Raw genomic sequence first — 123172 nt, 5'->3', positions numbered from 1 at the left:
CAACTATTTATTTATTTCTAATTGTATAATAGAAGAAATATAATTCATATATTAAATGTTAATTAAAACAAAATCGAAAGAATGGGTTTCTAAATAATTAACTGTGCCCTGGTTATATTAAAGTATTTCAATCGATTTAAGAATATTTATTGTACCCTAAATAATTTTAAAATTAAGTTTTGTTTTCCTCGAAATTCGTTTTCGTGCATTTTGACCGGAGAAACACTTACCAAGTGGCGGGTTCAACGACATTGGCAACTCCAACGGCAGCTGCAGCATCATCATTATTATCATTATTATCTTCGTTGTCGTGGGGAATGCGCTCGCAGAAACATATGCTAATAAATTTCTCATAAAAAGCTCTTCACAATGCGAACGCATCACGCTCGACAAAAAGTAAATAAGTCGTGTACGACTCGGAAAAGTCGACCACAATGATACCTTGTGTACGGAAAAACGTTTAAAAATTCAAGTAATCTTACTATCCCAATTTTAAACTCTGTAGTTATCTTTATGCTTTTTGTTTGGGTACAATTATTATACTAAAGTTTGTAAGCAAAGGTTTTTTTTTTGAAATGTTAATATACTAATAAGTTAGAAGACACAAACGCAAATACACCCCACGTTCAGAGTTCATATAAGTCAGATAATCCCCGGATCATCTTCTCGTGTATTCCATCATCTCGCTTTTCCATTCAGCACAATCCGCATTGAGTTATATTTCATGTCACAATCGCCTCTCAAGTTATCCATCAAGCTCACCTTCAAACGCATTCCTCCTTTTATTCCTCTGATGTGGATTTTCCACTCGTCGAAGGGGCGGGAAAAATAATAAGCGTGCATATTTTACAGCTGATTTTCCATCGTTTCGCTCGGCTGTTGACACAATGTGCAACCGGAAATAATTGCACTGTAATGGCTTAATTGGTATTTATGATTGCAGCTCCCAGTGCGGGAATGATGTATTTCTGCACGTGAGATATCGAGATAATTGTGATTTCATTTATTGTCCGTGCACTTGAGGCGCCATAAGAGATTTAATTTAAAATGCTTTCTGCGTATACGTAATGGATTCAGGTCCCCTTTGTTTGCAAAAACCGAGCGAAATGAACACAGGGAAGTACGAGTAAATATTGATAGTAATTTAATTAATAACATGTTTTAAGGTAATGACTTCGATAAGTTATTCATTAATTAAAAACAAAATCCAACTAAATGACTGCATTTCTACAGGAATCTATTCAACCCAAAGTGTTCTCATTATATTTGCATTGTGGCTTAGCTTTTTCAAGCAGAGGTCGTTATTTTCCACAAAACTTACTTGCAAGGCCACCTGCGACTATAATTTGTCCAATGGCTTTCATTCGGCTTTGTTATATACATATTTTCTTAGAACTGGCAGCATTTGCAAGTGCAATTTGTCGTCATTATAGCCGCGCAGCTCGAAGTTCGGAGCTTTTGTGACTTTATTGGCAGCAAATGGGCGAGCGTCGTTAGTTGGGCTCGTTAGCAAGATGCAGCGAGGTGCAGCTTATAAATACGGAGATGCAACACCCGGACAAAAGAGGGGAATACGGGTTTTGCATTCCATAATGGCCGAGAGGCAGCGAGCCGTATTGATTTACGCCCTGTCACGTAGTCACGGTTGCAAGTCCTGGCCTCCAGGACACGGAACTTCGCGATGATGGAGCTGAGCTCCTCCTCGACGCTCGACGGACACTTAATATCCTCTTTATCCCGGGCACTCCTTTAATTTCAGCTGCGAAAATAGTAATCTGTCTTTAAGCGAGCTTTCCCCGCGGGCCATTAGCATAATCGATGGCACTTTGTTTTTCCAGTCGCCGTTGATTTTTCCGTTCCCATTCGCGCTCTGCTCGTTCTGCTCGGCATATGGCCGAAAGTAAATGAATTAATTAACCATGTCACGAGCGTGAAATTTCAACAAAAGCAGCAGCTACCAAAGTGGGAACAATTGCAGTGCGGAAATTTAATTAAGTTGCAGCCATTGTGGAAGGAACTTTTTTGCCCCGGGTCTTCCACGAGGTCTTGAGGGGCTCCGCCGACGGAGGAAGAACGTACATATAGATAGAGTTAATATTGCAATTAAGTTTTTCGTGCAAAAAGTTCTCCTGCTTAATTGTATAACAGTTGTTAATTAGATTTATCGGGGCTGTCTGCCCAGAATGAAGCTACGCGGCTGCTTTAATGAAGTTTCCTTCGTTAATAGAGAAAAACATTAAAAGGAGGAAAACGGAGGAGGAAAAGGAAAACTAATGAAGCATAAATAATTGTCTTCAAACTATTATGAATTACCATAACGCAGTTGTTAATGAAAAGCACTAAAATAATTGTTTTTCTCCGACCCACTTAACCAGTTTAAAGAACCCAAGAGTAGCTGCCAAAAATTAAACACAAAACATGTTTTAAGCTCGATTTGGGTAATTTGCTGCAGCACTTTTTAAATATTCCACGGGATGCGCAAAAAGTTGAGTGCAAATTTTCGCTAACACTGAATTCCGCTGGCACATCACAACTTGGTCAGCATTTTATGCGCTCAAACTTAACGTCGCTGCCTGTTGCTGTGAAAATGTTTTTTTCATGTTCCACACTGCTGCCACGCCCACCAAGGCGAATCTCCCCTGACATGACAACGTGCTCGCCAAATGAATTGTACATAATTCAACAAGCAGCAACTTTAATTGCTCGTGCAATAGAATAAAATTCAACTTTGGATCTCCGCCCTGACAAAACATACTTTTCCGCTTGTTGTCCTGAAAAATGTTATGCAAATTACACATATTTCAAATTTGGAGATGGAAATGTATTTATTTGAAATTAATTTTGGGTTAAGGCCAGAGTGTTTCCTGTCATAGAAATTTGCTTGTTTGCAAATGTCTGCGGATTTCCTGAATAGAGAGTCACAAAAGTAATGGGTCTTGTTTTTGTTCTATTAAGCTAAAAACCATTTATGGGTATTATAAACCCTTTATTTCAAAACAACACTAAATAAATCATTTTGTCATTTTGAAATGCAACTGCACACCTTTGTGCTATCCAAAAATAAACTTTGTCTGCAAACGAACTGCGGTATTTAGGAATCACACACTTATTTGCATACGGAAAACATTTCATGTTCGATTTCATGTGCGTAATTTGAATTTTCGGTGGCCAGAGCCAATATGACCATTTGAAATCTGACCATTGCATTGATGGTTGGCCAAAGCCATGGCCCAAACCGATTCGTCACGAACGCAATTAACTATTATTCTGCATGAACTTAACCGCAGATATTGAGACTTCTATTTCATTTGTGACCAAAGAACATAAATGCCATCGAATTCGAATGGAAGTTGTGCAACTTTATCTCTGCAGTAAATTTAAAGCATCTTCTGTTTGCAGAGCAAACAAACTCAGAGTTCAACTACTGAAAAGCAGTGCGTGACCTTTTTCCTTTGCTTGTTTTATAGATTTTCCATACTCTACTTTTCTATGTACAATTTTGGGTATATTGCCATTTAATGCAATTTGATTTTATAATCAACAGGGTATTTATAGTTTACTAAAAGAAGGAATAATGTAATTCTTATTAATTATTATAAACAATGTATCCCCCACTTCTTCAACTACATAATATTTTTTAACCTGTAAACCTAAAGAAGAAAGGTATTTCCGTTGCATAAATACCATTTCGAACTCGCGATTTATTCGTTTGATAGATTTTATTCTTCTGAAGGCTCTTTTCCAGGGATTGACACTTGAGAGGCAGCTAACACAAACACGTAGACGGCAAACGATCCTGTCCTGGTATATTACGGCCCGGCAAGGACATCAATTTCATCCGCGTGTCTGTGGGTGCGTGCCCACAGCAAACAAATAAAATGTCGGAGCAAGGAGTCGCAGGGTTCAAGGACATCCGTGCAATTGTTCGGGCCTCTCCGGGCTTCCCACGTGCATAATTTGCGGTCAACACATACAAAAACACTGGGAGTGGGCGGACGGGGTTGGGGAGGATAACGCGGAGGATTCCTGCAAGTGAAGGGAGCCTGGAAGGAGCCTGCGGCCCAAAGGACGACCACATACCAGCTGTCAGGGTCATTATTCAGGACCTTTCCCAAGTCTCTTTAGCAGGAGGATGGAAGAAAGTAAGGGATAAGGAGACTTACACAATGGCAGCGTCACGTAGAAACTAAAAAGTAGCCTGCGAGGTGTTCGTCCTTTGGGTTGGAGTGCCTCCCCATCTCGAAAAGAGATTGTCCCACTTTCACAGATATTTTTGCATTTCCATAAATAAGCTGACCCAATTTAAAGACAGCCTTGCCAAGGCAAATCGAAACCAGCGTGGCATAACTCAGACAATACTTTACCTTTGAATGAAATAACACATTTCGATTTACCTCAACAAAGTGTAGTTATTATTATTATTTAACACAAGCAATATTTTGCTTTTCTGAACAGGATTCCTTGGAATAAATTTATGACGGAATGCCATTGAAATAGCAAGCTCGAATACCAAGACCAATTACATTTGTGTAGTGGGATTCTATATGGCTGCCCTTCTGCAATGTAATGAAATGCCCAGCAATTTTATTAATATTGTTTATTTTCGTTATTGCTTCGGCCACTTCACGTCCGTCTGTGACACAAATCGCCTCCTGTCTGGACATAAATAAGGCAATAAATCAGGGGAACACAATACATCACCTGCGACCCGATCCGCACCCAACTCAACCCGGCGAATTCCTGTAAGCGTTTCGGCAAAGGAGCAGAAAGGTCCTCATAAATTATGCCGGCTTTTCCAGCCGTAGCAATATGACATATTTTCCGACTTGGACTTTGACACTGGCCGGGCTTTCATTTCGGGTCGAAGTTTTTAGCTGCGCATTTTTCCCTTGTTAACCAAACAAATTAATTAAAGTTCAATTTGGCTCGTCAAAAGGCGTATTAAATATTATTTAAGCATTCCCTTTTTGTGTGGAGCTTTGTGCCCCAATTTTATTAGTTGACGGGACATCAAAGGAAGCCAATCAAGATAGTGAAAAAGTTGCTCAAAGGAATGTGCTTGAATGGCAAAAGGGGATTTCTGGTGAAATGGTATTAGTTAAAAATTGTATAAAATAGTTTGTGGCTTGCAGGTAAAAAGGTTTAAGTTATTTAAATGCAGCAAGGGCGAGTCCTAAATCTTGGCATGCTTTATTAGCCCATAAAACTATTTTAAGTTCAGAGGAGTGGCACAATTTCCTCCTCGAAACGTATGTGTAAGGGTCCCTGCAAAATCATTTATAAATAGCCTTGTATGGTCCTTCCACGCTGCACTTCTTCAAAGCTTTCAGCTACTTAAGCCGAAAAGCAATTTTTATATACATTTTTAGTGCGCCTTTCCAGCGAAATAAGGATAAATAGCCACTTGGGCGGGCGTGAGTATCCTTCGGCCCCCTCACGAGCATCCTTTAGCCGCTTTTTGTGCGGAGGAGGTGCCCCGAATCCGAAATGATTTGCTCCGCTTAAATTTCTGCTTGGGATGCACGTAGAAAACAATAAATTCTCGCCACACACACCCACACATGGAGTATGGAAAACTCCCATTCTCCATACGTGATAACTGTAAAAGTAATGCACTATGAATGCGGCCAAACTAGGGCCAAGATGAAAAGCCTGGAAATTCGTGGCCTGCAGATCAGGGATTTCCCTGCCAGCCGCTATCTTCAGAGCAAACAAAACTTAGCGGAACAAAATGCAAACATTTTGGTTCGCTTTTCGCCTTTCGCTTTTCTTCTCCATTTTGTTTGCGCTTAAAGGAAAAGCGTGAGTGGGGGCGGGAAATTCTGGGTGGTGTTTGCACTGCCCGCTGGCATTTGCTTGCGGTCTGCTTCACACATTTACCTCTCGCGTGCCTTTTCCTCCCAGAGTTGTTGTGGTTTTATTCAAATTCGCTGCATTTTTATGATGGCAAACAAGTGAAGCGGAATGGAATTGCATACCAGCGAGTGATAAGAAAGTGTTGCATTAATTAAGGCCATAAATATTTAAGATCTTGGGCAATTTATTTGCTTTAAGATAGTTCTGTATGCAATTTGAATGACCAGTTTTCCATTTTTCAAATAAGAAAATGCTCCTTCCCTACGATTTCTTGCTCCCTTTAAAACATTTTAAATCAACTCAAAACTTGAAATGAAATCCTCCCTTTCAATTGACCCAGCTGCAAATTAAGTTTTCGTTCTGAAATTTCATCCAGTTGAACCAAAACAAACCGAAAAGGTAAATTTACTTATCACACTTAAAACGCATTGCCTTCGAATGGGAAAGCGAGCTGCTGGCTGGTGAAAAGGAAAAGCGGAGCGGGAAACCCTGGCAATTCACTTATTCCAGGGCAGAGGCCACGCATTGCATTTACCCATGCCCCCGATCCCGATCCCAAACCCCGATCCCAATCCTGACCAGCTCATCCAGCATACTCGTGCTCGTGCATTTGGCCGTCCTGCAGTATCCGATTGCAAGCAATTTCTATTGCCCCTCCCCCTTCTCCTTTCCCACCCACTCCGCCCTTCTCCAGTGACCCAATTTCTCACGTTTGGCTTTCATGTTTTCTGCAGCCCCAACCCATTACCACGGAAGGGGGTGTGCGTGTACACTGGAAAACATTAAGTATATTATATACCACATAAAGATCTAACAAACTGACAAGTTGGTAAAAGAAAATTAATATTTAATATTAACTGTTATGTAAAACAGCAGACAAGGATTACATTGAATTAAATATAATTACTTAGAACATAACAATTTAAACCAATTTTGTCTTATGAGTTAGTAACTGAAACCCATTCAAATGAGTCCTACTATAAGGTGCGTATGTCTCTCAGTGTGCCACTAGAAAGCAGCTGCCTGCCTAACCCCCCTCCCCGCTGCCACATCCCCCAATGGCTGTGGCCTGTGTTACATTTAACGACTTTCGAGTTCAAATTGTACAAAATTTACGACGCCGGCTATCTTCACACTCACTCCCAAAAAATTGCTTTTCCCTGACCATTTTCCGCCGATGTCGTTGTTGTTGGTGTTGCTTCTCCGCTGGCTTTTCCGTTGGTGTTTCGTTGTTGCCTTTGCTGCCGTTAATTGAGGCGCAAACTGAACGCCAAAGGGGGCGGGGCAGCCCCCCCGAAGGGGGCGATCGGATTTCGGGGGCAATCGCCATGAACAGTCATTGCGCTGCAGGCATTTAATTCAATTGCCAGCAGCGGCGGCATAATTAATTTCGGCTTTTGATAAATCACATCAGCCACCGAAGCAATAATCAGCATTATAATAATCGTAATTGCAGCTCTAATTATTTGAAGAGCAATTCTCTGGCTTGGATGCTCACGTGCACTTCACATAGTTGGCTTCGAGTGCTTTTTGAAAATAGCATATTGGAAATTAGTAAATGAATACCAATACTCAATAATAAATAGAAAAATACGTGCTCCATGTTTGCTTACTAGTAAAAACCGTTCTGTTTACAGAAAAAATTTAATTTAAAAATATTGATGACATTTCTTATTGACCTTTGTTAATGAAAAGCCACAGATTGTTATTTTAATACAAATACTCTTACAAACGGATTTAGAAGATTACTTTTCCACAAAAACGGTTTCGATTGAAGTGCTTTTCACACTTTGATTATAATCCTCGCTCCTAGCTTTTCAGCTCAGCAACTTTGGTAATAACAGGCCCAGTGACCTCAAAAGAGATTCAATGTCACGCAAAGCGAATGCTCCAATGCATTTGCTCGCCCGATGATAATTTGGCTTTATTTTCGGTTTGCAATTGTAATTGCTGCACGTTGCTGCAACTGATTTGCCGGACAAAAGGCTTATGAAAAGCCGTCTTCAACTTAAACTTCAACTCCAACTTGAGTTCCAACAAAAGAGGGCCATAAAGTTGCCGGTTTGGTTCATTTGACGGCCTCAGCCCTCAAGTTCATTATGGCCATCTGTCCATCCAGCCAATGCACACTGGTCCTAATGGCATTATAATGCAATATATATATTAAAGTAATCAGACAAACAAATAGAGTAATGAGATAACTAATCGTTTTTAACCATCACTCAGGTTTAATCGAATACGAAATATTAATATACGTTTAGTATCGGATAAAATGCTTTAAGCCAATGTGCATTGCCTAAATGGGCCCCAGCTGAGTTCGGACTTGGATATTTCTTTTTTGGGTCCTCTCCTCGGCAGTTTTTCCTCAGCTTTATCTCTGGCTTTTGGTCTCGGTGTTGCTGCTGGCATAGTTAGAAGGCGTTTTGCGTTTGCTTCGTTTGCACAATCTGGTGTCGGTCGTCAAGGTCGTCAAAGATGCAGTGGCCAAAATGGCAGAAGCGAAAAAAAGAGCCACATCTCTTTACGTAAATCAAAAGCGTCACCAACCGAGCGAGCGACCAAGCAGCCAGGCAGCCAAGTTGGCCAAGAGTCACTTGGAGCAAATACAACGAGTCGGGCCAATTGCATAAGGCGCGCGTGCAAACACGATTTGGCGTTGGGGCCACCTTTTTGTCCCACTCCCCGGCAAACATCTTCTTCATCTGCTCCGAGCCAACTTAAATGCAGTCTGTTTATGCGTAGTCAAAATTGAGGAAAGGGATTTGTAAACAGAACGAAAAAGAAACAGAAAAATATGTACAAAACAAAAAGGGAAGAACTAAGTCGGTTGTATTAAAAAGTATTTTAATTCAGCTCCCCAAAAACAGTCAAGAGCTTTTTTTTTCTCTAATAACAATCAGATGTAAAATAAATATGTGTAAATATATTTCTAATAGTTTACTACGCATAAACATTTCCCATGCCATTTTAATATTCATATCGCAGGTCACAAACATTCGTGCGAGCATAAATCATCAACGACTTTGCTTGCCGTTTGCAGATGTATTTCAACGTTTTTTGTGAATTGAAAACTAAATGCAATACCTCAAACAAAAGCAGCCATAGCACAATGGCTGGCTGAGCTGAAAAACAATAACATGAGTCAGCAATTGCGACCAGTAAAGGGGTTATCAACAAAAAGAATATTATGTTTGTCAGCCAGCTCTGTGTTCTATATTTCCATACCTCTCTATTTTTAAAAGTAATTTTTAAGCAACAAGTGCCTTTTCTAATAAATGTTTGAATAAAAATACATTTTTAAAGGAGGCACGTAAAAAAATCTAGATCTTTGCCAAACATTTGCCATTCTATTCTTCTGTTATAACACAAGTCTGCAGTTTTTGCTCGCAATATTCTGTTGAAACGCAGACAAAGAGAAAAAGCCTTTTTTCTTTTCTACCAAATCCAATAAGCACTTTAATCAAAGCCAAACAAAAAAGTCTCTTGGCTTTATTTCATCTTTTTCAGCGAAACACAGAAACCTCCACAGGGCTTAGAAAAACAAAAACAGCACAATAATAAAGGGAAAAATGGCAATAAAAAAATTGTCAACTTCTGGCCAGCTGAACTCGGTCTATTCCCCGGAGGGCTTACAACGCCACGGAATTTAATTTGAGTGCACTGGGTACCACCTCTCCTGTTTTTTGTACCTGCGGCTAAGCGAATATCAGAATAAATACAAATGGATTATGGCTGGAGTCCGAGCCAAAGGCATTGAACCCAGGAAAAACTACATTGACAATGGAATTTTCAGGGGAATTTCCATCGAGATAACAAAGTCAAGTCACCAAAAACTGGCTTTGTAAGTAAAAATAGTGAAAATATAAAGCGCCACATCGCCAAACTAATTCAAAATGTCAGTTTTATTTAACTTATGAAATTATTTTACACACATTAGGCCTTCTGTCGGTAAACTTGGAAATGAAAAAGTTTAAATGCAGCTTCTTCAAGGATGCGATAACAAACATATAGAGGTATGCCAGTTTGAAATCGGAGTACAATTTATTTCAGTATCAAGCCCACTCAGCAACAAACTAATACCATACCGGATTAATAAAATTCAATTGTCATTAACAGTTTAGTGGGCGATATCGGGCGAACAATTAAATTGCAGTTTGCGCCATCGGTAATCGTCAATTAAAATTCACTCAGGCGGCGAGAAATGGGTGATGCCATTGGGGTTCAAAAGCCAGAAATTGCATGATTTATGGCCTTGTCCAGACCGCGATGATTGTGATGATAATAAGGCTGCCATTATGATTTTAATGACTTACAAATGAAAGTGTTTCTTCAGGGTCTCCGGCTCGGGTCTTTGAAAATGGTTTCACCCGCGATTGTATCTCTCTATTATTTCCCTCCCTCGACATCTTTATCTGCTCGGCTTGCGATTTCCTGAATTATTAGGCTAATTTATAGTGTCGGAGTTCGGAGTTGCTTCCCTGTTGCCATTTTGGCCAAAAGAAGAAACCCCAACAGAAATAACAAATAATAATGGAGTGTGAGGGAGACTCGCTATTTTATTTGCATTGCATAATTTTCACCTGCACCTAATTGAATATTTAAGCGTTTCGCATTGCCAAATTTATCGCACAAACAATTTATTTTGTGCCAGCTCATTAATACTTACTAAAAACGAATGTTAGCTCATTAGTTTGCGGCAGCGCAGAAGCCAAAATTATTGTTAAATATTTAAATTGATTACAACAATGGATTGTATGAACTAATGCAATATTTAACAGCACAAAACAGTGTAAACTTATTATTGGCTTTGAATATTTAAAACACAAATGGGTTCGTTTACCTCCTGCAGTTTTTCGTTTGTATACTTACACCTTTAGTTTAACTTGAACCCAAAATAACCCGAAATTTGCATATCAGAGCCATGAATCCGCCTAATTATGACGCGGCACTAACCTGCTGGCTATCTTAATTTCGATCATTATTGGGCTCGAGTTTCTTAAACCCGGCTTTTCCTTCCTCGCCTTTTGTTATGGTTTTCCTAACTCTGTCTGCCCTTTTTGTATCATTTTCCTTCTTTCTCCAGGCCTCGCTAATTTCATATTAAAATCAATAAACTCTAGGAAAAACGATTCACCCAAGAGCGAGACAAAAAAGTGTTTCCAAAATCATCTAAAATGCAGCAAACTGGTTGGCCCCGCCTCCTCTTTCCGACACTTTGGAGCCAAGTTCAACCTGTGAGCCATTTTAATATTCGACTCCCAAGAAATGCTCGTTCTGTGTGCACTCCGCTCCTCATTCAGTATTCATTAAATATTCCCATCGACTGCATACTACATCTAATACCCTCAAAGAAGGCAGTTTGACTTCCAAAAGCCTGCTTTCTCAGACTTAAAATATAGAAACCGCATTGCAATTACTAAATGTATGAATTGTCTAAGTCTTAAGGATTATTAAACTATGTTGATTATCCAAGACTGATGAAGACACATTCTTGTATGTATTATTTTAACAAAATGTTTTATTTTCTATGTAAGGGTATTTGATTCCATCACGATTTCTGATTATTTTGGTTTTACAATTCTCTTCTTTTTCTTTCTTTTTGTGCTCTGGTGTGTGGTGTTTGGTCATTTAGCTTGCCCATTTTATTGTCTTTTCCAGAGGTGGGTACAATCAGCTTTCGAGTTTTTTTCTGTTCTTCCAACCACCGGACCCTCAACCCACCAGAAATTTCTTTGATCCCGCCAGGGGCTCCGCACACACCTTGGTTAGTTAAAACAAAATGCATATTGAATTTGAATTTGATTAGGAATGTCGCTTGACACACATTTTGGCATTGTTAATTTATGCACATGGCGAGCGGTCGTCAGCTGATTGGCTCCCAGGTGGGTGGGTTTGGCCGGCGAAGGGGGTGCACCTTAAATGGAGTAATTACCACTGAAAGGTGGCCAAAGGGTCCCACCCCCACCGCCGCCCCCTCACTTGCTATTCGCACAAGAAATGGGTGAGTGGCTAAAAGTGGGCAGTGGCCAAGAGTGAGTGGCGTTCGAAATGCGGGTGTCGGTTTTGTCAGTTTGCCTGCACTGTCAAAACAGATATGCCTAATAAAATTAATAAATGATATATTTTATTTGATCATAAAACCATTGAATCTGACTTATTAGATCTTATTAGAATGCGGAATGGATCGAGAGGTATTTGGAAATATGATCCTCTCTATCTATTCCACATTTCTTCGAGTGTAGCGCTGGGCGAACGTGCTTGGCATGAGCCAAAACCGTCTGGCATGTGGCCGAAGCATCACAAGTGCCAAAGTAAGTACTGCCCAGTTGGAACTCCCCGCCGTTTCCCCCCCTCAAAAATAGTCCCCCCACCAGGGAACCCTTCTCGTAACGCTCGAGTTAAGTCGGTCGGTAGATTATAATGCGAAACTCTTTTGCCCAGCCGGGCATATCAACAGTTGGCCCCCCAACTCATCAGAGCCAACCGATCCGAGCCGAGCCGACTTCTGCCGCGTTATAACACCCGCCAAAGCCCCAATGAGTCCATTGTCTAGCGCGGTATAATAGGGAATAGTAACCCTATTATATTTCCGATGACAACCCGATCCCCGCGATAATCGCTGTATTATCAAATTGCTTTCGCCCGCCGCGAATTACTCAATTCGAATCAATTTGGGAGCCAGTCGACTGCCAACTGTGTAATTATTTGTGAATTTAGATTGCTTTTGCTCATAGTTAATAGATTTCCACTGTCACCCAATTATTTGTGCTATTTTTTCAAGCGTTCTGCTTAAATTAAGCTTGATTTCCGTTATCGAACTGCTTGGTTGACTGCCATTCTTAATTAAACAGTGGGAAGCAACAGCTGAGAAGTTATTTAACTGCGATATCCTTGTCACTCTGCTCCGATTATCCCTTAAATGCTGTAATTCCTGCATGCAGTTATCCTTAATGGATTGTGCATGTCTACGCCTTCTGTCTTCCAACTCTTATACTCGCCGATGCGTGACCGTTACGCCCGTATAAGAGTTCCCCGAGCCGAGTTCGAACGACTTGTTCGATTGCAGCTGGCAACAAGTTTTGACCCAGAGCAAAGATTACCTACCACTCGCTTTTAATTTGCTTTGTGGTCATGGAAAAACCACAAAAAGCCGCATTAAATTGCATTTTTATGTTTTAACAGATCACAAACTCAAACAATTTTTATAGTTAATTAAAAATTCTAAATAAATATCTTTGAGTCGTAAAATGTTAAGCCCACATTTTTTGTTTCCTTCGAACACACATTTTAAGTTCTTGTATTCTTTATTATATATGTGTATTTATTTTATTTTATATTTTCACCAAAACTTAAATCCAACTGCTTCCTGCATTGGCCTATTTTGTGGGGCTGCTCTCCTCATAAATAAAAGCACTTGTTCCGCCGAACGCTTCCGCCATTACGGCCAACACACTCCACTCTGAAGCATTTGGCCAACAATTAGTGAGCGATTGTGAATTGCTCAACAGTGGCCAACATCTTGAGGTGCCAAGAAGTTTTTGGATTTGCAAAAGTTAGCCAAGCTGAAGCAACCAGCAACTACACAGCAGCAAACAAAATAGTAAATGTGTCTTAAAATATTTGTAACTAATCTGGTTTAATTACAATCAGTTTGAATTTTTATGGTTTTAAAAGACTTTAATGTTTTTCTTGGGATTTTTACTATTGTTCGCAAAGATTTACGAATATTTTTGGCTTGTGTAGAAACAACTGCCACTCGAGATGCGATGCATGAGCACTCCGTTAATGAGCAGATGAGAGTTGGCCAAGAAGCGGCTTCGAGATCGCAGATTATTAAAAATCAGCTAGCGAAAAGTGCAGAAAAAGCGAAGGAAAACCGAAAAGCACGAAAAGTGATACATTTTGCAGCTGCATTTTCGCTCAAAATGCAGCTTACACTCACACATCCCGAAAAGCCAGCGTTCGTTGCAATAATTAAAACTTGGTTAAAGTGTAATGGCCAGAAGGGCGGAAAGGGGGTGGGGGAGGGTGAGGGTGGCACAATGCATCATCGTGTTGATGTTGCGATGCGAAACGACCGCACCTAATTGGTTTTGCATGAGTTAGTTGCTGCTGTTTATAAAGCGGTGGGCGGTAAAGGGGGCGGGGCTCGAGTTGCCAACACATTTGTGGCATAAGTGGCAAAACCGAAAAAACATGGTATCGAATAGTGTAAAGTAATGCCACTTTGACCGGTGTCAATTTGTTGAAAACGGGATCAGAGTTAAATTACCTAACACGTATTTAGGTTTCAACCTGTTAGCTGAACTTTATTGAAAATTGTTTAAAAAGGCTTTAAACCTTTACCCCCCTCCTGCACCTTCACTCCAATTAAATCGAATGGATTCGGAACGAGGGCAAAGGTAAACAGAGAATTTAATGTCGACTGTTTGACAAATGCAAATCGAGCGTTTTCGCTTGTTTTTAAAACAAACATGCCATATCATGTTTGAGCACCTTTGGGACCCCGCCCCTCTCCCCATCTGCTCCTCCCCCTCCTCCTTCTAGTGTTATGACATAATTAAAGCCCGACACATGTTTGGCTTGCTTTTCCGCGCTGTGGTCACCTGTCCACCTGTCCAGATGTCCGCCTGTCCACCTGCTCACCTGTCCAGTTGGCCACCCCTCGCTGACACGTCGAAACACCTCGTGGGGTGCCCACGATGATGATGGCTCAGTGTGCACATTAAACTGCAATTTAATGTGCGCAACAATTTACCAGACGCATCGGAAATCACTCTGTAAAATATAGAGGACGAACCGAAACAAATGAAACGATTTTCATCTGCCATTTATCTTTTAAATGGGAGCCAAAGTGTTGGGGCTTTCCTTCCTGACGCTCTTCAAATATCGGATCTATATGACAGAAGAGCCATACTCTGCTGTTACTCTTTAAACATTAAGAAAAAGTATTTTATTTTATTTACATTTACAATTTTTTTAGTTGTAAAAAGTGGAGAATATTTGAATAATTTATGCAACAAAAACTGTGTTCAAAATGATTTATACTTTTGATTACAACTTTTAATGAATTCTGTGTATGTTTTTTCCAAAAGCGGCTAAAATTTAAATTGGTTTTTATCAAGAGCACATCGAGCTCTTTTGCTAAACTCTACTTTCTTTCTAGTTCTATTGCATTCATATTTATTTTTCATTTACACACTTGCTTGCACATCCTGCACTGTACTCACACATAGCTGCATTTTAATATTCCCCCCTGTCGAGGAGGATCCAGGACGAAAGTGCGGATGGCGGAGGAGCTGGCAAGGCAACGGCCATATTTCACAATTTATTGTGCTTGTCAATTGCAAGCAGGCAAAAAAATTGCTACCATGCCATATGCATACTCGTTCCTGAATACGAAAAGCAGCAGTTTAGGGGAGTTCGCAAATTTATTCTACTGGAAATATTGCATTTTGATATCTCGCATGCAACTTGATGTCTGCAAATCATCGCAGCTGCAAGTGCTTCCCCTTTGAGCTGCTTACTTTTAGTCCTGAATTGGTTTAACTGGGTCTCCTGATTCCCCAAATTGCGCAATTAGTAACGCCAAGAGTATTTTAAAATATTCCTACTCTCTGAGGAATTCAGATTTAAATAAAGAGCCATTTGGTCAAGTTATGCGCTGTGGAAGAGGAATTTTTGGTCATGGAAAAGGCTTAAGTAATCGTTCTTTATTAAGGGAAAAAGATATGAATTTAACCACAAGTAAAATGGGAAATATTTAGGGATCTGATTGAAGTGACCTCTCTGCATTATTATATTTCAAAGTAATGTTTGTATATCTGTATGCATATGTACACATGTGACATTCAACTCAGTCCTGACCCCTGAAGAAACCAACGATGAAGGGCAGGTTGAGTTGGCTCCGCAGATGGCTTGTAAGTGGCTTCTTGACTCGGCCATTAACGCAGACTTGACACATTGATGACAACGTTGTTATTGGTTATTGTTTTTGCCACCTCTGGGGTGTCTGTGTCACCTAACACTTGGCCATATCTGTGGATACTTTGCGGATAGACGTGGCACGGCGCAACTTCAGATTTATGATAAGTCACGATTCCAGCTGGCGGGTGGAAAATTGTCTCAGGCTTCGCATAAGACCAAATGGCGAAAAGAGACGGTTTTTATGCAATCGAAATGCATTTTGGCAGACAGTCGGTGCTCATCAGGCGGCCAATTAAGTTGTTTAATTGAATTTCAAGTAGAAAGTGCCGAGCAAACCCAACGAGATGAAGAGAAGACCGCAAAACAATTTGGCAAACGAGCAGAAAAAGGCAACGAATAAGTGCTTTATTTCTCCAATTCGTCCGGCAATCGTAATTTGCTAAGCAAACAGACGTTAACACAGTTTTCCATTGCTTTGAGTGTCTTACCAAATCCTCCTACTGGGAGTACTTTGCCCTCGAAATTGTCAAACAAAATTATAAAATAATAGAATCACTTGATGTATTTCCTGGGATAATTGCTCTCCTGTTCCCCTGAAATGTTCGTAAAAAGTTTTCAACTACGTCCATACTTTTTCCATTGTCGCTGAATATTTTCCAGCTTGTGTTTCGCGGAAAATGTGTCTCCGGCTGGGATGTCTGGCCCGCCTTTTACTCTTTTTCCTTTTCCCTCGGGGAGTTTCCAGGGTTCCTCCCTGCACTTCACATAATTTCAATGAACCGCATTTGCGTTTGGTTCGGTTTATCTTTCTTTCCTCCGAATATCCGACGGCGCCGACATTGCCGTGACAATACCGCACTCACATGCTCGTACACACATTTCACCCGTAGACACAGGAGGAACGAGAGGTCCTACACTGGGAGAAAATATATAAACAATTTCCTATTTTTCTAAAATAAATTATCTTTAATCACCAATATATTATATTGAATTATAAAATGTATTTGCTGATGTTTCCATATAATAATAATATTAATCTTTTCATTTGATTGTTACGGAATCGAATTTCTTATTGCTTAGTGTGTTAAGACTTTGAGAAGGGAACTCATGTAGAACGACCATCATCGATGCTCGCAATTTGTGGCTTTTGCCACGCTTAATGCCAATCCGAGGTAGGCGTGCCACCGCCCAATCTCCAGCCCGTGGCAAGCACCACCCACTGGCCACCCAGTCGAATCCCCCCTCTCCCCGCTCAGCAATCCCTTGCCATCCTTTGCCATCCTTTGCTATCTTGCCGCATTACAATTCACTGACATAATGCAAAAATCGCAGCTAGTCAGGCGCAACTCGTTGATAGGCGTGTTCTGCAATTTCTGTCTGATTGGGGGGAACACGGCTAAAAGGGGCATTGTATTGCGCCAGAGAGGATCTGGATCCAGGGAATTGTGCGGTCTCCATTTCATCTGGGAATGGGGAGCCAGTTAATTAAAGTTGGCGAGCAGACTTCTAGAAGCCATTGTTAACATATCCCAGTTCTTGTTCGGCTGCTCTGAGGTAATTTCTGTTATAATGCTGCACTTTAAATTGCCTTCAATTAATGGCTAGTCGGGTTTAAGAAAAAAAAACAGTTTTTGTGACTGCTTCAACAGGTTTGGAGTAATAATTTGCTTTTGCTGCTCATGTTAAGCTCTTTAAAAATTAAGCTATTACTATTAATTACTTTTGAAGAGCTTACAGCCTGTAAATTTGCTTTTGATGTTTAATAGCCACTAAATATTGCTCAACTTGCAAATTATGCAATTTTCGCCAAGTCAAAACTACCCATTTGAGTACCTGGTAATCTCATTAGCTTATTGCTGTTAAAACCAATAAAGCAATTGAAGGTACCCCCTAGGGTATTCGTATCGCTTTGCGATAATCACCTGGAACAATCCAATTGGACAGCGATAATTATAAATCTTGGATTTACGCGGCTATTTTCTGGTATCAAGGAAGCGCTAATAAATGGCCTCACTCGAAGTCAATCGACAGATTAGATTAGGCCAAACCTGATGAATAGGTATTTGCGAAAACGCTTAGTCGTACGACCGATCTCAAAGGCAAAAGTTCACCCAAAAATGCTGAAAGGAGTGCTGATTATTTTAGCCATTCTGGCCTTAACGGAGGGAAAGGACGAGTTTGATCCTTTCATAGACATTCCCTTTAAGCGAATCAAGACTTCGGTGGGTTTATCAATAATTCGGAAATGCCATTTAGAGTTCAGTTACTGTATTTTTTAAAGAAACGAATTCGTTTCTACTCCTTTCCCAACCTAAAATTCAATTCGATGTTTGCCAATCTGAGAACCCATTCAGAGAGGAGATTCAAGCCAGATTCTCGTTGCAGGCGGAGCGCATCGAGGCGCATGGCTACCCGGCCGAATCGCACTATGCGGAGACCCCCGATGGCTATGTGCTCAACCTGTTCCGCATCCCGTACTCCCCGAAGCTGGGCAGCGCCCAACCGGGGGAATCCCCGGTCCGGCCGGCGGTGCTCATCATGCACGGGCTGTTCAGCTGCTCCGATTGCTTCCTGCTCAATGGTCCGGAATCGGCGCTGCCGTTCAACTACGCGGATGCCGGCTACGATGTCTGGCTGGGCAATGCCCGTGGCAACATCTACTCGCGGAACAACACCAGGCTGAGTGTGAAGCACCCGAACTTCTGGAGGTTCAGCTGGCACGAGATCGGTTCCATCGACCTGCCCACCACGATCGACTACATCCTGGAGGTCACGGGGCAGACCTCCCTCCACTACGTGGGTCACTCGCAGGGATGCACCTCCTTCTTCGTGATGGGCTCCTTCCGGCCGGAGTACAATGCCAAGATCAGGACGGCCCACATGTTGGCCCCTCCGGTTTACATGGGCAACACCACGGAGGGGCTGATCGTGGCCACGGCTCCCTACTTCGGACACCACGGAGTGGGCTCTACGCTCCTGGAGAACCAGGTCCTGCTGCCACAGAACCACTTCATCCAGAGGATACTGGATACCCTCTGCAGCAATCAGCCCATCATGCTGAGCTACTGCAAGACCTTGGCAATGCTTTGGGGAGGTCCTGAAATCGGAAACCTTAATCAGGTGGGTGGATCTATAAAGTAACCAGTTAGTTACTTAAATCATTTAATTCGTTTTCTGTACTAGACCCTCCTTCCGCAAATTGCCGAAACACATCCCGCTGGAGTTTCCACCAACCAGGCGATTCACTACATCCAGTCCTTCGCCTCCAACGATTTCCGTCTGTACGACTGGGGAAGCCGCAAGAACTTGGAGTACTACGGAGTGGAGGATCCTCCGGCGTACGATCTCTCCAAGATCACCTCTGAGCTTTATCTGTACTACGGGTTGTCGGATGGCTCTGCTAACAAGAACGATGTCTCCCGGTTGCCCGATCTCCTGCCCAACTTGGCTCTGCTGCACGAGGTTCCCGATCCCACCTGGGGGCACTTGGACTTTATATTTGCCACCGAGGTGAAAAAGGTGATCAACGACATGGTGCTGGATTACAGTTTAGCCTACGATGAAAGGGAATCTAATAAATAACTATTCGATGCTCTAAGAGTACAGGTTCTTTCATATTGAAGTCATTACCCATCGGAAGTAAGCCAAGTGAGTGACCTTCTGGGATACTTTTGGCCAGAAAGGCGAACATGCCTGAATAATTACCAGCTAACAAGTGTCTGCTGGCCATCTCGTTCTCAATCTTCCCCGTTCTCTTAACTTGGCTTGGTCACGCCTCTGTGATGTACAACTTTTTCCTCCCGGTTTGTTGACAAACATTATCGCTGGCGGGATAACAAACTAGTGGCTAGCAGCTCTCATCTCCGCTTGCATAACCCCCTTACCGCCCCTTACCGCCCCTTACCGCCCCTTACCGCCCTCCTCCCAAATTACAGTAATTAGCACTGGGTTCTCCACGAGTTGGTTCGTCGGCGGTTTAGTTGGGGGCAGTTGCAAATATGCTTATAATGATGATTTATGTGGTTAACTGGGGGTCATTGCATGTGATAAGCGAGCAGGACAATGCAATGAAAAGGGAAACTAACATTGCTTTCCTGGAGGGGTAGTGTAATTAATTGAGAATTTATAACCTATTAATCAGTGAGTTTTCTTTTTACAAATTTGTGAAACCAGTTATTAACCCAATCAATTTCAATTGAAAGTAGGAATTTTGATTTCTTATCGCAGGTTTTATCTGCTCTTGTAGATTAGTTAAATTCAAATCGTAAACGCTAGAGCGCTCCTATCTCAATCCCCCAGGTGCAGTGGCCCCCGGATAATTAATTGACTCTGAGCAATTCCCATTCAGTGTGCACTCGGGAGTGCTTCGCACCTCGGACGGCTTTGCCCCTGCCTTTGGGCCATTAACCATTAAAGCCAGGCTGCTGGCAATTAAACCGCAGCTCTTCATTAATCGCGGTCCGCTGATGTGGAAGAGGATAATGCCGGTGACGAGGCTCAAGTGCGTCAGCAGACGAAAAAATTCACGAAAAGTGCGCATTAATGGGAAATTGCAGATCATCAAAGGCAACAAGGGAATAAAATTAATAAAGTGTAAAAGGATTTTGTCGCGACGGGCGAAGATAAAGTGGCGAGCGGGGTTCCTCGCAGACATCGGGGGTATAAATCTGCCGGTTACCCCCTCCAAAAACCTGACCCTGCAATCCCCTATTTTCGTTTTCAATTTGTTGGAAAAGGCAAACAGAAAGTGTTAAAAGTATTTCTCATGCGGAAAATCCACAGTGAGTGGCCGAGCGCTGGCAAACTTTTCCCACCCAACGCCGCTCCCCACTTTTCCTGTCTTCCTAAGTGGCTGCGACACTTTTGTATGCATAATTTAAACAAAAGTCGCCAAAAAACCGGGGAGGACGAGAGGTGGAAAACAAGCAGCAGCAGCAGAAAGTTGCAATTGCAGAAATTGAAAAATTTTCCGCATAAAAATGTGCGCCAGGCTTGAAAAGAACCAGGGAAACACAAGAGGAAAATCAGAAGAGACCCAGAAATAGCTGGAAATCTCACTCTTAGCCAAGATGTCGACAAAGTGTCGTGCATGTTGTTGGCCAAATGTTTATTTTCGAAAAGTTAAGCAGAATGCAGGTTGCCTCGAAGGGAGGGAAAGTTGCAAGAAGGACAGAACTATTTCGACAGTTATTAGTGGGTGGTGTTTTGCTCTAATAAACTAGTTGTTTTCCAGACTCACATTCAAATTCATAAATTGCTTTTCTAGTGAAGTTTATTCTTTATGCAGTGTTACTTTTTACTTAAACGTTACTTTTACTAATTTATTAACCCAATTCATTTTCCATTTACTTTCCCCGCTCCACAACTCTAGAAAAACAAATCAACAAAAGAAAATCTTGTTTGCGCCAAAAACTTTCTGGTTTTAAAGTAATTAAATCTGCATTTGCCAAATCAAATCAGTTTTGAAATTATGATGTTTATTCATTTGAATATTCAAAAGGCTTGGCAAAGAAAATTTTTCAAAATTAAAAATCATAAGAAAAATTAAACTACAGGTTTAGTTTAATAAGCAAAAACTGCGATTTTTATAAGTAACATAAAAATCAATTGTGAAAATATCTAGTACTGCCTATTTTATTTAACTTACTTTAAACTAAATTTAAACTTTACTTTAATTTACTTTAACTTTTATTTTACTTTTTTGTAAATTACAAACCACCTTGTAACGGTTTTTTTTAAAGTAAACTGTGACTGTCAGTCACGGATTATAGTATTTTTTCATCTTTAATATAAATACCGAAAGCTTAGAGCTTTGCATATTGTTGTGGCTTTTGCACTCTGGTCACTCCATTACGAAAAAGAAGAAAGGAATTCCGATAATTACAATTAAATTAAAATAATTTAAAAAACAGGAACCACAGAGCAAAAATGGAGGTGGAAAGCCCGGAACACACGCGCGACTTCGCCGAGGTGGACATCAACAATGGTGTGCCGTCGGGCTCTGAGGACGAGGAGGAGGAGGTTCCAGCGCCGGGCAGTGTGACACTGGATCGGAATGAAAGCGACCTATTTGTGTCGGCTCTGAGTCCCTCCAGCATCGGGGATATACATGTAAGTCGCAGCAACTACAACCGGAAGCCACCCAGATCGGCAGCACCCTTAAATTGCCTCCAATTGCGGGGCGTCGGTCGTTTTATCAGCGCTCGCTTTGTTTGGCTTTGTGACTACGTCACGAGTGCCGCCCACCAGAAAAGCTTGTTGCATGCTAATAAATATTTATTTGCCTTCTCCACTCCCAATCCCCTCCAGCCGCTGCAGGAGGTGCTCACCGACGACGGAGACTTCTTCATCAGCGTTGTGGTCTCGGACCCGCAGAAAATCGGAGATGGCATGGGCTCCTATTTGGCGTACAAGTGAGTCACCTGCGGGCCTTATCTTATAAAATTGAGTGCATAGTAAAGCCTTGCTATAAAAACCTTATCTGCTCCCCCCAGGGTAACGACCAAGACGAACATTCCCAAATTCAAGCGCAGCGAGTTCAGCACAATGCGTCGCTTCAGCGATTTTCTGGGCATCCATGATCTTTTGGTGGGCAAGTACATGCGGCTGGGCCGCATCATTCCGCCGGCGCCCTCCAAGAACATTATCGGCAGCACCAAGGTAAAGATCAGTCCGCAACAGAGCGAACCGGGTACGCCGGTTAATCAGGAGTGGGTGGAGATCCGCAGGGCGGCTCTCGAGCGGTTCGTACACCGCACCGCCCAGCATCCGGTGCTGCGCGTCGACCTGGATTTTATGAACTTCCTGGAGAGCGACCAGGAGCTGCCGCGCTCGGTCAATACATCGGCTCTTAGCGGAGCCGGCGTGATTCGGTTGTTCAACAAGGTGGGCGAGACGGTCAACAAGATCACCTACAAGATGGACGAGAACGACCCGTGGTTCGACGACAAGATCACCGAGGTGGAGAGCCTAGACGCGAATCTGCAAAAGCTGCATAACGCCATGAAGTCGCTGGTCACCTCGCGGCGAGAACTGTCGCTGCTGACGGGCCTGGTGGCCAAGTCGGCGGCCATGCTGAGCACCTGCGAGGAGCACACCGGACTCTCGAGGGCGCTGTCCAACCTGGCGGACGTGGAAGAAAAGATCGAGCTGCTGCGCTCCGAGCAGGCTAACTCAGACTTCTTTATCCTGGCGGAGTTCATCAAGGACTACCTGGGCTTGTTCGGTGCTATTAAGTGCATTTTCCACGAGCGCGTGAAGGCCTTTCAGAACTGGCAGTACGCACAGATGCAGTTGTCCAAGCGGCGCGAGAACCGCGGTCGCTTTGAGCTGGCCAACAGGGCGGACAAGCTGGACCAGGCGCAGCAGGAAGTGGACGAGGTAAGAACTAAAAATGAGTATTTCCCACTGTAATTAACCTCTCGCTTGCTTTCCCAGTGGCAGGGAAAGGTGCAACGCTGTCAGCAACAATTCGACGACATTTCTGCGGAAATCAAGCGGGAAATGGAGCGCTTCGAATTGACCAGAGTTAAAGACTTTAAAGTAAACATTATCAAGTACATAGAAGACCAAATGGCGCATCAGCAACAGGTGGATACAAATATATACACACTTTAAATAGGTTAACAATCTTCTCTTTGTTTTCCAGATCGTCAGCTACTGGGAGGCCTTTGCTCCGTTTGCCCGCGAAATCGTTTAACTTAATTTCCGATTCTCGATGCATTTCCAGAAACTTTTGAATAACCAACAGCTAAGCGCGCTATGAACTCATTCAGCGGGACCAAATTCGTTCTTGATCTACCGATTTGGAGCTACAATTTCGCCTTCAGCACTTATATTCGCCGCCGCAGCTCGTATTTTTATGAAACTGCTTTCGATTCCTCTCAAGCATAGAAAAGTTGAACTTTGTCGTTGCTTTCACAAAGCCAATATCTCTTTATTCGTACACAGTAATTATTATCAAGGCTTTTGATACATTCGCAGAAAGCTGATTCTCATTCTAAGCAAGTATTTGGTATTATCTTAAACTCGGCAATGTGGATCTAAAAGTTAGATGAAAGAGAAGCAGACTCATTGGCCATTTCAAAATTGAAGTTTATACCGTTATAATTGGGAAATAGTTTTCCCATTGGTATATTTATGTATTTATATATATATATATTCCTATTAAACATTTTGTATCATGACAAAGAGAGCATTTCAACAAATAAATTTGTAAATATGTATAGATGTAAATAGTGGTTGTGTTGTCTTGTGCACATTAATGATTTTAAATTTATTCATTTTATTACAGTTGGAATTTACCTAAATCGAATCTCCCGCCAAATTTCTCTTTTCATTTGTGGTATTTTTAGTTTTGGTATTTTACTCTTTTCCTATTGAGAAAAGAACGCTATTAAATATAGAAGCTACGGCCACACTTCCCTAATCAAAAAGAAGAAGAATAAGTGTTTAGTCATTTTCGATCCCATTTGTTTCTCGAAGTTTTCCAAAAACAGCCATATAAGAGGCCTTCTGTAACTTTAGTAATCAGTTTCAAACAATACAGCAACTAGAAAAGCAAAGCCATGGAGTTTCCGCACTTGGGTCAGCACTGCAGCGAGCCAACTTGCAACAGACTAGGTGAGACGCAAAACAGGGCCAACCAGGAAGCAAAAACTAATTGAATTAATTTCGATCCACGAGCAGATTTTCTGCCCGTGAAGTGCGACTCTTGCGACAAGGTCTTCTGCGCCTCGCACTACAATTACGAGCGCCACAACTGCCCTAGTGCCCACAGGAAAAACGTCCAGGTGCCCATCTGTCCACTGTGCCGTGAGCCCGTACCCACGCCTCCAGGAGTTGAGCCCGACGTCACCGTGGGCCAGCACATCGACCAGCAGTGCAAGTCGGAGAGCAAGAAGATATACACGAATCGCTGTCACGCCAAGAACTGCAAGCGCAAGGAGCTCATCCCGGTGACCTGCTCCCAGTGCCACCTGAACTTTTGCCTGCGTCATCGCCACACCAGTGACCACGACTGCAAGCCAGCGCCAGTGAATCCATCTACATCATCTGTCAGTGGAGGATGGCAGTCCATTTTCAAGACCTCCTCGGACACTAGGTCTATGGCTGCCCAGGCTGCCGAGCGGCGGAGGCAGGCCAAACCCACTAACAGCAGCACCAGCAATTCTAACTCCAATCCCAGACCAAGACCTGTGCAAGCCACTCAAGTACAAAATATTCAGGGAAACATGGTGAGTTGGCAAAACAAGGGGTCGTTGAATTGTCAACACACGTATAAAGGTTCTTGAACTTTTGAGATTTTAATACACATTTCTTTGAATTAAAAGATGGGCATTTCAAATTTATAAGCTTACAAATTTCGTACTTCGACTAAATAGAATCTGTATTAAAAATCTCCAGAGTTTTCTAGACTGTTATCGAACTTATTTCCATGAATTTATTACTTCTAGAGTGAAGACGAGGCCCTCGCGCGAGCCCTTGCCTTATCAATCATGGAGCAGGATGACGCGGCGGAACGCAACCGCCAAGCTCCAACCCAGAACAACCCCCAGCAGGTGGCCGTGGGCGGGGCCGGCAACCAGCAGGGAAACGCCAAAGACAAGTGCCTGCTGTCCTAGTTTACAGAAAGCCCAGAACTCTCAACATATCCATCACTTGACCAGCAGCAAGGAATCTGCCCAACTATTTAGATGTTAATCAAACTCCGTTATCGTAATATTTGTTGGTAATTTACTTCGACTTCGTCACATTCTACGTGGTTTAGCAAAAATAAATCAATGTTAACTCTACATTTTTGGAAAGCATAGATGGAGTTGTTTAACACGGATATTTGAAAGGGAAATCAGCTAGTTGGCCCTATTGCAAACCGATCTTACTCAACTCTAAACAGATAAATATGATACAAGGCTTAGCTACATAAATAGATACAAGTAATTATAAAAGATAGATTGCAATTATTCGGAAATGGCCTGCGTAGGTGTATCCAAGATCTTTTCCGTCGACGGTCCTTCCGCGGGAACCACTTCTATCTGGGCAGCAGCTTCAGCCTTCGGCTGCTCCACCAGTTCGGATTTGTTGGACAACGTGCTCAGCTTTCTGCCAACAGGGTGCCCTTCCACCGAAGAAGAGGTGCTGATTTTCCGAGCTGCTGCTGCAAAACTGGCGACGCCTTCGGCGGCCAATATACTGGCGCTAGAAAGCAGAATGGACACTTGCTCCGCCGACGGACAACTCGTGATGATCATATCATCTGTGGAGTAACCATTGGTGGTGAGAAGTTGTTCCAGTTTCACGAACGACTGGATGATGTTGTTCTAAAGAGGAATCAAATTATAGTTAATTATTTATGATCGCATTAAATTGAAGCTTACCCGAATCGGTCGAAATATAATGAATTCCGTATCACGATTGCTCAGGTAGAGCTGCATAGATCGCTGAAGGACCGCCAACTTTGCTTTTATCAGCCGCTGTGTCTCCTGGATGATACTGCTTATCTGCTGCGGGCTGGCCCACGGGCTCTGCCTCAAAGCGTAACTGGCTTTAGCGGACTCCGGCAATTGCTGAGTTGCTGGGGTGGATTGCGACAACAGGCTCTGCGCCTTTTCCAGGAATGTGACGAGCGGACCCACCAGCATGTGCACCGCATCTTTGATGTATTTCTCGCACACCGATTTCAGCTGACGGTCCACTTCCTTTCGGGAATCCAACAAATGCTCCTTGATTTGCGGCGTGCCCTCCAGCAGAAATTCCAGGAGGGCATTGTTGCTGCCCATGGAGAAGAGCTGCTTGCGCTTCTGCAGCAAACCGAACGCAGCTGTCTTGACCTTGCTAAAGTCCAGCGAGGTCTCCTTCACCGTAAAATCCACACGGAACGGGGCAATCTGTTCCCGCAAAATGAGTAGATGCTTGATTTCAAACAGCTCGCCGTCAATGGGGGTTTTGCTTGCTGAAATCTTGCCCGCCGCATGAGAGACACTCTGGATGCAGAGCTTGAGAGCCTCCTGAGAGAGTCCCTGGAAAATGGGGCGATCCACGCAGCGGTAAAGCCTTGAAAGACACACCAGTGTTCGGCGCACTGTGGGATACCACATGCCGTGCAGATCAGCAGGGGAATCTAAAAATAAATTTATTAGCGGTTATCTTAATAATATCAGCTAAACTCACTCATCTGCTTCACCCTGTAGGCAGTGTCCACGCTCTCCGTCTCCACAGCACTTGAAACACTAGAAATCATGGAGTTGCGAGAATCCGATCGACGCAAAGCGGGAGGTTCTTGGAGCGACAAGGCAATGCTCTAAAATAAGTAACTAATTAAAACTATTTTTGGGATCACTTTTTGCCACTCACCTCCATCATTTCCAACTTCTCCGGGTACGCCAAGTCTCCTGATGATGGATTGAAGTTCTGAATGTCCGACTGGAGATATAAATGCGCTCGGAAAACCAAACGCTCCTGCACATCCTGCAGCAGTTGATGAGCGATGGTGGCAAAGGCCTCTAGGGCAGCAGCTGATCAACAGAAGAATAATAAGTGGGAATTTAAATACAACGGCGATTTCGTTTTCTTACGGTTCTGCTGGACGTGCTCCTCCAGCATTTCTATGCGTAGAATTGAGCAAATCTCCGCCAGCGTTTCCAAGTGGTTGATGTGAATGATAAAGGGCCGCATGGTGTCGTAGAGAATCGTGCACAAGCCCTCTAGGTAAACCCTGAAAAGATGTGTAAGAGATTGAGTGCAATCCTAGAGCTATTTAGGTATTTGGATATTCTTACGTCAGATGTGGAGCTCCTGTGCTAAAAAACTGGTAGAAAAGACGCTGTTCGTCCTGACAAACGTGCACCAGAAAGGCACAGGCACTGCGGGTCAGCGAACAGTGATCACCCTTGTGGGCAATTTTGACGTTTTGTATGGACAGATTCACCGCCGGCGACATTACGCTGGCCCGCTGGGCTAAGTAGTGCTGCTGCAGGTCCGCCATTAACTGGGCGTAGTCCTGGCTGTGCTCCGCACGCGACTCGATTAGCTGGGCCACCCGCTTCACTTTTGCCGCAGCCGTCTGATACTTTCCGTAATACAAGGCGAAGGCAGCATCCGGCGCCTTGAGGGCCGAGGAGGCATCTGGCAAATTGTTTTTTGGATGAAGGGTGGCCTCGGTGGCTTGATTGATCACTGCGGTCACATAGTTGCGCACAAGACCCGAGGCTTTAGCCAGGCACTGCCTGTACTTAACGTTGTAGGCGGCTGCGTCTTTGAATTTGGGCTGTCAAAGAAGGTTCTAAAGATAGGAATGATTAAAGATAAAAACCTCAACTCACGTTCTCCTCGATGTAGTTCAGGCATTCGTCGATCTTGTTGAGACACTCTCGGAACGATTCGCTGGCCACCGAAAGCGTGGGGCTCTGCAGGCGCTGGTTGAGCAGCTCCACCTGGCTGAAATAGTGCAGCCTGCGCTGGATCTCGTGGCTCAGGTCCTGCAGCTTCTCCTGCTCCTCGATTAGCTGCTCGCTGGCCGTGTTCAGAGCGCTCGTCTTCTGTGACACAAAGTCGTACTCGTCGCACAGGGCACCCAGTCGCTCCATAGCGCCCGCGATCTGGTCCAGCATGTGGGAGCACTCGGCCTTACGCTGCTCCAGCTGATGCAGGTATTTGTGGTAATCGGCGTCGCCACGTTGCTCGATCTCGGCGCTGACGTCTGCGAACCAGAGCAGAAAGTCGTTGGTGTTCTGCAGTCCCCCAGATGGCAGTTCGATGTCGTCGCTGTTTTGTGGAGGAGTTTCTGCCACCACCTCCAATTGGTTGGACTGGGTGGGCGTGGTCGGAGCCGTTGCCTGTAAGGGAACGAATGAGTTTTTGGAGTTTACTAACTGTCCTGGGGAGCCCTCTTACCGATGGTCCACTGTCGCGCCACAAACTGGTAAGAACGTCCAGGTGCTCTTCCTGCTGAATACTTAGCGCCGCCAGCGGGTCCGTTTTGGACTCCCACTGCATAAGGCGGTTGCGAATCTTCCGCAAATTCTCATTCTCGCTCTGTGCGGTGGCGACGTCATCCATTTTTCTGCGGCAATTTGGAAACAATCGATCAGCTGTTCAGCGATGGCAGGTTTCTTCAGTGATGCTAAGCTGCAGCAGTTCAGTGATGGCTAGGGCTCCGAACATAGCTATATATTAATGGCAGTTTTTACTCATTGTGACTTTATTTTGCAAGCAACACTTATTGTCAAATAAAATGTAAATTTTGTTATAATTTTTAAAAGGATTTTCAGCTTAAAATAAAAAAAATAGGTTAAAAACTTTTGATGAAAATTGTTAATAGAGCCTATACCACTGAGCTATGGAATGCACACAACTTTTGAATACACAATTGACCGCCAACATGTGGGCAGTGTTCTTATATTCTTACAGCTTTACAAATCGGTAATCTATATATTTTTTTTAAATCTTAAACCTACCGAGCCCGAGCAATTTAGTGTTGTCAAGAGCTACGGTTTTAGTGGAACATTAATGTGGTTTAAAATTATTGTGACTTTATTTTGCAAGCCACACTTCTGTCGAATCAAATTAAAAGTTAATTATTATTTTCTACATTTAAAGGTTTAGGTAAATAAAAAAGGACAAAAATTAATAAAAATGAACACTTTTAAATAGCCATAATTGACGTATGTACATTCAATAAAAATGCTGAAAACACTGGCAAAAAACTTGCGTTTACTAACACTTTTGCATTAAAACTAGGTTCTCTGTTTTTATTAAAGTTTTGACCAATCTTTTTGGATAAAAAAGCCTACGATGGCGCCACAGCCGGTGGTAACAGGGCTTTCCCCGAAGGAGGGACCTCCTGGCACCCGCGTCATCATCCGCGGCGAGTTCCTGGGCACTCGGGTGCAAGATCTAATCGGTAGGCGTAGTCTCTCTCAATTTATCAGCTTTTCCTATGACTATCCCCCCAATCAAAGGCCTAAAAATCTGCGGCTCCGATTGCCTACTGTCCGCGGAATGGAAGTCGCCCAACAAAATTATAGCTCGAACAGGTCCGGCGAAGGGAAAGGGCGACATCATAGTGACCACTTTGAGCGGCGGAGTGGGCACGTCGACTGTGCAATTCCGTGCCTACCACGAAACCATTGGTCCACTGAAAGAGTCAGCCGTGTGGATCGAGGAATCGCCTTCGCAGAATTTTGCCTGGGGTCGTCGCACTCTGGCCCAATCCGGCCTGACGCAGGAAGACCCCCTCGGCCTGTCCATCGAGGGAAACGAGCAGAAGATCCCCGAGGACTTGCGTGACCTGTTTCCCGAGGCCTGCGGCGATCTGTCGCAGGAGCACTTCTCACCTGCCTGGTTCCTCTTGGAGAACCACCTGGCCACCTCCTTCGAGGACCTCAAGGCTGGCCTGTCCTACTTGAAGCGCAAGGTGGAGAGCCAGAAGGAGGGGCAGCTATCCTTCCTTAAATCAAATGCGGGCTCTGTGATCGACCAGCTCGACACACTGATGAACATTCGGGACAAGCTGCAGGAGGATGTCAAGCTGCACGGCAACGAGACCCTGAATATCCTGGAGTCCTCGATAGAGAGTAAGTTTGGTCATTTTTGAAATAACTTTGATTGTAAAGTCCACTCTTGCTTGCAGACTCAATCACTGAATCGCAGAAGATTTTTACCGATGTGCTGGTGCGCAAGGAGAAGGCCGATTCCACGCGGTCCGTTCTCTTCGCCCTGTCGCGACACAAATTCCTCTTCTGCCTGCCCAACTCGGTGGATCGTCGCGCCAAAGCGAGCGAATACGACATCGTGGTGAACGACTACTCGCGCGCCAAGAATCTCTTTGGCAAGACTGAGATCCCCATATTCCGCAAGGTGCTCGAGGAGGTGGACCAGAGAATTCTGTCCATTCGAAAGCAGTTGCACGAGAAAGTGGTCAAGATGCCACAGAGTGTGGAGCAACAGAAGAAGTTGATCATGGCGCTGATCAGTTTGGAGCTGCAGCAGAGCGGCACCCCGATCGGCGATAAGCTGCGCCTCGTCGATCCCGCGTGGGATGCCATCGAAGCCAGGGCCAAGTACCTGGAGGCCACCTTCCGCCAGACCTTCGACCAGCACGCCAACAAGGACTCAGGTGCGCAGGAGAAGTCCAAGAGCAGGGACCCCAGCCAGGCTCCCAACCGGGTGAACTTTTGCGAGGAGCTATGCGATATCGCCGCCTCCCAGCTGCCGGATTTGTGGCGTCTGGGCCAGCTGTACTTCACCGGAGAGCTGCGCGGCCCGCACGATCCCAAACCAGGCGACTTTAAGCGGATGATACTGAACGCCATCGAGAAGTTCTGCGTTTACCTGAGGCTGGCTGTCCTGATTGCCACCGATCAGCGCGCCCTGCGTCAGTCCAGCGGCTTGTCCTGGCCCATTGGCTCTGCTTCGGCCACGCACCAGTTCCTGCCGTGGATCCCGCAGTGCCTGCGCTACACGAGGATCGCCTACGCCACGCTCATAAGCTTGGATCTGCCCTCGGAGGCGCTTGACATTATCCAAAAATTGATAGACGAGGTGCGCCTCTTCTGCTTCTCGATCATCTTCAAGCGGGCGACGGACCGCTGCAAGAAGCTGGGCAGCCAGGAGACCTGGGAGCTGGGCGTGGAGGAGTACCCAGGCGCCACGCTGCTCCCCGCCGCCCTGGAGGCCCTGCTGATCGAAACGCTGGACGAGGTGCAGTCCGTGTGCATGCAGCGCGAGACGCGGGAGGGCAATCTGCTTGAACCGCAGTCAGATGGCCAGCGGGAGGTGACGCAGCGGCTCCAGGAGTTTCTGTCCGCCTTTAGCGCGGTGATCGAGGAGCTGGCCTTTCACTCGCACGACGAGGAAACGCCCACCCACAATGTGTCGCAGTTGCTCGGGTTTCCAAACTCCCAGCAGCCTGATTCGGTGGCCGGTAGCGGCGGAGGAGCGGCCGTTACCTGGGAGCAGCGAATGCTCTGCTGCCTGGCCAATTACGCGTACTGCAACAAGAGCTTCTTCCCGCGCCTGGGCGAGATCTTCGTGCGCTACGGCTACCCACTGCCCACGCTGGCCATCGAAACGGCGCGGTACACGGTAAACCAGCTGTTCACCAACCTGCTGGAGGAATACGTGGAACACAAGGGCGACCCGCTGGTGGGCACCATCGAGCCGTCCATGTACTTGGGTCGCTTCCAGTGGGACCACGAGATGGAGATCGGCCAGTTGCGTCCGTATGCGCACGAATGCTGCGACAACCTGGTGGGTGTCTACTCCGAGATTTATAGCATCTCGCCGGCCCTGCTTCGTCCGATCCTGGAATCTATTGTGCAGACGATTTCCGAGGAGCTGGCCCGGCTGATGAGCTGCGTCCAGCGGTTCAGCTTCACGGGAGCCATACAGGCGCACGTCGACATCCGGCTGCTGAGGGACTCCCTGGAGGGATACGTCAACGAGACTGCTAAGTACGTTCCCTAGGTGAAGCTCTTGCAAGAAGCGCCTTCATTAATCTTTCTCAAATCCTTAGGAACTACTTCATGGAGGCTTTGGAGGCCATCAATCCTCCTTTGAGCAGCGAGCAGAAGCGCAAGGCGGACGAGATTCTGGAGCGGGTGAAGCGGAACATGCGGCTGCAGCTGCTCTGCTTCAGTGTGAAGGATCCCTAGGCACATTCCACTGCGCCACGCAGTCAATGTAGATAGCTTACAATAAACTAGCTTGTGATTCCCCGTGTTCCAGGGATAAACCTTTATTCGATTGCAAAAACTCTTACTTTCTAACGGCTCACAGGCCCAGCATCTTCGGATCGAACTTGAAGTCGTTCTGGGCCATCTGCTTGATGACCTGCTCCACGTCGATGGCGTTGAACTTCTCCTGGACGCGCTGCTTGATGGGGTTCTCGATGGCGTCCATGATCTGGTAGCGCAGCAGGTTGGGGATCACGTTCACCGCGAACTCCATGACGTAGTCCAGGGTTCCGGCTCCGTCGCAGCGCACCTGGATGTTGCCCATGTCGAACTGCAGGTCGGTGACCTGCGCCCGCTTGCGCGTGTCCAGCGACTGGCTCAGGCCCACGGTGGCGCGAATGTGCTGCACGGTGAACTGGACGTGGCCCACGCGGGTCATCATGCCCAGGCCCACCTCCCACTGGCCGGCGCCCGTCACCTGCTGCGTGCCGATCTGCACGACCACCGACACCGTGTTGTTGGCCATCCCGGCGGTTATGTTGCCCACGCGGTAGAAGCTGGAGATTCCGTTGATCCAGGTGTGCGTCAGCTGCACACTGAACACGCCCATGGTGCGGTTCACGTCGGGCAGGTGGTACGGATCGTAGCCCTTCTCGCGCACCAGCTTCCGAGCCATGGCGATGGCGCTGTCCAGAGGCGTTATCGAGTTGGGCAGACGCCGGTCGCCCAGCGTGTCCTGGATCATCGTGTCGATCTGGGCGCGCAGCTTCTTGTCCGCCTCCTGCAGCATGAACGGCTTCATGGCGTCGAACACCAGGTTGGGCGCGCCGTTCACCACGCTCTGGAAGATGCTGCCCACCATGCCGAGGTTCTGGAAGTCCATGGTCATGTCCGAAAAGGTGATGTCGATCTTGATGCGGTCCGTGGCCAGGTGGCCATCACGCTCGACGGCCAAGTAGGCCGTGGCATCCGCGTACACGTTCTTCAGAATCACTGTGAAGGGTCCATTAGCTTTGGAAAAGAACGAGCTTAGCGTGTACTGGCCCTTTACCAGCATCTGGTCCAGCTGGAGGCCACCATTGAACTGCAAGTAGTGTGTAGTTAGCACCAAAAGATCATGCTTTCAATCGGAAAGAACATACCTTCATCTCCTTCAGGTCCAGGTTCATTTTGTCGATGCGGAACTTGGACAGTCCGTAGGCATTAACCTTCTTCATGTCCAGGTTGGCCATGCCCATGCTCTTCTTTACGTCGGGCACCTCCAGGGGATCGGGAACAGGCACGCCGGGCAGCCCCTTCGGATCCTCCTGCTTGAAGTGCTCCAGCAGGGCCTCCACCTGGGCGACCATGGCCGCCTGGCTCTTCTTGATCTCAAGTGCGTCATCCGACTCGCTCGCTTCCTGTTCCACAACTGCTCAAAGGTCACAAGTGGCATCGATTATGTGGAGCTGGGCTAAGGGATCGGACTCACCTTCGCCAGCTTCCTGCGAGCGGGCAATGTGGCAACTACTGGCCAGCAGTCCCACGAGCACAAACGCTATCAGTGGCTTCATCTTGTGAGATTAACTTTTAACTCTGCTTATCAGTTTCGGAGAAAAAGGGAAGCGCTCCAGCCTCCGTTCGCGACTCGGGACAAACACGCACTAATCAGAAGATAATGATGAGCCAAGCCAAGCCAGCAGGCGGCGATGCGACGATCAGTAGCGCTTATCTAAGGGCGACTCTCCTCGCGGAGCGGCTGATTAAACTCGGAATTGAGAATGAGTGACTTAAGTGAGCGGAAACATTCGCCTCACTCCCAAGAACGTTTGTGTTCCAGAAATCTCAAGCCCCCATTCATAAAGAGGAGAAATGTTCTGAACGAATCGGTTTTATTTTCAGCAATGCTCATATTTATTTGCCTTTGTTGAATATTTTAGAGTAATGTTTTCGCATATATATTTTGGCTATATATGGCTATGTTTGTATTATTGTTTCTTAAGATTAGGTTCACGTGCTCAAAAAAATTCATGCTCAAAAAAATGTCTTAGTCTATGAAAAAAAAGGGCTTAATTTAGAAAAAAAAAGTTTTTTTTTTGGCTCACAGCAACCGCATTTCGAGCAAAGCATTAAAGTTATTTAATAATTCGATGTTCGTTTAACGAAAACTCCTTAATTGTGACTATTGCTTTGCCCTTAAATACACATTTCCTGCGGTAGCTGCAGAATTGCTTACATATCTGTAGCGAATATTACCTGCTTAATAATTAATAAAAAAAATGAGTTTTGGAAACGTTTGCTGGATGATTACAAACAGACTGGGGAATCCTCATGTTGGAAAATGATCCCATAAGATATTTAGGAGTTGAGTGGCTGTTTCATGAGTAGAGGATCTAAGAAATATGTTACGAACACGAATCCAATAAAGTAAGGGGCTCAGGGGTGATAATGCCCAGGCCTATGACTAGTTATGATTAACACATAACATTCGTCTGGGCATTTAAAAATACAGGTAAAAAAAAAAAAAAAAAAATCAGGGATAACACAACATCTATGGAAGAGACGCCTTACAAGTCATCCGAGCCGGACATGATCTCCTCGAACAACGAGTGGGCGTTGTCAGTGGCGGACAGTCTGTCGCCAGCGGCAGAGTTGCTCCTCGATCCGCCACTGACAAGTTCGTCCACCGTGTCGAGGGCCGAGTAGTTCGGCCTGCCCCTTCGAGTTCTGCTGCTTCTGAACTTCTTGGGCGACGGCTCGAGGACCTCTCTCTCCGGAGGCGGTGGAGGAGGTGGCGATAGCATGGGAGCTGGTGCTGGGAGTGGAGGATCCGGAATAGCAGGCTGTGGCATCACGTAGGCGTACTGTGGAATGGAGCTGTTGCCATCGTTGTTCTGCAGCTGGACGCGAATGAAGCCAACAGTGGTTGGATCGACGGGCTTGTTGCCCTGGAAGATGTTAAATCCTGCAAGCGGAAGGGGTTATGGAAGATTGTGCGACTGGATGTTTATATAAACTTACCCTGGTACTCGCCTTTTTCATTCTGGACCAACACCAAGGGATGCTGAGAGTGCTGCAGATTACTCAGAGGAACCAAGCTGATGCCGTCGTTCGATGGCTCTGGATGAGGGGGCTGAGCACAATCCCGGCTCTTCTCCTCCTCCTTAGCACTTTCTGCTGGTTCCTCGGATTTCTCCATCGGCCCTGGTTCTGGCTCTGTCAGCACTTCGTCCTCATCCTCGTCGCTCTCCACAAAGTCCTCTTTATGGGGATTCTTGCAGCCCACGCAGTTGCAATCGGCACAACTGTTGCCAGAGGTGTAGCAATGGCAGCGCGAGTTGCGGCAGGTGGTGAGAGGGTTGGCGGAACCGGAGATGCCGCACCGGCACTTGCCCTTCGTTGGCTTGGCGTTGTCCTTCTTCGCCTTGCTGCGCACCTTTCGAAAGGCGCCCTTGCCAGACTGCAGTTTGGCATTGACCTCAGCCGGAGCGGGTTCGATTTTGGCTTGGTTGGCTTGCGAGGCCTTCAGACTACGGGTTCTTTTTCGCTTGAGTGGGGGTTCATCAGTGGCTTCCTCCTGCAGCTCCACGCTTTTGGGACGTAACTCCTCTACCACTGTCTCCTCCACCGCCGCCTGGATCTCCTCCAAGACCTTTTCCTCTTCATGCTCCTCTGCTTCTAGTTCAGCCAGCTTCCGCTTATTATTGGATGCCTCTTCCTCGACTTGCTCAGTTTCCTCTAAAACAGGAGGCTCTTCCGACTGTGTGTTGTCTTCTTCGTGCTGTACTATTTCGGTCAAAAACTCCGACTTCTCAGAGGCCTCATGCTGCTCCTCAATTTCAGTCATCGCCTCCTCCTGATCTTCAACTGGCAACTCAGTCAACTGAGCGGAGATTTCAACGGATTCTCCGGCGGGCGGGGACAATTTAGGCTCCTCGAAGCTGGTGGAGAGCACAGCCAACTGGGTGGAGGTTTCCATGGACTCCTCGACGGCGGCCAGCACGGCCAACTGCGTGGAGTCAGCCATTTGCACCAACTGACCGATTTGCAGTTGCTGGGGATCGAACGGCGTGGAAGCAGCCGTGGGCACCACGTAGGAGACGGCAAAGTTGCTGCCGTGGCTGGGGAAGCCGGACACTGAAATGGCTGAGGAGAGATCCACATGGTCGGTCCACGCGTGCTCCATGAATCCGGACTCCGAGGACTCGGTGGCGATGACTATCTGTCCGTCGTGGGCCATCAGACCCATCCGCGATCCCGTAGGCAGCAGGGGCAGCGGGGAGAAGTGACCCTGCTCGGCCGTGGCCGCCGCCTCCGCCTCGATCTCGCTGATGTTGAGGTGCTGGTCGAATGAATGCTCCGGAGTGGTGGCAGCCGTTGTGGGCGGCGTCTCGGCGGGCAGCGATGTGGGCTGGTCTTTTAGAAAGGGCAGGTCCGGCTCGGGCAAAAAGGTGTCGAACGTGTCCGAGATCTGGGAGCCCTCCCGGATGAACTCTTGTGTGGTCTTGGGCGGTAGCTTTATGCGCGGCACCAGCTCGCGGCCCACCAGGGGCCTCAGCCCGGCCAGCTGGCCGAACAACGAGGAATGCAGCAGGTGGACGCACAGCGTTTTGTAGCAGAGCAGCTGGGTGCCCAACATGCGGTTTTCCTCGTAGGTCCTGAAGTCAGAGCACTCGTCGCACTGCGTGCAGCTGGGGAAGAGCCGCTTCTTGCCGCGCACGCATAGCCGGCAGACGTGGTGCTGGCACCGCTTGCCCTTCGGCGAGAAGGGATCTACCAGGAGTTGACAGCAGACTACGCAGGACAGCAGTTGGCGCAGCTCCCCGATCCCCGCGTTTAGCTCGTCGACGCGGCGCTTGGAGAGATTCGAGGCGGAGCGCAGCGAGAGGCGGGTTACCTTCAGGTAGACCGATTGGGCCAACATCGTGGCTATATTTTCGCGACCGGGACTGTACGATTGCCGGCGTTTGTTTACCACCCCTTAAGTGAGACTCCGCTGGCCGAATTCCGAGCCTCCCGGGCTACCTGGTTGGTCCGTATCTATTTACCTGCAATCGTTGGCGTTGCGGACCTCACTTACACATCCTAAAATCGCGCAATCCTTTTTTTTTATTAATTGGTAAATTCACAGGATGGCTCTTGACGTTTTCACTTTCTGGATGCTGTGTATCCTTAACACTATGTTTCACGTGCAAAAAAAAAAAAAAAAAATTGTCGTTTATGTTTAGGAGGACTTAAGTCATGGTAAATGGTTAAACTGTACGATGTCGTACACTTTTAAATAATAATTTAACAAACAAAAAAAAATTACCCAAGCAATGTTGCTGAGCGAGGTGTGACCACAGCTGGTCTGTGCAGGAATGCCGCATAAACCCACCTAACCTTTTGCTGTGTGCCCATCGCGCCCGTCGATCAGCTGACTATGCTGTCTAATATATTTTTCGTTATTCCGAACGCGGTCCTACTACACTAAAGGATTTCAATTATTTTTTTGTGTAATTATTATTTTTTTAAGTAATAACTGTCTAGAAAAATTTGAGACTCTTTAAGCTGCATACTAACACCCTTTACGCGTATTTCAGGGGTAACAAACGCCAGAAAATGCCAGAGCCGCGCAGCCCAATGGCAAGTTTTGCCGAGTCGGTGCTGAATGTCATCGATGGACCCATAACATGGTTCCGCGGTACGTAACATGTACGGGTTTTGATTCATCATAGGCCTGGGAGTATCTGAAGCCTTCATAGATGAGTTTCCTTCAGTAAATCAGTGGAAAATGCGGAAAAACTGCAGGCAATTACATAATGACATAACCTCAATACACAGGGCATTTGTTTTTGTTTACACTCTTGTCTTTAAACATTTGGAGCATGATTAAGTAAATAACCTTCAATTACTCCACAGAGAGCATTGTGGAGCCAAACCAGGAGAAGCAGAACTGGTACCACCAGCGCTTCCGCCGCGTTCCGACCATCGATCAGTGTTACACGGACGACGCCGTGTGCCGCTTTGAGGCCGATCAGCAGTTCCGCCGGGATCGCATGGTGGACAACGAGATCGTCAACATTCTGCGCCAGCGCTTCGAGGACTGCACCCTCTACGAAGCTCCCGACCATATCGTCAAGTGCAAGCCGCTGCTGGAACAGTACGAGAAGGCCACCGAGAACTGGTTCATCAAGTGTGAGTGGAATCCCTGTCCCCATAATTCAGCCTATGGATGCGCTTTTACTGAACGATTCCACTCCTTTTTAGATGGCGATCTGGGTGGCTATGCCAATGCCAAGACCGCTTACATGAAGCAGAAGCATCGCCTGATCTGGGAGCGTCGTCATGGACCCGTGGGCAGTGGCATGAAGGAGGAGGCCGCCCACTAAACTCCGCCTTTGTGTTCTCGTCAAGCCGATCTGAGCTAAAGTTTTCTAGTTTCATTATCCGTTATAACTAAATATACACGACCTGAAATGGTAGACCGAAGGATTGTGCAAGTCTTATAATTGGGAAGCCATTACTTAAGGAAAGTATTGGTTATTTTGTTTAAAATACTATTTTCCATACTTTATTACTAAGCCATTTGTCTAAGGAATCCCAAAATGTATAATTGCTAGAGGGATAGATTAATACTAGTTTCAAGGATTTTCTATAAAAATGCATGTACGATTTCATAAAAATTAGTTCAGAAACTATTCTTAAGTTTTATCAAGTCGGTTTGTCTTCAGTAATATTGTGACAATCGGTTATGCCTCTCGTTTATACTAAAAATCTTATATGGTCGGTATAATCCTAGTTTTCAACTAATTGATACTAGCGGCTTGTTAATGAGACTCTTTTTCAGCTTGGCTAGGGCACTATTTGCAGTCTTTCCGTCAATTGGTTTCTTGTCCTTGTTCTTGGGACCCAAAGGAATCATGGTTGTATCCATCAGCTTGCGTCGGAATCCCTTGTAGAACTGGAGCACTTGAGGATTGGCCCACACCTGCTTGGCATCGAAGTCCAGGATGCGAATAGACTGGAGGGACTTAGCTCGGGAGAGGGCCACGTAGGCTTGTCCAGCTTCGAACACTTTCGATAGGGACATCTCCACGCAGTCGAGGGTTAATCCTTGACTTTTGTGTATTGAGAAAGCCCATGCCAACTTCAATGGAACTTGGCGTCGCGTGATAACGCCTCCTGTGGCGGTTTTGATGATCCACTTTTCGTGCTTGCAAACATATTCCTGGTTGTTTTTGAACCTAACTACCGGCAGGTCCTTCTCTATTCTTACGACCACGCCCCGCGCTCCGTTGACCAGACCATTGGCGATGTTAATATTCTTAAGAAGCATCACTTGGGCATTTACCTTAAGGTATAGTTGAGAGGGCGCCTGTATCTGCTGGTCCAGTGTCTTGGTCATGCCGGCATCGGAATCTTCAGCCTTAAACAAAACCTTGTCTCCGTCGAGATTCTCCAACTTGGACTCGTTAATGGAGTTTGCGTCGTTCGTGTGCGAGCAGAGTTGGGTGGCCAGAATGCCGTTCCCCTCGATTTTCTGCTTGGAAGTGGATGCCAGTCGACTTGTCATGGAGTCGTTGACATGACCAATCCTCAGGTGATTGAGAATCTTTACGAATTCGGGGTCCGACTGGCGGTGCACTTGCTTCAGTTCGTAGACGCACTGGATGCAGGTCTCCCAGGCGCTTGATTGGAAACAGAATCGCCGCTGAGACCCAGAGCTGGCTGCTGCTCCGAAATCTGATTTTGTAACCGGCGGAAGTTGCAGGAAATCGCCGCACAAGATGAGCTGGATGCCACCAAAGGGACGATCGTTGCGTCGAATATGACGGGCAACGGCTTCGATTTTCTAGAAAAACAAATAACATGAATTTACTAAGTAGAAAGATATACTAATTTAAAGAAAGTAGTACCTCAAAGAACTGCCCGTCTACCATGGAGATCTCATCGATAATCAGCCGCTTACACTTCCGCCAGGTCTGGGCACTGTTGGGTCGCGAAGCCAACTCGAGACACCTCTGCATGGTGGCATCTCCTCCTCCGATTCCCGCAAAGGCATGCAAGGTGGTGCCGCCAATCAAGCAAGCAGCCACTCCCGTGGAGGCCGTGGCCACCGTTCCGTCGGGAGGCAAAGCCGAGATGATTCTTCGCAACAGAAAACTCTTTCCGGTACCAGCAGAGCCTGTGAAGAACACACTTTTGCCAGAGGTGCAGGCCCGCAGCACCTCCATTTGCTCCTCACTCAGTCGGAGGGACTCGTCGGTGGCAGGTTGATACAGTTTCTTGGCCGCCGGCAAGCTGCCCCGCTCCTTCTCCTCTTTGAGCTCGTCAAACCGCCGTTTTTTGGCTCCCTGTGGCGAGGGCGTGGTCACCGAACCCTTGGACATCAAGCCCGCCTTTTTGCGCGCCAAAATCATCTCGGCCGTGGTGACCGGCGAGATGTCATCGAAGCTGCTCGGTTTTCCGGACATCAGGTGTTCCCTGAGCTTCTTCTGCAGGGTAGCATCGTCTGGCTGCGATCCTCCTTCTGTTCCATTCATTTTAATAAAAATCGTGCGCAGGAAAAACATCAAGGTGCCTGGCGGAGCGTTGGAGAGGTACAGCGTGCAGTTTTCCGCCTTGAAGTTGAAGGTGGCCTTGCCCTCGGACATGAATTTCTTGTGCACCATGAGGTCCTTCAGCTTGAACTTTAGCGGCTTCAGCTTTTCCGGCGTTACTTCCACAAACAATTCCCGCAGATCGTTCCGCACCAGGCGCAAAGTGGCCGTCTTGTAGGCCAGTTTTCGACCTGTGACGCCCACGGAGTTCGTCCACAGCATGTTCACCGCACATGTGAGCACTGCGTCGTTGAGATCCATGTCAGAATACCTTTTGTCAAATTTTATTTAAATTTTTAAATTAAATTTTCCATGCGTTGCTGATCGCAGCAGTGTGACCGATCTTCCCGCTTTAAGCATTTTCCAAATTCCATTTCATTTCCATTCATTCACAACCTAGCGAGTGCACCCTCCTAACCTAGCCGAGTCACTCCCTATTCTAGGGCATACATAATTCGACGTTAGCGAGTGTACCAACCAAAGTTGCCGGGAAGACATGGAGTCTGTAATATTTGTTGAGCGGGATTTTAAATTTTGTATCAAATCAATATATAAACCTATTTAAAACGATATAAGTAGGCTAAGAATATTATGCACTATACAACTCCTAGTTAAATCTACATTCTATACAGCTATTTACACAAAACAATAAATAGTCACCATGAATATAGATCTGCGAATAATTGTGCGTCTTCTGTTCGTCATTATACTGGCTTCCTTGATATCCACGATTATACTGGGAAATCAGATACACAAACGAATCATTGATTCTATAGTTAACCAAAAGTATTTAGAGTTCCACAAAGCCGAACTGCCAACCAGTCTGCTTTCTCAGAAAGATATAAAACAGGAAATAGGGATTTCGTTGCCAATAATTACCTTATCCCAAAGAGAGTTGGATATTTTAAAAACGCTCCCCAGTGGAAGATTTCGTCTGCCCAATCAAAAAGCTATTAAGGATTGGCATGACATAAAACAGAGTACAATTAAAACCGGATTAGGTAAGCAGAATATGGCAGGTGAAACGCCACAAGCTGAAGAAAAAGAAGATGCGGAAATGCTTTATGGATTTCATGGCTTCAATGCCAAGCTCTCCGATCGTATTTCCCTGAATAGATGCTTGCCGGAAGTCAGACCTTTAAGGTGAGCTCCAAAAAAGACAAAAATAAAATACTTTAATGGTAAATAAATAATCATCATCAGTTGCTGCCAGCGAAAGTACTTGAAGAATCTGCCCAATGTGACTGTGGTTATGTCCTTTTATAATGAACACTTAAGCGTCCTTTTACGATCTATTTCGAGCATTGTTAATCGCTCTCCTCCAGAGTTACTCAAGGAGATTATTCTCGTAGACGATGCCAGCAATTTTCCAGAACTGGGACAGAAACTCGAAGACTTTATAGAGCTAAACTTTTCCAAAATAGTTCGTATATTGAGGCTAAAGGAACGACGTGGTCTGATTAAAGCCAGAGTGGAAGGAGCTAAATTGTCCTCCTGTCGAGTTTTGGTGTTCTTAGATTCCCACATTGAAGTCAACGTGAATTGGGTGAGAATTTTGGCTTTAAAAATAATTCAATATATTGGAAAATCTACGTAATTTCTTCGCTTTTTAGCTACCTCCCCTGCTGGAACCCATAGCTGTAAATCAAAACATAGTCACCGGTCCCATTTTGGATACCATCTCCCACAAGACCTTTGAGTACATGAAGACCAGTATGCTGACTCGATCCGGTTTTAATTGGTTGCTCCAGGTGAAGCAGTTACCTGCCTTTTCCGAATCCATGGGTTCTATGCCGTACCGAACACCGCTTTTAGTGGGAGCCATGGCAATTGACAGGAACAACTTCTGGATTCTCGGAGGATATGATGAGGACCTGGACATCTGGGGCGGAGAGCAGTTCGAGATGAGCTTCAAGGTCTGGATGTGCGGCGGCATGTTGCTGTACATTCCCTGTTCCCGGGTGGGCCACATAAACAGAGGACCGACGCCCCCGAGATCCAGTCCGAGGAACTACAATTTCCTGGCCAGGGTGAGTAAGCAAATCCCTCTTCAACTGGATCCTTCAACGTACATTTCTTGTAGAACTACAAGCGCGTGGCAGAAGTGTGGATGGATGAGTACAAGAAATACGTTTACGAAAGGAACCGAGATCTCTATGACAAAACGCAGCCGGGATTCCTTACTCGTGTTAGGGGCCGTAAGATGCAACTTAACTGCAAGTCCTTTGACTGGTACATGAACAAGGTGGCTCCGGATTTTCTCAAAAAGTACCCGACAGAGATTGAACCGTCGATGTTGATTGGACCCATCGAAAGCGTGGCGTTCCCCGGATTTTGTGTGGACGCACTGAACCAAAAGCACATAAATCCAGTTGTTCTCTCCCGGTGCATTGGAAATGCAACGAATCCTGGCGAATACCAGAACTGGTATCTTTCGCAGGAGAAGGAGATTCGGCTGCTGAGGGGAGACGATCATGAGTGCCTGGAAGCGCAGGGCAAGAAATCGAAATCCGTGTGGCTTTTTCACTGCCATGACAACGGTGGAAACCAGTACTGGATCTACAACCGGAAAACCCGGTGGATTCAACAAGGTCAGATATGGGTTTGGTGCCTCGAAGCAGCTTTTCCCAAGGGCCAGGATGGCAAGGTTGGCAAGGTCCTGTCCAATAATGTCTGCGACAAAAGCAATCGAAAACAGCAGTGGAAGTTCGGAGAAGTCGACGCCTATGATCCGCAAACACAATATCAGGGAGCATAAATAAAAATACAAAAAAAAAACATTAAAATGTTTATTTAAAGTCCCAAACATCAAATTAATTAGAGACTGCTTCATCATTCATGCGACAACCGAAAAAGCTAGATAAATTATCTACAAATTATTGTATTTTAGCGGGTAATGTTTTTGTTGCATACAAATTTGATCAAACTTTAAAAAATTAAAGTTTTTGAAAACTTGGTAGGGGGCACCCCTTAAAAAGAATTGTCCAGTAGAAATTTTAATTTTTTACGATGCATACACCCTATCGAATTTAGTTCGGGGAACACCCGAGCAGATGTCGCTACCATGACGCGCGCTTTGCTAATTTGAAATCGCATGCGGAGATGCCTGGTTTGTTATCGTTCTTTTCGCTCAACTATTACCAGGTGAGTGCGGGATGTGCGTCTTACACGTCATCGGCCAGGGGACCGAGTGCCACTGATTAATAGTGCAGAAGCGTGTTTTGGACCCACCGAAAGTCGAACCTACTTGGCCGCCTTATCACCGAAATAACTCCAAGCCATGAAGTCGCAAGGTTACCAATTACACTAATGGCTGTATCTTCTGCCAGGTGTCACCAGGTAGGAGCCCCTTCGCTGCACAGCGATGCCAGCACTCAGCGCTTTGGACTTCCGCCGGCAAGACGTTCCGATGGCCATGAAGAAGCGATATGTCAAACGGATGGTGCGCAGGATCGTCCTGTTCCTGGTGGCCATCGCCAGCGTTTCCCTGGTGACCTCCTGGATTGTGGAGCGGCGGATGCGGCACTCGGCGGACCCGGGGGAGAAGCTCGACCCCAACGGCGATCCCATAACACCAGTCTTCAGAGCGGCCGACGTGCATCCCACCCGCAAGGCGCCGCGACCTCCGTTCCAGGATCGCAACTCCGTCGTGGAGCTGCCGAAGAGCGACAAGATCGTGGGCTTCCGACTGCCGGAGCCTGAAGGAGAGCGCAAGGACTGGCACGATTACGCGCAGATGGAGGCGGACAGAAAAAGATCCGGTTTCGGTGAGCACGGAGCGGCAGTCCACGTGGAAAACCCCGACGATAAGGAGCTGGAAACCGAGATGTACCAGCTGAACGGCTTCAATGGCCTCCTTTCGGATCGCATCTCCGTCAACCGATCTGTGCCGGATGTCAGACTCGAGGCGTAAGCTTACAACTGATAACAAAAACTTTTTAATTACGTTCATTATCTCTCTTTTAGCTGCAAGAACCGGAAGTACCTGGCCAAGCTGCCCAACATCAGTGTGATTTTCATCTTCTTCAACGAGCACTTCAATACCCTTTTGAGATCCATCTACAGTGTGATTAACCGCACTCCTCCCGAGTTACTCAAGCAGATTGTCCTCGTGGACGACGGCAGCGAGTGGATCAGCCTGAAGCAACCACTGAACCACTATGTGGATCAGCACTTTCCTCAACTGGTGACCATAGTGAGAAATCCAACGAGAAGAGGTCTCATTGGAGCGAGGATAGCTGGAGCCAAAGCGGCCCGCGGCCAAGTTATGGTTTTCTTTGATTCCCACATCGAGGTTAACTACAATTGGGTGAGGGGTTTTATAGTGAACCAGATGTTAAGGTATTCAATTTCTTATAATATTTTCGTTTCTTTAGCTTCCTCCTCTGATCGAACCCATTGCCATTAACCCGAAAATATGCACTTGTCCCATTGTGGATGTCATTTCCCATGCGGACTTTGCCTACACGGGTGGCCACCAGGAAGGAGCTCGTGGGGGATTCGATTGGTCGATGCACTACAAGCAACTGCCCGTTCTCCCCGAGGACGCCGTGGACAAGTCCCAGCCGTTCCGAAGTCCCGTGATGATGGGCGGCCTGTTTGCTATCAGCACGGACTTCTTTTGGGACCTGGGCGGCTACGACGACCAGCTGGACATCTGGGGCGGGGAGCAGTACGAGCTGAGCTTCAAGGTGTGGATGTGCGGCGGCATGTTGCTGGATGTTCCCTGCTCGAGGGTGGCGCACATTTTCAGGGGACCCATGAGGCCAAGGGAGAACCCAAGGACACACAACTTTGTGGCCACGGTTGGTGTATTTCAAATGTTTGTAAAACCCTAAAAAGTATTTGTTTGATAGAACCACAAACGGGTGGCTGAGGTGTGGATGGACGAGTACAAGGAGTACGTGTACGCCCGCAACCCAGGGACCTACGAGAACCTGGACGCCGGGAACCTGACCCGGCAGCGCGGGGTTAGGGAGCGCCTGAGGTGCAAGAGCTTCCACTGGTTCATGACGGAGGTGGCGCCCGACTTCCTGGAGAAGTTCCCCCCCGTGGAGCCGCCGAGCTACGCCCACGGAGTGATCCAGAACGTGGCCAACCAGCTCTACTGCCTGGACAGCATGGGCAGGGGAAACCACGAGGCGGTGGGGATGTTCGCCTGTGCGGAGAACAAGACCAACCCGCAGCCGAATCAGTTCTGGGAGATCTCCTCGCACCGCGACGTGCGGATGAGGCACTTCGACTCCGTTTGCCTGGACGTCCAGCAACAGCCGCCGAACGCCACGGTATGGATGTGGAACTGCCACAGCCAGGGGGGCAACCAGTTCTGGTACTACGACAGGGAGACCCAGTGGCTGATCCACGGGGGAACCGAGGACCGCTGCATGGAGGGACTGCTGGAGGACGGCGTGGCCTCCGTGGTGGTCAACCACTGCGAGAGGGACAACCCGCGACAGCGCTGGCAGTTCGGGTTCGTCAACCACACGATGATGGACAGCTTCTTCGAGGGACTGAAGTAGTCGTCCCTTGAACAAGCCACTCCCACTTAAGTAAACTATACGTATAGTACAGCCACATGTCGATCGGCCGAGTTCGGGGACCCCGCTCGTCACGGGTTTAGTTCATTGATCGGTGCGAAGGTTCCTCGAAATAAGTTCGCCAAGTAGATTTCATTCTTCCATTAATTCTTGCCCCATGCATTATTGATATATGGCAGCGGAAAGTGAAAGATCTGGACGGCCAGATCGCAATCGGAGCGAAGATTCTGTCCGATCGCAAGCCACAAACTCTGCGTTTTATTCGCTGTGCATACACTATCTTTAGGTATTTTGAAGAGGGGTATGGTTGTATCTAGAAAATTTATACCTCACCTTATACGCATTTCTTTATTGACAGTAATATGACTCAGATATATACGTAAGTTCAGTTTTTGTTGTATTTTTGCCTTTGCTAAACGAAGTATTAACTATTTAATCAGTTCTGTAAAAGATTCTCTAAATAAACCATTCGTAAGGGCATTTGATGCTCTCTGTAGTATACTCGACCTCCTAAATACAATTTCGGTCTGCCGCAAGCCTTATCAGGGGGCTGTTGAACTTTCAAAACAGAAAGAGGAGTCGGGAAGAGGTAGCAGACACCAGATAGACTAGGGAGTTCCCACCCCTCCGGGTGCTCGGAACCCCTCGAGTCCATCCACGTTGTTTAGCTGATGTAATTTGAGACGCAATTACGCGATTGTCCCGGGAGAGGACGAAGATCGAAGATCCCTGAGCGCAGCAGGCAATGACTTAGCGTCAAGCTGTCTCGATCTGGGTTGGCTTTATCCTTATCTCCGCAGTGCATCCATTATCTTTGGCACAAAGCACATGCTAATTTATGGACGTCGTGTGGTTGTTTTGGTTATTTCCTCTGATTTTTTCCCCGGCGTTTTCATATTTTGTGCATAAACAAAGTCAACTGATTTGAAATGATTTTTTGGCCAACGCGACGACGGCGACGCAGCTCATTCGAATTCACAGAATGTGGGTCATCGACGTCAACAGAGATGCGGGATCTGATTGATGTTCGTCTTAGTTGCTTCTAAAAATGCCCTTTTTTACGGCAGTTGGGGTGTTAAGAAGCCTTTTAGCAGCACTTAAGAAAGTTCCAGATAAAAATGTATCCGATAATACTTGTTTTGATTTTATTGCTATGTATATATCCGCGGTAATTTGCGATGTTTTCTTGGAAACTTATTTACTACCAAAAGCCAAAGATGTGATTTCCATCTTAAGTATCATTGAATATTGATTGCTGTGACACTTTCTTATGCTCTATAAAATATTATCCAATAAATTTCATGGGAGTAATGCATAGGTTATTGATTTGAATTTGTTTTGAATTTGTAAAACTATGTTTAACTTTGAGGAAAATAGGTTCAACAAATTTAATCTAAATATTATTTATATTCCAAATCGTATTTTATAGAGCATTCACAATTCTTCTTAACTTTTTTTAAACAGATTTTCTTTTGTTTACGTTGGTCTTGAGATTCGCTCGATCCGAAAAATAAAAACAAGTTGATTTCGTCTAGCTCATTCACAACTATCGCAGACTCGTTTAGAAATAGATCCCCCGAGTAGTAATGACCCACGCAATCGGATGGTGCAATTTCATCAGCCCTCCCGAAAACAAATTCGGGCGAATTCACTACATACATAATACCTGTCCCCCGGCGGATGGAAAGAACACCCCTCGGCGCTTAGAGAACCGGCTAGGAATTTCTCGAGACGCATTTTCACTTGGCTGCAACGCAATAGGAAAACTTCCTGCCGTCTCGTTCGGGGCTTCTATATGCTTCTCTCTCTGCGCAGGTACGTGTGTCCGATGAAACCGAAAGCGAAATCCGAACTGGTTCCTCGAGGGTTGATAAGCCCTAATGGAAGTGGCAGAGAAGTGGCGGAGAGTCGCCGGTCTCTCACCCAAAGATGTCTGAACATATCGCCCGGCACGTAGGGCGGTTCTATGCTGTGGACTACGTGCTGGATGACACGGCATAATTCGGTGGGACTCTCGGTGTTTTCTAGGTTCTGGCTCCCCTGTTTACCGTTTTGGGGGTCAGTTGGCATGCAGCTAACTCCCACCCCCATGCTTAGTAATTGATGGATGTGGGTCATGCTTTTCCCCTCCCCCTCGAACATCATCTTTCAAGGCCCTGGAAAGATTCCCCCTGTTTACCCATAAATATTAGCACGCTTAAGTTCCGGCCTTGTGCAGATTCCTAGGTGGGCGCCACCTCTTGTCCCACATCGTGATCGCCATAGATCAGCACACGTGGCAACCCCACGGTAACCCCACATCCCTCGAAATGGCCACTGGCCAAAAAGCGAATTACGTCGAATCGTGGGCGTCGTCGTAAGCAAAAGTTCCTTTAGCTCTATTTACATGCGTCCAACGATTAAAAATCGTCAACATCGCCCCCGCACGGCGAAAAGCGCTCGTGCCGCTTCTTAGATATACCCTGTTGTTGCTGCGATCAGTGGGGTATGCTAATTAGCACCTCATGGAACTCGGGAGCTAGTGGAGGTTCCAGCTTCAAACTCGGTATGTGGGTTTCTTTTGATGACTAGTTTTTATGCAGAGAGATGTACGGGATTTACTAAAGGAGGAACTTTGCTAATTTAATTTTTAAGATACTGGTTTAATGCAAAACCAGCTAGAAAGAAACCGACTCTTATAATATGCTGAATTTGGCAATCGTGTAGACACTTTATATAATTAAATTATATTTTATTTTATGTCAGCAACGTCTGGATCTTTTTTATGAACCTTTTTACCATACCAAGCATATTTTTGCATTGATTTAAACACTTTTGACGTTTACATTAAAGCCAAAACAACTTAACGGGTCTGTGGGGGCTTAATCATTTTTATAATTTTTTGTGCGATAACGATATCTTTATAGTTTCTAGTACTGAGTATCTTCTAGCCGAAAACTTTCAAATTTTAAATTTTAATTGCTATGCTCACTGAGCACTAACGTGCACAGAAATCCACTGAGAACCTACGTCATGTTTGCCGGCGACGTGTCGTTATGCTAATTAATTGTATTTCGCAAAACGAGTGCAAAATTAATGGCCCCATGGAGAGCAGACGGCACTTCCCGAAATTCTTCGAAACTCCCATAGACAGTCGCTGATAACTTGATAACATCTCACCTGCACCTGAGTCACCACATTTCCCTAGCAAAGATCGATAGATAATAGAGGGTTTTTTAAGAAAAAATGCGATTGCCGTTTAGTATTGCTGGCCAACTTGTTTACCAATAATATTGCCGTGCATTAAACAATAACAAATGGCTAAAGATAAACAAGAGCTCAAGGCGAGAAGCCCCTCAAGACGGACGACCCCCACCTCCCCCTCCCCTTATCGCCTGAGGTGTGCAGCGGGCAAAAACAAAAACAATAGGGGTTATTAGAATACGGCAAGAGCAACAACAACAACACCCGGTTTGTCATAAACTACGCAGAAAATACACCCAGATAAAAACAAAAAACATCAGCAGACCATGGTACAATTATACAAGGTAGTCTCGTCGGTTGCCTAATCGTTCGGCTTTTTAGTCAGTGCGTTCGTGCTTGTTGAAGGATGAGCACGTGTGCGGACGAATTTTTTCAGAGTATTAACCCTTGTGCAAAGATGTTCTGCCCTTGGCTGAAAACTTTTTTTTGTTTTTTAACATATCGTTTCAGATAATTTTAGTATAACAAAAAATGTAAAGGAGAAACTATTAATAGCTACTAAGAAACATTAATTTAGATATTAAAAAAACTTACTTTAATATTGACATTTATTTTAAAATTAAGAACCTAAACAAAGAAATAACTATCCAAAAATAAAAACAACGTTTAATTTTAAATTCAAAACTATTAAAAATTAATTTATAAAAAACTTCAACTCCTATTACTATAAATGAACAATTTAAGCCCCATGCACAATCTAAGGGTTAAGCAAAGAGCTTTTTTGTCGTTTCACTCGCACTTACTACGCAGACTTCTCTCACTCGCACTTGTGGTGAGTAATGAATAGGGGAGTGCTTTTGCCGACGAGACTACCTTGTATAATTGTACCATGCAGCAGACCAAGCGGAATAATCAGGTGAGAGAGCCAAAGAGAGAGGAAAGTGGGGAGAGAGAGAGATAGCTGCGCGAGAGAGCGCAGCGGTCGGGGGTATAAATAGAGCTCGCCTCGCAGAACCGCCAGCAATCGCTTAGCGAACAGCCCCAACGGTGAACGTATAGAAGCCTCAGCAGCTCCACAGCTCCCAGCTGATAGCCAAAGTACAAACAACGCAGTTTGTGTAAACAATCAATTTGTCGCCGCCATATCGAGTGTGCTTACAAGTCCAGCGGAAAGTTTTCAACGCGTCCAGAAACCAAAAACCAATCAGCCAAGATGTCTGCTTCCCCCACCGCCCGTCAAGCCATCACCCAGGCCCTGCCCATGATGACCAGGAAGGTCGTCATCTCCGACCCGATCCACATGCCCGAGGTGTACTCCTCCACGCCCGGAGGAACCATCTTCTCGACCACTCCTGGAGGTAAGTTTCACTTGGGATTCCGTGAAAGATTCGAGTATAACTAAAGTTTCTAGCATTTGCTAGTAAAATTCTTAACAATTTTAATTAACAATTACTTGACTACAAATATTTACTGTCTGCCAAGTTAAGCACAAAATTATATTTGCCCTTAGAAATTCCCAAAGATAAGAAAACTTGATCAAACAAAAGCGACAGAAAAACCAACTAACCTTATTACACATTAAAGCAGGGGTGCTCAAGATCGTCTTATGGCAGTGCGTTTACTAACACATCCACAAGAAAACGTGTACATATGTAGCGGCGCGTTTGTGTTGGGGCGCAGCTGTGCACTGAGAGAAAAAGTTTTTACCTCCAGAACTACGAAGCATATTACGCATTGTACTTCGCATTTAAAGTTTATGCTAAAAAAACTGCTCTCTAAGTCATCACTCATTTTTATCCGCCAAAAAATGTAACATAACACTTACGATGGTCCACCACGAAATAAATCAAAAGCCAACGCAGACAGAAAGATAAGTTTCAGTGCATGTGCTCGAGGAAAAAACAAAAACAAAATACATTGCGATCAGATAAGCGTGACGACGGACAGAGATGTAATGAAGAAACAAGCAAAATTGTTTTTGTTTCGCATGCAAATCGAAGCCCATATGCACGGTGCTTATGGGCGCACTACCCATAAGCACAGAGCTCTACAAAAACAAAAGTGCACTCGGTGCATAGGCGTTGAGCACCCCTGCATTAAAGTAAACAAGATATGGGAATTCCTAACAAGTTAGGACTCGAAATTATTTAACAGCTCTGGAAACTGTAAACATTTATTCTCCCGAATACCAATCTTGAGTTTAAATATTTTGAAAACCTTATTGCACACTCACCTGCCTTTTGGCTGATGAAACCTGCTCATCCCGCCGAATCAGTTGGCTGCATGAGAATCCGGAGCACATGTGCCCGGGGTTCGTGACTCACAATCGCGACGGAGAAATGTTTACGCAGCCGTCTTATCAGCGGGAACTTTGAATACCTTTCTGATGCAACGCAGACCAGACACCCTGACTAATCAGTACCTTCCGATTTCGTGTTTTTCCAGGCACTAAACTCATCTACGAGCGGGCCTTCATGAAGAATCTCCGTGGCTCTCCCCTGAGCCAAACGCCTCCGTCCAACGTTCCCAGCTGCCTGCTGAGGGGAACCCCCCGCACCCCCTTCAGGAAGTGTGTGCCCGTGCCCACGGAACTGGTGAAGAACACCAAGTCCCTGAAGATCGAGGACCAGGAACAGTTCCAGCTGGACCTGTAGGGGACCCACTATACGTCGCACCTAGCAGCAACTGCCAAATCATTTAGTTCGTAGACAACCCACTAAACCCGATCTTATAGGCTCAGTGTGCACCGCTTTAGCCAAACCCATTAACTAGAAGCTAAGTTCTTGGTTCTTCCACCTCGTTTTGTTCTTTCGGTCATATTGACTTTGTATCTTGTAAATCTCTAGATGTTAAGTAAAAGCAATAAAAAAATACGCATTATTTAAAAGATAAGCCTGCCTTTTAATCAGCTGTAATTGCCTCGTATTTCTATTATTAATTTATAATTATGTTTGGCAAGAACATGTGCGCTGGCAAATTACTTTCTTTATCAGCGAATGAACCTTGGGAGGCCACGCGTGTGATAGAACACTTTCCACTTCACCTTGAGTCAGTTTTCGGCTAATATTGTTTCTGGCAGTTTGTTGAACTGTTTGGGAAGAAACAATGCGAGAGGGGGTGGTGGGGGTGGATTATAGACAGCTGGGAATACCGGCCGGCTTTTTAGTTAGCCAGTCAGTGGCCTCGGCAGCGCGTGTCCCAGTTATCGAAAATGAATATATGCTTATGAGCCAAACAAAAGATCAACACGGCGCTCGTGTGTATCTAAAAACCGGCAAACAAGCCCAACAAAAAATAGATCTTGGCTAACTGCGCAGTTGAGAACGACTTCCCCTTTCGCCCTTTTTCCCCATAAAACAAACTTATATGTTAATGTATATGTATGGCCAGAAGTAGTATGCCGAGCACATGTTCAGATAGACCGATCCCTGCAGCAACAACTACTTATCCCGGCACGTTCCAGAACCATTTGAATACTGCGCATGAATAATTACTCAATACGAATGGCAAACAGGCGCTGGCGAAGTGTTTGCTCGGCAGATTCAACAGATTCAGCAGATATAGCTGATTTAGCAGCGCAGTGCAAAATTTCGACCGATCGAGATAGTGCAAATAGTGCTGTGGGACTCGCAGATGTTTACAGAGCATAAATATAAGACAATCAATTTATTTCAATTGGCAACCTACGTAAGCGAGCTAAAACAAATAGTTCGAGACATGCTAATTAACTCTGAACTGAATAAACAATGAATTAATTAACCCATGCACTACTGAATAATTTTCAGCGAATTGTATAGGTAATAAAATAGTGAATTCACAATGTTTTCCGGTTTCGAAGTGAGAATAAAAATTTTGAAAAATTCCCGCCAAGCTGTTTTAGTATTTTCAGCATTCGCTGTCTTTTTAAAAAAGTATAATCTACTTTTGGGCAAAAATATACTTCATAAATATTTTCAAAGTGTCCGCTATTCGGCATAAAAAATATTGATAACCGATTGCCTTTATTTTAACCATATATATTTATTCATACTCGATCAAGTTTCGATGTTTCGCATAGGACAAATGTACAAGAATCTCAGATAGTTTAAGCAAGTCTTACAGTCTACACAAACAAGAAGGTGCTTTAATTACATATTTACAATAAAATATACATATTCTCATAGATGTGATGTAGATGTGCGTGTGTGTGTGTGTGTGTAGGAGTGGGAGTGGGAGGGTAGCCTCTCTACTTGAACCTCAGCAGGTTTTCTGCTCCGCCCAGAGGACCGTGGCCGAAGTGCAGGGCATCCGAGGTGGACTCCGACCGGGTGCGAGCCTCCAGGACGGAAGCCACCCGCTGCTGACCACTGATGTAGCCCAAGGATCCCGATCCCAGGTAGACGTTCCCGTTGGGCAGCCGCACGAAGCCCAGGCCTCCCGATCCCAGGGCTATGGCATCTCCCGCCTGCGATCCGCCCTGGGATCTCGGCTGGATGGCCAGCTGCTGCTGCTCCAGGAGCAGGGAGTTGGCCCGGGAATCAATCTGGATGCCGTTCCCCGAAGGAGCGCCCACATGGGCTCCGAACCGGTCGAAGAAGCTGGAGAAGGGAGCCGGGGTCTCGTCGATGTCGTTGTCGATGATCTCGATCACGGCGTACTGCTTCAGCTGCCTGCCATTCGAGACGTACGACTCTCCGGGGGAAATCAGGGCCTGCTTGCCGAAGGGAATCCGCAGGCTTCCGCCCGCCGCGAAGGCAGCCGGTCCGGTGGGCGGCACCACGATGGGCGTGGCCAGAGTGGGCACCGGCGGGGTGATCCTCGCCTGCGGCGGACCGTAAACCGGCTTGAAGGTGGGCGTGCCGTGGAAACTGATCGAGGAGAGGGGGGAAGCCACCGGCGGAGGAACGTAGGTGGAGACCACCGGCTTGGGCGGCAGATAGTGGCTAACGATGCTGGCGGCCGGAGCAGTGGGACGACTCCTCGGAAGCGGAACCCTGGCAGTGGGCAGCGGAGGAAGTGCCGGGATCGGGGGCAGCGGGTGGATGGTGGGCAGCGCACTGAACTGGTGACCCGTGTACACCGATCCTGGAGCCGAAGGAGCCGTGGGTCTCGTCGGTCGGTTGTAGTGGTATCCCACATCCGCTTGGACGCAAGCCAAGGAGAGGAGCAGCAGCCCCAGAATACTCAGTCGGTGGAAAGGCATCTGCAAGACAAGAGATAATGGGATTATCGAGAGGTAGTAACTAGCTAATGATCGGTTAATGGAAAGAGGAAACTGGGAGTTGGGTGGGGAAACACCTCTTGGCACACAAATGCCTATTTATGAGACATCACATAACCGCTCAATCAATTCGATTAATGTTTAAAGAGCAGTCGTAAACATAATTGAGCCAAACTCACTCAACTCTTGCGCTGTTTATGAGGTTTGTACTCTACAAACTAAATGGGGTAACTTAGCTAGCAGTATGATTCCTTTTAAACAGAATTTAGATAATAATGCAGTGTTTTTGCTGCTTGAATAAATAAGTATTTATTGTGCAAATAAAAAGATATGACTTAATCTAATTAAATCAAATTATTTAATCGAATGATCTATAAAAAAGAGTATACATCATTCGCACTTCTTTCATCCTCTCAATCCCCACTCTTTTTGATTTAATTGATTCAATTTCGCAGTGCGCCGAGTTAGGAGTAACTGGTTGTGGTTTGCCGGTAGATCGGTGGATCACTGAATCATTGAATCGTTGAGCGGCTGGATCCAGTTAGCCGCTACTGTAATTGGCGTGATATTTCATGCACGGATCGTTGCCCAAGGCGGCGATCATAATGGGAGGTGGCGGTCGGAAGAGAGCTCCGCGCTAATTAGCAAATCGGATGGCAGACATCTTAAGTCACCAGGGTTCCCGGCTCCATTCACTCCATTCGCACTGCGCCCCCCACAAATGGCCAGCCAATTAAGTCAAATCGCTGCACTTAATTGGATATTTATATTCATTCGTCCTATTAACACCTCCCACACAAATAGCCCTGCTTTTTGCGGCATTATCAATCTTCTTGGGCGCTCCGAACAAAAGCGAACAGCCAGGCGGGCGGCTTAATGATATTTATCAACTTGAAGTCGCCACCACTTGGCCAACGAGCACTACACTGAGCAAACTATAGAGTGGGTTCATAATGAAAATAATTATTTAATCGGTGTCAAGATTAATCATGCAACTGTAATTGTTTTCATGGAAGCAATCTAAATTAAAATAGTAATAATTAAATCTGATCAACTTTCAAATATATTTCCCATTGTGTAGCTACGAAAACAAACAGCGGCAAAAAAATTCAGGGGCCATGGCTAAAAGGGGGGAATCGGGCTGAAGGGGGCGGCAAGGGGGCGTGGGAAGTGTGCAGCCATGTGGCGTGTGGTCATTGTTGTAGTTGTAGTTGTTGTTGTTGTTGTGGCTCCTACTCCAGTTGTTGTTGCTGCGTGGGCGTTGCTCTGGTGTCAGTTGCGGGTTCAGATCATGCATCGAGTTGTTGCCGGCTCACTTGCCGTTGTTTACATAAAAGGCGTTTAATTAAGTCATTAACAAGGGGAGATAATAATGCCCGTAGTTATGTAGTGCTCCAAATGGATTGTAAAGGAGTTTTTATTGCGGAGTTTATGGAGAACAAAGAAAAACTGTTGTTGGATCGCAATCAGAAAACTTACTTAGATTGCTATTTATTTTTAGCTTAGTCATCAAAATATAATTCTAATTCTTAGAAAATCCTTTTAAATGTTGTGCAATAATGACTCCGTCAGAACACGTTTGTTGCCTAAGTCTTTTGTTTATCCACCTCTTCAGAAAAATAAATCTCCTGGCACGCACATAAGTCTCCCTAACCGAAAGCCCCTTTATCGGGGGACTAGCTCAAATAGATTTGTAATAAATTATCCGCTATACGCAAGATAATAAATCAATAAATTGTGGCCATACGCAACTTTTTGCTGGTCATCGCTTTTCGCTGTCTTTTTGTTACTTTTTTTTGTGTCTGATGAATTTTTTTTGCATACTCCAAAAACGCATTTTTTTCTGAGCTGGCAGCGTGTGCCAAGCAGACAGAGGGGTGCTGTTTATTAAAAAGAAAAAAGGGGAATACACATGCTGCATTAAAAGGGGTGAAAGGGGATGAATAGAATTTGGAGGTGACAGCTCGATTAATCTGCAAGTATGCTTTCCCTTCTTAGGATTGTGCAAAAAGTAGCTTTTTTCTTATTACATAATTTTATAAAATCAATACAATTTTCATGAGGAAAAAACTCCCCGTACAACAACGCCACTGGACTTGAAAGGCACTTGGCCAGCAGGCCAAAACGTCAACTTGCGTGTTGTTGGCCACTTCAGGCTCAATGAATGAATTGCATTGATTGAACGACTCACGCACCTCGCTCTAGGCCTGGCTCTTTCGACTCCGGTCCACATCCACGTTGCTCTATAAATTTTCTGTGGCTTTTCCACCGCCAGCGAAAGGGGGCGGCAGGCAGGAGTGGGCGGTGGAAAGCGGGGCGGGAAAACTGTGTCAATGCGGCGCGGACTGGCTTTGATTTGTTGATAACTTTTGCGTGGCACATTTCGGATGATATTGCATCACCGAAGTGGTGGCGCACTTTTTTTTTTGGCAGCGGAAATTAGATTTTTAGGCAATCGGTTAATTAAAATCCTTTTGGCCGCGCCAAGATATTGCGATTTTCCCACTCACTTTTGGCCGAGAGCCAAAGGCTAAGAAGTTGTGGCCATAAAGCGTAATCAATGCGCTGCATATTAAGTTACTGCGATCCAGTAGCCAGGATGTCACGTTGCGGCCTCCTCCTCTCTGGAGGTTGTGCAATGCCCAACCGATATACATTTTTTGGGATTTTCGGATTAGTCGAGGGGCGTTTTGTTTGGGTTTTCGCATTGCGTCCAAACTGGTTCGATAAACTGGTATCAATTGGCATCGCTACTTAAAGCTCGGGATGATGGAGCAGGGCCGGAATGCGGACTGCATCGAGGGGTTGGCAACAGAGTGGCCAGCACATTAATCACTCGGCTGTACATCCTTCTAGCAGCGACCAGCATGCCGAAAATGAGCATGTCCAGACCAAGTGGACATATCATGACAAATGTTGCGTATGCGCCGTGTTGTCCGACTTAGAAACGCGAAAGGAACCGGGTTGAAGTCGCTTGCCGGCGAAATACTCTTACCAAACACTTAACGAGTATTGATTTGGGGCTTAATTAATTGCCAGAGTAGAGGTTTTAGGTGATAAAATGGAAAATTTATATGCAACTAAGGTGGTATGTTGAAGCTTCTTGCAACAATGTCTGGGTGAATTATTATTCAACTAACTTTGCACTTTGTTTATCAATAAAAAAAAACTATAATCTCTCTCTATTCCTCTAGCGGTAATTAAATGTCTGGCAAATAAATTGGTATACCCAACAGCCAATCACATTAGTTAAATCATCGTTTTATATCCCCCCGTAAAAAACCCATTACTTATCCTAAGGCCATCAAACCGCTCCTTGAGATCTGCTCGCCCCGAATCGTTTAAAGGGTACTCAGAAAAGTTATCAAATCGAACGACAAGTTTTTAATTACCAGCGCAGCACAGCACAGCACTTTCAAATGCGTAAACTAGTTGTCCGCCAGACAGTCGGACCATTGCAGATTTCAATTAAAAACCTCTGCGACTCCAGACATCGAATCCAACACACCAGCATCCAGCATCCAGTGACCAGAGTCGCAGTCTGGCACTCCGAGCCACAGAGATCCAAAGACCTGGCCCGATTAGGGTGTGTCGCTGAGTATCTCCCTCTGATGAGGCGGCCGTTAGTGGCTCGGACACTCGGGGCCTTGGGGGATCGCAGATCGAGGATCTGGGCCATTTCGGGGGGGCAGAGCTGTTGCGAGCGAGGACTGACAAAATTTGCGTAAGTTGCCGGCGCGTAACTCGAGCGCTGCCTTTCCAAATGGCTTCCAATCTGGCCACGCAATCTTGACCAGGCCCGAGCGTCGAGCTCGAGTTCGGGCCTCCTTGTTGGCCAATACACAGGAAAAAGTAAAACCAAATACCTTTTTTTGGAGTTATTTTTTGTGGCAAACTAATACAAGAGTATAGGTCCTTTAAAAGGATTAATCAGATGAGTTATTTATTTACCACAGATTGAGACAGAGTAGAAGAACTCACTTAAATTAAAAAGTAATATTTAAACGTGTTTTTTTCTGTGCACTACCGCACTAGGAAAATTGATTGACTTGAGGCGTTTTTCGACGCATTTTCCTCTTGCGCTTTTCAGCTTTTTTCACGCCAAACGTGGAACGCACTTAAAATGCCGCTAATTGATGTCGTTCGCAGGCAGCGACGCTGTTGCAGGTTGCATGTTGCTAGTTGCTGGTTGCTGGTTGCAACATCTATCTGGGATCAAATCAGCTTGGGTATGTGTGGGTCTATCTCGTTCTGACCGATGCTAATTTACCCAATCACTCATGAATAGCGCCTGAAATTCTATTCGGCAATTAAAGCGGGTGTTCGAGCGGGTCTAGTTAAACCAAATATTTTGGGCAGTTTAAGGTGTTAAACATTTAATTGCAGTTCAGCGATTTACAGTTGGTGGCACGCAAGAAATCTAGAACATCCTTGAAGCTTTTAATTACACTTCATTAATTGAAAGCAATAAACAAGAATGATTGAAAGTAATTGTCTTCTGACATTTAATTTCATTTAAATTAAATACGTTTAATTTTAGAAACCGTTTAATTTATAATTGTCTGCTGTAATGCTGTAAAAAATCGAATTTAGGATTCAGCCCATTAGCATATTTTCAATTGGAAAAACCACTTTGAGCTTCCCCACCTTAATTTCAACAATGTTCGGTTCAAGGCAAACTTCGCTGGGTAAACTAAATGTGCTTACACATTTTCCAGCATTTATTCTCTGCGAAACCGAAATTCTAATCAAAGCTACGCCTTAGTGGCCGGCCACGCCCACATGTGCGTTGGGTTTGACCGTATTGAGAGCCGAACGCAATTTGTAGTGGCTGGAGGAACACGGGCTAATAACTTGCATCAAATGACAGCCGACTTGACCTGGATACCAGAGCGGAGAAATAAGCATAAACAAGAAGTAACATGTGTACGCTATATAAGCGCCAATAAAACTGTTCCAATAAGTCGGGACAGGTGCCAACGGCTATGCAAATGCAGCAGCAGCAGCAACACATCACTGCACAATCGGAGGAAACAGCAGTTAGCAGTTAAGATCCCGCGATTATAGCCCGAGCAGTGAGTTAAAACTATACAAATAGGGGGAGCGAAGACAAAGGCAGATTCAACCCGTTTTCAAATCAAGTTCGTTGCCTCAGTCATTCGTTTTTGGGGGCAGGCTTTGGCATTTTGATAAAGCAATTAAAACGGAATCAAAGCGCAGCGGAGCGAAATTCATCACAAATGCCAGCGACATTGGACGATTTATTTGAAAGGTTCTGCTAATTGCGAGGCTCCGGCAAAAGTGTCAACTGGCCGGAGTACCAAAAGTGGGCGGAGTGACCTCCAACACATTCTAACGCCCGCTGACATATCACGAACTTTGTCTGGGAAATGCAAATTGAATTGAATGGGCAACTACCAGGCAACCGATCGATTTGCATAGCACTCGAAACCCGAATTGAGAAATCGCCGAAAAGAGATGCCAGCTCAGATTCAGATTCAGGCGAATCGAAATCGAAAGGGGCACATGCGTGACTGCCTGACTGTCTTGAGTAACTCAACTCAACCCGACTTGAACTCGGCCCACAATCAATATTTTTGCCAATTTGAACTTTTGACTGGCCGACAATAATCGACGCCTCGGGGGAAGACAACAATGGTTCGGATTAAATTGGTTTCTTCTTAGAAATGTTTCGGATCCTCAGTGGTAGTGGGGATAGTTGCGAAACACCAGAGGAAGTTTCGTTAAAAATGCAGTTGGGAAATTCTGGGATTTGCAAAGCACGCTTAGCCTTGCTTCAATATTTGTACCAGAAATAGTTTTTCTTGGCACTTCCTTAAGCTGCATGGTGTTATAACCTTAATCCACTCACAAGAAACATTCAATCAGCTGCCTAATTACCCAGAGGTCAGTGGGTGGAAACCCTTTCGACAGCTCGGAGATTTTTCCAGTCTTTCGAACCGATCTCCCGCTGCGCTCAATCAATTTGGGGTTCAATCAGCTTTGCTTTTCCGCGCTCTTCAATCCAGTCCGATTTTTCTGATTGTTGGTCGGCATTAAATGCTCACCAGTTTTGTAAATACTTTCAATTAATTCGTCGGCCTGCCCTTGTTATTGTTTGTTATTTGTTTCGACTCGGACTTGGATTTTGTATATTGGATTCGCTTACAAGGATTTCACAACGATTGTTTGTTTTCGAGCTGCTGCTGCTGTTGTAATTGACCTTTGCACCCAAGCGTTTGCCTTGGCTAATTTGTAAATTGAACATTTAGCCCGCGAAGATACAAGCGTTACATAATCCACGGCCCAACTGGGCGCCGCCCACCCTTAATGAACAAAAAGGTTGGAACCTGGAGCCGCTCCAGAGGGTAATTAATGTTGGTCCCGGAGGGGGAACTCAATTAGTAGTTGTCTGTCTCGCGTTGCTGTTCTCCTCCACTCGGAATGGGAATCGGAATCGCTGGCCGGAGTGTCTTGTAAGGTTGTCGGGCGAAATGTCAACGGATTTGTACGCATTTCTGGGTGCAGCCCAGACTTTGGCTTGTGCCTCACCCATGGTTCTGGCCTGGTCTGGTTTCCTCGGGTTTATTTATTAATTTTCTGCACCAAACTGAGCTCACTTGAATTTAGAGCCCGTGTTCACCTGCTTTGTTGCCGCGGGGGAAGTGTCAGGGCTCTGACTTGATTATGACACATGGGTTGCGGGGAAATCGAATTGAAATCGCATAAAAGTCATTTAACTTTGCTTCATTAATTAGCCTTGTTCGATGAGTGTGCTAATAGCGCTAATTAAAACGATGCTAAGATGTGTCGGGCAGTCGTATATCATAAAACTAAGAAGACACTTTGAGTGAGGCAGAGTTTGCATATTCTAGAAGCAGCCATTAAGAAAGATTTATGGGAACGGTGGCAGTACATTAAATAAACAGAGAGAATAGACATTTAGGGCTTCTTCTTTACAGAAATGACTTACATAAATTAAGCTCTAAGCTTTTAGGTGAGGGGCAAATATTGTGTAATAAATAATCAAAGTGAGTTGCCATTAAGAGAAGTAAAATCCCCTCTTTAAGAGCTGTAATATATTTTAAAAAGGCAATGCATGTTTCCAAGAAAATGTTAAGCTCAAGAAAAGCTAATGATGTCTACATGGTTTCGAACATTTCAACCAAATTACTTTTGCAAAGAAACGATTTCTGTGAATTACCGTAATGTAGATTCTCCCAATCAGGTATCATAAGTAAGTTTAAAAGTCATTTAACAATACACCATAAAAAATATATACCTAAGAAGCTACGAATGAGCCTTGATCGGTGATAAATGTCGGGTGATAGCATCACGCACTTGACCTTGACGGTGTCAGCCTGAAAGACAAACAACTATCGAGAATTATATCACTCGACTAGTTCCAGGTCTTCTTTAGCATTTCCATTCGCTTTTCTAGTTTTGGTTTTTTCATCGCAATTAAAAGTCGTGGGAATGAAATTTGCATATGCAAATTCAATGATGGAATACAGTGCGGCATTTGCGAATTTTTTTTGTGTTTCTGCTTCGGTTTAGCCAAGTTAGTTTTTTTGCCAATGACATTGAATGGATAGTGTGTAACAATTTGCCAAGCTTGTCACTCGCCAGTCGGAAGCATGAATAGGTGGGGTTTTATGGCTTTGGAAAAAGAGAAATGAGAGGGCGATGATGCTGCCATAAATTCGCCGACTTTCAGTCAATCAAAAGACTTAGGCAACGAACTAGCTTTCAATTCGGGTCCGCTAGAGCACTTTTCCGCTGTAAGCACATTTGTTTGGACAATCTGTAGCTGCATTGTATTTAAATTTATTCTGTGTCTGATATTGGGGGACCCACCAGGTAGCCAAGTACCCAAGTAGCCAGGGCAGCTGCAATGCCAATGGCTCTATTTCTGTTTAAGCTTCAGTTTCCATTTCGATTTCGAATTTGACTGGAGCTTGAGTCTGGGGGCTGACATTTTCCAATTCAATCGGAGTGAACTTTATCGATGGATGTCTCCTGCCGGTCGCTGTTCACTCAATTAAAATTAATATGCAAATTAGTCTGTCTGCCACCGTGTGACGTCTGTCAGCCTGATTAAAGCGCAATTCGCTGGCAATTTCAATGGCCAATTCAGTTTCAATTGAACCTAATCAAAGTAATCCGCAGCAAAAAGACACTTGTAATTGTCATTCGACAGCAAAGCCGCAGTAAGCCTATTATTGCCTTTGTTGATCTCCCTGAAATCGAATCTTCGTTCTTGATAAAACTTAGCACAATTTGCATTCATTATAGCCAGCATATTTCCGCAATGCAACAACTTGCCAAAAACTAGGCAAACTGGTATGAATATTAATAAATTTGGGCGCCGTTCAGATTTATATTTATGTGAAGATCCTCTTAAGAGCTCTACAACTTTGTATGATGTTTATGCAATCTGCGACATTTGGCCTATGAATGTTCTCTTGGCAAAAACAAAGCATAAGCATTCATAAATAAATAGTTCTATTTCAAGTTTCTCTGATTGCAATTTCAACAGAGTTGAATTTTTAATTTGATTTTTATGCTATGCATATATATTTCAACCTGAACCGGAGCTAAAGTTTTGGCAAACAAAGAATGTATTGTATTTTCCATTTTGGCATTTTTTATGCAGTTCGAGACAAATATTCTATCGGCAATAACATAACACAACATTTGGATGAGTCGAAAGCGAATGCTCAATAAATAATCTTTTTATTTGATGCTCAGGAACATTCGTGCGAAATCTAATTAATAATCCGACGATTTCCGTAATTTATGCCAAAAACTGGCCAGTTTGCTCCCCTTCATTCTCCAGGGAGCGTCTTACCTTCACTTTCGCTTAGAATTCAATTGCTCGGTGTATCCAAAAGATTGTGTATTCCAAACGCTGAAAATAAACCTAAGAGTTTATCTCTCGAAGCCTTCGAACACAGGGAGTATTACGATAGCACAAAATGAGGGGGAAGGATATGGATATGGATATCCTGGCTGCACTTCACTTCCGCGCGATCTGAAGTCCGCGATTCGAATTCGATTCGCGATTCCGACGTTTTCGGTTTGAAGGCGTTTGCTCCACTGAACCACTTTTTATGCAACGCCAAGTAGAAGTAGCGGCCGCCGACTCCGAAAGTCCGAAAGTCCGGTTCTCCGAATGCCCGAAGCTGGCTGCTCTTCGGCTGCGGTTCGTGTCTCCGCTAGCGGGGCTCCCGAAGATGCGATCCCAAGAGGCTGTACTTCTGCGGAACTCAACCCCAGAATGGTATGCAAATAGCTGGAGATTGCATCTCCGAGCACCTGTCCACTGGCCCGTGGACCGTGGCTAATTAAATTTCGGATCGCCGACGATTGGAGAGCTGGCCAAAGGCCACTCCCTGGTCCCCTAATCACGGTTATTATTTATGGGCGTTCGGATAAATCATGATCAAATTGAACTATAAATCCGAGAGCTGAAAATTGCCGCCGGAGGCAATGCAAAATTGCCCGAACATTTCATACTTCGAATGCCCGATCGCAGAATCGTAAATTGAATTTGTTTACACTGCTCATGCTTATGACTTTATTTGGACAATGGGATCGCTGGAGTCTATCAACTCATAAACTATCCAAAGTGTCAGCCGAGTGCATGTAAAGTTTCATAATCACGGGACTCTATATTCGAGTAAGTGGAGTGTCTGGGCTGTCGATTCTGAAGTTGTTGCCGCGGGGTTGTTGCCGCGTTGCAATGTTGCTGTTGCGCTGTTGCTGTTGCTGTTTTGCTGCTAATGTTGCCAGTGTTCCCACCTATAAGCCGTCAAACCCGAAAGTGAGTGTGAATTATTGCACTTTGTCTTGACACGACTTTTCGGGCTGCTGCTGCTCTCCTGGCCCTCCCTGAAAACGGCCAAATTCCCCCCGAAATCGTTGCGAGAGGCTGGCCAAATGTTATCTAAATGCCTCACACTTGCCCATTGCATAAACCCCACTCTGCGTTTTCACTCCACATGCCTATGCAAAAATAATATCCGATTGTTCCATTGGTTAAAGATCAAAGTCATTATTGTGTGAGCATCGGGGATGGCCGTTTGTTTTGAAAGAAGTTGGGTAGGGAAAGCAGGGGGTATATTAAATCTAGGAGTGAGTTTGCCCAAATAACATAACAGTATATAGTGTATAGTAAAATAAATATTAAACTAAATCTGTATAAACTTTTTTTAGCAGTCATACAAATTATTCAAACCACTTTTTGTTATCAAGAGGTCTTCCAAGAATGTTGCTCTCTTGAGCACTCAAGTTCCCCCATAAAATCTTCGATTAGGGTATCAAAGCCTCCTCAAAAACATAAGTCGCTTTGTCGTTCCCGTTGACAACTATTCGTGTATGTGGGATAATAGCTTATTGTGGTAGATAAATTATAGCAACCTGTTGGCAACATTGTGGTCAACAACGACTGCCATTGCCATTTCTGAACTTGAACTCAACTTTCAAATGAACAAGTTTCGCGATCGACTGACTTATTGTGCTATTTAATCTGCCGGAGTCTTTGACAATCGCTTCTTTGTGGGGAGCGCTCCTCCTCACTTTCAAATCGGCTCGACCGTCTTCGTTTCCGGTTCGATTTGCATATTGGCCCGGCCTCCCTGGCCATTTAGCACCCTGTCTCAATCCGAATCTAGTTGAGAGACCACCCCGATTAATGGCTTTTCTCACTTCTGGTGCTGACAACTCAATTGACGGGTGACGGCGGCGGGCCGTCAAAGGTGCTTAATGTGGCTCAGACACGCAATCTGCGGGTTCTCTCGAGCTCCTAAAAGTCATCAAAAGTTCCCACCGAACCGAATTCAACTCGGCGAACACTAAAACTAAAACAAAGCCATATAGCAAAGCAAATCTGAAGACGGAGGCGCACGTTTACAGCAAATAAAATTAGCTGCTTGTCTTGGTAATTGCAGTGCCGCTTGCAATTTGGCCAGGAGTCGCAAACCGAGTTGCAGGCGAAGACATTGGCCAAAAAGCCCGTCACCAGCAGATTGCCATGGTAGACTGGGGCAAGACCACGAGTGAGCCATTTGGGGGGAGTATAAAAGCCATAGGTGCCAGTGCTGCCAGCAGACAATTAAGTGAAGTTGGGGGTTCTCCAATAGAATAGGAAATAAAGAAAAATATTCTACAAACTCAGCTGTAAAGAAATTCATATAGATAATATAAAAATATGAAATGAAGGCATAAATTAAAAGCATCTATAAATAACGCTCTTAGTTAATCAAAATCTATTATGGTTAAAATAATGTGGGCAGTAGCAAAACACACTCCATATAAATACCAGGTGCTCTTAGTAAATTATTAGGTTCAGAAATAGTCCATGAAAATATAAAGCATATGCACACCTTCATAAAAAAAACAATCGAATGAGGAAATAAACGAAGCCAAAACGGAACTAACCACGAATATAGTAATCCATTTCCGAACTGGTTCCCAGCCACAGTGAATCACTTACCACCCAAAGCCTCTCGCCATTCTGCGATCTGGCCAAGTCAAGAACTCGTGGCCATCGAGAGTGGACTGTCCTCTTGGCCATGTTGCAATTAACTAGCCAACTAAGCAGCAATTGGCCACAATTATTATTATTATTTCTTGTACGAGTAGTATGCTTATGCTCCGGTGGCCGATTGTTGTGCCCGCCGCATTTTGGTAATTGTTTTAGCCATGTTTTGCCATTTATGTATGGGCCAGACCAAGACCGAATATGTGACTGGCTTTTTTATTTATTGCACTGGGAAAATAATTATTCTAGAATGCAGTCACCAACGCTTACCCTTGATTAAGTTTAGCAGTAAGATAATTGTTTATCTAAGAACGATTTACTTAAAGTATCTTAATAATTGTAAAAGAAAGTGGAAAACAGTTTAAAGATTAATTACCAACAGAGAACGTTATCTACATATTTAGTAGTGTATTCTTGTCTATATTTATTTATTTACTGCAATTGTTTTTGCCAGTGGTTTCGGCTACCGTGCGTGGAGTCTCCCCGGATTTGCCCCCGGATCGGTGGAAACCCCTGACCCCCGGATCGGCCAGATGACCTTAATTCGCTTTGGCCACCGCTCGTTTATCTTGCGGCTCCGCCAATTTGCTGCACATTATTCACATTTGGATTTGCACCCAGTCAGAGACAGAGATTTGTGGCTTTCGGCTACAGGAAAAGCTTTATTTCTGCTAGGCGTAACTTATGGCTAGGGATTACATACAGATGGATTTGGATTCGGATGCGGACGCTCCTCGATCTTACTCGTGTAAATAGATGTATATCTGTGTATATATTTGCACTATTCAACCAGGAACTGCCCATGTGGTAAGTGTACAGAATACAGGTGGAATCTAGGGTTAACTTATGCCTAACTATGGAATAGAGTCTACGGAGCCTCACAGCTGTATGAGCTATATATAGTACGTATATAATGCACTTCTCTTCACCTCTGCTCAGACATTCTCTAACCGTATAATGCACTTTATGCGTAGCTAATTAATCAGGTATTCCTTTGCAGTTGGAGGTCATAAATGTACAATCATTGTGCTGGGTGCAGGTAAGAGCTAGATATGTTTCACCTGGTGGGCCACGGGATTTAGATACAGATCCTCAATGATAGTGGGGCACCCGCTCGAGTCGCTCCTCCTCATCGCTCACATACATTCTGGTCAGGTCGGAGGCTATGGACACATTGTCGCTGCTGCAATGATCACGAGCCAAAAGTCGAAACATGAGCAACACACACATCAAATTACCCGCCCAAATAAAGGCCAAGAACAATTTCCACTGGCCACTGAAGTCGTCGAAAAAAAAATTGAACAAAAACTGAATCGGAGCCGCAAATGGCTGAAACTGAATAATTGCTTGCCATAAATTTATGTGAGACACTGTTCAGCAATGCCCGGCATTCTCCAGCTTTTCCCGCTTCTGCGGACATATTGACAGAATGACGGCCTGCCATTTGCGCAATCTGTCTAATTGTCAATTAGCCAGGTCGAAATCTTGGCTTGGCTTCGGCCTGTCTCGACTCGAGCCTCGCCTCCATCGGCCTGAATTTCATTTTCAAACTCACTCAACTTCCTCAGTCGCCGTCGGGCGAAAAATCTTCCGCAGATTGAATGCCAATAAAAGCCAATAAAAGCAGCCAGCTTAACGTTAAGGAGTTTGGGTCACAAATAAGTTAAATGGGTGGAACAGTTCACCATCCTTAATGTATAACAATTCGTCTTATTTTATGCTCTAAAGCTGGGGCAATTTGCACTGAAGGAGTTTGGGTGACATTTGTATTTATATAATGTAGTTGGTAGAGGGAACTATGCAAGATGCACAGCATCTGTACATATTTCAAAGTAGGTATAACCTCTATTCAAGAAATCTGTTCAAACAATATTTTCTGAATACTATTTAGGCGAAAGCTTCATAAGATATGGAGAATATGTTATGGAAAGAAGGCTCAAAAGAAAATATTGCGTTGAAGAAATCTGTCAAATACTTTCTACTGAGAGAACTGCAAGAACTCAAATTTAAGATAACATAATTCCAGAACTTTTCTTTAACAAAATAAATAAACAATTTGCGAATTCACTGAACTGATCATTCAGCTTCAGTATCGCACTCACTTTAGTTCCTTCTCCTTCTCGTACACAGATGCCACCATGGCACTGTACTCCTGGTCCAGGTTGTTGGCCCTCGAGAAGTGCGATCCGTTGACCTCCAGTCGCTCGAACGAGGACTTCATCGAGGCGTCCACCTCCATGTCGAGTGGGGAGGCGACTCCTCCCCCGCCCGGCGCCCCCGTGCTCATGAGGGCCACCATCGAGAGGGAGGACACGGTGCCCCCGCACCCGGAGCTGCTGCTGTTCTCGTTGTGGCCGCCCATGAAGGAGTTCAGCATGGTGAGGCACCCCAGCCTGGTCGTCGTGGGGTTGGCCCCGCTCATCGAGGGGCTCGCCGCCTGCGAGGTGGCGGCACTCACTGACTTTCCCAATCCATCGTCCTCCGCGATTGTGGATGGGGTTCCATTGCTGAAAGAAAATAAGAAAATAAGGAAAAGGTTAAAGGTTTATATTCTATTATGTATTGTTAAATAATTATAATTATTCAATGAAGATGCAACATTAAAAATCATTTAACATGAAATTGTAAACTACAAATTCCTTTTATAAATGGCATATTTCTTGTTTTATTTTCGAGCCTCCAAATTTATATTTTTTAATCGATTTTTTCTCCACATCCCTTCCCTTTTCAATGCAACCTTACAGATCGTTGCTCAATTAACCCTTTGCTACGCGAGCCCATATATTCTCACACTTTATGGCCATGGTAGCAGTTACTGAATTAAATGACTCAGCGTGACTCTAAGCCTGCTGTAGTTTTTTTCGGCAAGTTGTTTATTTAATAATTAGAATGATTTATGGGGCTGATTGATGTGGTGGCAGCTCCAGTCCGCCGGAGAGCAATGGGTGTCCATGTTTTGACTGCATGTTGCACTTATTGCTCGGCAGCAGCAACAAAGAGCACTGGCAATAATGCAAAATGTTAACAAAATGTAGAAAAGGAAAAAATATATAAATCTGAAGCCAAACCCAAAACAAAGTTGCAGGCAGAGAAGGTCGCCAATTGAAGCTGGGAAACCGAGCAAAAAAACTATATTGTTAGTAGTCTTCTGCCCGATGTTGCTGCTGTTAAGCTTTGTGTTGCTGCTGCACTTGGTGTTGCTGCTGCACTTGGTGTTGCTGCTGCACTTGGTGTTGCTGCTGCACTTGGTGTTGCTGCTGTGCCTGACAGATTGCAGAGTCGAATTCGGCCCACGGGCCACTTGAAAAGTGCAACTCAAGCCGGAGCTGTTGACTTTGGCTTCCTTGTGGGCTGGCCGTTGCATATGCGACTCCCAGCGAGCGAAGGCAAAAAATGAGAAAAATGTCAAATTCAATTTTCGCCAGGCGTCAAAGTAAATTACTTTGGAAAATTGCCTTTTGTCAACGCCCACGCCACCCGGGCAACAAGTAAAAAAAGTGGGTGAAGGCGGCCAAGGAGCGTGCCCACATCTCGTGTTAATTTGCTTAGAGAGTATCTGTGAGATACTTTTACTCCTAAGGTGAAGGGGGAATTGAATGTCTTTTAAGTGTGTAAATTCTTTTATTAAAGTTTCTAATTTATTCAGGATTATATCAGATATCCTACGCTTGTTAGATGACTTCATCCCTAGTGATCTAAGCCAACTATTGAGTCAGCAACTAAGTCTGCTTTTTATGTACTATCCATACCAACAAAAGAACTTGTTTGGTTGCACTCTGGGACTCACGCACTGTTTTTTCAGCTCGGGGATCCCCCGGGGGGCAAAGATCGCGTAACTTTTGACTTTTACTTTCCGCGTAAAGCAAAAAAAACCCAGAAAACAACAGTAACAAACTGTAAAGACCAAACTCGTTTGACAAAGGCAGAGGAACCACAGTGCCTGTGCAGCAAACAATAAATAAAATATCAGCAAGAATACTTCACATGCCTTCGCAGGCAAAAAAATATGCAAATTCGTCCCAAAACTGGTTCAGTTCACTGGAAATTCTCAGGGGGTCGACGACAGCCTCTTCTAAGGATGCAACAGATGTCAAGCAATTGTAAGCCAAAAAGCTAAATGTCAACAGCACTCGATGTGATTAATGGCTGTTTTTGCGGCCCAGCTTGGATTTCAAATTACCCAAAACAATGGGCAATTATTCAGGCGGTTTATTAAAAGTTAATTCGGTGTAATCGCTTTGATTTCGCCCTGCCAGCCTAATGAATTGATTGACTCCGAGCAGCTGGCTCGCCAGCGAGATTATCTGGCTTACTTATGCGACAAAGACAATTTATGCAGCAGGGTGCGAGTGTAGCCACTGTCCTCCATCCAGTTCGCGTATCCATCAGATACAACTGCCCGACATTCATAGGCTCTGTCTCAGCTGCGCGTGCTAATCGCGATGACTTCATTTCGTGTCGCTCTTGATGTTGCTGCTGTCGCCGTTGTTGCTGCTTGTTGCTGTTGCTGTTGCAGTTGTTGCTGCTGCAGTTGTTGCTGCTGGTTTCTGTTGCTGCTGTTCATGTTGCTGCTGGGTTTTTGCGCCTGCTGCTCGATCGACGACAGAGGTCAGGCCAATGTATCTCGTGGTTAGCATTGATCGCTCGCTTGTGGCGAACATGCCAAACTTGTCGAAGGTGTAAATGATTCTTAGAAAAAATTGCAGGTCAACTGAGGGAGTGGAAAGTCGGGGTATTGCCAAGGGAAGTTCGGTTCCACCAACAGCATACCAATTTTTATTTATCCATCTAGTGTCACATTTTTAATAAATCTAGTTCTTATCCGGATTTTTAGAACAAGAAATCCGTATTTTTGGAAAAAAAATGTGATGATACCACCCCTTAAAAATTTGTAGAAAAATTCATTTTTTTATGTTTGCCAAAAATTGGAATGTATTGTTAACTCGGCTTATTACCTGTTCAAAATTGTGCGAATTTTGACTGTGGGACCTTTTTCGGCCAAGATACAAAAAAATACGATAAAAACTCGTTAACAAATGCTCATTTTTGTAGGTGTAATGTAAACATCCTAAATTAACGTAAACACAAACATCGTTTCTTTGAAAACAAATAAATCTCCAATTTAATCTTGATTAGGCTTCTGAAACTTGAGATCTAAAGAAATAACAATGTTCAAATAAAGTCCGAATTAAATCGCTGCCTAAACGATCAAAGAAGCCTCGGCTTATTGAATTATTCGATATTTGCAATCCCAATTAAATTTGTTTGCGTTCTTCCAGCTTAATTCGAGATTAAAAGCCAGTAATGGCCAGATATCAATCATGTTTAACTAGTTTCAATGCCCAAATTAAACGCAGCCCCACCCTTTCTGAACTCATTCCCAGGCGCTCCGGCGTTTCAGAATAGCGAGCATACTCTGCGTTATCCTATAATCGGCGAGTCCGTCTATTTATCGCGGATCTAAGAGTTTTGGCTTTGGTGTAACAACAAAATGCCGTACAAAGAGTCATAAACCCAAATGCAAGAGCCGTTCAACATGAGCAGCAGCCGTCGCAATCGGAATCGCAAAATTGCAGGAGCAATGAAACCAGCGGGCTGGGTGATCGTGTGGGGTCTTGGGACAGAAGTACGGGTAATACGGACACACATGGCCAAAGCGGATGGGATACCCACTCTATATGCATCTAGATATATAGTCGAGCACTGACAAAAATCTAGGATACTTTATCCTCGAAAGTGCCTTGAAGGTAAAGTGAGGATTACCACTTAATATATTTTTAATAGGTGTGTTTATCCTTGGATCAATGATTTATTATATTTAAAGTTCTTCCATGGAAATCTGAATTTTTTAAGTGCACTCAGTTCTAGCTAGTCGACAGACACAATGGCCAAAACGGAGCTGACATTTGGTGCGCAACTGGCGACAACGACTGTCAACACAGGAAAGTAAATGTACGAGGGGCCGCAAAGTTCATAAATCGGGGTCTAGACTCTTGCCTGTAGAGCTCTTGGCCAGCAAGCCTCAGACTTCGGTTGGCAGAGAGAGCGTCGCGTCGTGTTAACAATATGTTCGCTGTTCGGAGAGTCTTAACGGCTGCCGTGTGCCATAAATCTGAAGATTTTCGGCATTGTCTTCGCTTAGGTTGGGCTAGGTCGCGCGACTTAAGTCTGGATATGGTTATGGATGTGGATATGGCTGTGGATATGGCTGTGGATGTGGATGTGGATAAAGTGCACTTACCAATCGCTGGGATCGCCAGACGGACCGGAGCGCTGATTGCATTTGCTGCGCATAACCAACTGCAGCCAGTTGGGAACTGGGGGCGTGGGATCGGGTGTATATCTATCGGATAAAGATAAAACCAAAGGGAAATTAGCAAGTGTAAAAGAGAGTTCTATGGGGAAAAGTATCAAAAATGTTAAGGCTTTCGTTTGAATAATTAAACATTATCTTTTAAGATTATTAAACTTCTCATTTATATAAAATTTTTGGGAAGCCTTGAACATTTTATATATTTTAATAATCGATTGTTAATCTGTAGTTCCCACCTGATGATCGAGTTGCAGTGCTTGGTCTTGGGCACCGCGAAGATCTCGCTGGGCGAGGGCGTGGAGGCCATGGCGTGGGCCCGCTCCACGGCGGCGTCCACCTCGGGGATGAGGGCCAGCTCCTCCGGCTCGGCCAGGTCCACGTCCAGGCTGCTCACCGAGCTGAGCGAGTTGCGGGGTCCGGTGAGGTGGTAGCGGGCGGGACTCGCCGCGGTGGCATCCTCCAGCTCGCTGGGGTCGAACTTGAGGACGACTATAAGAGCCCAGAAGGAGGAGAAGGAGAGAGGCACACAGCATATCGAGATACACCGACGGAAGCACAATGAGAATGGGAATGGATGGAGACACGGGATCGGGTTCGAATTCGAGTGCGGGCGAGATTCCCATGATCAAAATTTCACACAGAGAGAGAGCAAAAATTGTTGATAACGGTATACACATCACCTTTGCAACATGACAGGATGTTTTTTTTTTTTTCGTTTGTGGGATGAGTTCAACTCACGTTTGTCCAGCGGTCCCAGCTTCTTGGCCAGTCCGTACATCGTCTCCGGGGTCCAGTAGTCGGGGATCCTGGCGAAGATCGAGCCCGCGTCCGCCGGCAGCTGGATGCCCAGCTTGTGGAGCAGCAGCACGAAGGGCTGGTAGAGCATCGTCGTCGACTGCTCGTTGTTCCACTGCACCACCGGGATGGACTTCTGCTTGCAGATGCAGTGGTACGCCACCGGCTCCATGATGTGGTCCCCCTCGGGCAGCTTCAGCCCGCTCCGCAGGGTCAGCTTCACGAAGCAGCACTCGATCAGGATGCGCTGCAGCCACACCAGGTGCTGCGACTTGTGCTCCTTGATGATCAGGTCGAGCAGGATCTGAAACGTTACGAAAAATATATATGGTTAAAGCATAAAATATAATATGTATTTAACAGAGTATTTAATTTGATCGTTTTAAATGTTTCTTCCTTTCTAATATTTTGTTTTGAATGCAAATGTTTCTATATATATTATATCAACTTATCCCACCTGCACATCATCTGAGGGCTTTCCATAGGCACACTCCTTAATCTCGATTCCGGACTCTGTGGTTCCGGAAGTGGGCGTGGTCAGCAAAGTTCTCTGGTACTCGGCGTCCTCGAATTTCATCAAGTCATCGTACTCCAACAAGGTGATAATGTCCTACAAGAAATATTAAACTAGTTTAATATTCTTTTAATAAAATAAATATATGTAAATCCTTACCTGTTGCAAGAGTTGTTGGATAATGGAGATCCGAGTCTTAAGCTTGTTGCCATTGTTGCTGAAGAGCTTAACTATTTTCCCCACAATATCGTTGTTTTTCTTGCTCTGTACATAATACCAATACAGGGTATCCATTTCCTCCTGCGACCAAGAGCTAGAAGGATAGAGAATATATTAAAATATATAGAGTATGAAGTATTATTAGTTTTTAATACTTACCAAACGGTGTGCTCCTGATTGTGTTCTTTGGTCATTTCAGTCAACGAAGTTGTGGGAATTGTGAGCGGAGACTTCGGAGGAGTGTTCATGAACTTGTGGATGACATACTCGATGAGATCAGACCAGTCCTGCAATAAATAATAAAAAATAATCCTACTGAAGAAGTAATTTGCATGTTATAACGTACATCACACAGCTCGTAGTCCGCCTCCCAAATTCTGGAGTAGGTCTTCAGGATAATTGGCTGAAATAAAACGCCAATCTGACCCAGTTCCCCGCCTATGTGATGCATCATGGTGAAGATGCAGTCGTTGACGAACTCTCCGTTGTTGCTGAAGTCCTCCAGCAGGATGCCGTAGTAGTGCATTACCTCCAGGGTAGCAAACCTATAAACAAAATACTAATTTAGCACTTTCAAATGAAATATTTATTAGTGATAAGCCTTACTGGGTTATGTGCTCCGACAGGCGTATCGATTTGCATCCTCCCAGCTTGGCCGAACTGTCCAGGATCAGGAGGAGTATGTGGTTGGTGACCACCAGGTCCTGCAGGTACTGCTTGGAGTGGATGCTGGGGTTGAACCGCCGCAGGAGGAGCACGAAGAGGCACCGCAGGTCGGACATCTCGCTGATCTGCAGCTGGAGCTGCCTCAGGTGGGCGCGATCGTCCTCGTTCAGGTGGGTCACCTTGTTGTAGGTGTCGATGGCCTGCAGGAACTCCCGGATGGCCGTCACCACCAGGTGCATCCGGCGCAGGTAGGGCTTCAGGTCGCTCCCCTCCTGGCGCGCGTTCAGCTCCAGCTGCTCGCAGAGGGTCACTCCCTCGTAGGTCAGGTAGCTCAGCACGTCGTAGGTGAGGATCGTGTCTATGTGCTCCATGTCCAGCTCCAGCTGGGCGGCGAACTTCAGGAAATACGTCACCAGCCAGAAGAAGTGCGACGTATCAATTGGAACCTTCTGTTGGGAATGGTATGAAATATGATATTAAATTACAGAATAACCAAACGGGAAAGGGATTTTAAGGTTTTCCCGGAAGGGTGGGATATATAGATTTAATTAAAAATAAAAAGAAAGTTTCAATAGCAATAACAATAACAAAATCATAACAGCAACCTCATATTAAACAAAACAAATCACCTTGTTCTGCCCCATTTCGTTATAATTTGTTAGTTAAGTAAGATATCATTAGAGAATCTTATATGATCTATGGGTTTTTAAACTTACCGCATTGGAAAGGAGTTGCATGTGGAGCTCCTCCACCAGATAGTTGTACCCCTTGAGCAGGAAGTCCACGGTGAACTCTTTGAGCAGATTGGAGATGTCGTCATCGGTGGGCGTGTGTTGGACTAAACCCTTCATGTTGATGCTGTGGATTCAAGATAAAAATATTGCGAGTTTCACTAAGAGATAACAATAATAATAATAATGATGATGATGATATAATTATAATTATTATTATCATCATTATTACCATTATTAATATCTCTAAGTGAAACTCACAGGCTGCTCTTGCTGCGCTTGACCAGCTTCTTGCGGCGCAGCTCCTTCTTGTCCATGGGTGACATAATGGTGCGTGGCTTGTTCCTCGGTTTCGTGTTACAGGGTGGCTTCTGGTGCTGCGGCTTGCCCTGCGGCCCGTCGTCGTCATTGCTGGAGGTGGAGATGGACTCCTGGTTCTCGACCTGCGTGCCGTAACCGCAATCCGATAGCTCCGACTGCGAGGAGGGGCACTCGCGCTTCTGCGGGCAGCACTTGCCCTTCGTCAGCTGGAGCTGGCCGGCGTGCGGCGACTTCTGGCCGAGCTTCACCGCCGACACGTGGGCCGCGTAGGAGGAGGACTCGTTGAACTGGTGCATCTGTGCCTGTGCCAAGGTGGATGCCCTCAGGGGGAGGGGATGCGGGGGTTTGAACGGCTCGTTGCCGTTGCCCAGGCAGCCAGTCGGACTGGAAATGGGGAGTGTTGTGGTAGTGTTGTTGACCGTGTCAGCTGGTTGTTGGGTCAGGTTCAGCGGCTCCGAGGGGGTGCTCATTCGCAGATACTCCTCGTCCTCCGCCTCGTCCTGGAAAGGTTAACGAATTGGAAAATTTTAATACAATTTGAAGAAACAATAAGATAGCTTACAAGAATATTATAGTTTAAAATCCAATTAAAGGCTTTCTTATGGAATTAAAAAGAACACTTGTAAGGGATACTTTTCGGAACTTAATATTATCTTATTTAATTAAATTTTGTTGGTAAATTTCTAAAATGGCATGATTTCCTGTAACTAAATAAACAATCTGTTTTTGCACTTTAATCTTTTGTTTTTACTCTGCGTAGCTCTTCTTATTAATTTAATCTCAGAAGTTATCAAATTATCTCACCTCGTTTTCATCCTCGTCGTCGTCCTGGCTGCGCGGCTGGTCCTCGTAGTCGCCGTCGTCCATGGACTCCCCGGCGGGCTGCGACTGCTCCGGGGATCCCGGAAGCTCGCTCTCGTTGCCCGTCATGTCGGAGGCCTCCTCGGAGCCGTCGGGCTTGTCGGCCGGGACGCGGGCCATGGCGTTCTGGTACTCCTGGCCCTTGCGGCTCACCTCCTGCAGGGTGGCCTCGGTGCCCTCCCGCTTGCTGCCCATGCCGCCACCCATGCCACGTCCATTGCTGCCGTTGTCGGAGGAGTCGGAGGTGGGGTCGGAGGTCAGCATGGGGCTGGAGTCGCCGCTGCCCTGCTTCGGAGGCGAGGTGTTGCTCTCGTTGTCCTCGGAGCTCTCGGAGAGGGAGGCCTCGAACCAGAGGTTGAGCAGCTTCTGCAGGGTGCTCACGTGCTGGTCCTTGTAGATGAGGGCGATGAGCTGGACTATGGTGACGCCCCAGAAGGCTCGCTGGGGGCAGGTCATGAGGTAGAGCAGCAGCTTGTCGATGCTCTGGATGAAGAGGTTCCACAGGATGGTGTTCTGCATGGAGATGCCGTGCGGCATCGACTGCATCATGGGCATCACGCCGTGCGAGTGCGTCTCCGGGATGTGCAGGATGTTGCGCAGCAGCAGCAGGCAGTTGTTGATCTGGTCGCACTTGTGCGGCGACAGCTTCGAGTCCGACTCGAGGATGTGCTTCATGTACTCCACCACGCTCTTGGTGCTCCGCGCCTCGGTGAAGGCCTCCTTGCTCGTGTAGAGCAGCTTGTTCAGCTCGAAGATCGTGTGCCGGCCCACGTCCGTGCGGTACATCACGTCCACGGAGAAGAGGCACTCCACCGGCACCGTCAGGTTGACCAGGATGCGGATCACCGACTCCAGCACCGCGTCGTCCTTCGCGTTCTCCAGCAGCGGGATCAGCGAGGACCTCACGTTCTGCCCGAACCCAATGGCCCGGCGGAAGGTGCGCAGTGTCTGGTCCTCGTAGGTAAGCTTGTAGTTGATCTCCTCCAGAATGGCTGCAATTTAAATCGAGTTAAGTATGAAAGGATCTCTTTAGAGCATCTCTGGTGAAGACACTCACCCAAGGCATTGGGGTTGACCACGTAGGTGTCACCCTCCAGGCATCCCAGCGAGGAGAACGCGCTGTACAACTGCGGCGTTGCTAGTAACCAGTCCATCTCAGATTTCACTTTATATAGTTTTGATTGTTCCAAATGTGATGTTCGAGCTGTCTCTCCGCGCTCATTGTCGACTTAAAACATGAAGATTCCCCTTAGGATTACACGCAGAAACTGTAAATAAACAAAGAGTTTATTATCAACATTTATAATATATTTATTAATATTTAAATATATATATATATATAAACAAATTTATAAACATCATTATTTGGTCCGTTCACCAATTAAATAGTTTTTATAAATATGGAACAAGGACTACAGGATTTTTTTAATCAGTTGTATTTTGTTAGGTCGTTTTCGCTAGTTTATTGTTTATTGACAAACATCACAATATTAAACTTAATTTTTATAAAGTTTATTTAAACCATTAAACTGTGTTACAATTATAGCTAAAATTAACCAAAAGATCGCTTAAAATAGGTAAAGGTCGCTCGCACTTTATCCCAATAATAGAAGACCCCAACCCTTTGTTGCTCAAAAATAGTTTAGCCCGCTCATTAATTGTAAGCCAGCACATTGCACAACCGACCGTCCGACACATCCGCGCGTCTATAAATATTTGCATTCGCAAACAAAATCGGAGTCCGAGCCTGACTTCCCGACACTCGGACATTCAGACATTCAAACATTCAGACATGTGACCGCCAAGGGCGCAGTCAATGCAATGTGCTGCAACTGCTGCAAACTTGGGGGTGAGATGCCCCCCGATTCCGGCGAAATATAGTACACGTGTGCGGACACCCGTCGCGAATCGAATTGGGGAATACGCCTACCAGACGAGCCCCAAAATTCCCAGAAGTCACAATTGAGGGGGCAGTAAATAAGTAAATAAGTGGGCCAAGGGGCCATTGCCACCATGGTTGCCCGAAGAGGGGGCAACCCAACCTTCGCCCATCACGTAACCAGGTAAATCCCCAACAAGCGACTGCGGCACAAGGTGGCCGCATGTGACTCACTTCCAGACTTTCGGACTGATTGTGTAAACCACACAGCTGGAGGGCAAAGCCAGTGGATCCGGAGCAACAAAGGCTGCTGGAGGAGCTTTCCGTAGGGACAATACACCTTGTATTGTTCGGAGGCCCCGTGGCGATATTTATAGAGCCTGAATCGGGATGCAGAATGGCGCAGCAGCTCCTGCTTTTGCGCGGCTTCCGGATTGCCGACTTTAAATGCTTCGCCGCCGATTTTCCAGCTTACAATGAAACTATATTTGTCAACAAAGACGGATGCAATTGAGCTGCACTAAAGTTTTGTTGCGCTCTTTTAGGCAAACACGTTAAATGGCACGTTGAGTGGCCAAGAGACCGGAAAGCCAGATATGCGAACTTTTTAAATAATACAATACAATCAAACAATTTTATAAGGTCCGACAATTAAACAAAAAATATAAAAGTTGTACAAAAATACAATGTAAACAAATTATTCAATACATCAAAATTCGAGATTCCCAAATACAATTCACAATTAAATCACTTTCAGCATAATTTAATATGACCTAAAGAAAAAAAAACACCTCTTTTGGCCGTCTATATCTGATGCATGTCCAGCAACCCCAATTCGATTTCCGCTGACTGGTTATGAAATCAAAGAAAATCTTACATAAAACGCAAGGCGAGAACTAGAAAATGATATGCGCATTGAAATCTGGAGTCGAGCACTTTTCGCGGAGAGCGAGTGCATTTTTCATTCTTTCGCAAAAGGGAAATTCATTGAGGCGAAATCGAATTTGCATTTGAAACGGAACGCAGAGATGGAGCAAAAATAAATATTTAAAAACTGAATTTGCAATGCCAATAAATGCGGGTTCTGAGGGTCGTTAAAGTCCTAGGTAAACTGGTTGGTGGGCGAAAATACCCTAAACATTTGGGTCCTGCAATGAAATCTGTCAGCGGCAGATTCCCGGAATTGTTTGGATTTTCTGAGTTTGACAGAAAATCTGAAGAAGGCCAAGCCCCTTTTTTGCCAGCTCATTGAGTGCAGTTTACATAAGTGCTGTCAAAGGAAGTTAATACTGAAAGCCTTGATTGTATTAAATTTCTTAAAGAATTTTTGATCGACATACATTCTTGTGATGTCGAGCTCAAAAGTTTAAGTTTGGCGCCCTATAAAAGCTGTTTTTGCGTTTAGCTTTTTTAAGGGTCTAATTTTTAAAGGGGTCACGCCAAATAGAACTGCAATCGGTCGCCTCTTATCACTAGAATAGATACTAGTAACAGATAATAGATAATATCCGTTTCATTTTCTTACCGATTTAGGGAATTTTCTCTGTCGCTTCCAATTTAAGTTTATTTTTGCACTGTGATGCAAAACTAGCTTGAATGCAGGTTTTACTGACTATTCAAAATTGTTTTGTAAGCTCTTTTATGCACTTGTTGGGTTTCTTTGCAGACTAGATTTAGTTCTAGTTTTTCCCAATATTGAAATAAGTTTTGTTAAATATTTATCTGAAATTAAGAGGAAACCTTTAGCACTCATAAAGATTTGAGGAGATGCACAGCTTTATTGCACACAAATAGACTTTGCTTTTATATATACACTGCACAAATATCACTTTTAATACTTTTGTTGCATGTTGTTGCTTACGTAAAATACAATAACAACTTGAACAATAACAACAATTATTTTGCACTTTTTCTCTGAGAGACGGAGCACTCTCTCAAATACTATATATTAGCACTTTTATAGAATTTTTTACTGCTTGCGAAGTTTTGCAGTTTATATATTTTTTTGACAATAACTTGATTGTAAACAAACTATATTTAATATTATATACATGAATTTGTGGTTTAGGTTTGTTTGCTTTGGTGATGTTTATTTTTGAGATTTGTTTTGAAGTTATCTTTGAGCCGCTCAACGAACCGCTTACTTTGGACGCACAAAGCTGAATGCGATCTGGCTTTTGGCCGCCGAGCGTAGTCATATAAGAAATGCAACTCACAGATACACACACTGAGCCAAACAGCCACCCACACAGGGCCAACGTGCCGCTGCCGGCGCTTGTGTGCGTGAGAGCGGCGAGCCGAGAGCTTTCGCCGCGTTGCTCCGTCCCTGTCGCACCCGCTGTCGAGTGACAGGGAAGCTCGGCTCACGTGTAGCGGCAACGTGCCGCACGTTTATTTGCCAACCGCCGTCGGCGAGTGTTCGATAACCATGAATAACCAGCGGCGGAAAATACGGAGAACTCTCTGGGAACAAAAGCAACAGTCAGAGCCATCAGTGCACTGGCAAAAATTCACAACAATTTAGAAAAAAATTTAAATGTAATTAAAGGATGATTTATTTGAATCATTTATGCTTTGGTGATAATAATAAAATCTCATCAAATGAATTTTATTTGGAAAATATTTTAAACCAATTTAATTGATTTTATAAGAAAGACTAGAAATATTTTATATTGTACGTCACTTTTATATGTTTCTCTTTTGTAAATGGACTCTTGAGCTCTCGAGCAACGAAACTTTTTTCAGTGCAGCGTTAAACGCTTTTACCCAGCTGAAATTCGCCTTCAATCAACTCGGGCGTAGGCCTCGTCAGGGTGACTTTACTCGGCTCTGAGTGTTGCTGATCTGTTGAATAATCCTTTGGGAACGAAATCAACAGTTGGTTGCAGGCACGGGCACACGCGGCGTATACGCATCATACTCATTGCGCACACACACTGAATGGCACATATACCTATGTATTTACTTGGCGGATTTCTCGGAGGCGCGAGACAAGGCACGTCGTCACCAAATCGCGGTGGAAACTCAACTGAAAACGGTGGTTTGGGGCCAACTGTTGCTCAGTCTGAGTCGTTTAGAATGAATCGCTGCACTTTCGAGTTACAGAGCCACTTGCACACAATAAACGTTATTTGACTTGGTCAGAATGTTATTCAACACATTTTTGAGTGCCACACTATCAAATTTCTTTGGGGCTTAACACGGGTATTGTAATTTTACCTTTTGTAATGAGTTGTACGTATTAAATATTTAAGAAAGTGTGAAAAATTTCAACAGTAAAATATATAAGCTAGAAATGTATATTGTTGGTTAGCGTCTAAGGCTATTAGGAATGATTTTGTGTTTATTGGGAGTTGTAAAAAACATTTTTAGTGCTTGTTAATGCTGCGTTCACTTGCTCAATGTAAGTGCACATTTGCATTTGAATTATGCAACTTCCGATGTTAATATTTCCCAGCTAATTTATCACAAAGCACACATAATATAGGGGAGTTCAGTCAACAGACAAATAATCCGCACCAACTGATTGCCTTTGGAATTGTTCATGCTGCATACAAAGTCGTCCCGACGTATACGCAATTACCCACATTACGTATACGCCACATGTAACACATGAACGGAGCCCAGCCACAGCGATAGCCTGATATAATGGAAGGCGAAACAATTAAGATTGGCCGCCTCCACCAGCCAAAGGTCGCAGGACTCGTGCCGCCACTGTCATCCTTTAACGTGGCCAACAGACTCATTTCGCACAACGCGACATGCGCCGGCAAAGTGTGCGAAAAGAAGGGGAGTCGCGTGTCTGGCAAGTTGGCTGCGTGCTGGCAACGTGTGCGAAACTTTCGTTTCTAACGGCGCATTACGGAATGAATTACCCGGAGTTACTGACAGCAATTAGAAGGTTAATAAGCCCTACGCTTCTTAATGGAAGGTCGAAGAAAAAGGTTCGTTCTTTATTTTATAATTAACTGCAAGCCACTCAACAAAAGTTCTATTCGTTGGATTCACTTATTCAAACACCACTATGCTCCTTGATCCAATCCCGAGCGAAGCTCACTCGGGAGTAGACACCCGGATATTCTGGCTTGGCGCAGCCGTAGCCCCAGCTGACCACGCCCACCAGCTCCCCGGATTCGCTGACCATCGGACCGCCAGAGTCCCCTTGGCAGGCGTCCTTGCCGCCCTCCAGAAAGCCGGCGCAGATCATCCGCTCGGTGACGCCGCCGTACTGCTTGTACTTCTCGCTGCACAGCTCCTGGTTGACCAGCGGCACCTCCACCTGGCGCAGCCACTCCCTGGACTCCAGCAGGTTCTGGGTGTTGCCCCAGCCACTCACGAAGCAGGTCTCCCCGTCCATGAACTTCATCTGCGACTCGGGCAGCTTGATGGCCTTCTTCGTCTCGTCGAACTTGATGGGATGCGCCAGCTGGAGCAGGGAAAAGTCGTAGTCCACGTTGGTGTAGTTGAACTGGGAGTGCTGGACGATCTTCTGGACGCGGAGCAGTTCGCCACTGCGAGCAAATTCACTGGTGCCCAGACGAATTTTCAATCGATCCGCTGTTTTGCCACTTTAAATTCGAAACATGAGATTTTAGCTTGGATTGGATTGAATTTTTAGCTTACTAAGTGCAGTGGGCGGCGGTCAATATCCACTCCTCCGAAATCAATGATCCTCCGCAGATATGGGAAGATGTCTGAAGCGAAACCTGATGTGGAGCATCCGTGATGTTAATGCGATGTCCACCAACTATACGACCATCCAAGCGAGGGGACGATTTCCAGGGGTTCTCGAGTATATCCTTCAGCGAACGCTGCCTTTTAATAGGCTGAGGTATCAAACAAACTCCTGCGAAAACCAGCAAGCTGCACTGCAGCAACAGAAACAAGCGAAGGGCCAGCATGTTACTCAACTAAACATCGAATTGTACTTTGGCTAGGAGCATAGCACTACCTTTATAGGTGTTCTCGTTCTTCTTTCTTTGGATTAGTGATAGCCACCCACGGGGCAGAAGACCCGCTGAGAAACCACTGTTCAGATTATCTGCTCACCGGCACACTTAGCACGCCAAAGACATCTATGATAGGGTGACTTCGGCTGCGCCCTCACTATAAAAATTGTTTAAGTCACTAGCCAGTTCGAAAACCATGTCAGGTTAATTGGGTCAAGAAGGGTTATTTAATTGTTTCAAGTTCAGTTTACGCATAATTGCAGAGGAACCCCATGGGGCTGTTTAACTTGAGAGTTCTTTGAAAAAAAAAAGCTTTTTAAGTTTAATTTTTTGGGTACCCGCTTCTCAAAGAATTTTATTGGTTTTACAAGGTTTAGGTTTCATTCTATGAATAAATTAGTTAGACTTGTGACGCTGTTCGATTTAATCCACCACGTAGATGAAATTCCTTCCCACTTCGGTCAGTTTTCCCGCCTGATCCACGCTCACTTTCTTGTTCTCAACATCCAGAACAAAGTTTCCCTCGCTGAGCACAACCTTTCCAGTCTTGTAGTCCTCAAAGCTGGGTATCTTCCTGGGGCCAAGAAGGGGATCCTCAAACCGCCAGATTTTCAGGTTGGCATTATCCGTTTTGAGGCCAATGATTTTGGAAAGTTTCTCGCGCAGTGACTGTACGGTATCGCCTTCGGAAATGACGGTGTTCACCTGGAACAACGAGGAGCGCTCGATGGGGTTCGTCAGCTCCACGCTCACATTGGGTGCCACAGAGAAGCTAATGAAGGGCGAGCCAGGTCGAACTTCCTCACGAGTTTTCTCGGGTGCTGAGGGATCATCGGTGTACTTGATATCCAAAACATCCAGCTGAAAATTAAATATAAAAAGTAAATTTAGGAAAGAGGTGGAAGAAACTATAAGCACTCACATCTAGTGTGTTTTTCAGATACTCCAGGTTACTGATCAACACCTGGCGTTCGTCAAACTCCAAGGTGACGGCTAAAGCAGCAACACCCTTGCCAGACTCCACTTTCTCACGGATCATCTGGGCGAAGGGCATCACGCGTTTCATAAACTTCTTCAGTTCAGCTTTTTGTTGCAGAGTGGCAGCGATGACCTTGTTATCCGGCAAGGCTTGGGATTTGTTGAACAACTCCTTCATGGTGTCCAGGACACAGCACTGCCATGGAGGGTAGGTCTTGGCCACCCAAATCAGTCCCCGGTTCGGCTTTTCTGGCTGGACATCAGGTTTACCCTTTCCGGATTTGCCCTTTACTTGCAGCATGTTTTTGAGGTTTAGACGGAAGGAGTGGGCAGCTTCCATTAGATACTCCGAGCACAGGATATCCACTTCGTTAATGGGTCCGACTTCTGGCCAGCGAGCGAGAACAATGGACTCCTTGTTGCCCAGCAGTCCCCAAACATGCTCCGCCATATGTGGGCAAATGGGAGACACCAGCAGAGCTTGCCTGCGGATGAACTCCAGCACCAGGTCCTCGTGCATTCCCTGGGCGCCACACAGCTCCCTGTACTTGTCCCTGGCCAACTGGAGTTCGTAGAAGCCACTCCTCAAGGCCTCCTTGAACAACATCTTTCGGTAGTTCTCATCGGTTTGCTGTGTTTTCAGATTCAGTTCGCTAAGGAACACCTGATCGTTGAAGGTCTTGTCTGCGCCCTTTCTCAAACTGCTCCTATTGTCCAGCATCTCCTTGACCCACTCGATAAAAGTGTACAGACGCAGGATACCCGCATCCGCAGTGCTTTCTACAAAGTTGGCGTCCTCCACACTGTCGCCAGCGTCGGCCAAGCAAAGACGCATGCCGTCGGCTGAGAACTTGTCCACAGCTTCGGTTAGAGTAAGGAAGTTGCCATCCGACTTGGACATCTTAGCAGAGTTCAGCAAAAGGTGACCGTTTACACGCATTCCCTTGGGCCACTTATTCTCGTCGTTCGGCCAAATTGCGGCGTGATTGTACAGACAGAAAGTCAAGTGGTTATTGATGAGATCCTTGCCAGAGACGCGGAGATCCATCGGATACCAGTACTCGAACTCGCGGCGTAGAACGGCAAGATGGTCCGGTTTGATGGCCGTCTTTTTAGGCAGGGGAGTCTCCTTGAAGAATATGTAGTCCCACACCTCAGCGGTCATGTCAGACGGTTTAATTCCTGTACAGAAAATTATATATATCTTGAACTAATGGGAAAGAGCTAATACACGTACCGAAAGGTCCCGGCTTCTCCCCGCGGAAAGTGCCGCCCTGCAGCAAGTGCACCACTGTGTAGAACGCCATGTAGATGGTGGAATCCGAGAGGGATTCGATCAACCACTTATCGTCCCACGGCAGTTTGGTTCCCAGGCCATAGGTTCTGGAACAGGCGTATTCGTGCAGCCAATTCAAGCAGGCTTCAAAGTTGTTGCGCGCCTCCTCGTGGAAGGTCTCCATGTCCTGCAGTATCTTCGTGGCCTGCGCTTGCCACACGGGCTCGCCGTAGTTCAGATACCACTGGTTGCACAGGGCCACCACGCACTCGTCGGCCGAACGCGACATGATGGTCTTCTCAGGCTCATAGTAGATATCTGCCTCATTGGCATCGACCAAACGCTTCTGCAGATCCTTCTTTACGTCCTGAATCTTGCGGCCGGCAAATTCGCCCACCAACATAACTCCATCGTAGAAACCTGGGGAAAAAGGAACAGACTTAGTATCAGAAACGCTCTTTACCTTACTTCACTTACTCTTTAGATAGCACATTTCCTTTGCTTCGGCCAACTTTTCCTTGTCGTTTTGTGATTGGATCTTGAGAGTTTCATAGGCATGGACGGCACTCAGCTTGCCCAGGGTGGGCACTTCGATGATCGGAATGGGTTCATAGGGCAGCACCATCTCATCCTTAAGTCCGTACTTCTGGCGGAAAGCCTCCTTCTTTTGCAAATCCACCAGAGCAGCGTAGTCATCGGGGGAATCGGAGGGCACGGAAGTGACCACTCCGGTACCCTTATCCTCCTTGATGCTCAGCATGGGCAGTGTGTAAACGGTTTTGTGTGGTGTCAGTGGAGCCGAGAGGGGAACTCCCAAGAGATCTTGGCCAGTTACTTCTGCCAAAACCTTGATGTCTCCTTCGACGGCAGTGAATCCCTGGTAGGTCATATTTCTGGCTGCCCGCCGGGTGCTTATCCACACCTCGTTGTTTTTGCTGCTCTGCCAGGCGATGTATTTGATGTCCGGATGCAACCAGCAGTTGGTCTGTCCATACATGGTTTCCGGTCGCAGAGTGGCTGCCACCATGTAAATGGGCTGCTTGATGGAGCTAGGATACGTTGAAATAAGCAGTTTTTATTGTTAATATCCAGTGATTCGCCAACACTCTTACCTCAAAGCCTTAGGCGCCTGCAGAACCTTCATCTTGATGAGCGTGTACTCCTGGGGACCCACTCCCTCGCCCGTGGAACGATCGTGGTCCATGCAGGGCTGTCCATCCTTGGGCGAGTAGATGGTGTACCTCTTGCCGTACATGATCTTGCCTCGCTCCTTCAGGTGGTTGAACTGCCAGCGTACGAAGGAGTCGAAGTAGGGATTGGCGTCAGTGGTAATAAAGGTGCGTCGCCAGTCGATGTGCACGCCGATCCGCTTGAGATCCTGCACCGCCAGCGGTGGGAAGTACTTTAACCAGTGCTCGGCGTTGGCAAAGTCCTTGATTTCCTCGTCCTTGAGTCCTAGGCTCTGCATGATTTGCCACTGGTACTTGGCGCCGGCGGTCTTGGCCACCGCCTTGCTTTTCTTTCCCTTGGACTTGTCCTTAGGCACCTCGGATGCCGTTTCGATGGGCGCAGGAGCAACTTCCTCGGTCTGAGGAAATTGTGGCGGGTAGCCGAACTGCTCCAGTTCGCGGGTCAGCTTATCCGCACAAGCCTTGATGGGCATGCCAGTGCAGTGGAACCCGAAAGGCCAGAGCACCCGACGTCCCTTTAAGCGGTGGTACCTCACCGAGTACTCGGCCTTGGAGAGCGAGAAGGTGTGGCCCAGATGGAGGCGCCCGTTCATGTAGGGAAAGGGGAAGGTCACAAAGAACTTCTCCGACTGCCGTTTCTTGGGGGCTGTCGGGGCATCCGACTGGTGCACCCGCTCCGTTTCCCATCGCTGCTGCACTTCCCGCTCGATCTTCTGCAGATACTCCACCTTAAAGGTGCCTTTGCGTTCACTGGAGGCCTATTTAAATGGGGAAAACAAGCTTAATAACGTGGAAAATCAGTCAACATGCGGCAAAATTGCATCAGCCGGCTTGTCCTCGTGGCAGTTTCTGAGTTTCCTAAATGTAGGTAATTTGATTTCCGCTAACTAGTTCTCACCATTGCTGATTCGTTTGGGGTCTACGCAACTATTTGAACAACTCTTTTATTCAAATTGCAGCATTTATTTAAAAAAAATAAAATTTCGCACTGCAACGTGTTTAGTGCTGATACGAATACCGATGTTTGTTTGAACTTTCGATCTTTCTGCAAATTGGGCAACGCCATTTCCGCGCATTAATGAAATCATTTTTTAAGGGCGCAATACGAGCTACCTAATAATATTAGCTGTTAATTAATATAAAAATATAAAAACTTTGGTTTTACAAAGCTTAATGGTCGTTAAGTTCAAATTCTTTTAACTTCAGTTCGCTTGAATACCTCTTATATTTGACGAACAACAATGAAATGCCGGTACTCACGCGTGACTATGCACAAATTCATCGAATGCAGTATTACCATCTAAAATCAAAACGGGCACACTGTTTAACCTAGTTTTTTTTCTTAATTAAAAGTTTTAGGACATTACGTTTAGATAAATTGTAAATTAAGTGAACTGACGAGATTGCGCCACAGTAATCCCCTTTAAGATGCGACCAGTATTTGCCTTTCTGCTGCTGGCGCTCCTCTGCTTTGCGAGCACAAGGTCGGAAAGTGATTTCGAGGAAGACGACAGCGATGATTTTGCCGAATTCGACGACGGCAACTTTTACGCAGAGCCCGCTGCCAAAAATGCGGACTCCTTTTCGGGAGGAGCGGGTTCTAACCGCGGAGAATCGCGGGAGGATGCCCCTTCAAAGCCGGCTCAAAATGTGGAGAGCGACGAGGATGATGGCCTCGTAGAGGACGACGATGAGTTCGAGCACTTTCAGGTAAACAAAGACAGGTGCTCACGTTCCGATGGATCGTGGGGGTTAGGCACTTTAATCAATATTCTAATTAACTAAATGACATTTTTTCTTGAAAGGTTTCGCTTATTCAAGTCTTTTTTTGTTTATTTGACTCTCTTAGTCGAAGACCTTCAGACCTTCGTATTGAATCTTAGAGTAGAACCTTTAATTAAGGAAATGCAAATCTAAAACTTTCACCTTTGTAACTGAAAGTATTTCTTAAACTTTCTATATAGTTTAATGAAAATCAGGCGTTTTTGTCCAAAAATTACGCTACGTTTTCAATTATGTAACAAAGATATCATTTAAAGTAACAAAGTTTAACTTTGCACTTTTTTCCATTCCTTGAACTTCGAACTCTGAAAAACAACATTATTCGTACTCGGTCAGAGTTTTTAAAAACTTAATTTGGTTTGTAGGACGAAGAAGAGTTCGAGGGATACGACGGCGGGGACTCCAAGGACCCACCCATCGACCAGAAGGCGGAGCCGAAGCTGAACATCCCCAACATCCCGCTGCATTTCCGCACGCACTGGGACTCATACTGGATGGAGATGCTCATGGTCGCCGGCTTGCTGGCCTACTTTGCCAACTTCTTTGCTGGCAAGGCCAAGAACGCCCGCTTGGCGCAGCTGTGGTTCAGCACCCACAGAGCGCTGCTCGACGAGAACTTCGCATTGGTCGGCGACGACGGCAAGGCGGAGAACGAGAACCCGGGGCTGATCAAGGAGAGCGAGAGCCTGTACACCCTGTGGTGCTCCGGCAGGACCTGCTGCGAGGGCATGCTCGTCGAGCTGAAGATGATCAAGCGGCAAGATCTAGTGTCCCTGGTGGCGGGACTGATGCGCCCCCAGCTGGACCAGGCCCACATCAAGATCGAACTCACACGCGGCGTAATGGATGCATTCGTATTTGCAGTCGGTACCAAAAAGACCATCACCAAGGTCTTTAAGGAGTATACGGATCTCGTAAGTCGTTCTGCTAGAGTTGATTCAATCTATATCTGACAATACACCGATTCGTCCGCAGAGCAAGTTCTGTAGTCTAGTCGGCAAGCCGGAGGATCGCTACAACGTGCCCACCGGCTTTGGCGTGCTCTCCGAAGTGCCGGAGGCCACGTCCGCCATCCTGGAGTCGCGCGTCATCGCTGCACTCAACAAGTACCAAAGCTATATCGATTACCTGCACATCTCGGACCAGTTCAGTGGCCCCATCCAGCAGGAGGAGGGCGGCACCCTCAAGCAGCCCGAGACCAAGGCCGTGCTCCTCGCCGGCTTTAATCTTCCGAAGCACGCCGAAATGGAGACCATTAAGCCGTTGTTATTGTTGATCTTTTATTTAATGGAGCGCCTTAAGACCTACCGCATGTCCAAGGAGGTAGGTGCACCTAAATAATTGCTGAACTGTACTTAATATATGTTGTTTAAATTCCAGGGCAAAGCCAAGTCGGACAAGAACCGCCAGCGTGTCGAGGAGGAGTTCTTGAAGAGCACCCATGCCGCGCGTGCCGAAGCTGCCGCTCAGCGTCGCGAGGACAAGCGCAAGCAGGAGAAGGAGCGCATCCTCGCCGACGAGGATCCGGAGAAGCAGCGGCGCTGGGAGGCCAAGGAGCAGAAGCGCCAGGCCAAGCGTAACGCGCCCAAGATGAAGAGGCTGGCCGTCAAGTCCCTGTAGACTCGTCTCCAGTGTGCCATTTGTTGCGAGGAGCGCTCCTCCTTAACGTACGCAAACCGACCATTTGTAGCTGTTCCTCTTAAATGCCAGAATAAAGCAATATCTACTGTTTCCTATGGAGCGCCAAAACAAAAACTTAATTGTGCTACTTATCTGGATTTACAAAAACGGAGCGGGTTGACTGAATAGATAAGCAGCGATGAGATAGTGGATGTGATAAGTTAAAGGCATTGAAAAAGGTAAGAGAATGCCTTCAATCGTGTTTGAATGAAGCTTTTCTGGTGAAGATTTACTGGTGGGTTTTTGGAATTCCAAAAGCGTTTACATTTGTTGGCCAAAAATGTTCTAATACATTTATTAGATCGACTAAGATTTGGGTTACAAAATAAATTGAAAAATGATCGTGACTGTTTAGGGGACGAATGTGAGACTGGCACGCCGATTGGTTTGATGTGTACTTTCTGAAGGCGATTCTGGACTCCTTCCCACTCAGCACTTGACGGGGAAGCAGTTCTCGTTGGACACGTAGGCGATGTGGTTGCGCAGCGTCTTGATCTGCTTCTGGGCGGCATCGAAGCTGTAGGAGAGCGAGTTGAGCTGGCCCTGCATCTCCCGGATCACTGCCTCCCGATCGTTGACGGACAGCGAGGCGGTCGCGCGGCACTGGGCCAGCTCCTTCTCCAGCCGGTTGATCTGCTCCTGCTGCTGCGACTTGATCAGCTCGGCGCGCTCCTTGGTGCCGGCGATGATCTTGGCAGACTCGGTGCGCAGCGTGTCGAGGTCGTCCTGCGTGGACTTGAGCTGCTCGCAGAAGAGGTCCCGCTGCCGCAGCAGCTCCTCCAGCTCGTTGCGGGCCTGGGTGAGCTCCATCTGGCACTGGGCCAGCTGGGGGCGCACGTCGATGCTGGGCTGCTCCAGCTGGGCCTTGCAGGCCTTCAGCTCCTTGCAGACGACCACCAGCTTGGTCTGCATCTCGTCCTTCTCCTTGCACACCTGCGCCAGCTTCAGCTGCTCGTTCTCCAGCAGCTTGGGGAAGTGGAGCAGCTCGTTGAGCTTCTCCTGGAACTTGGCGCGGATCTCCTTGACCTCCGTGTTGATCTGCTGCTCGATGCGCTTGTTGTTCATGTTCAGCTTCTCCAGCGAGACGCACTGCTCCTCGACCTTCTGCTGGGCCAGCAGGTACTTGTTGCGGTAGTCCTCCAGCTGCTGCGACTGCTCCTTCATGATGCACTTGAACTCCAGCTGCTCCTCCTTCAGCTCATTGACTCGGGCGCGGAGCAGGTTCAGCTCGGCGGCGTCGGCGTCCCCGTCGCCTCCTTTGGCCGGGCAGGGGCCACAGATGCCCTTCATCCTGTCAAGAAAAGGATATAGTTTATGATGGCAAATATTCAGGAGTCGACCTACCGCTTCTGCATCTCCTTCATCTGGCAATCCTTGCGCTGGAACTCGGTGAGCAGCCGGGTGTAGTTCTCCTTCATCTTCTCGTACTTGTCCGCCTTGGTGTTGCGCTTGCCGCCGCAGATGACCAGCGGGTCGGGGTCCTCAGGGCAGGGCGGCCTGGGCGGACAGGGCCGGCTGCAGGGAGACTCATCTTGCTCCTCGTCGTCGTCGTCGGAGCAGGGCGGCTCCGGCCCCTCGCGGCAGGTCACCTCCTGGAGCAGCTTCTTCACCGAGGACTGCATGCTCTGGATGCGCCGCTTCAGCTTCTCCATGGAGTCGCACTTCGGCGGGCAGGGCGGCGGGCACGGCGGCGGGCAGGGAGCCTTCTGCGGGCGCTGCCTCTTGGGCGGAGGACAGGGGGAGCAGGGGGCGCTGCTGGTGCTGCTGCTCTCGGGACAGGGGCCCTGGCAGGGAGCTGGACAGGGACTCGGGCAGGGGCTCGGGCAGGGCTTGGGGCAGGGTCCCGGCACGCAGACCGGCTGCTTCTTGCAGCTCATGATGGCGCAGGCGATCTCCTCGATCATCTTGCGGTCCTCCGGGCAGGCGCCCTTCATCTTCTGCATGGCCTTCTGCAGCGCGCAGATGAGCCTGTCCTCCTGTCCGGCCGTGTCCCGCTGACCACCGCCTCCGCCTCCGCCGCCGCAGACACTCGGGCAGGAGCTGGGCTCCTCGCCGCAGGGATCCTCGCTGCTGCCGCCGGGCGGGGCAGGCACTCCGATGCCACACATGTACGGCGAGAGGTTGTCCTCGTCCACGGTGGTGGTCATCGGCAGCTCCCGGTAGTGGCGGTGCGAGCCGAAGTTCTGCAGCTGCACCGCCCGGTTCATCATGGTGTGGAGCTTGATGTTCTCCTGCTCCATGCAGATGCGCAGCCGCTTGATCTCGCGCAGCTCGTTGCGCGTCTTGCAGGGCTTCGCGCACATGTCCATGATGTTGCCCTTGATGTCCTGGATGATCTTGTTCTGGCAGTCGATCTCCTTGATCAGCGACAGGTACTCCATGTACATGCGCTTCTGCTCCGGGTCGTCGGAGGACTCGCCCAGCATGGAGAACAGGTCCACCTCGGGCCCCTCCTCCATCATTCCGTGCTCGTCGAGGAAGTGCTCATCGTCCTCGTACTCGCCGCCCTCGTCCGTGTACTCCGTGTTCTCGGCCATCGTGACTCAGGAATCGCTTACGCCGGTTCGCAACTGAAGTTTCGGCTTGCCAACTGTTCGTCCAAAAATGTCTTTTTCTTTTTTTAATTTTTTTCGATTTTTACACTGCTGGATTTACTGACGATTTGGCTCTACTCCTATATGCTGAGAAAATTTAAACACATATTCTGAAGGTAAAATTTCGAAAAAGCTTGGAACGAATCAGTTGTTTTGTTCGTAAACGAATAAAATGAACTGAGAAACCCTCGGACACTCGGCCTGGTCGGTGGGCAACAGATTTGGAATAGCCTGCTTCGACTTTGGGTAGGCGAACGGAGAAGCCTGGCGTACTGGATCCCCTGACGAGGCGAAACCCAAGATCTACGAAAGTCCTAGCAGAAAACAAACAATCCACTAGTTCTTGAACTGGGACAAAATAAATCTTATTATACCCTTGCAGGGGGTATTTATAATTTCAGTCAGTGAAGGAGACACCCCATAAAGTATACATATTTTCGATCAGCATTACAATCTGAATCGAAATAACTATGTACGTTTGACTGTTTCTATGTAAACTAGTCTCTCAGTTTTAAAGCTATCTTGCTGACACATTACTAAAAGTCGGAACGGACCGGATCGGCCGACTATATCGAATAGCTCCAATACGAGAGATTGAAAAGAATATTAACTTTTCCAATTTTTCTTCCGAATTCAAAGTGGCAGAGGTATGCCATCATTTGCATTTCAATTCTCTAACCAACTGCATCATTAGTTAATTTTTTATTTTTTGGCTGATTTTTTTTTTTTAATTTCAATGAGGGTAAACCCCTTTCAAATTTCCAGAAAATGGGTGTGCTGAACATTGACCAAAATTAACTAATTCTAAGTCCACAACTTCTCTAATTTTTATTAGATTTTAAAAGTGCAGGCGTCTGAAAATAATTATTTTTAATGATGTTATTTAGTAAATAATTTAATTAAATTTCACGAAAATCAGACTACTATATCATAAAGCTGTCATAGGGACAATCGCTGAAAATATGAATATAAATACCTAGGTAGAAAAAACGCCATTACTTCGATGAATGGTAGCTTCCTTTCTTGTTGTTTTTGTCGAATTAAAAAGAATTTCGTATGCTTAATTCAACAGATTATTTTAACGTATACACTTTTATTAGGGGGGAAAATATTCTTTTATTTATTTATTTATTACAGTTAGAATATATGTATGTTAAAAGGCTCTCATATACAAAACAAAGAACTCGAAAGCAATGGCTTCATCTCCAGGTATCAGGCGAGTAGGCTTTTTGTAACACTTTACGCGAATTTGGATACAATTTTTTGGGATTCGAATGTGTAATAACGTTTTAAAAAAATTCTCTGTTGGCCAAAAGCAGCGCAAAAATTACACAAGTGAAACACAAACCGAACAGGCTAAATTTTCGTAGATGTTAGAGCCATCGAAGGGACCACTAGCCGCAGGACAACGCCCACTTGGATTGCAGTCAGGATCGGATCCGCAAAGGAGCCACCTCCACCTCCACCTCGATGGGAATGGATCTCGGACTGGAGGAGCGGAGCGGCGATCAGCCCGCGGAGAAGAGCAGCTACGTCAGTCTGTCGCAGAACTCGACTGTCCGGGATTCGATGAGTGCCAGCAGCTTGGGCTTCAGGGACCACTCCTGCCCCAGTGTCCTGAGGATGCCCAAGAACGGCAAGAAAGGCAAGGAAAGCAAGGAGGTCGATCTGGGGTTGAGCGACGGAGAACCGGAGGACTATCTCGACTCGGACGGAAGCACAAAGAGTCCGCCGCCCTCGGAGGCCATTGGAAGCAAGCTGAAGGAGGAGCTCAGCAAGTACAAGCAGGAGCTCAAGGAGTACAACGAGACGACCAAGGACCTGGAGGAGAAGTACATGCAGATCAACTACGAGCTGTGCGAGATGCAGCAGAAGCACGACCACTTCGTGACCAGCAGGGCTCAACCCTCGCCAATGGACATGGAAAGTGAGCCGGATCCGGAGGGGTTCTACAGCTCCGCCAGCAGCGTGGCCTCGCAGCTGACCATCAAGCGGAGGAGCCCCCAGATCCTGCGCAGCAACACCAGCTTCATGACCGTCCTCTCCGGCCGGAGTTCCTGCGACGACATCTCCCACCAGAAGTACCCGTCCCAGAGGAGCGGTCACCAGTCGAAGGATCGGCGCAAGCACAACGTGTACGACAGCCACATTGTGGAGACGCTGGCCAACCGACATGCTCAGCGGAGGAAGAGGTCCCTGGAGCACGAGGAGCGCGACAGGGAGCCTGCCTCCTTCAAGGACGTGTACAGTGTGCTGAAGGACGTGATGAACACCTCACAGGTAAAATAGTGGTTGTGGTACCATAAAGGATTTAAGTCCTTAAGCTTTTCTGTGGTATGTTAAATCAATTCATTTGCTTTATCCTTTAGCAGGATAACAAGTACAAGCACGAACGGGATCGGGAGAGGAAGCGCGACAGAGACGGAGGCGATGGAGACCTCAACCAGCTGCTGGGCACCATCAAGAGCCTCAAGAGCGAGCAGCTGCAGTTCAGGACGCTCATCCGGCAGCAGCAGGAGCGGATCGCGGACTACCACAGCCGCTGCGTGAAGGCGCAGGACATCATGAGCAGCCAGAAGCACGAGATCGACAAGCTGCACGTGAACAACAGGACGCTGGAGTCGAGCATCCACCGGGACATCGAGGGCCTGCGCTCCAAGATCGACTCGAAACTGAAGAGCGTCTCGCACCTGCCGAAGATGATGCGGGACGAGCACTCCAAGCACGAGAAGGTCATGCGGGAGAACTGCCTGCTGGCGGACAAGCTGCGCGTCCTGCAGCAGGAGGCCATGCAGCTGAAGGCCAAGATCGACGAGCTGGGCCGCCGCAAGCTGGTCACCGTCAACCGGCTGAAGGCCGCCGAGCGGGACCTCAAGATATTCAAGAACTACAACGCGGCCCTCAAGACGGAGAAGAGGAAGCTCACCCAGGAGCTCTCCTCGGTGAAGGAGGAGCTGGAGCAGCTCCAGGCGAGCAGCAAGCGGCAGCTCTCGCGCCACCGCGAGCAGAGCGAGAAGCAGCGCCGGGAGCTGCAGAAGCGGATCTACGACCTGGAGCTGAAGCTCTCCCGCAGCCAGAACTCCACCTCCGGCCTCATCCAGGAGCGGGACAGCCTGATCGCCGAGCTGCAGACCCAGCTGCACACGCTCGTCCACAACTTCGAGGTCTCGCAGAAGCACATCCGGGTGCTCCGGCGGCACATCTACTCCATGACGACTCCGGGCGGTGCGGGCATCCCCTCCGCCGGCGGCGGTGCCCCTGCAGGCATTGCGGGCTCCCAGCGGCCCAGTCTGATCAGGATCAGCCAGCTGCCCCAGGGATCCAGCCTCGGACGACTCGGCAGCCCGCGAACGCTGAGGGGAAAGATCTAGGATCTAGGACTTTGCTCCTGGATCGCTTCCCTCGGCCGTCCAGGCAACTTGAAGGTACGGCTCCCGACTCTCGGACCCGATCCTCAAGTTGCCTGGGCTCCTTACGGCGCTAACGAGCCACCGATACTTTCACTCTGATCGTGAAAACGAACCCTTTTTAATACTTCGACTAATGGCTGGTTTTTTAATGGGCAGTTGGGAGAGCAAATGGATGCAATCGTTTGTGAGCGTTCTAAAAGTATAAAGCGTCACAACAGAAATGTTATAAATCGGATCGAGGAAAACTACATATCTGAAGGAAATATCACGGGAATTTTAAGCACATATTTTGGATTCAAATTTTTTTTTTCCAAATTTTCCACCCAAATATTTCTTCAGTTAGTGGCTCATTTGCCCTATTCTGTTCCCTTTTCAGTCTTTAGTACATGGCCAGCAATTGCTGATCAAAATATGCAATGTAAACAATAGTTTCCATAGAAATCCACTTTCCTGCCCATTTGCGTTCCTCCACAGCTGATTCACTCAGAATATCGCTTCGATCGGGCGTTGTGTATATTAATATGTAAACAATTTCCACAGCCACTTTGGAGCGCGATTCTGTGCAAAAAGTATTTGGAATCGGGTGGTTTTGATGGCGCCTGTGGAGGAGAAGGGAAAGCAGGGGAATTGGGGCCGATGACAGCTGAAATAAAAAGAAAGAAGTGTGCAATGCGGGGCAAATAGGAAGCATTCTTCTGCGGAGAAGGAGAGAGCAGTGAACGAACGTCAGCCGGTCTAAATATAAAACAAAGATTCTCTCAGAAATAACTTTTTTAATATTAAAACATATGGAAATGTTGCTGGCAACTTTAAGATACCTATTGCTTAAATATTATTTGTAGTATATATCAATTAAATTAGGTAGAAGAGCACCGAAGGGAGATTTCTTAAAGGAGAATCAATTTTTATAGAAAGCTTTCCTTAAACTTATATATCCTTAAGAACTTCCACTCCCACAAAATTCCATTAACCTTTGTTCATTCTTTAAGCACTCCACCCACTTGTTGCAAAAGACTGATGCACACAGCATCCCCTGGGCGTTTAGAATCAGTGGGTAGCATATTATCGGAGACGGCCAGCGGGGAGCATATTGAAATGAAGCCAAAGGTGCGCCGATGGTTTTCGGCTTTTCAGTTGGCTTTTCCAATGTGAGGGTCGCTCGGCGATTTGTTCTCGCCTCAGTTTGAGTTTCGCACACGAACGGACGGGTCTGATGGTTTGGCGTACTCGCAGTGCCACGCTTCGATGAGCACCTCGCATTTTTCCGAGATGATGACGCAGTGCGTCTTCCTCGTCGTCGTGTCGCTGGTTTTGTCGCACGTGCGGGCGGCCAACGACGGGAACTCTTCCGCCTTCGAATCCGGCGATGGGTCCATACTGAATCCGGCTTGCGTCATTCATGCCACACTATATATGAAATCTTCCGTGGAGAGGAGCAGCCAGGACTTTGGGTTGCCACTGGACATAGACTGCAGTGGGAACAGCTCGCTGGAGGTGAACGCCTTCGACTTGGGCGCCAGAAGGGTGGCCGGCAAGAGGCATGTGCTCCTCGATGGCTCGCAAACACCGCCCTTGGGAATCTCCAGTTACGGATTGGAGTACCTGGACAACTGTGTGGATCTGGAGAGTGTGGAGATTCAGCATTTCGTGGGCGATGCCAGTCTGAAGTTGAGCTGTGGCGGAGCTTTAATGTCCCACCTGTCGACGGTTTCCTTGAAAAACAATGAACTGGGAACGCTGAGTGGGGATACCTTTGAGGACTCGCCCCACTTAAAGGTGCTCCAACTGCAGCAGAACTCCTTGAGGTACCTGGAAAAGCTTCAGGGCTGTGCTGAGTTGGAGGAGCTGGTCATCCAAGACGAAGCGGATCTAGTCCTTAAGGAAAACGACTTCATCATGCAGATGTCGGAGTTGAGAAAACTGAGCTTGGGAAATATAAAAAAAATAGAGGGAAAGTTCTTGGAAAGCTTACCCGAAAACCTTACGGACTTGATGATCGAAGACACGCCCATCCAACCCGGAGAATTGCTGCTGAAGAAAGGGGTAGCCCAACTGGTCAACGTTACCCTCACAAACTGTCAGCTGAGAAGTTTTTCCCTGGATCCCCCTCGAAATCTGGACATTGTTCGTCTCAACCTCAGCGGCAATGCATTGGTGTCCTTGAACATTAGCTTTCACGACGGACCAAGTACCCTTGACATCCTGGACTTGAGCAGAAACAAGTTGGAGCACTTGAACTCCACTTGGTTCCTCAGGACCACCAGTCTTCGGTCTCTCTACCTGCAGGAGAACCGCTTCCGGACACTGTCCCTCTTCCAAGTGGGATTGCTCTCCCCGGCTAGCATTCAGCTCATAGATTTGAGATCCAATCAGCTGATGAGCTTCAGGGAGACGGAGAAGGCGGAGTCCCCCTACTGGAACCCACAACTGCGCCTCCTGATCGACGGCAATCCCTGGAGCTGCCAGTGGCTGCTGAACTTCTCGCACTCGCACCCACAACTGTTCCGCCTGTTCCAGTACTCAAAGTATATATCCCACATCAATGTGAATGGCCTGAGCTGCAAGCCCCAAGAGCCGCCAACGGAAGAGCCTCCCAGGCCGAGGAGGATAATGCAGGTGAGGATCAATGGCTCGGACTCCTCGGCTCCCGTTCCCGTGGCACATCCCAATGGGAACGTGTCCAGCTTCACCGTCCTCTACGGAAACCCCGTGGAACTGCATCGAAGTCAGAAATCCCTGGCGCTGATAATCGTCTTTATGCTGCCGCTGGGAATCGCCTTCCTGTTCCTCCTGCTCTATCTGTACCTCCATTGTGAGCGACTCTTCCACTTGTCCTACTACGCCTCCGGATTGCCCTGCTTCGGTGGCGAGAAGTCCTCCAGCAGGCCCAGATTCGTGGACCACGTGGACATAGTGCGGTATCCCGTTGCCAACGGCGGGGGAACCCCGGTGGACTTGGAAACCGAACTGCCCGACGGCTATGAAACCCCAGTGAGCGGAGGCACCTCGATCTGCAACTGCACAGGCAACAGGGAGTCCGCCTGCTCCAGGACGCACCACGTCACCTACGAATCGCTGCCGACGGAGCTGCCCTATCAGCTCTATGCCGAGATAAAGGAGCACGTGGATGACGATGGCGACACGGAGGGGATGCTGGCGGCCACTCCGGGGTCCACGGCTCCCATCTACGATCATCTGTCCTTCGTGGAGGAGATCCCCAAGCTAGAGGAACTGCGAGACATTTCCTAGGTATCGTTAGGTTTATTAATTTGTTTATATTTGCAATCTCCGCGTCTTGTTCTATAACTAATTGTTAAGTTTGGCTAGTCTAAATTCAAATAAAAAGTTCTTTGATAAGCTGACGCATTCACTTCATCGTTGGTTTCCGAGAGCTCACGACAATCTTCCGTATGATGTTCGGCCGCTTAATTGTGGGTTTAACGTCCTTGGCTTCCTCCGTTTCCGATGGCTTCTCATTTTCCTTGGCGACCTCCGCATCCAGCAATCTATCGACGGGACTCAAGTTGTGGACGATGGGATCATTCGCACTAAACTTCACCGCCTTCTGCGAATCTTCGGCGAAGATTTCCCTCTTCTTGGAGAGGATGGATCGCACATTGGTGTTGGCAATCCTTACGGGTGTTCCCTTGCGTTGTGGCTTCTGTGGCGTGGGACTGTCCAGGATTTCTACGCCCTCTACTCCTTCTGCCTTTGTGGGAGATTCCTTAAGGGACTCTTCGTCGCTGTCTTCAGCTTCTGCTTTTATTTTTATTAACTTCACCGGAGTTCCTTTGCGTTGTGGCTTGGCAGGAGTCCCTATTGAAAGCTGCCTTTTATCGAGCAGCTGTTCGTTGGACTTCACTTTTATGCCTCCCAAACGTTGCTTGATTGGCGTGCCCTTCATCAACGGCTTAGCTGGAGTTTCAATAGTCTTCTGATCGTCTTCCTCTGTTTCATTTTGGTTCATTTCATTCATATTCTCGTCGTTTTCGCCGTATTGAAGGCTGACATTGGTCTTGAGAGGAGACCCTTTCGGTTCAGTTACCTCCACTTCCGGATAGGAAAAATCTTTCTGGGCTTCCAGTGCCACGTTTAAATTGGTTTCTTTCTTTATCTTTATACCCATTATTGTCTTAATAGGCAAGCTGCCCACATTCTTTACTCCGCATTCCCCTGATTCTTGTTTAACTCTTACAGGTGTTAGTGTTTTTGTATCCTGCTCGGCAGGCTCCATTTCCTCTTTTTTGACGGCAGGTTTTATGGGTGTATCGAGAACTATAATCTCTGTAGGGTGAGTAGTGGATGAGGTTTTTGAAGCAGATGTCTGCTGAGTAGTATTTGACGTGGGAGACTTGGGAGCTTCACTGACGATGCGCGGCAACGCAGCTTTGAGCTCCGCCTCCTTGATGTTGAACTCCATAGCCTGCACGGGTTTAAAACTGATCTTGTGCTCCGTCAGCAGATTTTCGCGATCAATAAGCACACAGCGGGACTTAAGCGACTCGAAGCGCCAACTACAACCAAGGTTAACAGCTCCAATTAGTTTATGAAAGAAAAGTTACATGTAGCGGACGTACCGTGCCATTTCCTGCTGTACGGATCGCATCCGCTCCTCCAATCCCGCCTTCTGGATGCGCATGCTGTGGAGCTGCGCCTTCAGCTCATCCGTTTCGCGTCTAAATGGGGATGAGGATTAGGCATTAGGGTGTGCGGGCTACCGGCTACCTAACTGGTCAGCAAGAACAGGCCGTAGCTGGTGAGGCTCAGCAACTGGTTGCCGAGCGATGCCAGCGCGCTGTCGACCAGGAGGGGCAACTCATACTTGCAGAAATCCAGCATCGAGTCCAGCCAGGTGACAGACTTCTCGCTGGCCAGCTGGCGCAGCCGTTCCTGAGAGAGGTTTAGTTGCTTTTCCAGACTGTCGTTGGCGGTCATCAGCTGTCGGATGCGCTCGTTTAGCTTGTCTGCGTTAAAAAAGAGAGTTTAATATATATATCTAAATACTAAGTAACACTTACTTTGATAGGTCTTATCCGCACTGCAGAAGATGGTGCTGCAGGCCTGCAGCTCCGTGTGCATGGCCACGTTCTCCCGCTTGAGGCGTCTGATCTCGAACTGACTGTCTGCGAAGGTCTTCTTCATGTCCAGGTAACTTTTCTTATGGGCCGCTAGCAGCTGCTTCATGACTTGCCTTTGGTCATCCACCTCGGCAAAAAGAGAGTTGCCCTTGCGATCTGTAAAATAATACTCTTTGAATCGGGATTTAAGGATATGGCTAACCCGTATTTACCACTGTTCTCCGGAGCAGACGTAAGCATCGCTATCTTGGCATTGGCTTCCACCAGCTGCTCCTGGCAGCTCTCCAGCAGCTGCAGCTTCTCCTCCAGCTCGGACCGCTTGCAGTTGAGGTTCTGCTCCAAGCAGCTCACTCGATCCTCCAGGCACTCGATGGTTTTCTGTGTGGAAGCGTGTATTGCATTAGTTGCGCACTCTTTTAGGTTCGAGGAACGGTCATGCCTACCTTCTTTTCGGCCAAAGCCAAGGTGCTGGAGACTCGCAAGTCCTCGTACTCAGAGAGCTTCTGCATCAGCTCGCTGTTCTCGAGTTCCAGGGTGTTCAGGCGCGCAGCGCACTCCTCGTGGGGATCGTTTGACCCGGAGGTAGCCCTATCCGCCAGTTCCCGCTCGGCGGCAGATAGTTTAGTCCTCAGCTCGAGGGACTCCTCCACCTTGCCGTCGTAGTCCTGCTGCAGGGAATCATGTTCCCCCTTAAGGTCCTTGTACTTTCGGCGTAGTTCCTCCAATTCCTGGCAATCGCTATCCGAGTTACTGGCCACCGGCTGGCTGCTCAGTTGCTCCAGCTCCTGGGTCAAGTAGGCCTCGGCCGCTAGCGCGGTGTCCAGATTCCTCTTCAGCTCGTAGATCCTTTGGGCGTCCTTTTCGCTCTGTTCTTTCAGCTGCTGGTGGCGATTGTGCAGCAGCTTGTACTCCTCCACGATGTCGTCCACACTCAGGGCGTTCAGGTCAAGATTGGTGTACATTTTGCTTGATTTGTTTCGTTCTATCGTTTTTCAAATAAAATGTTTTTCAAAAAAAGTGACGCTAGTGATGGCAGTTAGAGTTGCTAAGAAATCGATGCAACGATCGATTGTTCGATTTCGTATTCCCGCTATAAGGTTTCTCCAACATTAGCATCACTGTTATTGGTTGGAAACTCGGATGGGCACATTTTCTTTTGAATGTTGGCGACCTCTGTCGGATGACTTGTGCAGTTTTGAAACATTTTAAAGAATTTGATTTTATCAAATTATTATTATTATTTTATCAAGAAATAACAAACTATGAACATTTATCTTTTATTTACTAGAAAAAAAAGGAAAAACTTGCAATTAAATCAAAAACAAGCTAAAACGCATGCGCTTGCCTTATGTTTATCCATATATTGTTACCAAGGTGACTATTTATGTTTAAAACAGCTTGTCTTTTGGTAACAAAGTTATATTCAATAATAAAAAAGAAATAAAATGCAGCAAGACGATGGACAGGAGAAAGCACAACAACTGCAAAATTTTCAATCGGATGACCTGCTGGAAAAACTGAAATTACTCAATTACGAGAAGCACTTGCTGAAGGAATTCAAACTGAAGCCGTTGTCGCGTTTCTACTTTGTGAAGGCCACCAATCCCGGGGAGCAGTTCTACATGTTCACCCTGATCTGCTGGTGGCTGTGCAAAAAGCTTGGCAAGGACATGGACCAGCCGCAGGAGTACGATGATCCCAACACCGTGACAGCCAAAATCATTCAATTGCTTGGGGAGATTGTGAGTATTATAAGTATAAGACAGCTTTTCCATCCTTTAAATACATTTTTGCGCAGGATGTCCCAGTGGACTTTCCCCCCAACAAACTGATCCGCGGAGCTGGACCCATTTGCCTGATGGTCCTGGACGTCCTTTCCACGCAAGCCTGCAAGGTGGCCAAGGTGGGCTACCAGAAGCTGCACATCGCGCAGGAGGAGGAGTTCCTGGGCGACTACCTCGAGGACAATGCCGAGATTATACTGGAGAAGCTGGAGGACGAGCAGAACGCAGCCGCCTTGAGCGATGATAGCGACATGGAGCTGGAGGCGCACAACTTCCGGCAGCTCAACTGGCTGAATCGACCCCAAAAGAAGTCACTGGGTGATGTGAACCTCGACGAGCGCAGTCAGGAGCTCGATGCCAGGATGAGCGATCACCAGGAGTGGCACTTGGAGCTGGAGCGGGTGCTGCCCCAACTGAAGGTGTTCGTCAAGGCGGATGCCCGCGACTGGAGGACCCACATCACCCAGATGGAGGCGCTGGAGGCCAGTATAGCGGAGACATCGGAAACCACCGAGGCCCAGCTGAAGAAGCTCCACAGCGAGTTCACCTTCAGCCTGGAGAAGATCGAGAGTCGCGAGAAGCACCTGAACAACGAGCTCCAGCCGCTCATCCAGCAGTTCAAGGAGCTGTCCATCGAGCTGTCCGCCATCCAGTACGCCCAAAGCCAACTGCAGGCGGACACCGAGAAGCAGACGGCGCAGCTCAACGAGGTCCTGATGGAGCAGGAGCTCAAGAAGGAGGAAATGGAGCGACGAGGCCAGGTCATGTCCGATGGCAGTGAGTATTTGGGGGTTTTGACTTAATATACATCAGATGAACAACGCTTAATCAAAGCATTAAGTCAAACCAATTAGTTTGAGTAGCAAGACAAGTCACTTTCATGGCTGGAAAGTTCCCCAATCAGTTGGAGTTCCATCACCTTCCACCCTCTAATTCCCCTTAAATGATAAGATATGATATTTGCTATCCCTGATTCCCGATTCTGGGGAACGTAATCCCAGATCCCTCACAGAAACCACCCAGAATTTGGTGCTAATCCCCTTTTCGCTTATCAGGTTCGGTGCAGCAAATCAGGAAATCGATCGCCAAGCTGAAGGAGGACATCGCGCAACTGAATCTGGAGGTGGCCCTGCTGGTGCATGCCCACGACCAGGACATCGTGGTGCGGCAGTTGCACCAAACCGCCGAGCTGGCAAACAGCCCGTAAAATCCGCCCAGAGATAACGAACTACTTAGCATGCCAGCCGAGTCCAGCCCGATCTTTTCACACCTCGCGAATGGGAGTGCGGTTGCTTCGTTTGCACTGGTTCCCGAGAGATAAATACTCGGAGGAATAGTACACTGGCAGGAATAATGTTTCAGTTTATTGTTCTGGATTTTGCAGCCACTTTTATATATTTTATGTAAACTCCAATGAGTTTATTGTTTAATTAGAAAACTAAAGACTTCAGATAATATAGTTTTCTGTTATCATATTAAATTTGTGTCAATCAATGCTTTGCCAGGAGCAGGATTTTTTTCGAGTGCGCCGAAAACAGGGGCAAGGCACTTGGACCACCAGCGTTGACGATCGTTTGATTCGATTGCCGGTGCCGCTGATAAGTTTCGTAATTGGTTGCCAAGCCAATTGGGCGGTCAATTATCACCTCCTTGTTATCTGCTCCTCGGACGAGCACACCACACACACTCGTGTTTGGCCACACCAACAAGCGCGTGCGATCCTTCGCCGATCGATCGGAGATAACGGTCCATAGACCGCGCTAGAGCGGGACAGAAGCAGCAGCGGTACACTGGCGGCTCGGCGGTGACGCACGTACTTGACAAAGACGCCGCCGACGACATCGCAACTACCACCCAACTACCTCTCAGAATAGCCATGCACTGGGAGAAAAAGAAACAGCAATTTTAACTACATATTTTTTGGTTTGATTTTAAATGGATTTACAAAAAAAATCATTTCGATTGCAAGCTAAAACTCATCATCAGTTATTGTGTAATGAAATATATGCAAATAAAACGAAACACTTACAGAAAAAGTTTTTTCCTGTGTAACCGCAACCTTAAAATAAGCAAATCAATTTGAACCTGGGAATCCCTCGAAATCCCGCAAAGAGGTGTTTTCCCTCGCATACGCGTCCACATTGCGCGTTTTCATACCCAAATAACAAATCCCGTATTCCATGATTTCATGTTTGCCCACTTTTTGGCACGGCAACTGATAAGCCAAGACGAAGTGTTTGGGCCAAATGTGGACTCGGTTTTGCCCGCAACTTGTTATGATTTGTGCTGTGGCCAGCCGAAGGTGCTAAAAGGTTTTTCCCAGACGAAAGAGAAGGAGAATGTGTAGGATATTTTTAATTCAAGTAATTGGGCTAAGGTAAAAAATTAGAAAATCAGAACGGTTTAAAAACTCTTAGATTTATATACAACTTTCTGTTTCTTGCGAATGAGTAATTGCCTTTGCAGAAGTAAATAAAACATTTATGATATTGTAAATCAATAATTTTGCTCAACTTGTTTACTTACTGTAATTACTCGGAATTATAAAGTTTTTATTTTTATTATAGCAAAAATTACGTATACGTATTATACACATGCATATTGTGTATCCATTGTTACTGTTATTTCTTTCGCCTGTTTCTCCCCTTCTCTTTCCCTATCTTCGCACTGCTCCCACTTGGCATAAATTGCATTATTATTAGGCTTATTTGAAATGCGCCGACAACAACAAAAAACAAAGCACTGCAGTGAAATTGCAAAGGCTCACTAATCCAACAACAACAACAAGAGCAGTTGGTGTGGAGAAGGGGGCGCTGGTGGGAGTGAGAAGAGATGAAGGAGGAAGAAGGAACGCCAGTAAGCAGGCCGTTGTTGTTGCTGGGCATGCTGCTTTTATTGCTGTTGTTGTTGGTGCAAAAAGCCAAAAGACGACTACTGTTCATTTCCCACGGTAGGACTCTCTCTTTCTCTCTTACTCTGTCTATCTTTCCTTCTCCCACTCACTAGCTCACGCTCTCTCCTCGAATGCCATTCCAGTGAGACAGAAACATAAAAAGAAGGAGACCGAGTGACTGGGTGCAGCAACAACAAAAGGGGAGCCTCTCTGGGCTCTCACTTGTTATGGTTGTTGTTGTTGATCTTATGCTCGACTCTCTTGCTCCCATTGTTGTTGTTTCGCGAGTTTCATTTTCTCATTGTTCAGATTACTGGTCGACTTCACTTAAATGGACGTTGTACAAATGTTGTTAAAAGGTTTAAGAAATTTATAATAAAATATAGGACAATACTAAAAAATAAGTCAAATTTTGCTATGAATCTGCCTCATATCAAATTTGATTACGTTGTCTAAAATACTTCTAAAGATTAGGTGGACATTTAAAAAAAATCTTACTTTTCAAAATAAAAAGCTTTTCCCAAATTTACTTAGTACTTAAACTTGATTTGTTATGTTTTCCTGTACTGCATCAATATCGAAAAAAGCAAACCTGTTGCCCGTTTTCGACTTAACTTTGAATGAAGAAAAAGGAATTTTTAGGTTTCTTTTTTTGGCCTCGGGCCAAAAGCATTTTGTGAGCTTAAGTCGTGAGGGAATTGCTTCTCTCCCAAAGGTCTCCCTTCCCCGCTTTTGGGTCTCTCCTAAGAGTCCGAAGAGTCTAATCCCTAAGCAAGGCGCCACCTACCCCGAAGATTCCTCTCCCGATGGCCTCCCTTTGTAATTCCTCAATAAAAATGGGAAAACTAATAAATTTTGCCCAACTAGCGAGGCGAGGTGGGGGGCTTCGAGGCCCAGCGGGGTGGCTACTGGAAGCACGACAGACCGAAAAAATTATTTGTTTTGTCATATATGCAAAGTTTGATAATTTATGATCTAATATACAAAGAGAAAAAGTCTCCAGATTGAAGTATGAAAACTTCGGCGCTTCCCATTCAACAAACAAAGAGAAAGAATGGTGGACGGAAAAAGAAACAAATTCATTGAAAACTTTTAAGGTTTTTGGGTTGGGTTTTGACCTGATCTCGGTGTGGGATATCTGGGATCATTGTCAACATTTTGACCGCTCGCTGTGTTCGTAATCATCGGTCTTTTCCCCTCTAGAAACCTATATACCCCTGCATCCAGACTCGGAAAGAGTGACGCCGCCGCCAACATCGATTTAAATGCAAATCAATGTAATAAAACATTTTTTGGTCTCTTCGCTTTGATGGTACTCGGCTTACAGAAAACAAAATATTTGATAATACTTATTTAAAATACTTTATTCAGTTATATATTGATATTTTAAAAAATGTAAATGTAAAATGTAAATGTAAACAAAAAACTAACTAAAAAAAATTAGCTTCTGACAGAGCTTTATTTGCCTACAATTTTTTGTTTTCTGTGCAGCAGTGTATTGATTTCAATTCGAATTTGATGCGTGGGTGACACTTTTCAGAATATATATCCCCCATGTTCGGAACGGAAGTTCGTGTGGCGCTTAGGAGAAGACCAAAGAACTAAATCGATCGTAAATCACTTAGAATCCAGGTGAAAATGTTTGAAAAGATGTGGGCTGGTAATTTGTATTGAATGGGGATTGAGTTCCTTGGAAATTAACGCAATTTACAAGTTTTTAAGCACAAAGCGGTAGGGGATTTCTATTTAGAAACGATAAAGACATGGGTTGACACCTTTTCAGATCAATGGGGCAGTGATAAGTTACAAAAGTACATTTTCGGTGGGGATGGAATGCTTTTATATGTATGAGGTCAAGTGGTAGAGTGAATTGATCATCAGAGTAAATCGACGGAAGGGGTATTGTGATCAAGTGCTGAACCGAGTTTTACATACCCATTTAGTTTTAAGAATTTCGAAAATTACAAAAAGGAAAGAAAATAAAAATGTACGCGTTTAACGAACATCAATTCTTAGCTCCCCACTAAGTTATTAAACTCGAAATTGATTTTAAAACTTAACTAACGTCATTCACCCATCCGAACAATAGATTCCATCCTGTCTACCCACTTTAAAAGCTTTTGCCTACTTCTTTATGGCAAATTAATGACCGAAGAAACGAACAAACATTCCAAATAAACCATAAATTTTATTAATTTCTATAGCGGCTGCCTCACAAAAAAGAGAGCTCTTCGTGAGATTGTGTGAGCTTTTATTGGAGCTAAACAATGGGATCGATTCATGGAGTTCTGCAGAAATACTACCGAACCACTGCGAACCGCACCCAATTATAATAAAAACAATTCATATAGGACTGCGGGCGAGTGAAAAACTTTACTGCTCCCACAGAAGTGACAACAAATTTAAAATTTACGAAATAAAAATTAAAATTAAATAAAAACCGCACGGCAAACACCCAAAAATGAACAATGGACGGAGACTGAAACCGAAAACCGAACAACGAAAATTAGCATAAAAACTGAGGATCAAAGCTGCATATTAAATGAGGATCCGATCAAGATTGGTCGGGCCAGTTCATTCAGCTGCGGATTCATTGATAGATCGTTCGTCGTTCGGTTTCCGTCCCGCGACTAACTGTTAAAATAGACACATCACCCTGCGACTTTACGAGCCAGCGGACCATAATTCAAATTTATGTGAAAACACAAGTCCGGGCCAAAAAATAAATCAAGTCACGACTTTGGTGCGGCGGAGATACACTTGTAAAACAAAGTGTTGCGTAGATAGGATTTCAAAAATAAATTATATTTTAAGGAAAAAAAAACTTTTCTTATTTGACTCATAAGTTTTCCAGGCATGACTTTCTGTTCGGATCTGATTATAACTGCTTTACGATTTATTTAGAGAAAAGATTTTCCTATACATAAAACATAACCCGTAAAAATATCATAGTTTTTCCCTCTGTGAGTATCTTCACAGTACTTCAGTACTCGCACACCTTGAATGAAGACCGGAGACCCGAAGTTAAATGACAACCCAGCCAACTACCGTGTGCCAAATGATGAAAAAAATACGAAGATGGAACCAAGTCATCGTCATCATCGGAATCATCAGCACCTTTGTCGCCAACTGTTGACAACGCCTTGCTGCGGTGGCTGCGGTCCAGTTTCATTATTATTAACCAAAAAGTATAAAAAAATTATTCCGAAAAAACCCCAACGGATCCCATTCAACGCCCACGTCTTCGACATTTGCCTGCTTCCACAGATTCATCCGTATATCTTCGCGTACATATTTATTATATTTTTTGCATCTGTCCGTTTTCAGTTGTGGTCTTTGTTGCCCTCAAAATTTATGTGACCGCATCGCTGCCGTATGAATTTTTAATTTTTCACCAAGCTTCATTTTTTCTTGTCCGATTTTGTTTGCCTTTTTAATTTTGTCAATTAAGGAAATTTAATACTTTTGTGCGCACTGTCTGGGGCAAACGATTGGGTCTTTGGAATTTCTTTCTGGTCTTAACTGTGTTTATTAATAGGATCCGTGAGTTGCGGCAAGGCATTTTCCAAAATTCAAGGATCTTTTCAATGACTGATTGCCATTTTAATGACATTTTTTTGAGCAGTTTCAATTTCGAGTTATATATTTCATCACATTCCATAAAATAATCATCTGCTCTGGACGGCTTATTAGTTTCTCCTTCATAAGGAAGCTCCTCGCAATCGACGTTTCGTCTCCTTTTCGAGTCCGCTGATTGCCCACTTAAAATATGCAAATTTTATCCGAAAACAAATAAGACAGACGCAAATCGAGAAAAAACAAAGCGAGGCGGACAAAGATGAAGCCATCAAAGTGGAGTTGCCAACGAATTGCACTTAAAAATGCCCAAAACCAGTCGAATATAATTTGTTAAACTTTATGGACAGGCGAAAACTTAATTAAAAACAATCCTTTTCGGGCGCACTTAATTAAAAACACTGGGTGTAAAGTTAATAAAGTTTTTTGTTGAATGAAAGACACAAATTTTCAGATTTCATTGAGAAATCGTAAAAGATAAACAGATATGGTGAGACAGAAGAGATAAACAGGCCATCAATATGGTATTTTTTGTATGTTTCTTTGGTCTAAGGAGGCCACACAAGAAGCAGAGGCCACAAAGGCAAAGGCGGCAAAGCCAAAAGAAATTTGAGAAAAAAGTTTGGGGCTAGCCGAGTTGAGCAGAAAATTGAAAAAAATTGTCCGAGTTGAGCAGACACTCTTTTTGGACATAAAAAATGAACATCCGAGTTGAGCAGAAACGATTTTTGGACATAAAAAATGAACATCCGAGTTGAGCAGAAACGATTTTTGAACATAAAAAATGAACGTCCGAGTTGAGCATAAAACCGATAACGGTAAAAAAAAAAACCATCCGAGTTGGGCAAAATCAATGTCAGAGATGCGTCAAAATCATTACTTACTCATATAATTATTACATATTTATTATTCATTTATTTGCAAATAATTATTACTTAATAATCATATATGATTATTAAGTAATTTTTCTAAAAAAAAAAAACTAAACTAAAAACTGAAAAAATAACCTTTTTTTTGAGAAAAATTACTTATTAAGTAATTTTCCTAAAAAAAAAAAAAACTAAAAACAGAAAACATAACCTTTTTTTGAATAATTACTTAATAATCATATAGCATATGTATCAATGCAAAAGTGCGCGCGCACTTTTGCATTGATACATATGCTATATGATTATTAAGTAATTTTTCAAAAAAAAAAAAAACTAAACTGAAAACTGAAAAAAGAACCATTTTTTTGAAAAATTAAATTATTTAATTAATAATAATTTTGTGGCATCTCTGACATTGGTTTTTTATGTGGAAAAGGCGTTCATGCGCAACTCGGATGTTTTTGTTTTTTTTTTTACCATAATCGGTTTTCTGCTCAACTCGGACGTTCATTTTTTATGTGCAAAAATCGTTTCTGCTCAACTCGGACGTTCATTTTTTATGTCCAAAAATCGTTTCTGCTCAACTCGGAATTTTTTTTTTACCGTAATCGGCTTTCTGCTCAACTCGGTATCGCCCAAAAGTTTCCCAGGCCCTGAAAACAAAATGGAGCTTCACAAAAAATCAAGAAAAAACTATATATAAAAAATTGAGTGCCGCGTAATACGGTTGCTCTGCTCAGCCACTGGTTTTTAAATTCCACCTCTCGCTCGCACACAAAACGGGTTAAGAAGCAGTTAAAAAGAGGGTGAGAGTGAGAAAAGGCACACGATAGAGAGAGACAGACGGAGGCCGCCCAAAGCCACGCCCACGCCAATAAAAAGGTGCCCAGGTATAAGTGAAAGAAAGTTGCTTTTTAACTAAACAGCAGCTAGAAAGAAAGAGAGTCAGTCTAACCAAATTTAAATAGGTGGTGGGCATATTGAGGTATTTAGAAACCAATACATATTTCACTCATTAACACGCTTAGCTTAATTGAAATGTTCGCTTACTTAAGCTTAATTAACGGTCAACTCAGGTAACGCCTTCAAAAACACTCAACTGAGGTAGCCCTTTCTCGCTCGCGCACTCTCCCAGGCTCTCAGCCCGCTCTTTAGCTCATTTTCCGCTGGCCAATCAACTGAAACACTCAAAACCCGTTCGCCCCGTTTAAGCCAGTGGGCCAGAGCGGGACAGCCAACCGAGAGAGGGCTGTAAAAAAAGAGGGTAACAAAAAAGGAAAAACACAAAAAGTTCAACCCATCAAGCTGAAGTTTTCGATCGTAACTTTGCAGTTGACTCTCGCGCACAGAAGCGTTCGGAAGTGAAATATATTTTATTAATAATATTACCCAACAGTTGCGGGCCAACAGTGCTACCAAGTCGAAATCGCATTCAAAGTGGTTTGTTAAAGGAAATTTCGGAGCTTTCGCAATAGGTAAGTGACGCCATTTTGTGGATTCTTTCTTTGCTGGCTTCCGTTAGAAGGGACGCCATTTTGTGGCTACTGTTTGCCAGCTACTGCACTTACGCATAAGAACTTAGCGCGAGCGAAAGGGACGGCTAGGGAGCGCTGCGCATGAGCAGTAGCTTCGGCTACTGGTCTTCGTTTCGTTTCGTTTTTTCGTTTCTCCTCGGATGACTCACACACACGTACACACACGCACACACACTCACTCACACGGTGCCACCGAATTGAGTAACAGACAGGGACAGAGCGATGATCTCGCTTCCTCAACTTGCCAGCAGCGACGCCGGCAGCGACGGCGGCAGAGGACGACGGCAGAGGCGACTACTATTTCTTTCAGTTATTAGTAGCATTCATTCATTCAACTTTGTGCCGCTCGAGCGTGCGTATATAGTTCCCTCTCATCAGCATCAGTATCAGTAACGACATCAGTATCAGTTCCTTCGCGAGTACCCAAAAGAACAGATTCAAGCCGATCGGAAATCAGTTATAAAAAACGATTTAAGTCGCAGGCCAAGTACGAAGAACGCGTAACTCCAGTGCTCCCCATTGGGTAAGTCTTTCTTCCGGTCCACTCTTCGGTGGCGTTCGTGTTCTTCTGCTCGTTCTTCCCCCTTCCACACTGGTTTCGCTACCAGTTTTACGCCGCTTTCATTGGACAACTGAAAACTGAGTAAAGAAAAAGAAGAAAAGGCCCCACACGTAACACGGGTGCGTGTATCGCCTTCTCTTTCTGTCTCAGGCTCTCTTTAGGAGCAGTTTAGTGTACCAGAGGGAGAGCGGCGATGCGTCTAATATGGCGTGCGTGTGGCCAACGGAGCTTTTCGCCCTGTCTGTGAGTGCGTGTGTGTGAGAAAGTGTCGCCATTTGCCAAAATGGCGGACGCAAGCCCGAACATTTCCCTATTGGATCGGTAAAAGTTTTTGCCCACCAATCTTGACATATATTCCCAATTGAGGTGATCCACTTAATCTCGAACTTTTGAAATAAGACGCAAATCAGACTGTTGCCCTTTCTGGTGTTGAAAGAACATAAAAGTTTTTGAAAATCATTTTTTGTGGTAAACTTAAGCAAAGTTTGATACGATTTAATCGGTAAACAAATTTACTAAACTAAAAAAAATCTCCATTACCAGTTATTTTATTTAGAGTTGCACATTTTCCTTAGTCTTTAATCTTATTCTTTGAAGGTTAAATTTTTATACAAAATATTTCATAAGATTTAGGCAAAGTTTTCATGGGTTTTCTTTGATATGCTACCAACAACTGGAAGATTCCTTTGAGGCCCCAAAAGCCGTCGGCACGGGTTAAAGTCAAAAGCCAGGAATCGTGTAAAGTTGATGAGTCAGCATGAAGAAACTTATTTTAGATTGGACAAAAGCCTAGTTTGTCGAAGGTTGTTCGCAAGACGCACAAAACACAGCGAATCATCGCCAAGAATGTCCGACAGATCATTTGATCAGCCGTTTTTGTACAAGTTATTTAGCTATGAGTCATGCATTTGTGCTTCTTTCATTCGATTATGAAATACCAATGAGTTAGGCTCCAGTTGCCAACAGATGTTCAAAGAGTTTTTGACGCCTGTTTCTTCAAAATACCAAAGGTTTTATTCAGTGGCCAACAAATGTGCAAAAAATCCCGTGAGTCTATGCTAAAATGTAAAAATCAGATAACTTTTTGAAACTTGTAAGAATGGAGCATCTTAATAAGTAGCAATGGGCACAGGTGCGAGAAATCAAAATCTTTGTACCTGTAACCTTTTAGATCTTCGACTGTTACACTTTTTAAGAAACGTTTAGAATTTAGAAAATGTTAACAAATTCTGTCAAAAAATTTATTTGTGCCATCTTGGTTTTTGTATTGAGGAACACTGGACTTTTTCCCGCTTTTCTCGCGGCCATTTCTTGTCCGTTGTCTTCACCTCCCGACTGTCTGATCTTTGACCTCGTCTCGACCGCCCGCAGCGCTCCATCAATTAGAGTCTAATTAGCTAAGCGATTACGGTAAATGGGCTCAGCTGGCAGCTAATCTGCGCCGACTTTTGAGCAACTGTCATATCTTAACGGCCGAAGGTGAGAAGCGTCTGAAATCGACTTTCCTTCGACCCGAAATTCCCATCCGATTTGAGATGGATCGAGGATACTAGCCCCATTCCACGTCGCATTGTGTTTGTGTCTTTGTGTCTTGTGGTGTGTTTGTGTTTGGGGTTGCCTTCCTTTGTTCGGGCTGAAGTGCCTGTGCCACACATCCTAATTGTTTCCACCGACTTAGTGGTTCGGTTGTCAGGACCCCGAGAGTGTGTGGGTGTTTTTCCCGGGAATTCTGCGCCATTAGCACAATTAGATTCGTATCAAATGGACTTCGGTGCCTTTGTCTTGGCAGCCGTATGTCCTTTTATTGTCATTTCTTCTCGCTTCGGTTTTTTCACTTTTCGGTTGTAATTTTTAATGGCACCTTGCCAACTCACAGTCCGCCTCCTACAAAAAAAAAAAGAAACGAAGGGATGGCCGAGATGAGAGGTGAAAGAAGTGTGGTAATCGCTTTTGACCATGTCCCGTCCTCGACGTGTGTGCACTGCTCTTGGCCCTTTTTCGGTTGTGAGTTGTGAGCCTGTTATCGCCCAAACCGCTACACATTTATCTCGGGGTGTTAAACTGTAACTCTCGGCCCGAGGTTCGTGGAAGTCCCCGACGCACTTACTCTGCACTTCTCCTCCGCCGCTCATACATAATCCCACTCTCCTGGCTGTCTGGCCATTTTATTCCTTTCCCATCGGCGCAAATCTAATTTCACGCAGCATTAACGCCTTTCGCATGCCCTTCTCACGGCAAGCCAAGTTCGGAGTCAGGATCACGCTGTGCGAGAGATCTCCCCGGATGGTCAGTTCCTCAGATCCCAGATCCGAGATCCCAAATCCCAGTCCTGCCACATGCAACACTAATTATTTGCAGTGCGGATTAATGGGATTATCTTTGCGCTGGACAACAGTTTGTTATACAATATTTGGGCAGTTCTGTGGGTGTTCGTTTCTCGCTTAAGCGGATTTCCACGAGCAGTTGCCAAATACTAACAGTTGGACATCGCCGTGAATCCCGGATTGCAGAAGGTGCCAAGTGACTTCGCATGGGATTTCGAAGATTGTTTTGCTTGGATTTTCAACGGATTACAGTGATCTTTCTGACTATGAATAACTACTACCACTATTCGGATTGACTTTGTTGCTCAGAAAATAATCACAATTATTATTCAGCAATGCATACTTGGCACTCCATCCACTCATTTTACGGGCTATTCCTTCTCCAACTCACTTAACCTTCCAAATTGATGGGCTCATTCAATTGTCAGCTCGAATTTCACCCCTCTCGAGGGTTCCCTCGACGCATCCGGCAAATGGCCAAATAGAGTGCTTAACCCCGGAGAGCAACCCGTGGCTAATGCTGCTCCACTTAGGCCCACGCTCCCAGGCACCGAGCAGCAGAGACAAATTCACGTCCACATCCACATCCAAATCCAAGTCCAAATGCCCAGCAAAGCATGGCCAAAACGCGAGGCCAATCGGTCCGGACCCAAAGAATCCACATCGAATCGATGGCCTTATGCAGGCGCCCTGTGTCGCATGATTAACGGCGTTAAAATGCCAATGTGACGCCACATTGTGTACACAAATTAACATCGGAGGAGTCTCTTTTGGCCGGGCTCTGAGCCGATCTGAGCCGAGTCCCCGCCAGACATGACCAATGCGATCAGCGACCCAAGCCCGAACCTTTCCCACTGGGGAAAATGGGTTCCCAAGTTGGGAATTGTATCTTAAAGTTGGATAGAGTCATGCTCGATCATTTGAGATTATTTCCATTAAATTTACTATTAATTATTGTGATTACATTACTTTTAATTGGTAAGAGGCAAATCGAAAACATTTCCCTCCAACTCTACTCCCTTTTCTGCCAGTGCAGGTCTCGAGCGCGACTCAGTGTTATAATTTGAATATGTTTAGTGGGCATTAATGTTATAATGACAATAACTACGTACCGTCTGCGGCCGGTGCAACACCCGCTGTGACGTTTGCCTTTTGTTGTCAACGTTAGCTCCCCAAACCGAACCCGTTTCCATTCCCATTCCCCATGCCCCATTCCGAATACGAATACGAATATGAATCCGAATCCCATTCCCATTCTCGATCCCAAAAGTGTTCCAGCTGCGAGCTGAAAGCACCATAACATATAAATAAATATCGAAATCGGGTCTTGCCGAGACGCTTGTCGCTACCAGTCAGCGCTGGCTTTTGTTTCGCGCAGAAAAATTCCCGGATAGCCCCGGCGAAACAAAAAGGCCAGTAAATCTGGGAAATATATATCCCCAAATGAAAAGGCCAGCCAGCCAGCCAGTTAGCTGAAGAAGAAATTCAGAAATCCAGCGGCGCCGAAATGACAAAAATAAAATTACATAAAAAATAACAGTTGTTAACTACCGCGCGGGCGGGAAGGGAAAACGCATTGAGGGGCATAAATTTCGGACGGCTTCGCAAGGCGCCAATTAAAAATATACTTGTTACAGCGCCACCTTAATGAAGTGGCCAAAAACAGGGGAATTCGGCAACTGTACTTGGCCATAACGCGGCGGGGGAGTTGCCGAAGCCGCGAGATGACTCAGTTCATTTAGAAACAGCAAACCGACCCTGGGAACTCGGTTGTTAATGGTCATAACTTCATTAAACTCGGGATGGGGAGTCTTTTTGCTATAGAAAGCCCTTTTTGGGTTTTGTGGGAGTTCAAGCATTTTATTGTTTGTGATCCTAACTTTTTGCAATGATAATTGGTATGTAGAATAACAACAAGTTGTTACTTGGTGCCTACCCCACTAATTGAACAACTGTGTTGCGGAAACAAAGTACAGTACTCTTCCGTCAACGAACTCCGCCGAGGAAAAGCACATACTCAGGCACATTCAGCCAGAGACAACGGTGAACAATCGCTGGTGTCGCCGAAGACAAATTGTTATAAAGCCCGCCGAAGGTTAGCAACTGCGAAAAACAGTTGTCTGGACGGCGGGTGATTTGTAAGTGTCAACACCGATCCGAGGTGCGGATTTGGTTGCCTTTAATGAGTCACTGTCGATTTCGTGTTGCGTGATCTCGGAGGCGGGGAAACAACAACAACAACCGTACAGTTGTGGCCAGGAAGGTGGCGATTATAAGTTTAAGTATCGGTAAATTAGCTGGGCTGCCCGATTGCGAAGTGTTTCGGGGGAGTGCGAGATTTATGGTGGGGGAAATTCGAATCAATTACCCTCCTAGCTATTCACTTGACCGCAACTGTGCGGATATATAGTAAGCCGGGACATTTTTACATATAGTATACTCCGCTCGAAATTTATCGACCCATAAAAGTTGTCGCAGGCGTTGCTAACTTTATTTAAACCTTGCGTCTCCCTCTGTTTTAGGTGTTTGCCTTAAAGTGCGCCATAAACTAAAAGCCGAAGCTAAAGCTGAAAACTGAACAACGCCCACCGCGACACCACCACCCACTGGCCACCCGTGAAAAAAGGGGAGGAGAGGCGAAATCACGGAGCAGCGATACGCGCCGAAACAAAAAAAAGATAAAGCCGCTTCACAGAAGGGGAAGAGGAAGAGAAAGAGGGAGCACAGCGACGTTGCCGCTTTTCACCGACCAATCAGCCAAGCAGCCAAAAAGGCAGCAATTAACCGGCGGCGTTATCTGGGCGATAGCGATTAGAGTGGAGGTGGCGAGAAAAGCAGGAAAGCAGGAAAGCAGCAGATACCCGCTGGAAGCGAACCCCGTTGAGTGGAAAAGCCCGGCCGCGGAGCGCGATTGAGAGGGCAACGGAAAGCGGGAGTGGAGCCCATTGAAATCCCCATTTGCCGAGAGCGGGAGCCCCCAGCTTGGAGAGCCCCGAGCACCCCACTAAGCGCCAAACACTCGACACTCGACACTCAACACCCGACACTCAACACTTAACACTCAACACTCAACAATCGAGACTCGAAACTCAGCGCGGAGCAGAAGTACACATATCGCCTGTCAAAATGTTTGCTGTAATGCGAATCGACAACGATGACTGCCGGTCCGATTTCCGCCGCAAGATGCGTCCGAAGTGCGAGTTCATTTGCAAGTACTGCCAGCGGCGGTTCACCAAGCCGTACAACCTGATGATCCACGAGCGCACCCACAAGTCCCCCGAGATCACCTACTCGTGCGAGGTGTGCGGCAAGTACTTCAAGCAGCGCGACAACCTGCGCCAGCACAGGTAAGCCACATCCCCAACTCAGGGGTCCCTAATCCCCCACAGAACTCAGTACTCCATTATCCACAATTGCCACATTGCCACACGAAGTCAGTGCCAAGAAAAGTCTATTGATCGAACTTGATTTTTATACTGGTCAAGTGGAGTGTTCTCTTTTAGAAAATAATAAGAACTTAAATATATAGAGTTCACTTAGGTTCAAAAAATAAATATATACTTTATGAATACTCGCTAAGGCGTTTAAAAAATATTTCCAATTCACAATTAACTTTTTTTGGATCCAAATATATGTTTTTTTTGTCTTCATATAATTGTCAATTAAAGGTCATTATGATGAACTATGTGTAAATACTCAACAACTTAAGATATCACTGCATGGACAGGGCTAACTTATTTTCGAAATTCGGTTTTGTATTGGTGCTGGTTAATAGGAAGTCAAGTACGAGCTTATGAATAAAATATGCTGTTCCATATTCAATGAGACAATTCAGGGGACTTACAAGAATAGGAAACGGTTTCTACAAATGAATAATTTGCATTAGGCAATGGAAAAAATAACCCATAAATTTATATGTTAGGGGAAGTTCTGTTCCCCTTCGATAAATTAAAATAAGTAGACATTACAGTAGTTTATGCATATATTGACATTGCGAAATACCAACAAATTGCAGTTGTTATTATTTATTCAAAAGATTTGTAAGCATTTCTTGATTTACAATCAGTTGGATTTATTTATTCCCTAGTTTTCGTATTAAAAATAAATATAGAAAAGGTTTCCCTGAAAATATAAATAGTTATTAGCCGAAAATGAAGTGCAGATAGCCACTAATTTCCAGAATAAGTGGTTCTTTCGATTGATTATCATATTCACACTATCTCGAAATCATTCACATCTAACCAACCATAAAGGAACGAAATCATTTTGGGCACCCAGCTATGCTAATATTACTTTGTATTATTGTAACTTTCTGCCACATCACGAATTATTCTCTATTTCTCCGTTTCTCTCTCTTCTATTTGTAGATGTAGTCAGTGTGTTTGGCGATAAGCTAAAATACTATATAAACATATATATAAATATATATAAAACCACACACAGAGCAATATATAAAGTAAAACCGATATCTAAGCACCGCCGCACCAACAACAGCACGCAATATCACAGCTATATCTTACACACACATAACGAATGAATGGGATCTGATGAGGCAACTGCAACACACCCGCCTACTTCTCCATGCACCACTCTTTAAACATATATATAAATACACATATAGAAATATACCTGCAACGCCAGAAACTGCAATATTGCTTAAACTACTAGATGCAATCTACAGCCACGACAAGCGATTACAGTGAATGGAATGCTAAGTTCAGGTGTTGGTTTCCAATCTATTCGGTTATCTGGTCTACACAATGCACTTGCCACGCCCCCATCAACAGCAGGCAAAAGTACATCCAAATGTTGCGCAGGCGCAGCAGCAGCACAACTGCAACAGCAACAGCAACAGTTGCATTGTTGCACTGTGGCAGCGAACAGTGCAACAGCTGCCACCACATTTTCAATAATACTTGCAGAAATCTACACATGGACACTTGTGGGCGTGGCTGCTTCGGCAAATGATGGAGCAGCTGCCCCAAAGCAGCCTGCGACTTGCAACACCTAATGCCGAGAACTTGCAACATCCTAAAAACAGTTGCAGCCACAAAACAAACACATGCAGCTCTCAAGTGGCGAAACTGACTGCGACCCGCCAACACCTAGCCAACAGCAACATGCAACATCCAGAACTAATAGCAGCAACACCCCACCAGCAACATCAGAAACTCAACTTAAACAGCTAACAAATCCGCTTGCAACACAATAGCAACTTGTTGCCCCTCGAGTGTGTTGCTCGTGTTGCCGGTGAAAGTGCAATTAAGCCAGAGCTTCTTGTGCTTTTCGAAATCAGGCAACAGCAGCAACACACAGAGCAACACTCCAGTAACAGCAACAGCGCACCACAGCAACTTGCAACATCGATCAGCTGCAACTATCTTGCCGTAATAAACATTAAAGATTTACACCCACTCTCGCTATACTTTTATGAGTAATGAAAATTAATTACAACCTAATAATAATATTAAAAACGCAAACAATCAAAAGCAAACACCACACACACATACATCATAAGTATTTGTATTTTAAAATCGAAAGAAAACCACGTTGAAAATGTATTACATAAAATTAATAATAATTAATAATAATAATAAAAACAATTATTAAATAAATATTTACGATATGCATTGTTTTGTTTAGGCTTAAATTTAAAATAAATAGAACAAAAAGAAAAAAAAAGAAAAATTGTGCGCAAAATCAACGAAAAATAATGCGAGAATTGTTTTTTGTTTTGTTTCCTTCTTTTAAGTGCCCGGCAATAAGATTGTAAATGTTTTCCGCTATTTATAATAAAAGATTGAATAATTAATAATGCCATCCTCCCTCTGGATATTTTCTGTTTTATTTCCCCCAAATAAATCAGCTAAAGGATAAACAGCAAGCAGTTTGTAAACAGACCTAGAGTTAAATGGCGAATGAATAAGTAATTAAATAAACATATTTATACAATTAAAAGAAAATCCTACAAGAAAATCGAATGTGTTATTTCTGAGGGTGGGAATTATGGAAAGGTGGATCTGGCTTTACGAACTAGTTAAAATCTAGTAAGTAATTGGATAAGCAACTATTCTTACTATCAACACGGAATCACAAGTAGTTAATTATGCAGTGAACTGCTGAGATGAATGGGTTAATTAATTTAACAACTAAATTACACAGAACATCAGTGAGCTGTCAGATTAAAGCGTGTTTCTCATGTTTTGCCTCCAGCATTTGCAAATTGCAATATCATTAGTTGTCTTTTGTTTTCCTCAGTATGAAGACAAACGATCTCTTAACTACTTTAAATATCAGTTTGTTAAAAATTGTTTGCAATAAAGTGCATTTCGATATAGAGTTTTACATACATGCAGTTCTTCAGCTGATCGAATTCTTATCTGCAGCACGTGGGTGTACGCACTGTGTGTTCAGGAAACTTCTCACCTCCGATGTGTGGCCGGTATCTCCCCTTTGCGAGAACCCACTGTACCTGTGAGGGATGCGATAATCAATTCATCGCAGCGTTTGCCGAGCATTTAGGTTAACTATTTACCGACAATTAAGCAAACTATTAAGACCAACTGCTCCTTTGTCGGCTCGCACAATTGGTAAATAGCAGCGGGGAAAAGGGAGGGGCCTATGCTATATGCACTATACTTTCACAGGCGATCATAAATCATTTCTCAAGTTCGAAATTCCCTTTTCCCTTCGGCCCGCTGCGTTCGTGTTAATTAAATATTGACTATGTTTTGATAAGCCGTAACATTCGCCCCGGAGGAGTCCTCACTCCGATTCGGGTTCGGGTTCGGATTCAGGTTCAGTTTCAGTTTCAGGTTCGATTTTCCACAAATTTAAATGTTAGCAGTACGCGGCAGGACCCCGGAATAGGGAGAAAAAGGTCCAAACCCACGGCGAGTTGCACATAATGAAAGCGATTCCAAATGCGAAACGAATGCTGCAACAGCTACTGTGGCGAGTGTGGGCCAGGACATGTAGATATGGGCCTGTGGCCAGAATGCGGCCTGTGGTTATCGCGGCAGGTACAGGGGTGGTCAGAATAATAGGTAGCACTGCCCCCAGGCCAACTGGTCAAGAAGTGGTAGTTGTAATGAAGTTATTTAAGTTTGAACTTGTGGTATTTTTAAGGCATTTAATTCATTCAATAATAATAAGTCTTGATAACATTTAAATGTGAGTTATTACTGACAAGAATAATATCTTTGAATATAAAACCACATAAGTGTAACAATGCCTTCACTTACATAGATTTTTATTTCAATAAATAAAATAGGTAATATGTGGACATACAAAATGGGTATAAAAAGTTAGCTTTGTACTGCGTTTTAGATGTATTTATATATATTTATCTATATATTTATATGTACCTATTTATATTTATATTTTTTATATTAAGAGCTATCTGTCTAAAGGAAACTAAGACATTTCGCAACTGGCATCGCCTGCGATTCGTCTCGCATTTCTCGGTGGCACTTCTATTATCTTGACCTCCGCTGTGGGGCGGCATGTGGTCGCCTTCCGAGGCACGTGTGGTTTTCCAGCTAACCGCCGCTTCCTGCTGCTGGCCGTGGCATTAACCTAAACTGTTTCCACCTCCCCTGCCAAAGGACGACGTCCACGCAGTTGGACTTCGGAGTGGATCGCAAAGGAGCGGAATGGCTCTGCCATCTCGGAGTCGCATTCAGAGTCAATCCGGGCCAAAAGGCGGTGCAAGGAGGCCCAAACGCACCCGCTGTGTGCGCCGTCACCCGCTGGCTTTGTTGGCCGCACATTGGCTTAGGCCCGAAACCCAGCGAAAACTAAACCAAGCCATGTTGCCAACGCTCAGGGGCGAGCCACTGCCCACCCACTCGCAATTGGCCAGGAAGTGATTTTAAAAGCCATACAGCACTGTCAGAAGTTATTAAAATC

At 45.6% G+C, this 123172-nt stretch overlaps 23 protein-coding genes across 27 annotated transcripts; 13 read left to right on the top strand and 10 right to left on the bottom strand.

The window, feature by feature from the left end:
- The first annotated feature begins 17881 nt into the window (after positions 1-17881).
- LOC108092335 (lipase 3) lies at positions 17882-19368 on the top strand. The gene is made up of 3 exons (XM_017191871.1): positions 17882-18005; positions 18169-18903; positions 18967-19368. Exons 1-3 carry the CDS (start codon positions 17901-17903, stop codon positions 19363-19365), a joined length of 1239 nt encoding a protein of 412 aa, XP_017047360.1. The 5' UTR covers positions 17882-17900; the 3' UTR covers positions 19366-19368.
- A 2252-nt stretch (positions 19369-21620) lies between these two features.
- LOC108092556 (sorting nexin-2) lies at positions 21621-24010 on the top strand. Its single transcript, XM_017192193.2, has 5 exons — positions 21621-21894; positions 22093-22196; positions 22278-23163; positions 23221-23373; positions 23432-24010. The coding sequence occupies exons 1-5, from the start codon at positions 21712-21714 to the stop codon at positions 23480-23482; spliced, it is 1377 nt and encodes a 458-aa protein (XP_017047682.1). The 5' UTR covers positions 21621-21711; the 3' UTR covers positions 23483-24010.
- A 194-nt stretch (positions 24011-24204) lies between these two features.
- On the top strand, positions 24205-25594 carry LOC108092506 (AN1-type zinc finger protein 2A). The gene is made up of 3 exons (XM_017192124.1): positions 24205-24405; positions 24472-25019; positions 25239-25594. Exons 1-3 carry the CDS (start codon positions 24351-24353, stop codon positions 25404-25406), a joined length of 771 nt encoding a protein of 256 aa, XP_017047613.1. The 5' UTR covers positions 24205-24350; the 3' UTR covers positions 25407-25594.
- Positions 25502-28889, bottom strand: LOC108092505 (conserved oligomeric Golgi complex subunit 3). The gene is made up of 8 exons (XM_017192123.2): positions 28675-28889; positions 28104-28616; positions 27561-28048; positions 27357-27496; positions 27136-27296; positions 26953-27082; positions 26160-26902; positions 25502-26102 (listed from the first exon to the last, which is right to left on the bottom strand). The coding sequence occupies exons 1-8, from the start codon at positions 28837-28839 to the stop codon at positions 25743-25745; spliced, it is 2700 nt and encodes an 899-aa protein (XP_017047612.1). The 5' UTR covers positions 28840-28889; the 3' UTR covers positions 25502-25742.
- Positions 28890-29488: 599 nt separating this feature from the next.
- LOC108092441 (exocyst complex component 2) lies at positions 29489-32521 on the top strand. Its single transcript, XM_017192022.1, has 4 exons — positions 29489-29683; positions 29742-30356; positions 30413-32234; positions 32297-32521. Exons 1-4 carry the CDS (start codon positions 29575-29577, stop codon positions 32433-32435), a joined length of 2685 nt encoding a protein of 894 aa, XP_017047511.1. The 5' UTR covers positions 29489-29574; the 3' UTR covers positions 32436-32521.
- On the bottom strand, positions 32484-34114 carry LOC108092443. The gene is made up of 3 exons (XM_017192024.2): positions 33928-34114; positions 33599-33867; positions 32484-33540 (listed from the first exon to the last, which is right to left on the bottom strand). The coding sequence occupies exons 1-3, from the start codon at positions 34007-34009 to the stop codon at positions 32554-32556; spliced, it is 1338 nt and encodes a 445-aa protein (XP_017047513.1). The 5' UTR covers positions 34010-34114; the 3' UTR covers positions 32484-32553.
- A 209-nt stretch (positions 34115-34323) lies between these two features.
- On the bottom strand, positions 34324-37801 carry LOC108092442 (E3 ubiquitin-protein ligase msl-2). Its single transcript, XM_017192023.2, has 3 exons — positions 37747-37801; positions 35457-37613; positions 34324-35400 (listed from the first exon to the last, which is right to left on the bottom strand). Exons 2-3 carry the CDS (start codon positions 37357-37359, stop codon positions 35003-35005), a joined length of 2301 nt encoding a protein of 766 aa, XP_017047512.1. The 5' UTR covers positions 37360-37613; positions 37747-37801; the 3' UTR covers positions 34324-35002.
- A 30-nt stretch (positions 37802-37831) lies between these two features.
- On the top strand, positions 37832-38906 carry LOC108092524 (NADH dehydrogenase [ubiquinone] 1 beta subcomplex subunit 10). 2 transcript variants are annotated; one of them, XM_017192146.2, is made up of 4 exons: positions 37832-37930; positions 38018-38118; positions 38337-38612; positions 38685-38906. In XM_017192146.2, the coding sequence occupies exons 2-4, from the start codon at positions 38037-38039 to the stop codon at positions 38804-38806; spliced, it is 480 nt and encodes a 159-aa protein (XP_017047635.1). In that variant the 5' UTR covers positions 37832-37930; positions 38018-38036; the 3' UTR covers positions 38807-38906. The 2 variants fall into 2 exon arrangements, with proteins under 2 accessions (XP_017047635.1, XP_017047636.1); XM_017192147.2 differs by having other exon boundaries at positions 37857-37949.
- A 51-nt stretch (positions 38907-38957) lies between these two features.
- Positions 38958-41383, bottom strand: LOC108092523 (ATP-dependent DNA helicase PIF1). The gene is made up of 2 exons (XM_017192145.2): positions 40334-41383; positions 38958-40269 (listed from the first exon to the last, which is right to left on the bottom strand). The coding sequence occupies exons 1-2, from the start codon at positions 41276-41278 to the stop codon at positions 39220-39222; spliced, it is 1995 nt and encodes a 664-aa protein (XP_017047634.1). The 5' UTR covers positions 41279-41383; the 3' UTR covers positions 38958-39219.
- A 233-nt stretch (positions 41384-41616) lies between these two features.
- Positions 41617-43832, top strand: LOC108092308 (putative polypeptide N-acetylgalactosaminyltransferase 10). The gene is made up of 4 exons (XM_017191843.2): positions 41617-42160; positions 42221-42563; positions 42631-43047; positions 43101-43832. Exons 1-4 carry the CDS (start codon positions 41679-41681, stop codon positions 43773-43775), a joined length of 1917 nt encoding a protein of 638 aa, XP_017047332.1. The 5' UTR covers positions 41617-41678; the 3' UTR covers positions 43776-43832.
- Positions 43833-44153: 321 nt separating this feature from the next.
- LOC108092530 (N-acetylgalactosaminyltransferase 4) lies at positions 44154-47055 on the top strand. The gene is made up of 4 exons (XM_017192153.2): positions 44154-44926; positions 44984-45326; positions 45394-45822; positions 45874-47055. Exons 1-4 carry the CDS (start codon positions 44382-44384, stop codon positions 46534-46536), a joined length of 1980 nt encoding a protein of 659 aa, XP_017047642.1. The 5' UTR covers positions 44154-44381; the 3' UTR covers positions 46537-47055.
- Positions 47056-50750: 3695 nt separating this feature from the next.
- On the top strand, positions 50751-52629 carry LOC108092571 (eukaryotic translation initiation factor 4E-binding protein). Its single transcript, XM_017192211.2, has 2 exons — positions 50751-51095; positions 52183-52629. Exons 1-2 carry the CDS (start codon positions 50951-50953, stop codon positions 52389-52391), a joined length of 354 nt encoding a protein of 117 aa, XP_017047700.1. The 5' UTR covers positions 50751-50950; the 3' UTR covers positions 52392-52629.
- A 1108-nt stretch (positions 52630-53737) lies between these two features.
- Positions 53738-64019, bottom strand: LOC108092331 (ataxin-2 homolog). Its single transcript, XM_017191867.1, has 2 exons — positions 63789-64019; positions 53738-54919 (listed from the first exon to the last, which is right to left on the bottom strand). The coding sequence occupies exon 2, from the start codon at positions 54917-54919 to the stop codon at positions 53963-53965; it is 957 nt and encodes a 318-aa protein (XP_017047356.1). The 5' UTR covers positions 63789-64019; the 3' UTR covers positions 53738-53962.
- Positions 64020-67116: 3097 nt separating this feature from the next.
- Positions 67117-82003, bottom strand: LOC108092495 (protein timeless). Of its 4 annotated transcripts, none has more exons than XM_017192097.2 (17): positions 81735-82003; positions 80307-80503; positions 77960-78170; positions 76846-77894; positions 75982-76541; positions 75706-75847; positions 75619-75624; positions 74930-75438; positions 74670-74868; positions 74483-74610; positions 74264-74417; positions 74048-74200; positions 73534-73894; positions 73032-73284; positions 72724-72825; positions 68585-68989; positions 67117-67665 (listed from the first exon to the last, which is right to left on the bottom strand). In XM_017192097.2, the coding sequence occupies exons 3-17, from the start codon at positions 78054-78056 to the stop codon at positions 67575-67577; spliced, it is 4209 nt and encodes a 1402-aa protein (XP_017047586.1). In that variant the 5' UTR covers positions 78057-78170; positions 80307-80503; positions 81735-82003; the 3' UTR covers positions 67117-67574. The 4 variants fall into 4 exon arrangements, with proteins under 4 accessions (XP_017047586.1, XP_017047587.1, XP_017047588.1 ...); XM_017192098.2 differs by having other exon boundaries at positions 81747-82003; XM_017192099.1 differs by lacking the exon at positions 81735-82003 and adding an exon at positions 80833-80906.
- A 697-nt stretch (positions 82004-82700) lies between these two features.
- On the bottom strand, positions 82701-83682 carry LOC108092306 (trypsin-1). The gene is made up of 2 exons (XM_017191840.2): positions 83405-83682; positions 82701-83349 (listed from the first exon to the last, which is right to left on the bottom strand). Exons 1-2 carry the CDS (start codon positions 83680-83682, stop codon positions 82794-82796), a joined length of 834 nt encoding a protein of 277 aa, XP_017047329.1. The 3' UTR covers positions 82701-82793.
- Positions 83683-84051: 369 nt separating this feature from the next.
- LOC108092502 (leucine--tRNA ligase, cytoplasmic) lies at positions 84052-88195 on the bottom strand. Its single transcript, XM_017192114.1, has 6 exons — positions 88073-88195; positions 87097-87932; positions 86462-87033; positions 85946-86404; positions 84653-85890; positions 84052-84591 (listed from the first exon to the last, which is right to left on the bottom strand). The coding sequence occupies exons 1-6, from the start codon at positions 88073-88075 to the stop codon at positions 84154-84156; spliced, it is 3546 nt and encodes a 1181-aa protein (XP_017047603.1). The 5' UTR covers positions 88076-88195; the 3' UTR covers positions 84052-84153.
- Positions 88196-88480: 285 nt separating this feature from the next.
- LOC108092557 (PAT complex subunit CCDC47) lies at positions 88481-90711 on the top strand. Its single transcript, XM_017192194.2, has 4 exons — positions 88481-88884; positions 89322-89870; positions 89932-90279; positions 90337-90711. Exons 1-4 carry the CDS (start codon positions 88603-88605, stop codon positions 90574-90576), a joined length of 1419 nt encoding a protein of 472 aa, XP_017047683.1. The 5' UTR covers positions 88481-88602; the 3' UTR covers positions 90577-90711.
- A 191-nt stretch (positions 90712-90902) lies between these two features.
- LOC108092559 (kinesin-1 heavy chain) lies at positions 90903-93450 on the bottom strand. The gene is made up of 2 exons (XM_017192199.2): positions 91981-93450; positions 90903-91927 (listed from the first exon to the last, which is right to left on the bottom strand). The coding sequence occupies exons 1-2, from the start codon at positions 93171-93173 to the stop codon at positions 91066-91068; spliced, it is 2055 nt and encodes a 684-aa protein (XP_017047688.1). The 5' UTR covers positions 93174-93450; the 3' UTR covers positions 90903-91065.
- Positions 93451-94460: 1010 nt separating this feature from the next.
- On the top strand, positions 94461-96925 carry LOC108092563 (trichohyalin). The gene is given in 3 exon segments (XM_017192202.2): positions 94461-94669; positions 94671-95510; positions 95603-96925. Coding segments are annotated over 3 exon segments (1908 nt in total). The 5' UTR covers positions 94461-94600; the 3' UTR covers positions 96602-96925.
- An 847-nt stretch (positions 96926-97772) lies between these two features.
- On the top strand, positions 97773-100002 carry LOC108092511. Its single transcript, XM_017192129.2, has one exon. It carries the CDS (start codon positions 97886-97888, stop codon positions 99887-99889), a length of 2004 nt encoding a protein of 667 aa, XP_017047618.2. The 5' UTR covers positions 97773-97885; the 3' UTR covers positions 99890-100002.
- Positions 99907-102746, bottom strand: LOC108092510 (protein Spindly). The gene is made up of 6 exons (XM_017192128.2): positions 102162-102746; positions 101931-102096; positions 101659-101874; positions 101463-101604; positions 101218-101316; positions 99907-101154 (listed from the first exon to the last, which is right to left on the bottom strand). The coding sequence occupies exons 1-6, from the start codon at positions 102678-102680 to the stop codon at positions 100008-100010; spliced, it is 2289 nt and encodes a 762-aa protein (XP_017047617.1). The 5' UTR covers positions 102681-102746; the 3' UTR covers positions 99907-100007.
- A 365-nt stretch (positions 102747-103111) lies between these two features.
- LOC108092344 (intraflagellar transport protein 57 homolog) lies at positions 103112-104878 on the top strand. The gene is made up of 3 exons (XM_017191881.1): positions 103112-103460; positions 103517-104279; positions 104558-104878. The coding sequence occupies exons 1-3, from the start codon at positions 103164-103166 to the stop codon at positions 104707-104709; spliced, it is 1212 nt and encodes a 403-aa protein (XP_017047370.1). The 5' UTR covers positions 103112-103163; the 3' UTR covers positions 104710-104878.
- A 7823-nt stretch (positions 104879-112701) lies between these two features.
- On the top strand, positions 112702-121237 carry LOC108092522 (protein drumstick). The gene is made up of 3 exons (XM_017192144.2): positions 112702-112898; positions 117784-118608; positions 119629-121237. The coding sequence occupies exons 2-3, from the start codon at positions 118388-118390 to the stop codon at positions 119651-119653; spliced, it is 246 nt and encodes an 81-aa protein (XP_017047633.1). The 5' UTR covers positions 112702-112898; positions 117784-118387; the 3' UTR covers positions 119654-121237.
- Positions 121238-123172: the final 1935 nt, after the last annotated feature.

This window comes from Drosophila ficusphila, unplaced genomic scaffold, assembly GCF_018152265.1.
Source record: "Drosophila ficusphila isolate 14025-0441.05 unplaced genomic scaffold, ASM1815226v1 contig_412, whole genome shotgun sequence".
NCBI lineage: Eukaryota > Metazoa > Arthropoda > Insecta > Diptera > Drosophilidae > Drosophila > Drosophila ficusphila.
This window is presented reverse-complemented; position numbering and strand designations above follow the sequence as displayed.

Bases quoted from the DNA above. Each gene is read 5' to 3' on its own strand.
- LOC108092335 (XM_017191871.1), top strand. From the start codon at position 17,901: ATGCTGAAAGGAGTGCTGATTATTTTAGCCATTCTGGCCTTAACGGAG. The intron at 18,006-18,168 runs GTGGGTTTATCA...TTCTCGTTGCAG, and splicing joins TTAAGCGAATCAAGACTTCG to GCGGAGCGCATCGAGGCGCA. The intron at 18,904-18,966 runs GTGGGTGGATCT...TTTCTGTACTAG, and splicing joins AAATCGGAAACCTTAATCAG to ACCCTCCTTCCGCAAATTGC.
- LOC108092556 (XM_017192193.2), top strand. From the start codon at position 21,712: ATGGAGGTGGAAAGCCCGGAACACACGCGCGACTTCGCCGAGGTGGAC. The intron at 21,895-22,092 runs GTAAGTCGCAGC...AATCCCCTCCAG, and splicing joins CCAGCATCGGGGATATACAT to CCGCTGCAGGAGGTGCTCAC. The intron at 22,197-22,277 runs GTGAGTCACCTG...TGCTCCCCCCAG, and splicing joins GGCTCCTATTTGGCGTACAA to GGTAACGACCAAGACGAACA.
- LOC108092506 (XM_017192124.1), top strand. From the start codon at position 24,351: ATGGAGTTTCCGCACTTGGGTCAGCACTGCAGCGAGCCAACTTGCAAC. The intron at 24,406-24,471 runs GTGAGACGCAAA...ATCCACGAGCAG, and splicing joins GCCAACTTGCAACAGACTAG to ATTTTCTGCCCGTGAAGTGC. The intron at 25,020-25,238 runs GTGAGTTGGCAA...TATTACTTCTAG, and splicing joins AAAATATTCAGGGAAACATG to AGTGAAGACGAGGCCCTCGC.
- LOC108092505 (XM_017192123.2), bottom strand. From the start codon at position 28,839: ATGGATGACGTCGCCACCGCACAGAGCGAGAATGAGAATTTGCGGAAG. The intron at 27,297-27,356 runs GTAAGAAAACGA...TCTGTTGATCAG, and splicing joins GGAGCACGTCCAGCAGAACC to CTGCTGCCCTAGAGGCCTTT. The intron at 26,903-26,952 runs GTGAGTTTAGCT...ATTTATTTTTAG, and splicing joins CTACAGGGTGAAGCAGATGA to ATTCCCCTGCTGATCTGCAC.
- LOC108092441 (XM_017192022.1), top strand. From the start codon at position 29,575: ATGGCGCCACAGCCGGTGGTAACAGGGCTTTCCCCGAAGGAGGGACCT. The intron at 29,684-29,741 runs GTAGGCGTAGTC...CCCCAATCAAAG, and splicing joins TCGGGTGCAAGATCTAATCG to GCCTAAAAATCTGCGGCTCC. The intron at 32,235-32,296 runs GTACGTTCCCTA...TCAAATCCTTAG, and splicing joins TACGTCAACGAGACTGCTAA to GAACTACTTCATGGAGGCTT.
- LOC108092443 (XM_017192024.2), bottom strand. From the start codon at position 34,009: ATGAAGCCACTGATAGCGTTTGTGCTCGTGGGACTGCTGGCCAGTAGT. The intron at 33,868-33,927 runs GTGAGTCCGATC...ACCTTTGAGCAG, and splicing joins CTCGCAGGAAGCTGGCGAAG to TTGTGGAACAGGAAGCGAGC. The intron at 33,541-33,598 runs GTATGTTCTTTC...CACTACTTGCAG, and splicing joins TGGACCTGAAGGAGATGAAG to TTCAATGGTGGCCTCCAGCT.
- LOC108092442 (XM_017192023.2), bottom strand. From the start codon at position 37,359: ATGTTGGCCCAATCGGTCTACCTGAAGGTAACCCGCCTCTCGCTGCGC. The intron at 35,401-35,456 runs GTAAGTTTATAT...TTCCGCTTGCAG, and splicing joins TGAAAAAGGCGAGTACCAGG to GATTTAACATCTTCCAGGGC.
- LOC108092524 (XM_017192146.2), top strand. From the start codon at position 38,037: ATGCCAGAGCCGCGCAGCCCAATGGCAAGTTTTGCCGAGTCGGTGCTG. The intron at 38,119-38,336 runs GTACGTAACATG...ATTACTCCACAG, and splicing joins ACCCATAACATGGTTCCGCG to AGAGCATTGTGGAGCCAAAC. The intron at 38,613-38,684 runs GTGAGTGGAATC...ACTCCTTTTTAG, and splicing joins CGAGAACTGGTTCATCAAGT to ATGGCGATCTGGGTGGCTAT.
- LOC108092523 (XM_017192145.2), bottom strand. From the start codon at position 41,278: ATGGATCTCAACGACGCAGTGCTCACATGTGCGGTGAACATGCTGTGG. The intron at 40,270-40,333 runs GTACTACTTTCT...TTGTTTTTCTAG, and splicing joins TAGACGGGCAGTTCTTTGAG to AAAATCGAAGCCGTTGCCCG.
- LOC108092308 (XM_017191843.2), top strand. From the start codon at position 41,679: ATGAATATAGATCTGCGAATAATTGTGCGTCTTCTGTTCGTCATTATA. The intron at 42,161-42,220 runs GTGAGCTCCAAA...AATCATCATCAG, and splicing joins CCGGAAGTCAGACCTTTAAG to TTGCTGCCAGCGAAAGTACT. The intron at 42,564-42,630 runs GTGAGAATTTTG...TTCGCTTTTTAG, and splicing joins TTGAAGTCAACGTGAATTGG to CTACCTCCCCTGCTGGAACC.
- LOC108092530 (XM_017192153.2), top strand. From the start codon at position 44,382: ATGCCAGCACTCAGCGCTTTGGACTTCCGCCGGCAAGACGTTCCGATG. The intron at 44,927-44,983 runs GTAAGCTTACAA...TCTCTCTTTTAG, and splicing joins CCGGATGTCAGACTCGAGGC to CTGCAAGAACCGGAAGTACC. The intron at 45,327-45,393 runs GTGAGGGGTTTT...TCGTTTCTTTAG, and splicing joins TCGAGGTTAACTACAATTGG to CTTCCTCCTCTGATCGAACC.
- LOC108092571 (XM_017192211.2), top strand. From the start codon at position 50,951: ATGTCTGCTTCCCCCACCGCCCGTCAAGCCATCACCCAGGCCCTGCCC. The intron at 51,096-52,182 runs GTAAGTTTCACT...GTGTTTTTCCAG, and splicing joins CTTCTCGACCACTCCTGGAG to GCACTAAACTCATCTACGAG.
- LOC108092331 (XM_017191867.1), bottom strand. From the start codon at position 54,919: ATGCCTTTCCACCGACTGAGTATTCTGGGGCTGCTGCTCCTCTCCTTG.
- LOC108092495 (XM_017192097.2), bottom strand. From the start codon at position 78,056: ATGGACTGGTTACTAGCAACGCCGCAGTTGTACAGCGCGTTCTCCTCG. The intron at 75,848-75,981 runs GTGAGTTTCACT...TTGAATCCACAG, and splicing joins AAGCGCAGCAAGAGCAGCCT to CATCAACATGAAGGGTTTAG. The intron at 74,418-74,482 runs GTAAGTATTAAA...CTATCCTTCTAG, and splicing joins AATCAGGAGCACACCGTTTG to CTCTTGGTCGCAGGAGGAAA.
- LOC108092306 (XM_017191840.2), bottom strand. From the start codon at position 83,682: ATGCTGGCCCTTCGCTTGTTTCTGTTGCTGCAGTGCAGCTTGCTGGTT. The intron at 83,350-83,404 runs GTAAGCTAAAAA...TCGAATTTAAAG, and splicing joins ACCGCCGCCCACTGCACTTA to TGGCAAAACAGCGGATCGAT.
- LOC108092502 (XM_017192114.1), bottom strand. The intron at 86,405-86,461 runs GTAAGTGAAGTA...CTTTTTCCCCAG, and splicing joins GGAAATGTGCTATCTAAAGA to GTTTCTACGATGGAGTTATG. The intron at 85,891-85,945 runs GTACGTGTATTA...TTTTCTGTACAG, and splicing joins GGAGAAGCCGGGACCTTTCG to GAATTAAACCGTCTGACATG.
- LOC108092557 (XM_017192194.2), top strand. From the start codon at position 88,603: ATGCGACCAGTATTTGCCTTTCTGCTGCTGGCGCTCCTCTGCTTTGCG. The intron at 88,885-89,321 runs GTAAACAAAGAC...TTTGGTTTGTAG, and splicing joins ATGAGTTCGAGCACTTTCAG to GACGAAGAAGAGTTCGAGGG. The intron at 89,871-89,931 runs GTAAGTCGTTCT...ATTCGTCCGCAG, and splicing joins TTAAGGAGTATACGGATCTC to AGCAAGTTCTGTAGTCTAGT.
- LOC108092559 (XM_017192199.2), bottom strand. From the start codon at position 93,173: ATGGCCGAGAACACGGAGTACACGGACGAGGGCGGCGAGTACGAGGAC. The intron at 91,928-91,980 runs GTAGGTCGACTC...TTTTCTTGACAG, and splicing joins ATGAAGGAGATGCAGAAGCG to GATGAAGGGCATCTGTGGCC.
- LOC108092511 (XM_017192129.2), top strand. From the start codon at position 97,886: ATGAGCACCTCGCATTTTTCCGAGATGATGACGCAGTGCGTCTTCCTC.
- LOC108092510 (XM_017192128.2), bottom strand. From the start codon at position 102,680: ATGTACACCAATCTTGACCTGAACGCCCTGAGTGTGGACGACATCGTG. The intron at 101,875-101,930 runs GTAAATACGGGT...ATTATTTTACAG, and splicing joins GTCTGCTCCGGAGAACAGTG to ATCGCAAGGGCAACTCTCTT. The intron at 101,605-101,658 runs GTAAGTGTTACT...TTTTTAACGCAG, and splicing joins TGCGGATAAGACCTATCAAA to ACAAGCTAAACGAGCGCATC.
- LOC108092344 (XM_017191881.1), top strand. From the start codon at position 103,164: ATGCAGCAAGACGATGGACAGGAGAAAGCACAACAACTGCAAAATTTT. The intron at 103,461-103,516 runs GTGAGTATTATA...ATTTTTGCGCAG, and splicing joins TTCAATTGCTTGGGGAGATT to GATGTCCCAGTGGACTTTCC. The intron at 104,280-104,557 runs GTGAGTATTTGG...TTCGCTTATCAG, and splicing joins CCAGGTCATGTCCGATGGCA to GTTCGGTGCAGCAAATCAGG.
- LOC108092522 (XM_017192144.2), top strand. From the start codon at position 118,388: ATGTTTGCTGTAATGCGAATCGACAACGATGACTGCCGGTCCGATTTC. The intron at 118,609-119,628 runs GTAAGCCACATC...TTCTATTTGTAG, and splicing joins GACAACCTGCGCCAGCACAG to ATGTAGTCAGTGTGTTTGGC.